Raw genomic sequence first — 108,545 nt, 5'->3', positions numbered from 1 at the left:
TTTTTTTTTTTTTTTTTTTTTTTAAAGAGACAGACTAAGGCCAGAGTATAGCTTTAGGCCAGAAGTTGGAGACCAGCCTGGGCAACACGGTGAGACTCCTTACTCAAAAAGAGACACCATCTTGCTCTGTTGCCCAGGCTGCAGTACAAAAATAGCTCACTGTAACCTCAAATTTCTGGGGTCAGCCAACTGAGTAGCTAGTACTACAGGTGAATGCCATTACACCTGGCTAATTTTTAAATTTTTTGTAGCGTTGGGGGGCTCTCACTATGTTGCCCAGGCTGGTCTTGGACTCCTGGCCTCCCAGAGTGCTGGGATTACAGGTTTGAGCCACTGTACCCAGCCATGTATGTACTCGTGTTTGGTTTCTTTAGCTCAACATACCTATAATTTGAATCATTGAATGTATCAGTATTTTCTGGCTAATGAACATTTGTTTCTAGGTTTAGGCTTTGATAAAACTGCACTAGTTTCTCTTGGATAGAGACCCAAGAATAGAACTGCTGAGTCACAGGGTTAGCAACTCAGTTTTCCAAAATAAATGGACCCATTTAAACCATAACAATGTATAAGAGTCAGTCTTTTTTGAAATACATATTTTGGCCAGAAACAGTGGCTCATGCCTGTAATCCCAGCAATTTGGAAGGCCAGGGCTGGAGGAGTTCTTGAGCTCATGAGTTCCAGACCAGCCTGGGCAACATAAGACCCAAACAACATAGCAAGACCATGCCTCTACTAAAAAATGTTGTAAAATAGCCAAACGCAATGGTGCACACTTATAGTCCCAGCTACTCGGGAGGCTTAGGTGAGGGAATTACTTGAGCCAGGGAGAATGAGGCTGCAGTGAGCTGTGATAGCTCCACTGTGTTGCTGGAGGGCTGGTTCAGTTCTTGACTTTAGTGTACTAAAGAATTTGAGAGGGCCGAGCGCGGTGGCTCAAGCCTGTAATCCCAGCACTTTGGGAGGCCGAGGCGGGTGGATCACGAGGTCAAGAGATCGAGACCATCCTGGTCAACATGGCGAAACCCCGTCTCTACTAAAAATACAAAAAATTAGCTGGGTATGGTGGCGCGTGCCTGTAATCCCAGCGACTCAGGAGGCTGAGGCAGGAGAATTGCCTGAACCCAGGAGGCGGAGGTTGCGGTGAGCCGAGATCGCGCCATTGCACTCCAGCCTGGGTAACAAGAGCGAAACTCCGTCTCAAAAAAAAAAAAAAAAAAAAGAATTTGAGAGCAAATCCAAAGTAAATGTAGGCAAAGTAGTTTATTGCAAAACAAAAGTGCACTCTGATAGCTGGGCTAGTGAGGGCTACTTGAGAATGAGACAGCTCCATCCTACACTGGGGAAATTCCCTTTTTGAGCTTATGTAATTATTCATTAAAGGGTGGGAATGTGTGTTGCTGTGAAGCATGTTGTGGGAGGTCTTCTGGATGCACACACTATCGCTGTACATGGCAGTATATACATTGTGTGTCTTATTAGCATTGTACCTCTCCAGGGGTGTGTTTTTTTCTGTTAAAATGAGCATGGGTCAGCCGGGCGCAGTGGCTCAAGCCTGTAATCCCAGCACTTTGGGAGGCCGAGGCGGGTGGATCACGAGGTCAAGAGATCGAGACCATCCTGGTCAACATGGTGAAACCCCGTCTCTACTAAAAATACAAAAAATTGGCATGGTGGCGCGTGCCTGTAATCCCAGTGACTCAGGAGGCTGAGGCAGGAGAATTGCCTGAACCCGGGAGGCGGAGGTTGCGGTGAGCCGAGATCGCGCCATTGCACTCCAGCCTGGGTAACAAGAGCGAAACTCCGTCTCAAAAAAAAAAAAAAAAAAAAAAAAATGAGCATGGGTCAACGTAAAGACACCGACCAAGGGTTTCTGTGCCTGTGCAAGCTCAGGGATTTTCCCCTTTTGCTCTTTTTCCTCCTTTCAGCAGGATGTTCTGACCACAAATTCCTGATGTGGGTTGTGCAATATTGAACTGTTCTCTCCATCTGTCTGGCCACTGTCTTGTTCCCCTCTAAGTGAGGCTGTGAGCATTCTACCTGATCTCCTCAACTGCACTCCAGCCTGGTCTACAAAGTGAGACCCCATCTCAAAAGATAATAATATATATATTTGGGAATAATTTTAGATTTATGGAAAAGTTCCAAAGATAGTCCAGAGAGTTCCCATATGCCTCTTACCCAGCTTCCCCTAATGTTAACATCTTACAGTACCATGGCACATTTGTCAAAACTAAAGCCAGCAACAGTAAGTAGATCATTATTATTATTTGAGATGGAGTTTCACTCTTGTTTCCCAGGCTGGAGTACAATAATGCGATTTTGGCTCACCACAACCTCTGCCTCCCAGGTTCAAACAATTCTCCTGCCTCAGCCTTCCGAGTAGCTGGGATTACAGGCATGCGCCACCACACCCAGCTAATTTTTTGTATTTTTAGTAGAGACAGGGTTTTTCCATGTTGGTCAGGCTGTTCTCAAACTCCCAACCTTAGGTGATCCGCCCGCCTCGGCCTCCCAAATTTCTGAGATTACAGGCGTTAGCCACCACACCCGGCCCAGTAGATCATTATTAACTAACTCGGGGCTTTATTTGGATTTCATCGGTTTGTCTACTAATGTCCTTTTCCTGTTCTAGGATCTCATCCAGAATGCCATATTGTATTTAGTCATTAGTTATTAGTCTTCCCTGGCCAATGACAGTGTCTCAGTCTTTTTCTGTTTTTCGTGACCATGACATTTCAAGGAGTAGCAGTCAGATATTTTGTAGAATATCCCTCAATTTGGATTTGTCTGATTTTTTTTTCTGGTGATTAGACCGTGGTTTTGTGTTTTAGAAAAGAATACCACATAAGTAAAGTATATGCAACACGTCATATTACAGGTATATAATATCAACTTGACTTGTTACTAGTGATGTTAAACTTGATCACTTGGTTAAGGCAATGTTAGCCAGGTTTCCCCACTATAAACATAGTGTTCTCTTTCCAGACTCTCTTAGGAAATGATCACTGATTCCAGCTCACTCTCAATGGGGGTAAGAACTATCTGCTATATTATTTGCAATTTTTCTATAAGGAGGATTTCTTTCTTTTCCCTCCCATTTATTTATAACAATATGAACTTTCTTTTTCTTTTTTTAAGACAGAGTCTCATTCTTTCGCCAGACTGGAGTGGAGTGGCGCCATCTTGGCTCACTGCAACCTCCGCCTCCCAGGTTCATGCGATTATCCCGCCTCAGCTTCCTGAGTAGCTGAGACTACAGAAACATGCCACCACACCCAGCTATTTTTTGTATTTTTATTAGAGATGGGATTTCACCATATTGGCCAGGTTGGTCTCAATCTTTTGACCTTGGGATCCGCCTGCCTCGGCCTCCCAAAGTTTTGGGATTACAGGCATAAAACACTGTGCCCAGCCTTTTTTTTTTTTTTTTTTTTTTCTTTTTTTCTTTTGAGATAGATTCTCATTCTGTGGTCCAGGCTGGAGTGCAGTGATACAATCTTGGTTCACTGCCACCTCCGCCTCCCAGGTTCAAGTGATTCTCCTGCCTCAGGCTCCTAAGTAGCTGGGACCACAGGTGCACACCACCATGCCTGGCTAATTTTTGCGTTTTTGCAGAAATGAGATCTCGTCATGTTGACCAGGCTGGTCTCAAACTCCTAACCTTAGGTGATCCGCCCACCTCGGCCTCCCAAAGTACTGAGATTATAGGTGTGAGTAATCATGTACCTCACCTGACCTATGTGAGCATGTTTTTACTTTGTTTTATTTTTTCAACTTTTATGTTCAGGGGTACATGTGCAGGTTCGTTACATGGGCAAATTGCATGTCACCCAGGTAAGGAGCATAGAACCTGATAGGTGTTTTCTGATCCTCACCCTCCACCCACCCTCCACCCTCCAGCAGGCCCCAGGGTCTGTTGTTCCTTTCTTTGTGTCCATGTGTACTCAATGTACTACTCAACTCCTACTTATAGGAGAGAATATGCAGTACTTTGCTTTTACTTTGTACTTTGTTATTCAGTTGTTACCTAATTTTGTTGCCCAAAGCTTTATTGTTTACCTTTCATATTAAGGTCTATTATCTACCTCTAATCTTTTGTATGATATGAAATATGTAACTTAAGATTCCTTTTTTCCCATACACATATCTAATTGCCTTAGGATCGTTTATTGAAAAGACCATTTTTTTCCTTACTGAATTGTAATGTAGAGTTCATTATAAATCAGCAACTCTATGTGTGGGTCTATTCCTTTTTTTTTTTTTTTTTGAGACAGAGTCTTGCTCTTGCCAGGTGCCAGGCTGGAGTGTGGTGGCACAATCTCGGCTCCCTGCAATCTCCGCCTCCTGGGTTCAAGCAATTCTCCTGCCTCAGCCTCCCGAGTAGCTGGGACCACAGGCGTGAGCCACCATGCCCAGCTAATTTTTGTATTTTTTAGTAGAGATGGGGTTTCACCATGTTGACCAGGATGCTCTTGATCTCTTGACCTCGTGATCTGCCCACCTCGGCCTCCCAAAGTGCTGGGATTACAGGCGTGAGCCACCACGCCTGGCCATGTGGGTCTATTTCTGAACTCTATTCTGTTCCATTGATTTCTATCACCAATACCATGGCATATTAATATATATACATATATTTATCCTTATAAAACATCTGTTTCTGATAGTGTTAAGTCTCCAACTTCTGAATTTTATTTGCTATTCTAGGTTTTTTGTTGTTGTTTTGTTTTATTTTATTTTTGAGATGGAGTTTTGCTCTTGTCGCCCAGGTTGGAGTGTAGTGGGGGCAATCTCGGCTCACTGCAACCTTCTCCTCCTGGGTTCAAGCGATTCTTATGCCTCAACCTCCCGGGTAGCTGGGATTGTAGGCACCCACCACCACACCTGGCAAATTTTCATATTTTTGGTAGAGATGGGTTTCACCATGTTGGCGAGGCTGGTCTCAAACTCCTGATCTCAGGTGATCCGCTGCAGCCTTCCAAAGTGCTGGGATTACAGGTGTGAGCCACTGCATCCGGCCATAGCTATTCTAGGTCTTTTGCATTTCCATATACATTTTAAAATCAGCTTTGCAGTTTCTATTTTTAAAAGTCTTGTTGGGATACTGATTAGGATTATAGTTCATCTACAGATCAACATGGGAAGTGCTGACATCTTAACAATACTGAGCCAATCTATTAACATGGTATAGCTCTTTATTTAGGTCTTTAATTTCCCTCACCAATGTTCTCATAATTTTCAGAGTAGGGATCTTGCACATGTTTCATTAGATTTATTCTCATGTGATTGAAGTTCTTACTGCTTTTGTAAATTATGTGTATATATATAATTTACAAATATATATTTAAATATATATTTTATGTATTTATATATTTTATATATTTAAATATATATTTTTTTATATATATTTAAATATGTTTATTTAAATCAGGCTGTGTCCCAAACAAGAATAGGTTCAGAGAGACTCCCAAATTATATTTTTAAAATCTTATTTTCCAAGTGTTGTTTCTAGTAATACCTATTATATAGTGTTTTTGTATCCAATTATCTTGCTAAATTCATTTATTCTAATAGCTTATAATAGATTTTATTTTTTAAAACATTTCCTACATATATGGTCATATCATTTGCAAATAATGAGTTATGCCTCGCTTCTTCCTTCCTTCACATATCTATATACTGTGCTTTTTTCTATATACTGTACATTTCTATTTTCTTTATTATCTTGCCTAATTGCACTGTCTAGAATCTCCACTACAATGAAAAGCACAGTGGTGACAGTATACATCCTTGTCTCATTCCCAACCCCCAGGGGAAAGTGATTCAACATTGTATTACCAAGTATAGTATAAGCTGTAGTTTATTTATAGATATCCTTTATTAGATTAAGGTAGTTCTATATCTTTGCTGAGAGTTTTTATAATAAAAAGATGAATTTTGTCAAAGGCTTTTTCTGCATCTATTGTGTTCATGTGGTTTTTATCACTCTGTTAATGTGTAGAATTACACTGACTGAATTTGAACCCTTCATTACATAACATTTATAGGAGTCCACTGGCTTGAACTGAACTCCTGCACTATGCGTAACAGACGAAATCATCATGGATCCACTCATGCTGAAAGTCCATCCCACAAAGCTCAAACTAAGAGTTTTTTCTCTTTTACTCTAACATAAGTCGTCATGCTAGTATATCAGACTAAGATCTTTAACTGACCTTCCAAAAAATCAGAAGATGCCTTCAAGATAGTGGTGTCAAAAATAAAAATAAAGAAATCAGTAGAAGAAATAGCCAAATCCTGAAACAGGCCAGGTTTAGAGGCATGATATGGAAATCCTCTCTGCTTTGCCCTTTACAAGAAAAGTAACTAGAATCTGAAATAAAGCCAATTAAGGTATTTAAATTTGTTGTAATTTTGGTTTTTGATACTTTCATAACCAGGATAAATGCCACTTGGTCATTAAAGAAAAAAAATTTTTTTCTTTTTTTTTTTTTGAGACGGAGTTTCGCTCTTGTTACCCAGGCTGGAGTGCAATGGTGCGATCTCGGCTCATGGCAACCTCCACCTCCTGGGTTCAGGCAAATTCTCCTGCCTCAACCTCCTGAGTAGCTGGGATTACAGGCACGCGCCACCATGCCCAGCTAATGTTTTTGTATTTTTAGTAGAGACGGGGTTTCACCATGTTGACCAGGATGGTCTCGATCTCTTGACCTCGTGATCCACCCGCCTCGGCCTCCCAAAGTGCTGGGATTACAGGCTTGAGCCACCGCGCCCGGCCTAGAAAAAAAACTTTTTAATCTCACACACTTAATACAGAATACTTCTGTGAACAGATGTGGGGAATTTTTTCCCCACACACCAAACTGTTCTCCAGCAGACACGAACTGGGTGTTCTATATTAATTTCAATTCTTGCCTGTAATCCCAGCACTTTGGGAGGACGAGGTGGGCAGATCACCTGAGGTCAGGGGTTCCAGACCAGCCTGGCCAACATGGCAAAACCCCATCTCTACTAAAAATACAAAAATTAGCCAGGCGTGGTGGTGCACACCTGTAATCCCAGCTGTTTGGGAGGCTGACGTGGGGGAATCACTTGTACCTGGGAGGCAGAGTCTACAGTAAGCCAAGATGGCGTCATTGCACTCCATCCTGGGAAACAGAGCAAAACTCCGTCTCAAAAAATATAATTTCAGTTCTTTCACTATCTACTTGTAGTTAGAGTCAGACCCTACAGGTTAGGGCTCCATCCCACAAGACTGCCCCCAACTTCAGTTGCCAATCACAAGTAGATTGTCACCTATATGTCCGATTAACAAGCCAGAAAAACAAGATTCTCACTACCCCTTCCTTGGGTTCGATTAATTTGCTAGGGTGGCTCATAGAACTTGGGGAAACACTTAAGTTTACTGGCATATTATAGAGGATATTACAAAGGATACACATGAACAGCCAGATGGAAGAAATACATAGGGCAACGTATGGGGAAAGGTGTGCAGAGCTTCGATGCCCTCTGTGTTCAACCCAGAAGCTCATGAAATCTTGTTCAAGGGTGTCTTTCTTAAAAAAATTTTTTTTGAGATGGAGTCTTGCTCTGTTGCCAGCCTGGAGTGGAGTGGCATGATCTCAGCTCACTGCAAACTTTCCCTCCCAGGTTCAAGTGATTCTCCGAGTCACTGGGACTACAGGCGTGTGTCACCACGCCCAGCAAATTTTTATATTTTTAGTACTGATGGAGTTTCACCATATTGGCCAGGATGGTCTCTATCACTTGACCTTGCGATCCGGCCTCCCAAACTGCTGGGATTACAGGCGTGAGCCACCTCACCCGGCCAGCAAATTTATTTTGTAATGTTTCTTGTAAGGTTTTTGGTATCAGAGTTATATTGGCCTCATAAAATGAGTTAAAATCATAAGTTTGGTATTTTCTTATTTTTTCTTAGGTTTATACCTATATTTATTTTTTATTTATTTATTTTGAGACAGAGTCTGACACTGTCACCCAGGCTGGAGTGCAGTGGCAAAATCTCTGCTCACGGCAACCTTGGCCTCCAGGGTTCAAGCGATTCTCCTGCCTGAGCCTCCAGAGCAGCGGGGATTACAGGCGCCTGCCACCACGCCCCGATAATTTTTTGTATTTTTAGTAGAGTCGGGGTTTCACCATATTGGCCAGGCTGGTCTTGAACTCCTGACCTCGTGATCCGCCCACCTCGGCCTCCCAAAGTGCCGGGATTACAGGTGTGAGCCACCGCACCCAACAATATTTTCAATTTATGATGGGTTTATCGAGAAGTGACCCTACTGTAAATCCAGGAGCATTTCCAACCTGGAAGGCAGCTACCCCTTAGTAACCCCTTTCTCATAAAACATGAATCAAAATCTACAAACCTTGTTATATAATAAAGCAAGTTGGACTGTTACAATCAGTGTACACATCAGAGCAAGCACTACTTTCCCATTGTTTATTCCAGAGATGCTTGACTAATTTACTAGGCACGTGGGCAGTTTTCTGATTGCTGTTTCCACACTTCGCTTTCCCACAGAGCGATTTCCGCAGTTAGGGGCTGCTATTTCAACGCAGGGAGATAAAAAGGGAAAAAAACAATTGCTCGTCTACCACCCGAAAGACCCACCCTAGGGAGCACGTCAGCATTTCCAGCGCTCCGGGCAGGCCCACTCAGCCTGCGTCTGTTGCACTGGCTGGAAGGGGGCGGGCGACCACGGCTGATTGGCTCCAGTGAGGCAGAAGCGCAGCTCCGCCTGCTGCGGGCCGCGGAAGGTGATTAGCTGCTACAGACCCACCCCCTCGCCGGTTAGCGGGGAGGCGAAGCCTGGATTGGTGGAGCTGGAAGAGCCGGCTCAGTTGTAGCTCTCGTTCCTGGTACAGGGATGAGATGGCGTCTGCGACTCGGCTGCTGCGGCGGCATGTGGCGAGATGGAGGCTGTCGCCGCCGCTTGCCGGCTTCGTTTCCCAGCGGGCCCACTCGCTTTTGCCTGTAGACGATACAATCAACGGGCTAAGCGAGGAGCAGAAGCAGGTGAGGACACTGACCCCCTTCCTGGCCCCAGGGCCTCCTTCCAGCTGTGGCCTTTTTGCCTGTGGGCGATTGGGAGCGCTAGCTCGGGGGCAGGACGCGGGGCCTCCGGAGCCTCTGTGGAGTGAAGATTTGCGACCGCAAGGCAGGACTGCTGGAAGTAGAGAGGAGTCGAGGCTGGGAGAGCTCCTGAGAGCATGATGGCGTTTTGGCGGGTGATTGGCCAGGCTACCGCTTGTGGCACAAGGGTCCTCAACCTGTATATAGTAGCACACTTACCCCTGAACACTGAGGTATGCGTCTCACACCTGGGTGATCCTCGTAATCACCAGGGAGTCTTTTTTTTTGTATAAACACCTTGAGGGTTTCATTTAAAAAGCCACACATGGTGGTGCGTGCCTGTAATCCCAGCTACTCAGGAGGCTGAGGCAGGAGAATTGCCTGAACCCAGGAGGCGGAGGTTGCCGTGAGCCGAGATTGCGCCATTGCACTCCAGCCTGGGTAACATGAGTGAAACTCCGTCTCAAAAAAAAAAAAAAAAAAGCCACAGTGAGCTCTCCTGTCGCTCTTCAAGCCATTGGGTCAAAGTTCAACAAGTACTTGAAAGAAGTAGTTAGAGGGCAGGTGCCATGGCTCACGCCTGTAAGCCTGTAATCCTAGCGCTTTGGAAGACCGAGGAGGAAGGATTGTTTGAGCTCAGGGGTTTCAGATCAGCCTGAACAACGTAGCCAGACCCCCATCTCATAAAAAGTAGAAGAGAAGTTAGAAATCTAGCGGAACCAGATTCCTTCCTGAGGCTTCACTTGGAGGCTGGATTTAGTCGGTGGAACTAAGAGTCTTTCAGCAACTTCACAGTTTATGTTTCAGAGCTTCCATGAACCACCTCAGGCAGAAAGGGTTCAATCCCTATTCTCAAACTTTCGTGCCAAGAGGAGTTTGTAATCTTGAGTATTCAGTCCCTTTTAGTCAAAGGTTCAGGGCCTTGAAAGAGCCTGACACCTGTGGATCTGGAGGCTGCCTGGAGTGCAGCTAGAGCACAGCTGGTGGGAGGTGGGAGGGTCAGCTGGGGTCAGCTCCTGCAGGGCCTTGCAGGCCTGGTTGAGGAGCTTCTGTTTCATTGGTACAGTGCAAACTAGTAAAATTATTTTTTTTTAATTGTTCTTTTTTTTTTTTTTTTTTTTTTTTTTTTTTGAGATGGAGTCTTGCTTGTTGCCCAGGCTGGAGTGCAGTGGTGCTATCTTGGCTCACTGCAACCTTCACCTCCCAGGTTCAAGCGATTCTCCTGCCTCAGCCTCCCGAGTAGCTGGGACTACAGGCATGCACCACCATGCCTGGCTAATTTTTGCATTTTTAGTAGAGATGGGATTTCACTATATTATCCACACTGGTCTTGAACTCCTGACCTTGTGATCCACCCACCTCAGCCTCCCAAAGTGCTCGGATTACAGGCGTGAGCCACCTTGCCTGGCCTGATTATTATTATTATTATTATTATTATTTCGGTGATGGAGTTTTATTCCCGTTGCCCAGGCTATAGTGCAGTGGCGCTGTCTCGGTTCACTACAACCTCCACCTCCCATGTTCAAGCAATTCTTCTGCCTCAGCCTCCCAAGTAGCTGGGATTACAGCCACCACACCTGGCTAATTTTGTATTTTTAGTAGAGAGGGGGTTTCTCTTTGTTGGTCAGGCTGTTCTCCAACTCCCGACCTCAGGTGATCCATCCACCGCGGCCTTCCAGAGTGCTGGGATTACAGGTGTGAGCCACTGTGCCCAGCCAGATTGATTTTTATGTAGGGGAGTGATGTTTTAAAAAGTACCATCAAGCTCTCTAGGCCAAAGACCTTAAGAAAGAGGGGTGAAGATGATCTCTGAGGAGGCATAAAGTACTGAGGCCTCTCAGTTTCAGTCCTATGCTGTTTGGTGAAGTTACTGTGGCCTTTTCTCCTGAATGCGCCCTTGGTAGTGGAGGTGCTGTCCACAGTGGTATCTGTTTACCTCTCTCCTGTTAGCTTCGTCAGACCATGGCTAAGTTCCTTCAGGAGCACCTGGCCCCCAAGGCCCAGGAGATTGATCGCAGCAATGAGTTCAAGAACCTGCGAGTGAGTTGGGAGGCCTGGGCAGGGGGGCAGTCTGGGAGTGGGGCTGAGTTGTTTTGTGGTAAATGAAGCCTCCCTAAGAATGCAGCCCCTCTCTCTGAAGTGTTTGGGTCCCATTGTTCCAGCCACATGTGACTGTCTGCCTTCCCCTCAACACTCATTCCACTCCACTCCATTCTGTTGGCAGGAGTTTTGGAAGCAGCTGGGGAACCTGGGCGTATTGGGCATCACAGCTCCCGGTGAGTATAGTGTCTCCCTAAAGAGAAATTTTCTTATGTGCCCTTTAAGACAGTTCCCAAAAGAAGCAGGTAGGGAAAGGAAAGATTGTGCTTAAACCCAGAACTGGGTTGGTGGCAGCTCATGCCTGTAATCCCAGCACTTTGGGAGGCCGACGTGGGTGGATCACCTGAAGTCAGAAGTTCGAGAGCAGCCTGGCCAACATGGTGAAACCCCGTCTCTACTAAATGATACAAAAATTAGCTGGGTTGTGGTTGCAGGCCCCTGTGATCCCAGCTGTTAGGGAGGCTGAGACAGGAGAGTTGCTTGAATCTCAGAGGCGGAGGTTGTGGTGAGCCAAGGTCGCACCACTGCACTCCAGCCTGGTTGACAGAGCAAGATTCCATCTCCAAAAAAAAAAAAAACCCAGAACGGCCTCCTTTGGACCTGTGAAAGCACCCATTAACTGTCAGCCCAGAGAAGAGGACACTCTTCTATTTCATTAGACAGTGATGTGGAGAAGGCAGAGAGATTAATTAGGTTAGTGTGGCTCACTTGGATCAGGATCAGTCCAACTCTTGAACTCTACATACTTAATAGGTTCCCCCAGGTGATTTGGGAAGTTTAGAAAACTCTGGATCAGGCTGGGTGTGGTGGCTCATGCCGGTAATCCCAGCACTTTGGGGAGGCTGAGGCAGGTGGATCACGAGGTCAGGAGTTCAAGACCAGCCTGGCCAACGTGGTGAACCCCGTCTCCATTAAAAATATAAAAATTAGCTGGGCGTGGTGGCAGGCCCCTGTAGTCCCAGCTACTCGGGAGGCTGAGGCAGGAGAATCGCTTGAACTCAGGAGGCGGCAGTTGCAATGAGCCAAGATCCAGCCATTCTACTCCAGCCTGGCAACAGAGCAAAACCCTGTCTCAAAAAAAAAGAAAACAGAACTCTGGATCAAGTGATTGTCTTCATAGTACCTCAGCCTCACTGCCTCCCCTAATCCCTATAAGCTCCGCCCTACCAGTGGCTTCTAGGCAGGAACACTTGGGCAGGTGTGTCCCTGTGGGGATTGCCTGTGTCCTCTTCTGCCCACAGGTTAGAGCTCATTTGGGAGCAGATGGCAGGGGGAGGGGGAGAGGGGTGGGCAGGGGAGAGAGATGTCTGTCTAGGCTTCCAGGTGAGGTGGTCAGGTGATGTGTTTAATAGGCTCTCTGGAGGGAGAAGGCAGGGAACTGGCAGCCTCTAGTTTGAATATCTAGTTTGAATCTGAAAGGGGCCCAGCCTGGCTTGAGGTACACAGTAAAGAGATGAGCCTGTGGCCTCACTAGCCAAAGCTTAGAAAGTCCACCCTGTGGGCCGAGTGTGGTGGCTCACGCCTAAAATCCCAGCACTTTGGGAGGCCGAGGTGGGTGGATCATGAGGTCATGAGATGGAGACCATCCTGGCTAACACAGTGAAACCCCGGCTCTACTAAAAATACAAAAAATTAGCCGAGCATGATGGCAAGCACCTGTAATCCCAGCTACTTGAAAGGCTGAGTCAGGAGGATTGCTTGAACCTGGGAGGCAGAGGTTGCAGTTAGCCAAGATTGCGCCACTGCACTCCAGCCTGGGCAACAGAGCAAGTCTCCATCTCAAAAAAATAAAAAGAGAGAAAGCCCACCCTGCTTGGGCCTGTATTCACCCTGGGCATGATAGTAGGAGTGGAACCCAATAAATATAATTCTCCTTAACTTCCTAGAAAGTTTCATCATAGATGATGATAAAATGAAAACACATAAAGATTGAGACCTTCTTAATGTAAAAGTGTTGGGGGAAAGGCTGCTGGGCACTCCTAAGCAAGACTCTTCTATTGTGTTTTGGGGGTTCATGCGCCCCACTCCCTGCAGACAGTATACTTCTGAATCAGACTGTATTTTATGGAAGAAAGAGGCAGTTAGAAATCAGATGAAAATGGCCGGGTATGGTAGTGGGCTCCTATAATCCCAGCAACTCCAGACGCCAAGGCAGGAGGATCACTTGAGCCCAGGAGTTCAAGGCTGCAGTGAGCCATGATTGTACCCCAGCCTGGCAAGAGAGTGACAGTCCCCCTGAAAAAAAAAAAAAAAAAAGAAAAGAAATCAGATGAAAACTCAAGGGGGAACCTGAAAAAGAAAGCCAATGTGAGTTCTGGTTTCTGCATGGTGTCCTGGTGGCTGTTTCTAATGTCACCTGCCTTCAGGCTTTCCTTCCTGCAGTTGTAGGGGCAGGTCAAGCTTTCCTTAGAGTCTAGGACCAGCCTGACTTCTTGGTCAGAGTGAACAGGTGCATAGGACCTTGCTAGGCTTGACCCAATCAGCAGGGTTGGGGGTGGTATCAGGTGACCCAGCCACTTTGAGTTTGGATGTGCTGCCAAGGAAAACCCGCATATTTTATGAGGAATTCTTAAATTCTCTGCCAGCATCTCATCTGCCGTCTGCTGCACAGTCCACCTTCGGATTTTCCCTGAGGCTGTGGCTCTCCTGTCCTGTTACCAGTCCTGCTTCTTTGGGTTCAGCCCTGTGCTATAAAATCTCACCTTCCTGGCTGGGCGTGGTGGCTCACACCTGTAATCCCAGAACTTTGGGAGTTCGAGGTGGGCGGATAACGAGGTCAGGAATTCGAGACCAGCCTGGCCAACATGGTGAAACACCATCTCTACTAAAAATACAAAAATTAGCCAGGCGTGGTAGAGGTGCCTGTAATCCCAGCTATTTGGGAGGCTGAGGCAGGAGAATCACTTAAACCCAGGAGGCAGAGGTTGCAGTGAGCCAAGACTGCCATTGCACTCCAGCCTGGGCAACAGAGCGAAATTCCATCTCAAAAAAAAAAAATCTCACCTTCCTTAGCCTTTTGCACACACATCACATCCTCTGGCTTTGTATTATCTGTTCCTGCTGCTTTGGACACCACCCCCACCCCGATGCCTTTGTTTTTCCTCTGTTAAACTCCAGGCCCTCTTTCTTCATTTATTCATCTGCCTCTGCATTTCTGTAACTTTGTGAGTAGTGGGTGCTCAAGTTGCTCATGTATCTACATCAAGAGTTCTCTCTGGGATAAAGCAAGAGTTGCAATGATTGCCTTCTGAACCACCCCTCAGCCTACCAGCAGCAGCAGGGAAAACCAGTCCAATGAGCATGTAAGCAGGTTCGTGCCATCAGCCTATTCATGTTGCTAGTGGAATTTGGAATAGATGCTACAAGGTGTTTCCCTTCTACCAACACATGTAAGATTCTTACAAATGTCCCGATTTAATCTGGGCTGCCTTTTCCACTCCTTTTTACCACACCACTCCCAGTTCATTATGGCGGCTCTGGCCTGGGCTACCTGGAGCATGTGCTGGTGATGGAGGAGATATCCCGAGCGTCTGGAGCAGTGGGGCTCAGTTACGGTGCCCACTCCAACCTTTGCATCAATCAGCTTGTGCGCAATGGGAATGAGGCCCAGAAAGAGAAGTATCTTCCCAAGGTGAGGAAATGGAAATTAAATACATGCTAATCTCACAGTATAACCGCCAGCTGGAAGACACCCTCTCCCCTTGGTGGGGGCCAGTCAGACCTGCTTTCTGTAGCATGCTGCCATGAACCAAATGTGGTTAGGAAGGAGCCATGGATTGCTTTAAAATACTTGAGCCGCCGGGCGCGGTGGCTCAAGCCTGTAATCCCAGCACTTTGGGAGGCCGAGGCGGGTGGATCACGAGGTCAAGAGATCGAGACCATCCTGGTCAACATGGTGAAACCCCATCTCTACTAAGAAAAAAAAAAAAAAAAAACATTAGCTGGGCATGGTGGCGCGTGCCTGTAATCCCAGCTACTCAGGAGGTTGAGGCAGGAGAATTGCCTAAACCCAGGAGGTGGAGGTTGCGGTGAGCCGAGATCGCGCCATTCCCCCCCAGCCTGGGAAAAAGAAGAGAACCTCCGTCTCATAAAAAAAAAAAAAAAAATACTTGAGCCAAAAATATTAAAAATAGGACCAGAACTCTTACATTGGACACAGAAATGGAAGAGTAGGACTAACTTCCTTTGCAAAGGGAATGGAAAAAGGAGAGTATTTCAGCCTTGTCATCAGGCTTCTTGGAAGAGATTCTAGGACTTTACTGATACCTTGGTCTGAGAGAGAAGTTTGAAGGGGTGTAATGTGGGCAGGAAGAAGCAGTATCAGTGAGCTGCTCTAGGGTACTCCAAGGTTGTAACAAGGTCTGTTGGGGGTTTTCCTTGTAGCTGATCAGTGGTGAGTACATTGGAGCCCTGGCCATGAGTGAGCCCAATGCAGGCTCTGACGTTGTCTCTATGAAGCTCAAAGCAGAAAAGAAAGGTAAGGTCACTCTTGACTTGGGAGCCAAAATGGGCAGAGGTACAGACATCAGGGCGTGGGAGCAACAACTGGGGTGGTCCCTGCTGGGTTTCCAGAACTTTTCAGAGCTGGACAGCTTCTTGTGCAACAGAAGGTCTATGGCCTGACTGAGACAGGCCAAGATGGCTTGAGCAAATAGCCAACTTCCTGCCCTTAGGAGATCACTACATCCTGAATGGCAACAAGTTCTGGATCACTAATGGCCCTGATGCTGACGTCCTGATTGTCTATGCCAAAACAGATCTGGCTGCTGTGCCGGCTTCTCGGGGCATCACGGCCTTCATTGTGGAGAAGGTGAGTACAGGTGGGTGCAGGGCCAGGGAGGCTTCTGCCTCTTGACAGTGGTACCAGAGATGGCCCCTTCCACTGATCTCAAATGCGATCAATGTTGTGTGTTCTGCAAGGTCCCCAGAGATGGGGTGAGGCAGAGAGCAGACTGTAAGGAGGGTGACCAAAAAGTCCAGGGAGTCCAGGGCAGATGGCTCACTTCTGAAGACAGTGGAGCCATCCTCAGCGCCAGGCCACACAGAGAGGTATAGGAAGGGGAGGACTGAAAGGAGGTCAGGATGTGACAGTCAGGGTACCACTGGTGGACCTGGTGAGCGTGGCCACGGGAGACAGGTGTGCGGGGGATGCAAGCGGAGACTGCATCTTCGGCAGCCTTGACAGCAAAAGTGGGAAGGAAGCACAGCAGGAGTTCAGAGGAGAAGTTGGGAGTTTGGGTTTGTTTTTAGGAATAAAAAACGGCAAATCTTTTGTCAGAAGGAGAAAAAAAAGGAAAGAAAAAGGAAAACGGAGGTAAGAATTGAGATGTGTGGGAAAGAGTTCACAGAACACAATGGTAAGCAGGAGCAGGAGAGATAAGGATGGGTTTACAGGTGATGGTGCGGGCACCACCTGCCTAACAATCAGGAGGAGGAAGCCGGGGCCCTGAGAAGGCTGGGGTCACGGGGGTGGGGGAGCTGGCAGAGAGTTTCTTGAGAAAATATTGTAAAGGCCTGTGGTACCCTCCATAGAGAGGGGGGGAGAGTAGCTGTCTAGGGTTGCAGCAGTAGGGACCTGGCTGAGATTGGAAATTTCTTTTTTTTTTCTTTTTTGAATCGAAGTCTCGAACTGTCACCGGGGCTGGAGTACAATGGTGAAATCTTGGCTCACTGCAACCTCTGCCTCCCAGGTTTATGCAATTCTCCTGCCTCAGCCTCCCAAGTAGCTGGGATTACAGTCACCCGCCACCATACCCAGCTAATCTTTTGTATTTTCAGTAGTGCCTCGGCCTCCCAAAGTGCCAGGATTACAGATGTGAGCCACCGTGCCCGGCCAAAGTTGGAAATCTCAAGGTTGCATAACGCTGCCTACATTACAGGGTGAAGGGTACCCTCATTACAGGTGAAGGGCAGTGTGTGCCAGTACTCTGCTGGGCGCCAACACGCTGCAACCCAGTAGTCCAGGTCAAAGCACAGACGTGATTCAGTTCAGCCCCGGTGGGATCCCTTTGGGTACAGACAGGAGAACAACAGAAGATAAGGGAATTGACTGGGCTGGTGAGAGTGTCTTGAAAATAATGTCCCCTGGGGGAGGGAAACAAGGCCCAGTGGGGTCAGGAGGGCTCAGGGAATTGAGCATATGATTGAGAAAGAACTGTCCCCGTGAGAACTGGGGAGAACGCAAGCTAGCAGCAGAGGAGGCTGGGATCAGTCTGGGGTGTTAGTAGAACCGGAAGGTCCTGGGGGGGGCGTGGGACTGGGATGCTGCCATGCCATGCAGGTACAGGGACATGATAGGAAGGTGGGTGCCTTCTCCCCAGAGGTTCTTTACTTTACCAGGCCCCCTTGGGGCTAATCTGTAACCAGGACCACTCTTTGTTTCCTGTAAAGGGTATGCCTGGCTTTAGTACCTCTAAGAAGCTGGACAAGCTGGGGATGAGGGGCTCTAACACCTGTGAGCTCATCTTTGAAGACTGCAAGGTTCCTGGTAAGTGGCACCGAGAACTGGGGAGCCCCTCTCCTGACCCCCTTCCAGGCTGATGTGGCTGTTCTCAAGCTGAGAAAGCCTCTGGGTTAGAGAGGCTCGGCACTATGGCGCTGGGCTGGGGCTGCTGGACAGCGCTCCTTCCTGGCCAGATCCCTGCAGTAGCATTCCTCACCGGCATGGCACACTCCGCGTGAGGTCTGTATACAGTAGCCGGAGGAGAGGGGTCAGACCTATCCTTTCCCACTGATGTGCTTCAGTCTTTCTCTACTTTTGCCTGTCTGCTGCATGTAACTCATCAACTCATATTTTTGTAAAAAAGCTTTTTAAATGAGTTATTCATTTTTAGTATTAATGATGCTATAAAAACACATCTGAATCCACTGGTGGAAGTCACACTTAGTGAAGAGAAGGCAGTTCTGTTTGGGTGTGAGTATTTTCTCTCCCGAGGAACTGAAGTGTGACATGGTAGAGCGCTGTGGGAGAACCAGTGCAGCCATCATGTGCTAACCAGACCAGGGACATGGATTTGTTGTTTAGGGTTTTTTTTGTTTTGAGGAGTCTCACCCTGTCACCCAGGCTAGAGTATAGTGGCGTGAGGTTGGCTCACTGCAGCCTCCACCTCCTGGATTCCAACGATTCTCCTACCTCAGCCTCCCAAGTAGCTGGGAATACAGGCACACACCACCCTGCCCAGCCAATTTTCTTTTATTGAGATGGAGTTTCACTCTTGTTGCCCAGGCTGGAGTGCAACCTCCACCTCCCGGGTTCAAATGATTCTCCTATCTCAGCCTCCCGAGTAGCTGGGATTATAGGCACATGCCACCACGCTCAGCTAATTTTGTATTTTTTGTAGAGACAGGGTTTCACCGTGTTGGCCAGGCTGCTGTTGAACTCCTGACCTCAGGTGATCCACTCGTCTTGGCCTCCCAAAGTGCCAGGATTACAGGCGTGAGACACCACGCCTGGCCAGGGGCATGGATTTGATCACGTTAGCTTTCCTCCTCAGCCATATATATACTATGCCTAACACCCATAATCCGACAGCCCAGAAAAATGTGCTTTAATTATAAGGAGCATCCAGGGAAGGGGATCTGTTCAGCTCCTTCTTTGGAGGGAAAAATCCAGCGAGCATTAAAGACAGGTCCGTGGTGTCAACTCATTTTCCTGCCCACACCTCCAAGACCATCCTGTGTCCTGGCTTACTGGGTGGAGAGGTGCTCAGCAGCTTCTGTCACTAGCTCTGAATGGCCTGTCTCCTGGAAAAAAAGCTTCATGGACTACCCTGCAGGGAGCTGACATTGGATCAGAGCTGACTCTACCTGGCGGAAAGAGTAACTCTCTGGTTTCTTTATAGGTGCCTGTGTAGAAAGAGTCAGGCAGGGGATGGGCGACTTCTAGACCAATTAGCTTTTCTTCTTTCCCATCTAAGGGAGTCCAGAGAGGGAAGGGAAAGATCTAACAACCCTGGGCTTTGTGGCTGGCCTTGTGGATGGGGTGGGGGTCCTGGCAGCTCCACTTCTGACTGGAAGGGGTATACCTGATCCTTTTCTTTCACCTGGAACCTTAGTTGAAGGTCAGTTGACATATTTGCCTTACTTGAGAGCCATGTTTCCAAATCTAGTACCTTTTATAAAAGTGAGGAGGCTGTGCACAGCTCTCTCCCTCTGACCAGCATTTATTCTGGCAGCTGCCAACATCCTCGGCCATCAGAATAAGGGTGTCTACGTGCTGATGAGTGGGCTGGACCTGGAGCGGCTGGTGCTGGCCGGGGGGCCTCTTGGGTAAGTGTGAGGCTTGGGGGAAGCTGAGCTCTGTTGTCCTTCTTTGTGGGTGACCCACCATGAGCAGCAGCAGCCTTCCCCTTGGGTGGCCAAAGGAAGCCATCTCCTGGCCCTGCACTCTCCTGGGAGACAAAAAGAACCTCCTCCTCCCGTGTTTAATTTCTTCCCACTGCAGGGAAATTTAATTAAGTGACAGACAAAAGGCCTGAGGAGCAGGGGGTGACTTACTCAGCTGTGAAACATCTGGGCTCTAACACCCCCTGTACCTGCGGTCAGTCACGGCCATAACTGTGGCAAGTTTCTGAAGCTGCTTTTCTCCTCCCTGGGACTCCGGACTTCCCACACTAGCGTTTTGCCTCTGCACCTGGTGGTGGGATGAGGAGGTGCTCATGGGGCCTTTCTCCTTTCTGGCAGGCTCATGCAAGCGGTCCTGGACCACACCATTCCCTACCTGCACGTGAGGGAAGCCTTTGGCCAGAAGATTGGCCACTTCCAGGTGAGCCGAGTGCTTTTGCTGACATGTGCTCTTCAACTGGGCTAAAGTTTTCTTTGAAGAGAGAGGAAGTGGGGCGGGCACCGTGGATGTTTACTATCTTCTCTAGCAAATTCAGCTTGACTGCTTGGAATGCAGTTTTCCTCAGTGTGCAGCTGGGCTCTGGAAGTCATCAGGAAGTTTGTCACATTGCCACCTCGATTCCTGTGTAAGATGAATGAACTAGACATTGTGAGGTTGGAGAGTGAAGCATGCAGGTTGTGGGGGCAGAAGGGAAAGAGGTTGCCATTTGCAGTTAGACCTGGTCTGAAAAAGCTGCTGGAAGGTAATAAGCATTGCAGTAGATGGTGCCTTGGGAGCCATGCCTTTCAGAAGCAGTGATGGCCACTGCAGGGTTCAGTGTGGGCCGTGGAACAGCCACTCTCTGGCCGTTCTAACTCCTACATCTGGCTATCCAACTCCGCCATCCTGGGTAAATCCCATCTACTCTCCATGCACCTGCTTCCTCATCCTTGGCTGTCTTATTGCCGTTGCTGACCTGCTTTTCGTAACTGGGAGAGTGTTCCAGCATGTTGACCTGTGACCTCCCTTTGTGCCCAGTTGATGCAGGGGAAGATGGCTGACATGTACACCCGCCTCATGGCGTGTCGGCAGTATGTCTACAATGTCGCCAAGGCCTGCGATGAGGGCCACTGCACTGCCAAGGTGAGGGCCATGCTCAGTGGGGGAGAGTGGGCCGGCTGCAGGCCTTGCTGTCTGTGTGTCTCGAAGGCCCCTGCTGACCCGACCTTCCTCCCATAGGACTGTGCAGGTGTGATTCTTTACTCAGCTGAGTGTGCCACACAGGTAGCCCTGGATGGCATTCAGTGTTTTGGTAAGTGGCCCCCACTCCTCATTCCTAGGGCTCCCTTGCTCTTGGGGCCTGTAGCTGCTTCAGAAAGTGGTTTTGGGGTGGGTGCAGTGGCTCATGCCTCTAATCCTAGCACTTTGGGAGGCCAAGGCACATGGATCACCTGAGGTCAGGAGTTTGAGACCAGCCTGGCCAACATGGAGAAACCCCATCTCTAATAAAAATACAAAAATTAGCCGGGCATGATGGCACATGCCTGTAATCCCAGCTACTTGGGAGGGTGAGGAAAATTTAAGCAGGAAAATCACTTAATTCTGGGAGGTGGAGGTTGCAGTGAGCCGAGATCACACCATTGCACTCCAGCCTGGGTGAAAGAGCGAGACTCCATATCAAAAAAAAAAAGAAAAAGCGGTTGCCTCTCCACTTCTCACTATGTGCTTATGCTAGGCCCAGCTGAGCTGGCACCTTTAGGCTCTTTCTGTCCCAGTTATAAAGGAAGAAATGGAAAGCTAATGAGAAAACTGCTAGAAACCAGGAGTTGCTATTGCCTTCGGCAACACCCCCATCTCATTCTCCCTGCCCGGTTTCATAGATACTAGGAAATGGGGAAAGGGAGATGTCTCAGGTAGACCAGCCTTGTTTCCATGCTGTGCAGTGGTTAAGAGCACAGACCTGAGCCGGGCAGCCGAGGTTTGAATTCTCGAGCTGCTACGCCAGCGTCTTCTCGTCCCTGCTTGCCGTGTCTGCCAATGGCTCTGCCATTTCTTTGTTTGGTATCCTCAACACTCTGGGTGGCCTTTCAGCCACAACCTCTTACCCACCCTACCCCCAACAAGGCACAGGAGTCCCCTCTTTTCTTCGGCTTGTCTTTCCATGGTTTCGGTTACTGTGGTCAACCAAGGTCCAAAAATACTAAATGGAGCTGGGTGAAGTGACTCACGCATGTAATCCCAGCACTTTTGGAAGCTGAGGCAGGCGGATCACCTGAGGTCAGGAGTTGGAGACCAGCCTGGACCACATGGTGAAACCCCGTCTGTACTAAAGATACAAAAATTAACTGGGCGTGATGATGCACGCCTGTAGTCCCAGCTACTTGGGAGGCTGAGGCAGGAGAATCACTGGAACCTGGGAGGCAGAGGTTGCAGTGAGCTGAGATTGCGCCATTGCACTCCAGCCTGGGTGACAGAGCGAGACTTCTTCTAAAAAAAAACAGAAAAGCCCGGGTGCGGTCGCTCACGCCTATAATCCCAGCACTTTGGTGGCTGAGACAGGTGGATCACCTGAGGTCAGCAATTGGAGACCAGCCTGGCCAATATGCTAAAACCCTGTCTCTACTAAAAATACAAAAAAAATTAGCCGCGGATAGTGGCAGGCGCCTGTAATCCCAGCTACTTGAGAAGCTGAGGCTGAAGAATCGCTTGAACCCAGGAGGTGAAAGTTGCAGTGACCGGAGATCGTGCCATTGCACTCCAGCCTGGGTGACAAGAGGGACACTCTGGCTCAAAAAAAAAAAAAAAAAAGCCGGGGGCCAGGCGCAGTGACTCTCGCCTGTAATCCCAGCACTCTGGGAGGCCGAGGTGGGCAGATCACATGAGGTCAGGAGTTCGAGACCAGCCTGACCAACATGAAGAAACCCTGTCTACCAAAATTACAAAATTAGCCAGGCATGGTGAAGCATGCCTGTAGTCCCAGCTACTCGGGAGGGTGAGACAGGAGAATCACTTGAACCCAGGAGGCAGAGGTTGCGGTAAGCCTAGATTGTGCCATTGCACTCCAGACTGGGCAACAAGAGCGAAACTCCGTCTCGAAAAAAAAAGAAAGAAAGAAAGCTAAATGGAAGTTCCTAGAAATAAACAATTCATAAGTTTAAAGTCCACACCATCCTAAAAACCGTGATAAGTGTTGTGCCATGCTCCTCTGCCATGCTGGGTAGTGAGTCATCCTTTTGTGCAGCGTATCCATGCTGTGTGGGCTGCCTGCCTGTTGGTAGTCACCTAGGGTATCCATTCAGCCGTCTCAGTAACACTGTGCCTGTGTCCAAGTAACCCTTATTTTACTAAGTGGCCCCAAACTGCAAGAGTAATGATGCTGGCATGTGGTTATAATAGTTCTATTTTAGGATTATTATTGTTAATCTCTTACTTTGCCTAACTCATAAATTAAACTTTCTCATAAGTATGTATGTATAGGGAAAATATATATATACGGGGTTTGGTACTGTCCACAGTTTCAGGCATCCATTGGGGTCTTGGAATGTATCCCCCAAAGATAAGGTGGGACTAGTGTATTCCCCAAACCCCTCCCTCTCGCTCCCTTTGCTGCTTCTCTTTAATCAGTCTCTCCTGTGGCCTGTTCTATATACTTGGCCTTCTGTTTGCTGTCTTTGTTTCACCCACTGTCAGTCACTTCCTTCCTTCTCTGCCCAAACCCTGGTTGCAGGTGGCAATGGCTACATCAATGACTTTCCCATGGGCCGCTTTCTTCGAGATGCCAAGCTGTATGAGATAGGGGCTGGAACCAGTGAGGTGAGGCGGCTGGTCATCGGCAGAGCCTTCAATGCGGACTTTGACTAGTCCCAAGACCCCCTTTCCCTGCACCTAGAGGCCTTTCTTGGGAAGTAGAGATGTGGCGGCTCTCCCACCCTGGCCACAGCAGGCCCTCCTGCCCAGCTGCTCTTCTTGCGTCAACCCTCTGGCCTCTGGATGAGGTTGCATTCTACAACATTCTACATAACGGCTGCCAAGCACATGGGCCTCACAGCCAGGCCAGTGCCAGGACTAGTGTTCTGTAATTTAAAATGGACTCAGCAGGAAGCATATTGTCGGGGGATTGTTCGGATGGGCTTTGGTGACTCTGTGCCCTTGCTCTCTAACTTCCGATCCCACCTCCCAGAGTAGGCATCTAGGGGCATGCAGGTACCCACCTCTTCCTCTTGGGTGAGGCCTCTGACAGGGAGATCTCTCTGCTCAAGCACAGCAGAATCATGGCCCCCTCCATGTTCTAGAACTGGGTACAGGTTGAATATCCCTAATCCTGAAATCGGAGACAGTTCTGGTTCCAAGCATTTTGGATAAGCCATACTTAACTTGCAGTCTGTTTTCTGGGAGAAAAAAAAATACAAAAAGCCTAGCCCAGCCAGGCACAGTGACTCATGCCTATAATCCCATCACTTGGAAGGCCAAGGTGGGTGGATCACCTGAGGTCAGGAGTTCAAGACCAGCCTGGCCAACATGGTAAAACCCTGTCTCAACTAAAAATACATCAAAATTAGCTGAGCGTGGTGGCAGACACCTGTAATCCGAGCTACTTTGGGAGGCTGAGGCAGGAGAATTGCTTGAACCCAGGAGGCAGAGGTTGCAGTGAGCCAATGTTGCACCATTGCACTCCAGCCTGGAGGATGAGAGCGAAACTCAAAACAAACAAAACCTAGCCCTTGTTTCTTCCAGTTTCTAAGGTATCAGCTCCTAGCTTGTGAACGCATGTGCTTGGCCAGGCATGGTGGCTCACACCTGTGATCCCAGCACTTTGGGAGACCGAAGCGGGAAGATCACTTGAACGTAGGAGTTCAAGGCTATAGTGAGCTATGATGGGGCCACTGTACTCCAGCCTGGGCAACAGAGTGAGACCCTGTGTCTAAAAATAAAAGTAAATGGGCTGAGCGCGGTGGCTCATGCCTGTAGTCCCAGCACTTTGGGAGGCCAAGGCAGGCGGATCACAAGGTCAGGAGTTTGAGTCCAGCCTGGCCAATATGGTGAAACCCCATTTCTACTAAAAATACAAAAAAAAAAAAAATTAGCTAGGCATGGTGACGCATACCTGTAATTGCAGTGACTCAGGAGGCTGAGGCAGGAGAATCGCTTGAGCCCGAGAGGCAGAGGTTGCAGTGTGCTGACATTGTGCCACTGCACTCCAGCCTGGGCAACAGAGTGAGACTCCATCTCAAAAAATAATAATTTAAAATTTAAAAATGATGCCTCGGTGCCATGGCACACGCCTATAATCCCAACACTTTGGGAGGCCGAGGCAGGTGGATCACTTGAGCTCAGGAGTTCGAGACCAGCCTGGCCAACGTGGTGAAATCCTGTCTTTACTAAAAATACAAAAATTTAGCCGGGGATGGTGGTACACACCTGTAATCCCAGCTACTCGGGAGGCTGAGGCAGGAGAATCGCTGGAACCCAGGAGACAGAGGTTGCAATGAGCTAAGATGGCACCACGGTACTCCAGCTTGGGCCATAGAGCAAGAATGTCTCAAAAAAGAAAGATAAATGAACACGTGCTGCTAAGAGTCTGCAGTGGGGCAGAGCAGAAGGCAGCGTGCTTTTGTGTGCTATTGGAGACTGGCTCCTCCTGAGGAGCACCTCTGAGCCCTTGTGCACTGCCCTGCCATGGACACCGTCCAGTCCTGGCCATGTGACCACCCACAGCTGACTGGGCAGCAGGCACAGGCCCTACCCGAGCATGCCTGAATGGGCTGGCCTGATTCCAGCTGAGGCTGCCTGTGTACCTTCTCCAGACACCCTATGGCTAATTTTGTTAGAACTGCAGAGTGACTGCTGCCATTTGTATTAAATACATTGTGAAGCAAACCCTCTGCTTCTAAACCAGTGTTTTTGGGGAGAAGCAATCCGTTCGCCACTGCTTCCTGTCTGGATTCAGCTTGTGTCCTTGGAGAGTGGCTGGCCCAGGCCCTATTCATGCCCTCCAGCCCGTCCTTTCATGAGAGACAGGAAGGTAAAATCAGCCCTTAGGATAAAGGTCTCAGCCTCCCTTTCCCAGATCTCCCAGTGAGTTTTCAAGGAAGCGGGGAGCCCAGAGTGTTCATACAGCAGAAGGAAGCTTACACATTTCTGAAAACCACCCCTATGTTTTTAAAAAGATCAACACAATTTGGCTTTCTTTAGGTCTAAACTGGAACTAGAATCCAGATCTGCTGGTGGCAAAAATGGGTGTTCTGAGAATTCCAGCCTGGGGCCCCACTGTACAGGAGTCTGGATAGAGGGTGGTCTGAGAAGGGAATGGGTCTGGGTTGTTAGACTCCTGAGCTCCTGTAAGAGGGAACTGGTTTTCTTGGCTCTCAGCCCAGTGGCGCCTATCCTGGCTTTTGGTCCTGGCCTGCAGCCAAGTGCTGTTCCCAGCTTCAGTCTCCACAGGTGGGGTTAGCTCCTCACCAACCCCAGTTCAGTCCCATCCTGAGGGCAAAATCCTGAGCTCATAGGCAGTCCTTTCACATCCCTGTTTTGTCCCTTGCTGTGTTGGAGATGAATGTGACTAAAAGGGCCATCTCGCTGGTTTAGTGTGTGGCTGGAGCAACCACACACTAAGATACAGTGTGGCAGAATTCATCCAGTTTGTCTAAGCCCTGCCGACTTGGGGAGATGATTGCTCTCCTGATTTTGTGTGTGAAGCAAAAGAGAAATCTTTTAAAAATAAAAGCAAAAAACCAAAATGAACCGTGTAGCCTGCGTGGTAAATGGAAGAGCAAGGGGCACGTCTGCTTTGGTTCTGGTGGGTGTGTTTGGTTGTCTACACGCGTTGGGCAAATCTGCAGCACAGCCGCCAGCACTGCTCCCTCCCCGGCGGCCTCTTATTCCACTCCAATTTTAGGCAGGTCACACTCTCAGGACAGAGTGTTGCTGTTGATGCTGCCTGCCCTGTGGAAGGGCAACAGAACCTAGGGATGTTGTTTAAGCATGGTCTGAGCACACCCCTTATCAGAATTTGGCAACCAGGAAGAAAAATGCAGGTTCCTGGATCCTGCCCCAGACCTAATCGCATCCCCACAGGTGATTCTAGACTACGGCTACAACCCTGTGGGTCCTAGAGCGGGCTTCCCCAGGAGCCTGAGTCCTATTTCTAAATCCATATAATCTAGTGATAACAACCGTGTAACCCTCTCAAGTCTGAGCTCCTTAATCTTTGCATAACCGGTGTGGGAGGCAAGGTTTCGCGCAGGGCCCCCTTCCAGAAGACCGGTAAGGTGAGTTGCCCTTGGCGGGATGGACTAGGGCTGGTGTAAACGCAGTATGTGGTCTGGGGAGGCGTGCCCAGTCCACCACCTGCTGGGTGGGAGCTGGGACTAGGACCTGGGTGGTCATCTGTCGAGACCGCCAGCCTAGGGCGGGTCCAGAGTCCTTCCTCTGACCCTCTCCCTCGGGGCAGCGCACTTCTTGGAGCGCAGCACTGGCTCGCCAGACCCAGCTCAGGTGCCGCATGGAGCTCGCCTGCCCCCTGCCGGCTGACCGCAGGATTGCAGACGCGCAGAGCCCGTCTATCTGGCCTTTGCCCGGGGTTCTGGTTCCAAGGCTCCCAGTCTGGGATTTCAGGACTCAATGACGTTTTGTTTTAGCCAATAAGTACATTAAAAGGTGGGCGGGGAGGAGAAGGCTATCCTCTGTTACCATCATTTCATACAAGGCCTTTTTTTTTTTTTTTTTAAGAGTCTCACTTTGTCACCCAGGCTGGAGTGCATGGCGCAACCCAGCTCACTGCAACCTCCGCATCTTGGGTTCAAACGATTCTCATGCCTCAGCCTCCCAAATAGCTGAGATAACAGGCATGTGCCACCATGCCCGGCTATTTTTTGTATTTTAGTAGAGACGGTTTCACCATCTTGGCCAGGTTGGTCTCTAACTCCTGGCCTCAAGTGATCCACCAGCCTCAGCTTCTCAAAGTGCTGGGATTACAGGTTTGAGCCACGGTGCCTGGACAAGAATGGTCATTTCTAACAAAAAGTATAAAGGGGTTGGGCACGTTGGTTCACACCTGTAATCCCAGCACTTCGGGAGGCCAAGGCAGGTGGATCACTTGAGTCCAGGAGTTCGAGATCAGCCTGACCAACATGGAGAAACCCCGTCTCTACTAAAAATATAAAAAATGAGCCAGGCGTGGTGGTGCATGCCTGTAATTCCAGCTACTCGGGAGGCTGAGGCTGAGGCTTAGGCTTGTTGCTCCAGCCTGGGCAAGAAGAGCAAAACTCCATCTCAAAAAAAAAAAAAAAAAGATAAAGGATACAAACTCAGACAATGGCCAGGATTTTTATTTTTTATTTATTTATTTTTTTTGAGACAGGTTCCCACTATGTCACCCAGGCTGGAGTGCAGTGGCTTGATCTCAGCTTACTGCAGCCTTGACCTCCCTGGCTCAAGCAATCCTCTGGCCTCAGCCGTCCCCCTTGCCACCCCCCCAGTATCTGGGACTAGAGGCATGCACCACCATGCCAGACTAATTTTTGTATTTTTTGTAGAGCCAGGCTTTCACCATGTTGCCCAGGCTGGGTTCAAACTCCTGGGCTCAAGAGATCCTCATGCTTCTGCCTCCCAACAGGCTCGGATTATAGGCACTGAGCCAGTGTCCCCAGTCCTTAAATTTTTGTATGTGTTTCATGTTCACAGTTTTAAAAAATACTAGTTTTCAAAAGCTCATTTAAAAAAATAAAAGTCCCCTGTCCCTCCTATCCCCATTCCCAATCCCAGGACAAAACCACTTTTGAATCTTTAAGGAGCTTCTTTTGGTAATTCACTTCATGCCTCTAAGTGACATGCTTACTTATTGATTTAATTGTATGTTTGTTTGTTTTTTTTTTGACAGAATCTCTGTCACCCAGGCTGGAGTGTAGCGGCACAATCTGGACTCACTGCAGCCTCCACCTCCCGGGTTCAAGCAATTATTCTTTCTCAGCCTACCAAGTAGCTGGGAGTATAGGCACACACGACCACGCTGGCCAATTTTTGTATTTTTAGTAGAGACGGGGGTTTCACCATATTGGCCAGGCTGGTCTTGAACCCCTGACCTCATGATCCACCCGCCTCAGTCTCCCAAAATGCTGGGATTACAGGCATGAGCTACCGCGCCCGGACCAAGGACAGTTCTTTAAAGTATATACATTTGATTTATGAAAATTTATGGCCATACTTTTTTTACTTCCTCTGGCCAGCCCTGTCCATGGGCCAGTGTTTGGGAGCCCTGGAATCAGGTGCTGCAGAGCCCCATCCACATTCCTGGCTGTCCCCAGCCCCTGCCCACACTTGGTACCCAGAGCCCACAGCTATGCTAGTGCCAAGTGGGAGCTCTCCTCTTCCTGTGTGCGCTACCTGGTTACTTTTGCAGGGACCATTGCAGAATTCAGCCTCTCCCTCACCCGCCACCCACCCACTCTCAGAGGCTAGCCTGGTATCTCTTAAATATTTCTTGGATCTTCAACATCCTGCCAACTTGCCTCCCTTCTTCCAGGCCATGCCCCTCAACCCTTCCTCTACACTGAACCAGTGAACTATCAAGCTCCCCTAAAAATTCTTCAGTGGCTGCCAGCACCTATAATATCTAAGGCTTGGCAAGGCAAATATGACTCTAATCTCCCTGGGCCTTCCCCTTCTGCTGCTTTCCTCCTTCCCTGCTGAATGTTTGTGTTCTTGTTGCAAGGATTCCTCACTGCTGTGTTTCTTTTTTTTTTTTTAATTGCATTTTAGGTTTTGGGGTACATGTGAAGAACATGCAAGATTGTTGCATAGGTACACACATGGCAGTGTGATTTGCTGCCTTCCTCCCCTTCACCTATATCTGGCATTTCTCCCCGTGCTCTCTCTCCCCAACTCCCCACCCCCCGCTGTCCCTCCCCTATTTCCCCCCGAAAGACCCTAGTGTGTGATGCTTCCCTCCCTGTGTCCATGTGTTCTCATCGTTCAACACCCACCTATGAGTGAGAACATGTGGTGTTTGATTTTCTGTCCTTGTGTCAGTTTGCTGAGAATGATGGCTTCCAGGTTCATCCATGTCTCTACAAAGGACATGAAACTCATCATTTTTTATGGCTGCATAGTATTCCATGGTGTATATGTGTCACATTTACCCTGTCCAGTCTGTCATCGATGGGCATTTGGGTTGGTTCCAGGTCTTTGCTACTGTAAACAGTGCTGCAGTGAACATTTGTGTGCATATGTCCTTATAAGTAGAACGATTTATAATCCTTTGGATGTATACCCAGTAATGTGATTGCCGGCAAATAGAATTTCTATTTCTAGGTCCTTGAGGAATCGCTATACTGTCTTCCACAATGGTTGAACTAATTTACACTCCCACCAACAGTGTAAAAAAAAATATGGAATGCTTCACGAATTTGCGTGTCATCCTTGCGCAGGGGCCATGCTAATCTCTGTGTCATTCCAATTTTAGTATATGTGCTTCTGAAGCAAGCACACTGCTGTATTTCTTACCCCTGTGCCTTTGGCCCAGCTGGTCTGGGGCAGCTTGGGAAGTCCTCCCAGCCCTTCAACTTTTCTCTTGCTTCCTCATCTCTAAAGCTTTAAGCCAGGGCCTGCCTCCTTCAGGAAGACCTCCCTTCCCCAACCATTTCTTGCTCCCCTGTCTTCATGTCACCCACCCTGGATGGGTCCCCTTCCTCCTTCTCCCTGGGCATATCTATACTGATGGGCTTGCCACACAGTTGTGTTTATTCCACAAGAGTCTGTTTCCCCGGCATTAGGCAGGCTATGAACTTGAGGGCCAGGACTGTGATTTTTTTTTTTTTTTTTTGAGACAGAGTCTCACTCCGTCTTGCCCAGGCTGGAGTGCGGTGCAATGGCGCGATCTCGGCTCACTGCTACCTCCGCTTCCCAGGTCAAGCAGTTCTCTACCTCAGCCTCCTGAGTAGCTGGGATTATAGGCACCTGCCACCACGCCCAGTTAATTAGGACCGTGATTTAACTGTCTTTACATGATGACCATCCAGCACAGTTCCTAACATGTAATAGGTGTACAACAAATGTTTACTGAAACAGTAGATGAGTAGTCACATGACACTTAGCTCACATTTTGCTGGCATACAGTTTTTTTGGGTATATGGTGCTCTCTGAGTGTATTATACTATCTTTGAGGTCAAAGACCATCTCTTACTTATCTGAACCCTCCCAATAGCACCCAGGGCTCACAGTAAGTGCTCAGTGGCTATGTTCATCCTGAATGAGTGAAATGACAGGTGGGCCAGAGCCCTGGCCTAATCCCAGCATTGGCAGAAACAGCAGGGCCAGCCGGCTTTGCCTGTCCCTGTTTTCTCCAGGCCTTCCCACCCTGGAGTGGCTGGGGCCCAGCTGCAGAAGGGAGGCCCTCACCCCCCATACTCCTCTGACCCACTCAGAGACAGAAGAAGGAAGCTGTGATAAAAGACCGTGACCCCCTCCTCTGCCAGCTGAGGATGAGAAAGGGAGCTGGATGGGGAAAGGGGCAGAGCAGAAGCACACACCATCTGTGTTCTTGTGTAAAATACATGGTATATATGGGAGAGTATGTAACATGCACATATGCAGTGTGAAAAATAATAAAATAAACTCCTGTGTATCCAACATGCAGGTCAATGAAGAGTATTCCAAGCCCATGTGCTCCTCCTTGACACATTTGCCCCAAGAGAGCCTCCACCTTGAATTTGATGATAATCCTCCCCTTACCTTTTTTTTTTTTTTTTTTTTTTTTTAATAAGATGGGGTTTCACCATGATGGCCAGGCTGGTCTTGAACTCCTGACCTCAGGTGATCCACCCACCTCAGCCTCCCAAAGTGCTAGGATTACAAGCGTGAGCCACCACGTCCGGCTCCTCCCCTTACCTTTCTTGATGGCTTCCTGCCTCTGTATAGATCCCTGAACAATATTAAGTAGCCTGATTTCCAACTTTCTATAGCTGGATTCATACCATATATATATATTCTTCCATGTCTTGCTTTTTCATTCATTATATAGGTTTTGTTTTCTTGTTTTTGTTTTGTTTTGAAACAGGGTCTCACTCTGCTCATGATCACAGCTCACTACAGCCTCAACCTCCTGGGCTCAAGCCATCCTCCCACCTGGACCTCCCAGGTAACTGGGATTACAGGGGTGTGCTATGATGCTCAGCTAATTTTTGTATTTTTTGTAGGGATTGGGTTTCACCATGTTGCCCAGGCTGGTCTCAAACTCCTGGGCTTAAGGGATCTGCCTGCCTTGGGCTCCTGAAGTGGCCTCCATGCCTAGCTCTTTTGAATTTTTTATTGTTTTTGAGACAGGGCCTCACTTTGTCACCCAGTCTGGAGTGTAGCAGCACAGTCATGACTAACTACAGCCTTGACCTCCCAGGCTCAAGTGATTCTCCCACCTCATCCTCTCCAGTAGCTGGGATTGTAGACCCAGTTCAGCTATTTCTTTATTTTCTTAAATGTTTGTAGAGACAGGGTCTCACCATGTTGCCCAGGCTGGTCTCCTAAGCTCAAGTCATCTTCCTGCTTCAGCCTCCCAAAGTGCTGGGATTACAGGTGTGAGCCACAGCACCCAGCCTCATTCATGTTAATGAGCAGGACTGTAATCCCTTCCATTTTTTTTCCCCATAATGTGGAAATATAACAATTTAATTGTCCATTCTACTGTTGATGGACATTTGGGCTGTTTCTAGTTTGGGGCTATTCTAAATATTCCTGGCCAGACGCAGTGGCTCATGCCTATAATCCCAGCACTTTGGGAGGTGAGGCAGGTGAGTCACCTGAGGTCAGGAGTTTGAAAACAGCCTGGCCAACACGGTGAAACCCCATCTCTGCTAAAAATACAAAAATTAGCCGGGCGTGGTGACAGGCGCCTGTAATCCCAGCTACTTGGGAGCCTGAGGTACAAAATAATCACTTGAACCTGGGAGGTGGAGGTTGCAGTGAGCCGAGATCACACCATTGCACTCCAGCCTGGGCAATAAAGCATGACTCCATCTCAAAAAAAAAAAAAAGAAAAAAATTCCTATGGGTATCTTCTGATACAGATGTGCAAGTGTTCCTCGAGGTATAGTCCCAGGAATAGAATTTCTCTGTTGTAGGCTGTGCACCTGATAACTTTACTAGATCATTTAAAACTGTTTCCAAAGTAGTTGTGGGTTTACTATTTTTTAGAATGATGCCACCAGAGATGACTTGGGGCAAAAGTTGAATGCCAGCCCCAGGGCCAACCTCATGAGCTTATTTTCAGCAAGGGGGAGAAGTCAGATGGCAAAAGAGTGTGCATCTGTGCATCGCTGCTTCCCCAGCCAGGCCCATAAACCACATGTTCAATAGACCTTTATAGGCAAGCTACTAAGACCCATGCGCTGGGCGAGGGGCCGGGGAGACAGTGATGATTTAGCGCAGACCAGCCTCAGAGAGCAACAATTATGTTTCCATTTACCCTGCCAGGCAGCCGGATGCTCCAGTTTTGCCCTGGAAGACATGAAAGAATAAGGCCAGATAGGTAAGTGGGAATTTTCTTGAAGTAAAAAAGGTATTTTGGGCCCTAGGATATCTCAGCACAGGCAGAACCTCCATTCCTCAAAGGTGGCCGGTGGATCAGCGGCGGAAGTACAGAGGGCTGCCCTTGCTGGTAGGAGAAGGAAGGAAGGAAGGAAGCAAGAAGAGAATACTAGAGCTATGCTCGGGCTGGCAGAGATAGACACAGCTCCAGATCCAGATCCATTCAGATGCAGCTTGTGCCTTGTGCCCGTCCAGGAGCAAACATGGGTGAGCACACATATGGACACGCATACCTCCGCATACACTTTCAGTGAGGCCGTCAGACACACTGCAGGAGCAGAGGCAAGGAGCGTGAACACGCAGCTGCTCATGGGAGATAAGCCCAGCACTGGGGGTTGCCTGCCTGGCCTGCCTTGAGAGTCCCCTTGCACATCTGCCTGGGTTCCCAAGAGGCAACCTCTACAAAGATACGTGTTCTCAGGACAACCTTCCCTCTCCCACAAATTCTTTTTCTATTTACAGGAATGGAGTAGCAAAATCTTAGTTCATATTTGAGTCCTGTCTGATGCTGCCAGGCTGGCCAGGGCTGGGCATACAGTAGGTCTCTTTACTTGTTGAAGTAAAATAGTTAAATGAAATTTACTATAAGATAAATTAAGATAATTTGACTATAGGATAAATGAAGATTTAAAATAGGGGGAAAGAGGAACCTGAAATGCAAAAAGGCTAGTGAAGGGAGACTTGATGTTCTTCATAAGTGGCCTCCATCATGCCCAGCCCCTCCTTTCTTTCTAGTGGCTCAGAGTGGAAGGGTGGGGGTCAGACCAGTGCAAGGTTGCTAATTAAGACTGACAGACAGGTTGACGCCTGAAATCCCGGCACTTTGGGAGGCTAAGGCAGGGAGATCACCTGAGGTCAGGAGTTCAAGACCAGCTGGCTAACATGGCAAAACCCCATCTTTACTAAAAATACAAAAATGGGCTGGGCATGGTGGCATGCGCCTGTAATGCCAGCTACTCGGGAGGCTGAGGCAGGAGAATCGCTTGAACCTGGGAGATGGAGGTTGCAGTGAGCCAAGATTGGGCCACTGGACTCCAGCCTGGATGACAGAGTGAGACTCCATCTCAAACAAACAAAAAAAGACGGGGCTGTTTGTGGATTTGATATGACTGCTGCTGTTTGAGAGAGCTGGGATCTGCTCTTCCTTCCTGAGACTGCTCCCAAGGCCCAAGCTGGCAGCAGTTCAGAATCACCACCTATATATTGATATCCAACCAATCCTAGCTCTTCTTGTACCTCTTCCCAGCCCCTTCCTCTCAGGTACCCCTGGGCAGAGTATACCCTCCACTCCTTTGAGGATGGAGAAGTGGGTGGTTGCGAAGCAAGCTGGCCTTTAGGACCTCCATCTGCCCTGATACCCTCCCTTCCTCGGAGGCTGCCTGGCTCCTGAGTGAAGGAACAAGTGGGGGCCCTCTGTAGCCTTCTCCTTCCATGGCCAGTCTGCCTAGCTGCTGGGAATCCAGCCACACTCACCCTGGTGCCCCATTCACTGGTGTCAGAGACCTTTGTGCTGCAATTTTTCCGTCCTCCCACCTGATCACCCACAACTCCACAGGGGCTTCAGCCTCATGTTTGGGACTCCTGAGACTGGAGAGAGGCCATGGGGGTGGGGCAAGAGCCCTGGGAGTGCCCCCAAGTGTGGAGCCTGTTGCCAATAGGGGCAACAAGACAATCTTTCTATAGGATTGACTGTGAGGCCTCTCCAAAGAAGGAGTGGGTAGAGAAATGCAGGCTCCTCAGCCCTGCCTGGGACGTCTGCAGCTGCCTCAGAGCTCTCACTGTGTGGATCCCAACAGCACTGCCCTCACTAATGAGGGCATTCTCCTCTTTCCCAAGGCTGGAAACCCCTGTGGCCATTCCTGTGGGCTCAGCCATCTTACACCACAAGCTCCTCTGATAAGCCCCATTCCTCCACCCATCTTGCCCACTTACCAGGAACAGCCATACAACTCATTTCCCTGCTGCCCCATGGAAACTTCATCTCTCTGTGTCTCAGAGAGTCTGCTGAGCCCCTGTGGTCCACCATCCCCTGACAATGAATGCCACACATGGCCAGCCTCCTCACTCAGTCACCTGTCCCCCAGCTGGCACACCCCACACTCAGCCCACTCAAGTGACCTGCCCCCACTTTCACTAATCCCCTCCTCAGTTAAGAACTGGCATTTGCTGAGGGATCATTATGCCCCAGGGTGTCAGGGGTTCAAAGACAGTATGGGGCCAAAAAAGTTTACCAGTTAGTTGGGGAGAAAAACATTAAAACTATGAGACATCTCAGTCACTCCTATCAATTTTAATGTTACCCATTCTTTAAGACCCAGCATGAGCACTACCCACCTACACACCCACCTGTCTGGTTTGCTGCTGTATCCCCAGCACTTTGCACTTGGCTCAGTGGGGACCTTCTCCCTCCAACTAAATACTTGCATACTGAATGCCTGCCCAGGGCGGACAGCGGAGGTTGGGGGCAGAGGTGGGCTGCAAGAAGGGTGACTTCTTTCCTTCACCCTCCACCAAGCTTATCTAGATGAAATCGGATTTCATCAAGGGCAGCCTTGGAGCGGGGAGGGCAGGAGTGGGCAGTGGGGAATCTCAAGGCTTTGCCTTGAACTAAATTCTCCCATCTTTTTGGTAGCAGCTAAAAGAGCAGAGTTCTGGGGCAACAGCCTCTAGCTTCTTGGGGAAGCTATCTGAACTGCTGAAGCCAGAACTGTAACTTTTATGCCTCCAGATTTCAATGAGTTGGCCTTGTCAAACCCATAACCAATTGTTATCCAGTTGTTGAATGAATCAGGTCAGGAATTTTTATATTAAAAATATGCACATATCACAAAAGTACAAATGTTGGTGATCACTCCTGAAAACAGGCAAATTGGGTCAGAATGAGTGTGTCTAAGGGCAGCGGGCAGAACCTGGCATGCAGTGTGGCAGCAGGAGGTATTTTTCTAAGCTCATATGGAAGTCTAGCACTGTGGCCACCTGGCAGAGCAGTCAGACTGCAGAGTTGCTGCGGCATAGGCAAAGGCTTGATTTCTCTGCCATTCGGTCATCACTGAGTAGCTGTTACTGATAACCTATCATGTGCAGGTACTCGGTGGGCTGTGAGGAAACAGCAGGACCAACGCAGATGCAGATGTGGTTTTCACTCTAGCCTAGTCAGGGAGGTATGTCTTAGCCAGGAATCACCAGCTTGCCAGTCTTGCTAGGAAGAGAGCATCGCAGGTTGCAGAGTGTGACTGAGCTCAAAGGATGAGATCAGAGAACTTCCTGGCTGGGACGGCAACAACAGTCAGTTCCAGATTTGGATCTTGATCCTGAGTGTAAGCAGGAGTCACGGAAGGTTTAAGCAGGAGTGTGCTATGATGCAGTCTATTTTGGAAAGATCCCTCTGACTGAGGGCCCTCTGACTGGGGCAGAGTGGATGCGGGAGGCTGGGCTGTGGTTGGTCGCAGAGGTGGGAGGAGATGTGAGGCTGGAGGCTCCAGTAAATGACAGGCTGTGGTGATGGATTAGCTAAGGGTGGTGGCTGGGAGGTGGGGAGAGGGAGGTGCCAAGGATGAGTCCAAGGTTCTTGACTTTTAAAACTGCTGGTGCCTTTACCCCACAGTGGAAACATTGGGAGAACACTGAGTTTGCCTGTAGTTGCAAGTTGGCTGAAATGTATCTGATGCTCCTGAAAGACCATATTGATATTTCAGTGTCAAAGTGAATGCAGAGGGCAGGGAAAGGTATTTTGATAGGGCTTTGTCAAAGGAATATCTTTTTATAAAGAAATATGACAATCAACTTGCAACATTTTGCCCCCAATCTAACAGCAAGATGAATGTTGCTCACAGCAACTTCATGTGAAAAATTCGAAAGGTTGCTAACAGATATTTGGAAAACATAAGAGTAGAGAATTGTTTGGGGAAACTCATTTAAGAAGTGATGGAGAAATCACTAAAAGTGACAAGGCTGGGATTTAAACCCTGGCTCCACTATTATTAATGTGACCCTGGGAAGTTACTGAACCTCTCTATTCCTCAGTTTTCTCATTAGTAAAATGAGAATAATAACAGTATCTGCTTCATAAGACTGGCTGGGAATTAAGACTGTATGTAAAGAACTTAACACAGTGCCTAACTCATGGAATCTCTCCAGGAACATTACCTATCGCTTCAGAATACACCCTGAGAGAAGAAGGCAATTGCTGCTTTCACATAATCGCTTTCAACAAAGAAAAGTTGTTGTCCATATAACCAAGTGTACCTTTTATAAATGCCCTCATAAGATTTTTAAAAATAGTATAATATTGGCCAGGCGTGGTGGCTCACACCTGTAATCCTAGCACTTTGGGAGGCCAAGGTGGGTGGATCACCTGAGGTCAGGAGTTCAAGACCAGCCTAGCCATCATGGTGAAACCCCATCTTTAAAAAAAAAAAAATAGTATAATATTCACAAATCAAGGGAAGAAATTGTCAGGCCTCTCATATCTAAGTCTTTTTCTCTCTTTCTTTTCTTTTTTTTTTTTTTTGAGACAGACTCACTCCATCACCCGGTTGGAGTGCTGTAGCTCGATCTTGGCTCACTGCAATCGCCACCCCCAACACTGTTCAAGCAATTCTCATGTCTCAGCCTCCTGAGTAGCTAGAACTACAGATGTGTGTCACCATGCCTGTATAGACAGGGTTTTGCCACACTGGCTGGACTGGTCTCGAACTCCTAGCCTCAGGTGATCCATCCACCTTGGCCTCCCAAAGTGCTAGAATAACAGGTATGAGCCATTGTGCCTGGCCTATCATATCTAAGTCTTGATGTCGCTTTTCCAGCTACTAATCATCTGGCCCAGTCTAGCTTTGGTCATATACTCTGACGCGCTCTTCAGTTTCTGAGGATCACTCCTCTACTAAGTGGAGTAGCTTTCTTTTTTAAGAAGCAATGCTATCTGCATGGCTTCCCGTCTTCTTGGTGCCTGAGCAGTGCAGAGCACAGGTGGCATCATGGTTGGTTAACACCATACTTGTGGCCCAGACTGTAGTCCCCCCAGAGGGTGTCTGCTGGAAAGGGCTGGTCCTGGCTCTTGCTGTGGGTTCACAGAGGTTAAGTGAAGATGGCAAAAGAGCCACAGGTGATTCTCTCCTCTGCTCTGGGTTTTGCAAGACTAGAGAGGTCAGTGGCTGTGGCTGGGAACCTATAGGAGATGGAACTACCTCACCTTGAGGAATGTGATTAGGGATGCCACAGAGAATCTTTCCAGAAGAGGGAAATGGCTTAGGGCCACAGAAATAGCCCTGGCTTTGGGAGGGTGGAGTGGAGAAGCCATGTGAAGAGGGGCTGGCCTCTCCCCCAAACCCAGCAAAGGGAGCCATCCTGCCTGCCTGAAGCCAGACTGGGGCCCACTGCTGGGTGGACAGAATACAGCCAGAGGCGCTACATTGTCAGGGCTCCAGATGGGAGACAGGGAGAACAAAACAGGGTTGGAAGACTGGATTCCAGTATGGAAGCAAGGCAGGTTCCAGGCATGGCCAGATTTGGGCATGATGAAGTAAATTCACAATTGCTAATGTTCTGGGGACACTTGGCTACCTCAGGTGCTATTCTAAATACTTTATATGTTTTAAGAAGCTGTAGAGCCAGGACTCTACTCAGAAAGTCTGCATTCTTAACCACTACACTATGTGAAATATAGAAAGAATAAAGGTTTTAGACCTATAAAGGGCTAGACTTCTATTTTATATGCTAAATGCCGTATGAAAAAAAGCAAAGGTTTTGGAGCCACTCCATGCCCATGTGATCTTGGGCAATTAGTCAGATTCTCCAGGTCTCAGTTTCCTCATTTGTTTGTAAATTTAAGAATACATTTACCGACCAGAGTTCTTGCGGATTAAATAAAGAAACGTATGTCGAGTGCCTGTTCATGCCTTCTGTAAGACACCTGCCCCTCGGGACCTCCTGCCAGCTTTGGAGGCTCTCAATATACTGCTCATTCCAGATCTGGATTTCCTCATCTTTCTGGGGGTCTGCAGGTCTGGAATAAAGGAACCAACCATAGTGGATGCACCCTGGACTTCCAGTCCACAGTGTCGGGAGTTCCTCAGGGGAGAAGTCATACTCCAATCTGATATCTGAGCAGACGAATGTTATATTAACAGTGAAGGAGGTGACCCTGGAAGCTGAAGTCTCAAGCAACCCAAACCTAGATCATCACAGAGATGTCATGCTTCTTGGAATGATTCTCCCCTCTCTGTGTATTTATCCATTCAGTTTCTATTTACCAATTGTTTACCATTCAGTTCACCAAACATTATTAGGCAGCTACTATTTGCCTGGTATCATGCCATGTTCTCAGGAGTCACCCAGAAGAGCCCACAAACTCTGGACCATGTTTAATTTCCCTTTTCATCTCCAGCCTGGACCCATGGATCTTGGAGTGTTCTCAGTAAACATCTCCTCCTGTGGCAATAATGAAGGTACTGTGAGAGATTGGCATGAGAATGCAACACGGCTCTCTGAGTAGGTTCAAGGGAACTAGACACTCCAAAGGCCTGCACCACAATACCCATCCATGTCTCTGTGGCCACAATGCAGGGCAAATATCACACACCTGAAAACCTTCAGGACTCAGGTACCACGAATGCCTCATGTGGGCAAGGTGGGACCATGGTAAACTGGAGCATGCCTACCCCATAAAGATGGCATTTGTTACTTAGCATCAACCGACTGTTGCAAGTGAAATTGTGACCCAAGGGTAGTAAATCTTCAGATTTTTTTTTTTCCAAGAGAAACTGTAAACCTAGGTTTTTATTTTAAATCTCCAAAAATTTCAGCACTGGCCCCTAATTTTAATCTTTTTTGAAAGCCCTATAGACAGTTACGCAGAACTTGTCTGCCTGCTTAATTCTGCTCAAAGGCTACTAGTTTAGGAGCCTAAGTGTGCCTGTGAAAGGAGAGAGGTAGAGGGCTGTGAGTCCTGGGGCCAAGTTATGAAAGACCTAGAATGCCATCCTTTCTTGGGGCCAGGACTGTGCTAGACACACAGAAAGCCATAAAGAGGATGGTAAAGCCATAGGCCTGCCCTCCAGGGGTTTATAGTCTTATAAGTAAAGACTTACAGGCAAAGCAGCGGTTGGTCAGGAATGTGTGAAGGAGACAGCTTGGACCCTGTGGAGTTCAGGGCAGCAGAGAGCAAGGTGGACTTGGGCTTCGGGAGACCTTTCCAGGAAGTCAGGCTTGAGACTCTGAGGATGAGGATTCTGGATGAGTCTGGGAGATCCATAAACAAGTATGAATGGACATAACCTATGCTGGAGACCCCAAAGAAAAGCCCCAGGGAATCTGCTTCCAGGTGTCATGGGAAAAGACTCACAGGAAAGGGCAGGGCTATAGCATGAGGCTTCAATGACACCCCCAACACTCCTTCCTATTGAATCTCGCCATCCCCGGCCTCAGAAGTCCAGTGGGTGAGCCTCTCCAAGCTTGTAGAAGTCAGTGCTGAGGGCTTGGGCGAGTGGTACAATCCCTCTGGGGTATAAGCCCCACCTGTGTGGCTCAGGCCAGGCACGAATGGCTCTAAGTCTCAATTTCCTAATATATGAAATGGCAACAGTAATTGCATATTCCTACTGGGATTGGGGTGAGAATGATAAACCAATACAGGATGTCGTTTGCCCCTGTTCCTGTGTGATTTTCATGAGAAACGTCCACTGCCAGAGGGTTGGTCTCCAGTGGGGTGGGGAAAAAGTACCCAGAGGGTGAAGCTCGTCCCCATGTTTGTCTTTCTTGTCGCTGCTCCGGAAATGGCATAGATTCTGGGAAGGCTGCCTATCTTAGCAGGTGAAGGAGGAGATGCGGCATGGGGCTCTCTCCATTTCTTCCCCGGGAACAGAGAAGGTAGAGCCCCTGGTTGGCGGCAGGCAGGAGCGGCTGGGCTTGGGGGCGGCGCTACGAGGACTTTCTTTCCCCCAGGGCAGACCTTTCCGCCCAACACCTACCTGGGAGGGAAGGCGAGACCCAAGGTCAGACGTCCCTGGGGTAGGTGAGCACTGCGAGGGAACTGAGGTGCAACATTTTCCTGCCTGAACTCACACCCCGCGTGCTGCTCCCCCAACTTGCCTCTCGGATCTGACCAGAAGCTTGCTTTCCTCAAAGTCCTCCCATGTTCTCCAACGCCTTTGGGACAGAGCTCCTTGGCACTGTTTAAAAAGCTTAGGTGGCCCTATCCACCTCTCCAGCCTCATCTCCTGCCTCACCCCCGTACCAAGGCTCTGCATCTCTGCTGAAGCTGGTACTTGCGCCTGGGGTGTCCTCATCTTTCCCCCACCTATGGCAGTCTGCCCGAAGAGTGCCTGCTCCTTCAGGCTCCGCTGTTGGCTTAGCCCCTTCCCGGAACGTCCCAGCACCTCACCCCAGCCCCTCGCCAGGGCAGACCAGACCCTGGCAGCCTTCCCTCCTCCTCAGCAGCCATTACGTGTTGCTGTCATAAAGTTATCACTCTGTCTACTTGTCTCTCTAGCCCCAACCCATTGCAGCCCCCGAGTGCAAGCTCATGGAGAGCATGAAAGCTTGGCTCCCCGTGGTAACCCTAAGGCAGGCCCTCTGGGGCGTCCTGGCATCCCACGCGGGCCAGAGAACCAGGCGCGGACGCGGCGAGGGGGCGGCCGGGCCGCGGGCTCGGAGCCGGGGCTAGTGGTGGGCGAGGGGAGTCCTTCGTCCTTGCGGCGGGCTCCTGCCCAAGCCAGCCCACCCGGCCCAGCTCCCGCTCCAGCTCCCGCTCCGGAGCCGTGCCCACCAGGCCAGGTGATCTCGAACCTTCTCCCTCTCACACCCCAACAACAAACAACCTTCCGCGCTCTCCCTCTGGAGAAAGGAGGTGGAGCCTGACCTCAGCCGGAGGCTGCCGCAGCTGCCGGAGGGAGGGCTCTGGAGCTCCAGCCCTTGGGGGAGCCTTTCCTCCAGGGAGTGGCTGGGGTGGGGGCCCTGGAGGGCTCCGGAGCGTCCGGGAAGCTCTCCCCCAGCTGCGCCAACCCTCCCTCGGCGAAGGGAGGAGGGGCGGGGGGGGGCTTCAGTGAGTGCCCGCTTCCGACTCTGTCCGTTTCTCAACCTGGAGTGCCCTCGGACACCTCCTCCCCCACTTACACCCACCCCTCCTTGAACTCTGCAGCCCCAAAGGCAGGGTGAGACTGGGGGCCGAGTGAGCCCGAGAGCGAAGATGCGACTCTGAGGGGCTCCCGGGAGCCGGGGGGGTGCCCATCCCCCACCCCTTTGACGGGAGTTGAGGGGTGGGCGGGTGAGACGGATCCCGGGGACACTGATTAGGGCTGGAGAGAGCCCGAAATAGGGTGTAGTCCGCAGTTGTTGGTGCTGCGTAGAAGGCGACTAGGGTGAGGGGCAGAGAATGCACCCCAAGAGAAAGGCCTGGGGCCCCAAAGAGGGTAGGAGACGGGGTTCAGAGGACGGGAAAGAGAATGCAGAAACAGCTTTTTCGGGGAGAGGCAGACTGCAGAGACGTCCCCTGGCCGGCAATCTGGAGGCTAGCGCGGGCAGATGGGGGTTTTGGACACAGCACCATGGACATGTGTTCCCCGAAGTCTGAGCGCATGTAGTCCCCTTGTTCCTTCTTGTGCAGGGACTGAGTCCCACACAGCCCCTTCCTCACCGGGACCTCACCCTCAAGGCCGGGGCAGTAGGTGTCTTTAGGGGAGGGAGAGGTCCTGTTCCTCGCTGGGCGCTCAACAGCTAGCTTCTTGGTGGCAGGAGGGTACCCTGCCCCTACAGCTCAAGAGTCAGGGGGACCCTTCTACCTCCCCATCCCTAGGGAAGAGGGCCCCAGCAGGTAAAGACCAGACTTCGGCACTAGGATTTGCCTGGGGGCAAATAATTTCTGGAGATCCCTTTAAGGAGGGGTGTTCCAATCCCTTTAAGAGGGAGTGGGTCACAGCAAAAGGACTATAAAAGTCCAGCTTTCTTTATTCCCCCACCCCCGGGGGCTTCCTATGATGGGGGAGGGGGCAAGTGTTGCGGCCGCATTTAATTGGTGCCTTGGCGTCCCTCCCCCAAAGAGCTTTGCCGTTCAGTTCGTCCAGTGGGACTGAGAAGCCAGGTGGCTCAGTAAGTGTTGCTGGAACCTAGACTTCAGGTGCTCTGGGGGGTGGGAGAAGAGCTGCCCCACCTCCAGAAAAGAAGGTGGGACCTGGGAACGGGCTGGAGGGAGGAGAAAGTGGTCACTGCCACCACCGCAGGGACTGCCCTGCCTTTGGGGTGCCCTGCGTGGTGCCAGGTGGTTGGATCTTAGGCCAGGCGGTCTTCTGGGACTGCGGGGGGTAGTGGCGGGGAGGTGCTGGGGCTGGACTGGAGATGGGGGAGCAGCCAGTCTGTCCCGGCTGTCAGTCTGGTTGTGTGTGGTGGGGGAGGGGTGCGCCGCGTGTTCTCTCTGGCCCTGGCCCTGGCCCTGGATGTTTTCCTCTCCGGCATCTCCCTCTGAGGCAGTTAACCCTTCCTGATGGATCTGGAGGTGTCTGGGTGAAGAGAGCCCCTGCCTAGCAGCAGCCCGGTGAAGACTCTGGAGACCTGATGGACCCATTCCTCTTTCTAGACCAAGTGCCAAAACCTTTTTTCAGTGAGGGACCTCTGGGTTGCCGAACATGCTAGAGAGAGGAAGAGTGATGGGCCCCAGGCACTGGCACTGCTGCCCAGTGAAGTGGGGTGGGGGCAGCATCCACTCAGAAAAGGTTACAGAACAGAAGGAAGAGGTGGAGCTCTTTCCAGCTGTGGAAGGACTTTGGACTGGGAAAGAGGGAGGCCCAGTCACAGAAGTCTCTGAAAGTTGGGTGAAGGAGGCTTGGAGAGGCCAAAAGGTCCCTTTGGGGGACAGGCAGGGTGTAGCCCTGCCTCTTCTTTGCTGACTTGTTTTTACAAGCAATAGGGAGGAAGGGGGGACAGAGGTGGCTCAGTGAGCTGGCACAGTAGGAACACTTAGTGCCTTTAGCCAGCCTGTGTCCTCACACCATAGGCCACTCAGTCAGAGCCTCCTGGGGCAGCAGAGACAGCCACCCACACGGCAGGTTCTGAAGGGAGAACTCCTCCAGCTGCTGGGCAGGCGCTGGTGGGGTGGGCTGTCATGACTACCCTGTCTCTTCTCCAGTCAGTATTCCTTCCTTTCCCTCCCACTGAGGCCCCAGATAAGACAACTTTCCCCTGCTCACCCCAGGACCCCCTGATGCCAATATAAGGAAAACACCCAGCCCTGCCACCTCATCCTGCCACCATTTCCTCGGCTGATTGTGAGCTTCCTGCCACTTGGGTCTTCTTCCCTGCCACCAGGTACATTTCTCTTCTGACCCTCCTGGCCTCCATCCCTGTCCATTATCAGGCCTGACGTGGCTGCCAAGGTCAGCACCGCGTGGGCTGCAGACAGGAGCCCAGCCTCTCTTCTCTGCCTTGGCCTGTAGCATCGCTCTGCTCCAGTGGCCACCACTGTTGTACCCTCCACCACCAATCTCTGATGAGGAGTGGGGGCTACCACGGAGTAATTTGCCCATGGGACAGACTGCAACAGGGATAGGGGGAATTCTGTGAGATGGCATCGAGTAGGGCTGGCCTGGTATGTGTTGGGAGGGGGGCGCACTGCTGGGAACCTCTGTTCTGTCCAAAGAGGGGAGAAATCTTTCCGTGTCCTACTTTTACAGTTTTGGAGATTTTGCCTTCCCCAAGGGTGGGAGGTGGGAGAAGTGGCAGTGGGAGAACGTGGCCCTTTGAGACGTTTCTGTGCCACAGTCTTAGCTTTCAGCTTCCATTCACACATTTTCCCTACTGAGGGGGCCCCTCCTTTAAACACGTCTCCCCAAGCAGCAAAGACAGTCTGGGCCCCCTTGACAGCTCTGGAGGCAGATGGGGAACTGCTCCTGGGGGGTTTGTTTCCCAGCCATATTGGCTAGCAGCTCTGATTGTCTTAAAAGGCTGCCTGGGTGACTGCTGGAGTCCCAAGGTCTAGGAAAGGCTGGGCGCTGTGTGTGGTGCAGGAAGAGCCCCTCCGAAGCCCCTGGGCTACACTCCAAGGCTGGGTTTTCCTTGCTTGCCTGGGCAGCCTCAGCACTCCGGGTGCCTCTCTCTGCCCAAGGCGTTCCTGGGCCCAGCCCCTCCCTGGGCTGCTCCAGCGCTCTGGTGACTTGACACTACCCTTTCTGCCGCTGCTCCTTTTACCTCCTAAAGCTCCCCTCCCCCGCCTGAATTGGGAATGAGGCTTTGTTCAGGGGTGAACTCAGCATTTCTCAAGAACCTACTGTGTGCATATCCCGGGCTTAGTGAAGTGAAGTCCTAGGCGGGCTCTGGCACCACTACGTGCCCAAGACACAGCTCCTTCCCGCACCTAACAGGGACTTCCCATCTCTCTCTGTGACCTCAGCCCGCCGTGCCACCCACCCCACTGACCCCGCGAGCGTGCTCGGGCTTGGGAAGGCACGTCTGTGCGGGGTGAGAGACCGAGCCACAGCATTCGGTGACTAGGGGGAAACCAGGTAAGTGTCTACACTTGGTTCTCCTGTAGCTTGGGGACGCGAGGGAGGGAGTCCAGCCGCGCCTGTCAAGCTGCCCGCCCCTTTCTCCCTCCCCCGGAGAGCTCTGATGTTCCCCGCGGTGGTGGAAGAGGGTGTGTGGGTGTCAAGGACTCACAGACCAGGCTCTGCTGTCAGCTGGAAATGGATGAGGGCTCCACACTCTGCTTCTGAAGAGGGTGAATGAGGAGCTGGGGTTGGGGGCGGTAGGTGAAGGGCAGAAAGAGGAAAAAGAGATGCGGGTGAGGGGTTACCGAGCCAGGACCGACCTTGCTGGAAAGGAAAGGAGACGTGGCAGGCAGGGAAGTCGGAAAGATGAGGCAAGGGCGGGAGGGGCTTCTCAGCAGTCCGGGCCCTTTCGCAGGAGTCTGGGGCCCTTTCTGCAGGAAAGGGGGGCTGTTCTCGCTTGATTTTCGGCTGGTCTTCCCGAAGCTTTGCCCTGGGGGCAGCAGCCTTCGGCGAGGGTGGGGTGTCCCTCGGCCCGCAGTTTTCTCCAGCGCATGCCGAAGAGGATATAGGGGAAAGGGGATGTGGAGGGGTGACGGCCAGGGCGGGGGGAGATAAGATTTTCCCGGGGGGGGCTAGCAGCTGGGGGATTGGGGTCGAGTCACCGTGGGATACTGGCTCAGGTTCTGAAGACGAAGAGAAAAATCCAAGAAGCCGGCAAAGAAAATCACCCCTTGCCACCACCCTTGGCACCGCACCCCTCCCCCCAGGCCCCACCACTCCCCGCACCGCCTCCCCCGGCCGCCTCGTGCTGCCCCCTGCGTTGGGACGACCGACCCACGGTTCTGATTGGTCGGAGACCGGGAGGGGGAGCCGAGGGCCGGATTGGCTGGCGGAGCCAGCGCAGGGCGGGGCGGCTGATTGGCGGAGCTGGCCGAGGGGCGCGCTGCTGATTGGCTGGAGACGAGGAAGCAGGAAGGAGGGCGGCGGAGGCTCCGCTCTCGGGGAGTTTGTGGGGGAACCGCGAGCGGCGTAGCGGATCCCGGAGCCCGGCCCCCGCCGCCCGCTCGTCCGGCTGCCTGCCCCGCCCGTCCGGCCCCCGCCGTCCGCCCGCCCGGGCCAGGCGCGCCCGCCCCCCCCGACGGCCCCGCCCGGCCGCGGTCCCCGCTCCGCCCGCCCGGCCCCGGCCCCCAGGAGGAGGCGCTGACGCAGCAGCGTGGAGCCCGGGAATTGAGCGCCCCCGGGGGGTTCCAGCCGCCGGATTCCAGCCCGGCCGGGGCCTGCGGGCGCCCAGAGCCGCGCCGTCCGCGCCGCCCGTTCTGGTGAGTCAGGGGCCAGGGTCGAAGAGGGGGAAGGGGCGAACTGGAGGGAGGGAGGGAGCGAGCGAGGTAGGCAGAGGAGCGAAGGGGGAGAGGACCGGCCGCCCGTCAGCGCGCCCCGCCGAGCGCGCCGCGCCACCGCCCCCGCCAGCTCGGGAAGGGACGGACGGACGGACGGACGACGCGAAGCAGGTGCGGCCGCCAGCCCGCTCGCGCCGCCACCCTCCCCTGGGTCCGGCACTACGGTCCCGCCATCGGGGAACGCGGCGCGCCTCGAGGTGACAGCCCCCGGGGGCCGCCCGCCTTGCAGGCCGGGGGCGGGGTGGGTGGTGGCCGCAGGGTGGCAGCTCGGCCGAGCGGCGGCGGCGCGGGCGTCCCAGGCTGCGGAGGGCGGGAGGACGCCGGTCTTTCCTCGCCACCGCGGAGCCGGCTTGCCTCCGAGTGCGCGGGCGGCAAGGCCCCCGCCGCGCCCCCTCCCCCATCGCGGTCCCCGAGGCAAGGGGCCGCGGCCGGGGGCGGCGCCGCGGGATCGCCCGCTCAGGGTGGGGGGCGCCCTCCCGCGCTAGGAGCTGACCGGTTGTTGCTGGATGGGGGCTGGGGATGAGGGCCGCGGCGGGCCGGGGGCGGCGGGGTGGGGGGGGCTAGTGTAGACCCGACTCGATCGGGCTGAGAGGAAGGGAGGCGCCGAGGACGGAAGGGGACCGGTTCGAAAAGCGAGTGTGGGCCGCGGGAGGCCCGGCGGGGACCTTGCGGGGCGGCGGCCGAGTCCGGGGCGGGGGGAATCGAAGTTGTCAGACCGCCTCCAAGTGACAGCGGGACCCCGTGCTCGCGGCCCGGCCTGGTCTTGCCCTCCTGGCTCCGCCACCTCTCCTCTGGGGCTGGGGGCCGGGTCAGGTCGGGCCCGAGGGGCTCGCTCGGCGGTGAAGCGCCGGACAAAGGCGGCGCCGGAGCGGGCGCAGGTGGTGGCGTCGGGGAGGGGAGCGGGTCCGAGGCACCCACTCAGAGGGGCGGGCGACGGGGCCGGACTCTGCCCCGGGGACTGCGGGGGCCGGGGCGCCCGCCGGGAGGAGCTGCGGCACTAGCTCGCTGCTCTAGTAGCTCGCTGCTGGCCTCGCGGCTCTGGGAAGTGGGGTCGACTCGTCCGGGGCCGAGAGGCAGGGGTGGGGGTGTGTGCTCATGGTGTGACCTGGCCGGTGGTGACTGGGTTGCTACTCACCGAGGGGACAGACCGGGTGAGCAGCTCTAGAGCCTGTCAAGAATGAGGGGTTTTCAGCAGGCAGAGTCTGCTTACAGGCAGAGGTCTAACCCCACCTGGGACATCTCTTCATTGTCCATTGTCGACAGTGTTAGAAGTGCAGAAGACTAGTTGGATTAGGAGAAGAGACATCCCCTCAGTGGGCTCCTGCCAGCCCTCCACAGCTGCCTCCAGCACTTTTCCTTAGGCACTAAGGAACCCACCTAGAGAGCTGAGTCTGTAAATCCAGGCAGGAATTTAATGATGAAATAAAAAGGTTTTAGTCCTTTTACTTTGTGCCACCGGAGACTTTTCTCCCCAGTCTCTTTACCTCGCTATCTTCCACAAAAAAGGAAAGAAAGGGCCCAGATGGACCACGTGTCTTAGAGGGTTACCACTGTCCTTAGCCAGCTTGGAGGATGCTTAGGAACCACTGGCTTAAGGTGTCAGTGCCTCCAAATCCACCAGTGACCAGCTGTGAGCTGGATATTGTTTACCCGCTTATAAAACCTCATTCAGAGTTCCCATACCCCACCCCCCGTGTGAACCCCACACCCAAAGGAAGAGTTGGGATCATAAGGACAGGGAAACTCCAGCTGTTTTAGAATGTGGATTTTCCTGAGAATCTGAGTTCGAGTCTCACCTCGGGTAGGGCTGGTTAGAAGCTGCTCTCAACTGTGGTTAGATGTAATCCTACCTGGGAAAGCTGCTTGTTTGCTTTGTCATAGGGATAGCATGGGCATGGGAATTTACTCATGATCACTCCCCATGGACCTCCTTAGAATGATCCAGACCCCAGCCTGGATGGAGCTGAGGCTTGTGGGAAAGGGAGGTATTACCTCACTTAGGAGGCTAAAGTTTGTTCTGAGATAATTTGATTGCATGTCTAAAATCCAGAGGATGATGATGAATCTCAAGGCCTTTGTAGGTTCTGTGAGCCCACACAGTATGTGATTTCTTTTGGTGGCAGTCAGAAGGGGGTGATCTGGTCTGGCCACTGGAATATGAAGGGGAGTTGCCCAAATAGCATTTCCCACTTTTGTAGGGCTCTTACCTTGCAGGAGGCTCACGCCAGTAAGATTTGGTGTGAAGGAGGGTTTGCTTTAGAGAGTTTAGCTAGTGATTAAGTTCTTTTTGATATCTCCCTCTCTTTCTTCATTTCTGTTGCCCTGCTGTCGCCTTGTCAGGCCTGTGTTGTTGTTACAGCCTCCCTGTCCCTCCTGCTTCCTTTGGCCCTTCTGATGCTGTCTGTATGCAGCTACCAGATCTTTTTTCCAAAAATACCCCTTCCCTGTGTCACTCTCCTTCCCACAAACTTGCAATGGCTCCCTTTTCCTTGTAGTCTGACCCTAGACAGTGTCCCCACTACCCCACTAGCTCTTCCCTAGCCATATGATGCACATTTTTTCCCTGGATCTTCACTCCTGCCACTCCCCTTCCTTTACTCCCACTTGAATCCCACTTGTCCTTAGTCTTGTTGCTCAGGCCACTTCAGGCCAACATAGTCATCTGCGTCTGAGCTCATGACAATGGATTTTCTAACATGGTACCTTTTGAGTGGTTTTATAGGTTGGAAATTTCTTAAGGACAGGAACAGTATGAGTGTTAAACCTGTGAGAGCGAGAGAGAGAGAGAGAGAGAGAGAGAGACAGAGTGTGTGTGTGTGTGTGTGTGTGTGTGTGTGTGTATGTGAATATTCTGGTTTTGCTTGTACAGTGCTGTGCACATCATTTTTGTTGAATGAATAAATGTGGTTGGTTGCCGAGTTAGGCAGGAACAAGGGGGAGACCTTCCTTTCAGCTTCTCCAGAAATGCTCATATTAGAGTCCTCGGAGGTTTCCAGTTCTTTCTGTCAAAGGCATATGGATAGGGCGTGTTTGAGGTGCTCTAAATGGGAAATTTAGCTGCTGTTGCTGATAGTTCTGGTGAAGATCCTGTGAATTGCTTATGTGATACCATATAGACTTTGGAAAAGAGCTGTAATCCTGTTTTCCTCCTAACTCACTGGACCATTCTTTCTGCCCGGCTTTGCTGCTCTTATGCAGTTTTCCTTGTTGTCCATGCTAAATGAATCCATATGTTTTATCTCTTCTTAAACCGGGTGCAAATGAGGGAGAAAACATGATTCTGAGCACAGAAATGAAAAATACTCCCGGGTCTGGCCCATAGATGGGACTTTTGGGGCTGGTTTGGAAGAGGTGTTTATGGGGGCATCGCCAACACAAGAGGCACAATCAGTCTCACATTGGACCTATCATAAAGGAGAGCTACAATCCCAGCTCTCTCAGGGTCCTGTTTTTGTTCACCATCAACCCTGGACCGTGGGGGAAACGGAAAAGAGAACTGATGACTGGTTAGAGGCTAAATAGTGAAAAAATATATTCTGCACCCATCTCTTTTCCCCCAAACCTCCCTTTTGTGCCCCAGTTTGATGATTAATGGACCAGCATTTCCCTTCTTCGCGGGAAGGCCACCCCTCACAGTTGCCATGGCAATGCAGACCGCTCCCCCATCAATTAAAAAAATATCCCTACTACTTCCCTCCTCCTTCTACTGTAGCAGGAGAAAAGCTACCTCAGAATGCATGTCCTGGGCTCTCTTCTCAGCTCCTCAGCTGTGTTTGCTATGTGTCCTAGAACACAGTCCTTCCTCTCTTTCTTGGGATTGCCCGAGTTTCTTTGCTCTGAGCAAATTGTGCCCCTCCTGGAGATAGCAGCCCTGGAACACTTATATCAAGAAACAGAAAATTTATGTTTATTTATTCATCTCCAGTGAAAATTAAAAAGCAGAGAGCAGTCTCCTCTATCTTTTCTTTTTGGATTAAAAAAAATCCCTTTCACGCCTTCTCTGGTTAGAGGTACAAGTTGGGGAGCATTTGACATCCAGAAAGGAAGTTTTAGTAAACCTGGAAGGAATTCAGTCTCCTAGCATACATACTTCAAATTGGAGTTCTATGGGGAATTTTCAAAATTATTTTCATTCCTCCCCACCTCTCTGTTCTAGCATCCAGGAGGACTTGTGTGTTTTCATTTTATCTGTTCTTATTCCTCTTGGCCTTGCTCCGGCAACATCTGGCCTCAGCACCCTGTCGCAAGGTGAGTCATTAAAGAGAAAAAAAAAACCTTAAGGAAAAAAGTCTCTGGAGTTGAGAAGTAGCCTGTGTTGAACTAAGGCTGCCAGGCAAAGCTGCCGAGTTTATGGAGCATTATACGAACAGACCCGACATTAAAGGGCCTCCTTTTTATGAATGGGTTGTGAAGAATGTAAATAAAGCAGCATCTCTCAATGGGGAAGCATTTTACATAAGCGGTACTACCCTGGCCCAAGTATTTATGGGAATTTGCTAGCACAGTCTGGAAAGGCTTACTTCCTTTGTGAACTTGCCATTGTGCTGGGGACTTTGGAGGGACAGGGAGAGTGTGCTTCGGTTCTGAGGGCAGCCCCAGAACTCCCACTCTGCAGGTTTCCTAGCCTTGACTTGATGGGCCAGCTCATGGCTGGAAGTGCCTGTTAACCCTGAATGATGGAAAATACCATGTGTAGTCAAGAGCTTATGATGATTAGAGGTGAGCCTCCTGATCCTGGTGTCCAGAGATTCTGTAACTGCTGACCCCTCAGGCTGCTTAGACCTCCGCAGGACAGAGGACAGGGAGGTCTTGGATGATCAGATCTTGCCCGGTTTTATGGGAGGCACCTAACTGGTGTAAAATAGGCTGGTTTGAATTTCAGCTTCTTTATGTTCTCCTGCCCACCTCCTGGTACTGCCACTAATGAGCAGTAAAATGGCTAAAAGGGAGGAGGAGGAAGAGCAGCAGCAGCAGTGAGGCTCCAGATGGTCTGCTCAAGGCCAGGCAGCCTGACAAGCACCTTCACTTCCACTGAGCACCGGCCCAGCCCTGGAGTTCCAACAGGGTGTTGGTGTCCTGCCCCAGGTGACTTGGTAAGCAGGCCCCTGGGTACAGTCACATCCAGGATTTGTGTTGTGTCCGTGTGGTTGGGAGTAGGGTCATCAGATTTCTTTTTTTCCCAGTGGGAAACACCTGCAAGGATGGTTATTTGCCTGACTCAGTGTCCCCCACATACAAAAAAATCACATTGTCTTTAAGATTCTCTGCGGGCCCAATCCACCTCAGCCTCCCTGATTTGAATTGGGAGCTTACTTCCAAGCAATAAGACCAAGTTAGCTGAATGAAAAAACCAAGTAACTTTTCTTAGTCAATATTTTCAATGTCAGACAGGAACTTGGGTCTCAATATTTTTTCTTGCATGTATTCCTTTTCCAGTGGGTTTGGGGAAGAGAGGTGCTTTGACCCCTTGTCCTTGGGTAAGGAGAATGGGACCTGTTTTTCTGCCTTTCTCTTGACCCCAGGGATCTCACCTGGAGTGGTACTGATGACGCCTACTTTTGTTCCATCTCCAATGCTTTTTGGGGACTCCTAGCCTCCATCGGTGCAGCTTTGTCAGCTTCCTGCATGCGCTGGAGAAGGGTAGCCTGCAGACCCTTCTCAACTCTAGTTAACCTGTCCACGGTGTTTGGGAATAATTGTTAATTCACGTTCTCATGTGGCCAGGTGGTTTAGAGTTGAATTATTGGTTTTTAGAGGACCTTTGTAGAAGTAGTGGGAAAGCCATTATTAGGATGCCACCTGATGCCAGGAGATCCTGACAAGCATGCCAGAAGGAGGGGTGAAGTCATATTTCCACCATAGTCAGGGCCAGCAGGGCTTTCTTCAGTAGTGAGGGGTGTCTCCTGCTTTGTGCCTGGAGAGGCTTCCACATTGGATAGAATGTAAAAAAGAATTATAAAAATGATTGAATAACTGAGAGATGATCTTCAGAGAAATTGAAAGGACTTGAATTTATTTGGCCCAGAGAGAGGTAGACAAGGGGCAGTTAATATGTCTTTGCATGTTAAGATGACAGTTTAGGCCGGGTGTGGTGGCTCATGCCTGTAATCCAAGCACTTTGGAGGCCAAGGCGGGCTGATCACCTGAGGTCGGGAGTTCAAGACCAGCCTGACCAACATGGTGAAACCCCATCTTTAAAATAAAAAAAAAGATGACAGTTTAGAACATGATGACCAGTTTTTAGTCTTCATTGCAGCCTGGGCTGGAGGAAGGGAATTTCACCTGAGACGAGATATGGATAGATGCATGGGGGAGGTTTACCTTTTTCTGGATTTACTATAAAATCAGGACAACATATTTTTGAAACTCTCCCACTCATTTATTTATTTTGCCCAGACTTCTTAGAATTTCACCTTTTTCTAGGATATAAAATACGTTTCTTTCAGCCGGGCATAGTGGCTCAAGCCTGTAATCTTAGCACTTTGGAAGGCCAAGGCGGGCGGCTTATGAGGTCAGGAGTTCGAGACCAGTATGGTGAAACCCCAACTCTATCAAAAATACAAAAATTAGCTGGGCGTGGTGGCAGGCGCCTGTAGTCTCAGCTGCTCAGGAGGCTGAGGCAGGAGAATTGAACCCAGGAGGCAGAGGTTGCAGTGAGCTGAGATCATGCCACTGCACACCAGCCTGAGTGACAGAGCGAGACTGTCTCAAAAAAAAAAGTTTGTTTCAAAAAACTTTTTAAAAATTATAATTGTGTTCTAGCCCATAGGTGCCGTTTAATTGGAGTACATCTTCAATTCCTTTGTGGTGGAAAAACTAATAATGTGTGGTAACGCCAATAATTAAAGCACAGAAAAATAAAACTGAATGTGCAAGTCCAATAATTAAAGCACAGGAAAATAAAACTGAACATGCAAGTGATCTTGCATCTTGGTCTGTGATCCAGCAGCTGTCCTGTGAGGCCCTAAGTAGAGGCAATGTGTTGCAGTGCAGGAAGTGTGGGCCTTAGTGTGGACACTGGGATGACTTGCCTCTATCCTCAGTCCCAGGAGGATTATGGCAATTTCTTTCTTTCTTTTTTTTTTTAAGGGCCAGTTCTGTCACCCAGGCTGGAGTTCAGTAACACCATCATGGTTCACTATAGGCTCCACCGACTAGGCTCCCACCTCAGCCTCCTCAGTAGCTGGGACTACCAGCACACACCACAATGCCTAACTAATTTTTTATTTTTGTGGAGACAGAGTCTCACTGTATTGCCCAGGCTGGTCTCTTAACTCCTGGCCTTCCAAAGCACTGGAATTAGAGGTTACAGGTGTGAGCCACCACTCCCAACCAACATCTCCTTTGAACTCTTAAAGTACCTGTTTTCTTCCTCATTAGGATGAAATGGTAACAACTAGCTCATAAGCCTGTTGGGAAGATAATTGAGATGGTGAATATAGTGTGCTTAGGACCTTGCCAGGGCATAGTGAGTGCTTAATAAACACTGGCCATCCTTTTACAGTAGACACTTCTGTAGTGAATCAGAGATTTCTGATCCTGCACACTTAGGGCATCTGGGGACTAATAAGGCTAACTCTAGTTCTTTGCTGCTGATTTCACCTATCTTTGACTTTATTTGTCTTGATGCAAGTGTCTGTAGTACTACATTCACTTGCTTAATGATTTAGGGCCAGCCAATGGAATGCTTTCCTGAGGGCAGGCTGGGAGAGAACAAAGGATGAGGCCAGGCATGGTGGCTCCCGTAATCTCAGCACTTCGGGAGGCTGAAATGGGAGGATCACTTGAGGCTAGGACTTTGAGACCAGCCTTAGCAATATAGTGAGACCTTGTCTCTACAAAAATAAAAATAGATTTAAAAATTAGCCAGGCATGGTGTGGGAGGCTGAGGCAGGAGGATTGTTTGAGCCCAGGAATTCGAGGCTACAGTGAGCTGTAATTGTGCCGCTGCACTACAGCCTGGGTGACAGAGCAAGACCCTGTCTCAAAAAAAAAAAAAAAAGAAAGAAAAAAAGGATGATAATGAAGGAGGGTTGTGCCATGAAAATACAAGAGATTTTCTGTTGTAACCCTGTTGCGCGGTGTATTAAATTGAAGATGCACAATGGACTCCTGGGGATGGAGGAGAATTTGGAGTTCTAAGTCTAGGGTAAAGATGTTATACAAGGTGGGGCAGGGGGACAGCGAGATCTCCATTCATTTTATTAAGCTCTTATTAAGTCATGTGGGTGGGATTTATGGGTAAGGAAGATAGAGCCTGCCTGTCTCCATAGAGCTGGCATCCTATTGGGGGTGGCACTAGCCACTTAACTAGTTAGGTGAGTGATATTTGGGTAGGGTGCCCATAACTCTGATAGAATCTGCCCTGCGATTCTGCTCCTGCTAGTGGAGTATGAGGGAGTCCTGGTCTTGGATCTTGTTCCTCACTGCTGGTTCATTCAGGAGGTTAGAGCTCTATCTTGGCCTGGCTGGCCAGTTTCTGTTCAGGACTGGAGCCTAGCATCTGTAGTCTTGGCAAGCCATTTTAGAAATCTGAGTTGTTGGTCCATGGAATGTCCTGGTGGTTGAACCAACATGTATTCTTTGCCATTCCTGGGTAGCTGCTTGGAGAAGGCTGGTGAGCTGTTCATGTTTTTTGAAGAATGGTGCATCAGGAGCACAAGGTTTCCCTCTGGTTCTGCTGAGGCCTGTTGCTGAGCTTTGGGGTGCCCTTCCCCTGTTTTATTTCTCCTACTTTGTAAGCTGCTCAGAGCAAATGGGTCCTGCTGCAGGTGTAGGTTTGCCTCTGGCTGATCCTGGGCAGTGTGGCATCTGGATGGGAGGGACTGAGGGAGCCCTAGTCCAGAGTTAAGGGGTGCCCCTCAGCTCCTGCCTGGAGTCATCCTACATGGAGCCAATAGGGGTGAGTCTGGGAAAAGTTGCATTTGTTTCCTGCGTTAAGACTTTAGCTTTTGGCCTGGGCGGAGTGGCTCACGCTTGTAATCCTAACACTTTGGCAGGCCGAGGCAGGCAGATCACTTGAGGCCAGGAGTTTGAGACAAGCCTGGCCAACATGGTGAAACCCTGTTCTACTAAAAGTACAAAAATTAGCCAGGCATGGTGGTGGACACCTGTAATTCCAGCTACTCAGGAGGCTGAGGCAGGAGAATCGCTTGACCCCAGGAAGCGGAGGTTGCAGTGAGTCAAGATTGTGCCATTGCACTCCAACCTGGACAACAAGAGCAAAAACTCCGTCAAAAAAAACAAAGAAGACTTTAGCTTTTGTTTGTCACCCCTTCCTGCATCCAAACGTTTATGAAATGAATTTCTCAGAGTGCTGCCCACTCCCTACTGGGCTTTTGTACACGTGACATAAAGTAGGCCCTCAATATGTGCCTAAATAAAGACCTGGCTCGGTGTACCCTCTGAGAAGCTGCCTTGAGGGGGGACCCCTCAGCCAAGCTCTGAGCACTCCATTAATAGCCCTTGTCACACTGTCTTGATCTAAACCCCAGCCTGTGCTCCAATTTCTTAGTCTTTTGCATTTTTTTCAGCACTTAGTCTGGTACTTGTAGGAGAAAAGGAAAATAAATGAGCTTGTATTGAGCACCTACTGTATTCCAGGAACTCGGCTAGGCACTTTAACTTAATCCTCACAACAACCTTGCTGTGTAGACAAGGAAACCAAGGCTCAGAGTTCAAGCCGTTGACTAAGCCCACGTAGGATTAACAGTGGCATGAAGTGGCTTCCAGCCCCGCGTGGGTCTCCCCTCTGCTGTGTGGGAATGTGCGGCAGGGTGGGGGGTGAGCAAATGTTAGCTGAATGGGCAAAGGTCACAAGAGGCGCTGTGTGCCTGAGAATGAGCAGCAGGCTTAGCTGGGCTAGCACCTGTGAATGCAGGTTTACCTTGTGCACACAGGAGTTGTGTACCGGGAAGAAGCTGGGGGAAGGCACGTTGCCTAAAGTAGGGACATGTGCCTTTTAAGACAGCCTCTAAAGACTAATTTTGTACTGCATGTGATTACCTTCTAATTTGTCAGGTTAAAGTTCATAAGGCAGAACACTGGTATGACTAAAATATAATGTTCTCTCCCCACTGTCCTCATTCAGGGATCTGTGTGTTGTATAGCAACTTCTAGATCTGAAGGGTATACTCTTGTTTCTCTTGACCTCAGCCCCTGCCACCAGACCCGAGGGCAGTCTAAAAGCAAGCCTGTGTCCAGGTGGATCAGGCCACTTCCTTTCAGCTGTGCTCTGTGCTTGTTGCCTAGATGTTTTTAGGCTCCCAGTCTGGTTGCAGAATGAATTGAGTTCCTGCAGTAAGTGAGGCTGAATGGGCACTGAGGAGGCAGGACTGGTGGCTGAGGGCCCTGCCCTCTCTTTGAGGACAGTGCTCCCTGCAGGAGCTTTGTGCTGTGGAGCTGAGAATTCTGCTCTGCATGGGTGCCTGCACTGAAGCCTCATTCAGGTGGCACTAAACAGGCAGGATGCACACCCTCTGACCCCACCTCGTGGGTCTAGCCGTGCCCTTAGCGTCTGAGGAACTTGCCTTTCATTGTAGAGTTGAGTGTTTCTCAGAGGCACAGAGCTGTTGTTCAGGGTGGTCTGTTGGGATAGTTTTTGCTTCTGCCCTCTTGCTGAATTGTAAACTGAGCCCCCTACAGTTCACCCCACGCTGGGGCCTGCAAGGGAAAAGGGGGAATGTCATCATTATTTTTCCTTGGGATAGGCACTTGGGTGTTTTTGGTGGAATAGTGGCAGAGCAAAGTTCAGGTGCAGGCTGGGTTTTCAGATTTCTCACTGGGATAGATGGAAGCTGCCCCAGACTCCTGCTGTGGGGAATGGCCAGCCAGGGCCAGCTGCCCTCCTGTCATGTTGGAAGGATGGGGGAGATTGGCCTGCCTGCCTGCCTCTGCTTACCACCACTCTTAAGGAAGGCTCTTTTTGGTAGATCCATCTTAGATGAGGCATCTGAAGTTTTTGGAAAAGTTAAATACATTGCTCACGAGGGGTAGACCATTTAAATCCAGGTCTGACTAACTCAATGCTTTGGTTCTTTCTGCCTTACCAGCTCTTTAAGAGATGCAGTAGATACAAGCTGTGTCTTTACCTGGCTTTACCATAAGAATTTCAGCAGCTTTATCTGTTTCACCATAAAGTAACAACTACTAAATTTAAGTGAAAAGGATCCTGGTTTTGTGCTCTTGCCACATTTCTTTGATAGAAGATTCAGGAAACTCAGTGCTCATGACAAGTGTTTTAACCTTGGAAAGCTTATTCCAAGAGAGAATGCAGAGGAGGACAATGCTTAACTCAGTTGCCATTGTGGTTTTAGCTGTAATTGGAAGAAGTTGGCTTAGGGCAGGGTCCTTCCAAGCCCTCACCCAGGTGACCTGGTCTGCCCTTAACCTAAGACCCCCCTGAATCCTTCCCTCTCATTAAAAATAAATTGAGCTGAGTATAGTGGCTCATGCCTGTAATCCCAGAACTGTGGAAGGCAGTTTGAGACCAGCCTGGACAACATAATGAGGCCCTCCGCCGCCCTGCCCCCTCCCCAAACCGGTCTTCTACAAAATTAGCTGGGCATGGTGGCGTGCACCTGAAGTCTCAGTTACACAGGGGGCTAAGGTGGAAGGATCACTTGAGTCCGGGAGTTTGAGGCTACCATGAGCCATGATTGTGCCACTGCACTCCAGCTTGAGCAAACAGAGACCCTGTCTCAAACAACAACAAAAAAGAAAGAGAGAGAGAGAGAGGAGAGAGAAAGAGAGAAAGATAGAAAGAAAGAAACAAAAGAAAAGAAAGAAAAACTAAAGAGCAAAAGTTAAAGTGTAGTTCTGAAACCCTCAGGATGGTGTGCGGGGTGCAACCCAGAGCTGGGTATGGAGAAAGCAGCAACCGCAACCGAGGGCCACTTCCTGCCCCGGATAACCTCTGCTTGTGGGAGTGATCTGGGCTGTGACCTGCCCTTCCAGGTTCCCACCCTTGTTTCCCCAAAGCAGTGCCAGGAGCCCATGCTCCTCTGGGCCTCTGACTCTCCTTTGCTTGAACCTTCAACCCAGCACGAAGCACATTGGTTGTGTTCTGCTCATGCTGGTGGGGTTGGTGCATGGTGCCGCCGCAGCTCAAGGGCCCGAGCAGGGCGTCTGTCTGTCCCTTTCTGCCTCTGTGGAGATGACTACTCCCAGACCCTACCGTGACACTTTAGCTGGGCCTGACCTCCCCCTCAGTTTTGAGATCCTGATGCCCCTGTGGTGAAGGTGGACTGTTTACTCTGAGTACACGTCTGAGGATTTGGGATTCAGCCTGTGGTTCTCTGGGTCTTTGGCCTGGATGCCTACCAGCCAGCCACTGTCCTTCATGCCAGCTATATCAGAGCTGGGAACAGTCAGACTGATTTTCTCCAGTGAGAACTTTCTTGATACCTTTTAGTGTCAGGAAAGTGCCTTGGGGAATCCTTCCTAGAGACCTTCCCAAGGGGGCATAGACCACCCATGTCTGGGAGGACAAAGCTTCCTGGAGAGGAGAGGTTAGTGCTAAGAGAACGAGGCGCACCTTGTCCCTTAGCAGTGTTGAAAGTTTCTGGGTGAGCTAGTGTATAAGTGGGAGGGGCAGCAGGAGGATTGGCAGGGTTAGGAGGTGGGAATCAAGCCTACTACTTTGCTGGGATCCTCTCTCCCCAACCAGCCCAGCAGCTGGGCCATCCTTTGTGGGTTGAAGGGGCCCTGGCAGGCTTATAGCCCCTCCACCCAGCCCCACCCCAGGGAATAAACTGCAGCTGAGCTTCTTGCTTCTTACTGTGGCTTCAAAGCATGACTCACACATGCTATCCCCAGATTGAAGTGCAGTGAGAGGCAGGCAGCAGAGACCCCAGCCTCTCCTTAGGATGCTGAGTAGCTGAATGACTTTGCACCACATGAAAGCTAGGAGTTGTTTTGCAATGTGCTTTTGATGGCCTTGGGTGTTTTTAGCAAGTGACAGGGGATTTGGCACATTTTAGGGAGGCTAGCAGGAGGCTGTTCTGCTTGATTTGGAAATGTGACTCGCACCCTGTGATTCAGAGGCTTCCCAGGATCGTCAGCACCCTACCTCCCAGGGGAGCAGTGGGTGCCCCTGAGGGACTGGAAAGCTGAATGGGAGGTTAAACAGCAAGATAGTCCACAAGGAACAGATTCTCAAATGGGCTCAGACACCTGAAAGTGGAAGCAGTGTAGTCAAGGCACTAACTCCTTTCCCTCGTCTCTCTGCTTGGGACCTGTGTGTTGAGAGGGAGATACTGAGTGGGGACAAGTATCCTGGGATCAGAGGACCATCTGCCCATGCAGCCAGTCTCCCGGCAAGCTGGAGGTCGGGGTGGCCAGTCATCCTCCTGCTGAGACCGCTTCCACTAGCCAGGCCTGACAGCACCTCCCTGTGCTATCTTTCCCAACTGCCACTTTCTTGCTCTGTACTTTGTGTCCTGTTGTCAAAGACCACAACCCCAAGTGATCTCCACCTTGGCCCCCAGCCGTTCTCAGGCCCAGCCCCTCTGGTAACTTGGGGCCTGTTGAGGGGCTTTGGCCCCTGCTCAGATGCATTGTCTATTCACTCATCCTCCATCTCCAGGCCCTTTGGGAGTGGAGGAGGGCTGGACCTGGGCTTCCTAGGAAATACTGATGTGCTTCTGCTGCTTCAGGTTGCTTGTTCCTCCACTTTTGGCACCAGGGTGCCTGTGGGTTATAAGCTTTGGGATGCTTTTGAGAGTAAAGGAAGCATTGCCAATAAGCCTGCTGAGCAGACAGGTACGGATGGTCACCCTGATTAGAAGCAGGAAAGAGACTTACCGAGCCTAGCAGATGCCTGGGATTTTTAAGGAGCCCTCCTTCTGTGCTTCAGGAATGAATGAATTTGCCTTCTGTGACTCCGTCTTGCCTGGGGCCCGGTCTCTGAGCAGTGGCAAGTCCCTGCACGTGGCCAGAGCAAAGCCTGGCACACTGCCTCTCCTTTCCAGTTTTCCATGTCCTTTCTCAGGGTTGAGGGTTGCCCACACCACCCTCAGCCTGGTTTTCTGAGCACTCTTTCCCAATTAATGCAGCATGTCTCTGGAGAGGAGGTGTCCAGTGACCCCACCCACTGGCCCACGGCCATGGGAGCTAAACAGGGAAGGGTTCAGGAATCCCTGGGAATCCTCAGGCTTGGGAACTTAGAGGGTTAAATCCTGGCCCAGCAGGGACTGCTCTCAGCTCCTCTGTAGAGTGAGTATGAACAACAATAGTAGTGGGGAAATTAAACTGAAAAGCCTGGACCTGCTGGGTGGGCAGGGGATGCAGGGGTGCCTGGTGAGGGGCAGAGCTTGTCTGGCACCTTACTTGCCAGCCCCTGTGGTTTGGGTTGAGTGGTAGGAAGTGAACAGCTCTGTAGTCTCTGACCACCACCCCTTGCAGTTCTTCATTGCCTTGGCTTTGCCAGCTTCCAGTGCATAGCCAGCGCTGGCCTCTTTCACGCAAAATGGAGGCCCAGGTTGCCACAGGTATATGTTGGAGTGTTTTGCCAAGCAAAGTTAGGGGATGATGCCTGATTGTAGACATTTTCTGTCCAGGGCTCTGGGCTTCCTGAGCCTCTTCTCCACCTCCGTGCATCCTGCCCCTGCCTACAAAGAGGGAAAACTGAGCACAGCGAACAAGGCACCCATTTGTCTCCTGTGTTAGTGCTTCTCTTTGATACTTTCTTTTCCCAACTCTCTGTGGCTGGCAGGGATTTAAGGCCATATCTCAGGTCTAGTGCACAGTCCCTGGGTTTTCCCTAGCCCCAGGAATATGTTGATCCCGGCCTTACCGTTACCCTTGGCCTAGGTACTGGCACTCTTTGGGCTGCTCTTGCCTGGAATTTCAACTGAAGTGGGTCTGGCTTCTAGGGCTGGCTGAGACCTCTCCACTATGAGCCCTTCAAAGCCAGGCCTTCATCCTTAATAGAGCTTTTCCAGCAAGACCCAGGTTGTGGCAGTCATGCTTTATGTGCCAGGTGAGAAGTCCTTGGAGACTGAACTTTGCCTTCTCAATGGCCCAGCAGGCGTGTTCCGCATCTCAACTCTTCCCTGTCTGTCTTCTTATCCTCCTATGGCCAATCTCAGGAGCCCTGTGTTTGGGGAGGGGGTTGTTAATGCCTTGGTTATACTTTTGAAAGAACAGATGGAGTCCTACCACCCAAGCCCCCGTCCTGCTGTATCTTCAGAGCCTCCCCCTATCCTGTGATGAGTATCTAGTGAGAGAAGGACAGGGGGAGAGAACAGAGAGCTTTGCCACCAGCTCCCCATATCCCCTGTCTCTGGGGTCTGCATTGCTCCCTAGGCTCTTCAGGGCCTTAGTTCAGAGATACCTTAGGCTAAAAGGAAAGAGGAGGAACGAGTCCTTGCACAGATGCTGGTGGCTTGATTACACTGCACCTTCACACTCTGGAAAGGGAGTCCCGGGAAAATCCATACTGGAGACAGGGTAGGGGTAGGCCAGAGTCATGTACCTGAGGCTGGGCAGGCTGCAATGGGAGAGAAGGCAGGCAGGGGCAGGTCAGAAACGGCTCCTCTCATTGCCCACCTTCTATCCTGCAGGTTGGAAGTACTCCATGACACACACTCGGAGAAAGTCCCTTCCCATGCTGAGTTCGGGCCCCACTGGCCGCCGAGAGCCCCTGCAGATGGAAGATAGCAACATGGAGCAGGGGGCTGAGGGTGGGGAGCCAGGCATGCCCGAGACCCCAGAGCACCTCACAGGGCGCCGCAAGAACTACCCACTTCGGAAGCGCCCACTGGTTCCTGAGAAGCCCAAGGCCTGCAAAGTGCTGCTGACTCGCCTGGAGAATGTGGCCGGTCCCCGGAGTGCAGATGAGGCTGATGAGCTGCCTCCTGACCTGCCCAAGCCCCCCAGCCCGGCCCCATCCAGTGAGGAACCTGGCCTTGCCCAGCCCCGCAAGCGGCGCCTGGCCTCCCTCAATGCTGAAGCCCTCAATAACCTGCTGCTGGAGCGAGAGGACACCAGCAGCCTGGCAGGCACCCGCCGCAGTCGAGTGGGGGATCCCCACCGCAGCCGTGACCGTGATCGTGCAACTGGGGGCTGGTCCTCCTCCAAGAAGCGGCCCCGGCTGGGGGAACTTGGAGGAGGAAGTCGGGACCTGTCCCCAGAGCCAGCACCAGATGAAGGTGCCCGCCGAGATGGAGACCCAGCTCCCAAGAGACTGGCTAGCTTGAACGCAGCTGCCTTCCTAAAGCTGAGCCAGGAGCGGGAGCTACCCCTGCGGCTGCCTCGTGCCCATGCAGAAGCAGATGGGCGCTCCACTGAGCCTCCAGCACCCAAGGCCCTGAGGGCAAAGTGGCCCAAGGTTAATGGCAAGAACTATCCCAAGGCTTGGCAGGGGGCCGGCTCTGGGGAGGTTGCAGGCCCACCCGGCTGGCAAGGCTGCCCTGATGAGCCATGGCCTTCTGCCACTCCTCTTGGGTCATCCGTCCAGCCATCTCAGCCCCTGAGCAAGGCTCTGGAGAGTCCTTTGGGGCTGCGTCCTCACCTGCCCCTGCTGATGGGTGGACAGGCGGCCCTGAAGCCGGAGCCTGGGCGCCCAGGCGAAGAGTCACCTGCCCCTAAGCAGGAACTGCATCAGCCCTCTTTTCCCACACCTCAGCTGTCCCCGCTGCCAATGCCTGGCAACCCCGCCGACTACAATGGCCTGTGTGTTGGGCCTGAGCTCACTGCGCTGGGCAGCTTCTACCTGTACTGTGGCCAAGAAGGGCTGCAATGTGGGGGCTACTCACCCTGCCCCATGCTCCCTGAGGGCAAGCTGTCCCCAGTGGCTGCATCTCATGAGGGGCTCCTCTTAGCCCCAAGCTCAGTGCCCTCAGGCACCCCTTTCCAGCACCCTTCCTGGGGCTCCTCTCGCTATTGCTCTAGCGAGGACACTGGAGTGAATGGCTACAGCATCTGCGGAGTGTTGCCCCTGTCTGTCACCCGTGCTGGCACTACCTGTGGCGGCTGCCCATACAAAATGCCTTTTGCAGCAGGTGAGCCTTCCTGGGGCTAGGATGTACTGGGGAGTCTCTAAGACATGGCATCCCAGGAGGTTGGGCTGTTGATCTGAGCAGGGGTCTCCCTTGGGGTCTGGTTGCTAACTGGAAGGTAGGGGACTTTGAGAATTGAGAACTCGTGTAGTCTGTGCCCCAGGCTGTGGAGCATTCCCAATAACGGGGCCCTACATTTAGCTCTTGACAGCCTTGCCATGCCCAGGCTGCCTATGGAGATTCTTGGCCTGGCAGTTAGGTAGCATTGCAATGGTACAGGGCACAGGAAGGGGAAGGTCTCACTTCCCTCCTCATTGGGGTACCCATTCTTAGACTGAATAGCAGGTTAGAAATTAGAATTGGGACTTTTACCAAATTGTTCTCACAGCCCTTCTGCCCTTCTTGAGGAAAGCTAGAATGCCTTACTTTCTCGAAACCAGTACCTGCTACATGCTGGCCAAGTTCAGTGTTCATGGGAAGGGTGGTAGGTACCAGGCTTAGTAAGTGGTACCTACTGCACAGGGCAGCTTTGCCTTGGTTATACAGGCCTTGAAAGAGAAGTGCCAGACTGAGCATCACTTTGCTGGGGATGGATAGAGAGTGCACACCCTGTGAACAGACAAGCATAGTTCCTGACATGGATGGAATGCGATCAGGGCCCACAGCTTTGGTGTCTGCTTGCCTGACAAGACCCAGACACCTGAGAGGCCCATGCTCTGGCTGTTGAGAGACTCCCAGAATCATTTATCTTCCCTAAACTGGCAGAGGTATCCTCACCTGCCTCTCCACAATCCCTGCCTGCCTCCTGGGTGGAAATGAGGTGACGAGAGCCATGCAGGCCAGCAGGTCTGCCCTGCTGCTGGGGAGGTGAGGGCTGTACCTTCCAGAGATCTCCCTCCCCCCACATCCTTTTTGTAGGGGTCTATAAAACAACTTTATAGACCAGTTGGCCCTGGCCAGACTAGTTATTTCAGGTTGTGGCTTGAGTTAAAGCTCTTATGATATCAGAACAGGCTGCCGCTTGGGGTTTTCCTTCTTTTTTTTTTTTTTTTTTTGTGCCATTCCCCAAGTCTAGATCCCCTTTCTCTAATAATAAGGACACCAGTAAACACCATATACCAGGCACTGTTCTGAGTGCTTTACATATGGGATGTTCCTTGGCATGTAATTGAGCACAGACCCCAGAGCAGGACTGCCTGGAGTGAAATGTTCTCCCCACTTCCCTAGCCATGTGACTATGGGACAAGTCAGTAACTGCTCTCTGTCTCAGTTTTCTTAACTATAAAATAGGGATAATGATACCTACCTCACAGGGTTTTTGTGAGGATGAAATGAATTAATGTGTTCATAAGAAAATCAGCAAGTTAACAAATAATATGTGATATTCGTAACTACTATTTATGTCACTTTGAGGGGTAAAGTGACTTGCCTGAGGTCATATGGCTAGTAAGTGGCAGGACCCAGGCTGTCTGATTCCAGAACCCCTATTCCCAAGCATTATGAAAGCCTTATAAAGTTAATATATCAGGCCAGGCACAGTGGCTCATGCCTGTAATCCTAGCACTTTGCGGGGCCGAGGTGGGCAGATTGCCTGAGCTCAGCAGGTTGAGACCAGCCTGTCTAACATGGTGAAACCCTATCTCTACTAAAAATACAAAAAAGATAGCTGGACGTGGTGGTGGTTGCCTGTAATCCCAGCTACTCGGGAGGCGGAGGCAGGAGAAACACTTGAACCCAGGAGGCAGAGGTTGCAGTGAGCCAAGATCTTACATGCCACTGCACTTCAGCCTGGGCAATAGAGCAAGAATCTGTCTCAAAACAAAAAAAGTTAACATTGGAGTTAAAAAGGATGTTCCCACCACCTCTCTTTCAGACTAAAAGAGGAGATGCCAATCTCCAAGATCAGGAAATGCCCCTGTCCCCTTAGAGAGTCACTCTTGACAATCCACCATAAAGGCTTCTGATCCCATTGGCCGTCTCGGTGGCCTTTGGTTGCACACTTAGAATTAAGACAGGACGAGGCGGGCGGATCAAGAGATCGAGACCATCCTGGTCAACATAGTGAAACCCCGTCTCTACTAAAAAATACAAAAAATTAGCTGGGCATGGTGGCTCGTGCCTGTAATCCAGGCAAAAAAAAAAAAAAAAAGAATTAAGACAGGAGCAGCCTCTGCAATTAGACAAGTGATGGGGGTCACTGCTTGTCCTGTCCTGACCCACTCTCTCCCTTTCCTAGAAGGCTGCAGATCCCTGGGCCAGCTGGAATTTCCTCTCCCGGAAGCTGGCCACCCAGCCTCACCCGCCCACCCCCTCCTGGGATGCCCCGTACCCAGTGTGCCACCTGCAGCAGAGCCCGTCCCCCATCTTCAGACACCCACCTCGGAGCCTCAGACAGTAGCCCGTGCGTGCCCTCAGAGCGCCAAACCTCCCAGCGGTTCTAAGTCAGGTCTGCGCACGGGCTCTGGCTGCAGGCACACTGCAAGGAGCAAGGCTGCCCGCAGGCCCAGCCACCCCAAGCAACCACGTGTCCAGCGCCCACGCCCTCGCCGCCGTCGTCGCCGCCGCACTAATGGCTGGGTACCTGTCGGGGCTGCCTGTGAGAAGGCTGTGTATGTCTTGGTGAGTGCCAACTTTTAGCTGATGATGGGGGGCGGAGGCAGTGGGGACACAGAACCTGCAGTGAGGTAGGTGCTAAGAGCACCTGGTTCTAGCTACTCTGAGAGGTGATAAGGGACTCCAGTTTACTTGTACTCCAGGAACCACTCATGCTGGCCTACCCTGCCTGCTTCCCCAGCCCCCTACTGATCCTGTACCAGACACCCCAGGGAGGTCAGGTGACACACAGTCATAGCTGGTAGCTGCCATCTCTGTGTCTTCCTGAGTGTCTTTCCCCTCCCTGCTCACTCTATCCCTTACACCCTGAGTTGTAAAAGGGAGGACTTTCAATGGAGAACTTTTCTGGGTAAGTCCATAAGGAGAAGTTGGAATGGGCAGAGAAAATCAGTGATACAGAGAACATCTGGGATGATGAAAAGAGGCCAAGTGCAGTGGCTCACATCTGTAATCCCAGCACTTTGGGTGGCGGAGGTAGTAAGATCACATAAGGCCAGGAGTTCAAGACCAGCCTGGGCAATATAGGCTTCATCTCTTCAAAGTAAGAACAATACCTGGGTGTGTTGTGCACTAGTAGTCTCAGCTCCTCGGGAGGCTGAGGTGGGAGGATTGCTTAGGTCCAGGAGTTTAAGGCTGCAGTGAGCTGACTGTATCACTGTACTCCAGTCTGGGTGACAGAGTGACCCTGGCTTTTAAAAGTAATTAATTAAAAAACAAAAAGAATGTCAACTAAAATTTATTGAGACTGGGCAAGGTGGCTCATGCCTATAATCCCAGAGCTTTCGGAGGCTGAGGCTGGAGGATTGTTTGAGCTCAGGATTTCAAGACCAACCTGGGCTACATAGCAAGATCCTATCTCTACAGAATATTTTTTAAAATTAGCCAGGCATGCATCTGTAGTCCCAACTACTTGAGAGGAGGCTGAGGCAGGAGAATCGCTTGAGTCTAGGAGGTTGAGGCTGCAGTGAACTATGATTGTACCACTGCATTCCAGCCTGGGTGACAGCAAGACCCTGTCTCTAAAAATAAATAAATCAGCCAACAAATAAATAAAATTTATTGAGTACTTCTTAGATGCCAGAACTGAGCTCAGCACTTTGTAAGTATTATTCCCTTTATGCTCTACCGCTGCTCTATGTGGTATATATTCCATGTTCCTGTACTTATCCCCATTTTACAGATGCGGAAGCTGAAGCTTAGCAGTAGATTAAATAATTTGTCTAAGACTGTGCCCCTTCTAACAGTGATTTAAGGGTTCAGACTGAGATCGTTCCATTAGGAAGCATGAGCACTTACCCAGCGTTGGGGGGCTTGGAGTGAGAGTTAGCTGTCAAGGGTATGGTGGTCAGAGCTCAGTCGCAGAAGCTTCAGGCCACTTAACCACCCCTGTCAACCCTGTTCCCATTTCCAGTCCTTTTTCCAACCATGAGATTTCCCCAGCGCCATCCAAACATGCTTAGTGGTGTGACTACCTTGAGGAAATCGTATAGAGAGTAGGTCATTCCCTCCCTCTGTCCTTACTCTGAGTGTGGTCCTCAAGCCTCTATGTGTCATTGGTTTGTTGCCTAGGATGAGCCGGAACCAGCCATCCGAAAGAGCTACCAGGCGGTAGAGCGGCATGGGGAGACAATCCGAGTCCGGGACACCGTCCTCCTCAAGTCAGGCCCACGGAAGACCTCCACGCCTTATGTGGCCAAGATCTCTGCCCTCTGGGAGAACCCAGAGTCAGGTACCTCTCCCTCTGGTTGGGGACCCAAGGGGCAGCTGCCTTTAGCAGGACCGTAGGCCCCAGATTGGCCCCTGCCTAGAGTTTGACCTGGCATGAGTCTCCCCGTGTTCCTGGCACAGAGTCTGCCTTCCACTCAGCTGGGGTCTGTCTGCTGTGACGGCTGTGGGTGACCTTGTGGCTTGGGTTGGATCAGCTCATTAACCTTTCCAGCCAGCAGAGCCTGGGCACCTGTCTCCCCACCTCACCTGTCAGTGCTTTCTCCCCCTTCTCCCTCCATGCCTAACAGCATTCCAGGCCTCTGAATGCTTGGCCTGGGGCAGGGTACATGGGTTGCCGGAGCCTATAGGATTGGGCCAGGCATTGAGGCTGGATGAGCCTCTAGGGCAGCCAGCCAGCCTGTCTGCCTGTCTTAAGTAACACAAATTGCCAGTTCAAGCCATAACCACTCTGTTGTCCCCCCAGGAGAGCTGATGATGAGCCTCCTGTGGTATTACAGACCTGAGCACTTACAGGGAGGCCGCAGTCCCAGCATGCACGAGGTGAGCTGCCTGGCACATGGGTCAGGGAGGGCAGGAGAGACAGAGGGAAAGGTTATGGCACTAAGACATGGTAGGGGGAGGGCAGCCATGGGCTGTAGTCAAATCCCTGCGCATGTCACCTTGGACTCCAGAGAACCTTGGAAAGGGCCCAGGGTTTATTCTCTTTTCCCAACACTGTCCCACTTCATGTTTCAAAGGGGATAATAACCTTTGTCTTAAAAAGGTGGCATAAAGGGAACCTTTAAGAGTAGCAAGTGCCAGTGGGAGCAAGTGGTTGTGTCCTCCTGGCAACAGGAAAGGCGAGGTGGAGCTGCATACCTGGTCCCTTTTGGTATTGTCTGTAGTGTGGGAGGCCGAGGGAGAAAAGACTCCTCCTAACACCCCACAGGCTCTCCACCAAGCTGTGTGCTAAAAGAGGTGACTGCCATCTGTGTGCGCCCTGGGCTCACCTTTTATTTCACTTTCCCTTGCAGGGACTTTTCATCTAACTGGGAAGATGAAGAACTTTCCCCTCTCTACTAGGCAGGGCTGGGGGTTGGGAGGTCAGTAACAGCGACGGGAGCAGGTACCTGGCTATTGTGGAGAAGGAGGGGACCTAGGAGGGACTTAGGAGGAATGCCTGGCAATAGGTGAGGCATACTTAGGCTGAATTTCCAGGGAAGCTCCCTGGCTTGCTGGAGTCATCTCAGGTCAACATGCCCCAGCAGAGGGGTTAATACCTGCCTTGCTTCCTGGAATGAGGTGCTTTCCAGCCCTGGTAACAACCTCCACCTGTCTCCCTTTGAGCCGTTGCAGAATGAAGTCTTTGCATCGAGGCATCAGGACCAGAACAGTGTGGCCTGCATTGAAGAGAAGTGTTACGTGCTGACTTTTGCTGAGTACTGCAGGTGAGTGGTTCCCTGTACCCTCTGCCTGGCCTCTTCCCTCGGGCTCCTCCCCAGGCATATTTGGGGGCTGCCTGGAATTCACCAAGAGGATCTCATTCCGCTCTCTGCCTCATTTTACTCACTGAGCCTAATCTCCCAGAACTTACATCCTTATTGCCTGCCTCTACCATCTGATTTTTTTAGAAGGAAGAAGAAAAATTTGTTGCCTCACTGAGGTAGAATGGTTGGAGCAGAGTTCATTACTGCGCTTGGAAAAAAATCTAGGAGAATTGGCAGGCAAATGGAGGGAGGCCCTGGCAGATGTGGTTCTTCAGTGACAGAGAAGATACCCTGGTGGTTGGCAGAGCAGACATCACCCCTGGGATGAGTAAAGACAGCACCACCCCTGGGGAGCTAGGATAGCCCAGCTCTCTGGGTAGGGTAGGGAAGGAATTGGTCTTCCTGCAAAGGTGGCTGGAGTAAAGACAGTGAATGGTATCTCTCTGCAGGTTCTGTGCCATGGCCAAGCGCCGAGGCGAAGGCCTCCCCAGCCGAAAGACAGCACTGGTGCCCCCCTCTGCAGACTACTCCACCCCACCCCACCGCACAGTGCCGGAGGACACGGACCCTGAGCTGGTGTTCCTTTGCCGCCATGTCTATGATTTCCGCCATGGCCGCATCCTTAAGAATCCCCAGTAGCCTCCTCATGCCCACGCTGGGGCTACCCATGGGCAAGTGGGGCTCAGGGTAGGGGGCACTGCTTGAAGCACAGCACTTGGTTAGGGGGCCATAGAGGCCTAAGTTTGCTGGCCTGTGGTTTTCTTGGGTGGGGGGAGGGCAGGGGCCCCTGTGGGTTCTGGGCCCCATGGGAGGGAACTGGGGAGGCCAGGGTATAAGAAAAGCATCAGAGCTCTCAGCTTGCCCCAAGGTACCTTCTGTGGTTCCCCTGGGTGGCGATTTCCGAAGAAGTAGTCTTCTCTGAGGCTGGGCCAAGCCTGAGGGACATGGGGCCCTAGGAGGGTGGGCATGGGAAGGAGGGGCAAGGTCCTCCAGGAACCGGATCCTACAGGTCCTTCTGTAGCTTCTCCCAGGCCCTCAAAGGGGGAGTGGGAGCCAGCTTTACCTCACCCACTGTGACCCACCGCTTCCCCTTCAGCCTGGGACCAGGTTTTTCTAGAACCCAGCACAGCTCTGAGCTTGTTCCTTTGAGGCAGAGAGAGCCAGAGTCTGGCTTCCAGAGCATTGACTTCCTCTTCCTGGACTTGAGGCCTTTCTCTGGCTTTCCTCCTTTGCCCTGCAGTAGCCACTGGTGCTGGGACAAGTTGACCCACCCCTCACAGTTATGGGTGTGGCCCACTTGTGGGAGTCTCTAGCTCCCAGAGAGGGTCACCCAGCAGGTCTGGCTTCCCAGAAAGTTAACTGATCAATGTGGGGTTTATCATGTCTGGGAGGGAAGATGGGTGCTGGGAGAGGGTTGGGGGCAGGGGGCAAGGAAAATTGCTACCTGATTTGTTGAAGATTTTTCCTCTTGCCTTACACTTGGAGGTTCCAGAAAACCTCTTGCAGAACTTCACACATGACTCTTTAAGCCACACCTACCTGAAATCAAACCAAAGGAGTGCTGTGGCTCCCCTTGCCCTGTCACCCTTACCCTAGTCTTTTGTAGATTGCACTAATTTACATCCCAGCGAGAATCAACACTGTATCAGTCCACAGACCTGCTGAGCTGCAGCCACTTGCTCTAGGAGCTAAGGACCTGCATTTTCACTCTGTTTCTGTTGCCCAGAGACCCTGTTCTCACCTGATGCTGCTCCCCAGAGTAGACTTAAGAGACTCAGTCCCCTGTTGTCCTTGCGGAGACTAGGCCTTGGCCTTGACCCTGAGACTCTGTGAGGGGGCTGGAGCAGCCTGGTTATTTCCTATTTGTACCAAAGAGGAACATGGTGGGAGAGGGAGTGGAGTGCAGTGTGGCTTGGGCCTGGCACTGGGAACCTGCTAGCTGAGCACTTCCGCAAGGGCATACTCCCAGGGGCAGGGGCCGAGAACTGCAGCCCTGGGTCTTCCCGTAGGGAGGAGGGGCACACGAACGAACCCAGCAGGCTGAGGAGGCAGCACTGGGTGAGGACAGTTGGACAGGGGCTGCAGAGGAAGATAGAAGTGAATCCCGAGGGCTCCCCCAACATACCCTGTCCTGTCCTTTTAGTAGATGAGTTGCTCCTGTTGGTCACTGGGTTTGGGTGAGGCCTGGAGGCTTCAGAGGTGAATTTATGCTTGGGAAGCCTGACCCCAAACCTGAAGGGAAGAGACTTGGGTCTCCTTGTATTGAATAAGCTGTTTGGTGGAAGGTGTCAGTCTGGAAGGATGGGGCAGTAAGAGAGGTTGGCAGAGTGGCAGTGGGGGCTGTGCAGAGCCAGCCTTGGAGCCTGCTCATTCTGGGCCCTTGCTGCCAAGGAGCCCAGACTCACCTAGCAGGAAAGGAGATCAAGGCCCTCCTCCCAGGAGGTAGGGTCTCCTGCCCAGAACCTAAATGCTTTTGAAATCTCTTAGATGTGGAAATATTTTTTCGAACCTGAAAATGCAGCTGGTAGAATTTCAATGGAAGCATAATCCATGTAAAATATATTTTAGTTGATATTTTGTAAAATGCACTTTTTGTGTGTGTCGATCCTGGTTTCCCAGATCTGTATTTCAGTGTTTACAAGGGAGAAAGGACCTTTCCTCACTTCCCTTTTGACAGAGATTAGAAGTACTTCTTTAAGAAAAAAATAAATTTGAGAAATTGTATTGATTTAGAAAAGGATCATTTCCTGTGTGTCCTGTCATCTTTTGGTATGTGGGTGTGGACTCACTATTCTTACTTCAGAGGTTCCTTTCAACCCCTGTGGCATGGATGCTCACCGAGGCCAGTGAACCAAGAGGGCAGGGAAGCAGGGGGAAAAGAGTGAGGGGAGAAGACAGAGACTGGGAGTTGACATCTTGATTTCATGGTGGCCACAGCTGCCTGCTTAGGTCTGTGTGGTTGCAATCCCCCACTCACCTGGCAAGTGACCTGGAAATTGGTCCCCAAGTAGGTACATGGTAAAAATACCTTCTCATCACTGGCCTCACACAGTGGCTGCTGCCTATAATCCCAGTGCTCTGGGAGGCAGAGGCAGGAGGGTCACTTGAGCTTAAGAGTTTGAGACCAGCCTGGGCAACACAGTGAGACCCTGTCTCCAAAAAATTTTAAAATAAGCCAGGCGTGTTGGTGCATGCCTATAGCTCCAGCTAGACGGGAGGCTAAGGTGGGGGTATTGCTTGAGCCCAGGAGTCCGAGGCTGCATTGGAGCATGATCATACCACTGCAGCCTGGATGACAGAATGAGATCCTATCTCAGAAAAGAAAAAAAAAAAAGAGATAATCTCATCACCTTGGGGAACTGGCCAGCACTCTCCTAGAGCCTCAGTGTCTTACAGCTGGTGCTTCTTGCTTGCTGAGGAAATGAAGGCCTATCATGGGATCAAGGGCTTGTGGCCAGCTGATCCCTGCTTCAGCCCAGCCCTGGTCCCAGCCTGGAAGCCTTAGTGTTAACCATGTTTCAGATGGGGCAGTTCTAAGGCCATAGAGGTTCTTGGGAGGCACAGCACGCCCCTCACCTGCATTTTGCTAAGGCATGGTTTTTGTGGCAGGAACATTTCCTTAGAAGTTATTGGTGGCACAAACACCGCCATGGACTTTTCTAGTTCTGCATTCAATGTGCAGTCCACAGACTCCCTTGAGATGAGTGGTAGCCTGTCCTCAGTTTTACAGACAAGAAATTGGTATGGAGATGAGTACCAGGCTCAAGGAGTCCCCCTGCCTCACTCTGACTGCTAACACAGAAAACTACCCTCTAACAAAGAAAGGAGCACACGTAGCCACATTATCAAAAAGTTTCAAGGTCTAAGGTCTTTTTTTCCTCTCCTAGTTTAAAAGACATACTTACTGGAAAACATGATTTTAATAGAAAACCCATCACCAGAAATGTGTACCTTTAGGGCTATTAGAAGCAAGAAGCAGTGCAGTCAAGGCTGAACCTTCATACAAACTTCTGATGCAGCAAATGAACATGTGGTGGCCTGTAGTTGCACCAGGGCAATCAGATGGATCTGGAGAACTGGAAGGCGGCAAGGCTTTGCCGTTCCTTCCCCTGGCTCATAATGTGTGCTTTCCTGTTACTGAGATTGGGGGGCCATCAGTGAGCCCTCTGGTATTATCTCATCCCTGAGTCCCCTCACCCTTCTGAATTCATCTGATCACTGGTAGCTCCATTCTCCTACTGGTATATTTTCCATCACTCCCTCTGTACAGTCTGCCCTCAAGTCAGCTGCTTCTTCCCTTCTAGCCATTCCATGATATGCTCCATTAACCGAGACCGTTATTAGGAATTTAGGTTTTAGAATCAGAACGACCCATACTGAGTCTCAGCTTCCCTCAGCCTCTTGTTACTTCCGACCTACAAACGGAATACACTTAGCGGGCGCTGCCCTCAATACACTTGGGCTCTAATCATATTGCTCCACTGCTTCCTTGCTGGCTCCCACATGCAGCAAGCACGTAGCTGGGCGAAGTCTGGCTGCTGAGCCAGGTTCCCAGTGGGAAATGATGGCTGCTGACATCCAAAGCACTTAGGGTCTGCTGTCCGCCCAAGTGGCCAGCGTGGTGCCGTGGAACACAGGTTTAGCTCCAGGCAAGGAGACTGCGTGCTGTTTCCCTGCTGTTAGGTGCCACCAGCTCCTCACCCTTCCAAATGTGTGTTGGTCACACCAGCAGCTGACAGACCAATGTGTCATTAGCCCCTCCCCAGAGTCCCCCAATTATCCCGCTGCCTCATGCCTAGTGGGGAGAAGGCAGAGGAGGGGAGATTCCTTTTCTAGACATTTTAGCATTACCTAGTGGACAAGCACTGTAGTCAGTCCCCAGGTATTGCTAAACACAGGGGTCACCATGGAGACACTGGTCAGTGTCTGACAGTCCTGCTGCTCTTTCCTGGAGCGGCCACGACCCGTGGGACGGAGGGAGGTAAGGGTGGCAAAGGGGAGCACACCAAGGACTCTGCTTCCAGCTGGAAAGACCAGCCTCCGGCAGGTCTGAACTGAGAGAGAGCGCTGCTAGCCTCCCTGCCTCCAGACCCGTTGGTGGAGGCAGGGCTACGACAGGCCTGAGTTTGTGGCAGATTCCCCCTGTCCAGCTCCCTAAGGACACACACTGCACGAGAGCGGCCTCGAGTCTTTTCCGCCTTCGAGGTCTCAGCAGCTTTTGTCCCCAAGCCCAGAGGACAGGGATGGCCCTGACTCAGGGGCCCTCTTCCGGGTTGGGGTCCGCGCGCGCCCTCCCTAGACCGCACCCCACAGGGGCTCCCGCCTGTCTCCCCGCCCCCGGCGTGGGCCCGCCCCCGCGCCTGTGTCACGGCGGGGCCGGGGGAGGAGAGCTGCCGGGCGGGACATCCGGCCCAGGTCCCTCGCCGCGCCCGCCGCCTGCAGCCCACCGCCCGCTTCGGCGCCGCAGCCTGGGAGCCAGCCACCTCTGCACACGCCGGGGCCGCCCCCTGCCCTCTCCGCCCCAACTCCCTCACGGTTCAGACCCTCCTCCCGCCCCCAGCCCGAGCCCGCCTCCCAGGCCGCCGTCAAATCGGCCGGGCCTGCGCAGGCCCCCACCCCGGGAGCACCATGTTCCCCCGCCCGCTGACCCCGCTGGCAGCCCCAAATGGCGCCGAGCCCCTGGGCCGGGCGCTGAGGCGGGCCCCTCTGGGCAGGGCCCGGGCAGGGCTTGGGGGGCCGCCCCTGCTGCTGCCGTCCATGCTGATGTTCGCGGTGATCGTGGCCTCCAGCGGGCTGCTGTTCGTGATCGAGCGGGGCATCCTGGCCGAGATGAAGCCCCTGCCCCTGCACCCCCCCGGCCGCGAGGGCGCAGCCTGGCGCGGGACAGCCCCCAAGCCTGGGGGCCTGTCCCTGAGTGCTGGGGACTCGGACCTGCAAGTGCGGCAGGACGTCCGGAACAGGACCCTGAGGACTGTTTGCAGACAGCCGGGCATGCCCCGGGACCCTTGGGACTTGCCGGTGGGGCAGCGGCGCACTCTGCTGCGCCACATCCTCGTGAGTGACCGCTACCGCTTCCTCTACTGCTACGTGCCCAAGGTGGCCTGCTCTAACTGGAAGCGGGTGCTGAAGGTGCTGGCAGGCGTCCTGGACAGCGTGGACGTCCGCCTCAAGATGGACCACCGCAGTGACCTGGTGTTCCTGGCAGACCTGAGGCCTGAGGAGATTCGCTACCGCTTGCAGCACTACTTCAAGTTCCTGTTTGTGCGGGACCCCTTGGAACGCCTCCTCTCTGCCTACCGCAACAAGTTTGGAGAGATCCGAGAGTACCAGCAGCGCTATGGGGCCGAGATCGTGAGGCGGTACAGGGCTGGAGCAGGGCCCAGCCCTGCAGGCGACGATGTTACATTCCCCGAGTTCCTGAGATACCTGGTGGATGAGGACCCTGAGCGCATGAATGAGCATTGGATGCCCGTGTACCACCTGTGCCAGCCTTGTGCTGTGCACTATGACTTTGTGGGATCCTATGAGAGGCTTGAGGCCGATGCCAACCAGGTGCTGGAGTGGGTGCGGGCACCACCCCACGTCCGATTTCCAGCTCGCCAGGCCTGGTACCGGCCAGCCAGCCCTGAAAGCCTGCATTACCACTTGTGCAGTGCCCCACGCGCCCTGCTGCAGGATGTGCTACCTAAGTATATCCTGGACTTCTCCCTTTTTGCCTACCCACTGCCTAATATCACCAAGGAGGCGTGTCAGCAGTGACCATGGATGTGGGGCCAGCAGCTGGTGGGGACTGGTTTCAACGCCAGCTTTCTGTGCTTCTGCCTGTCATTCAGAGAAACCCTGGCCCTGGGGCTTGGGGCTTCTCAGGATGCCTGGATGGCAGAGACTGCCCTCGGAAGTTCCTTATCCAGGGTGGGTGCCCACAGTGGCTCAGAGGACAGGGCTAATCAGGAGGCCTGCTGCTCCTCACTGGGAGGATCTCTTAGGGGGTAGACACCAGTTTGCCAGTGAAGCAACATATCTGATCTAAAGACTGGCTCCAGACCCCAGGCTGCCAGGATTATGCAGTCCACTCAGTCTACCTTAATTTAACCTGTGGCCAAACTCAGAGATGGTACCAGCCAGAAGCAAGCAGGACCAGAGCCAGTCACCCTGTGGCTCTGATCCCCCATTTATCCATCCCATGTGCCTCAGGACTGGAGTGAGCAATCCTACCTTATAAATGACTTTTGTGCCTTTCTGCTCCAGACTCAAAATTTCCTACACCTGCCAGCTCTTTCCATTTTTCCAAGGAAAGGAAAACGGAAGCAGGGTCCTTGCCTGGTAGCTCCAGGACCCAGCTCTGCAGGCACCCAAAGACCCCCTGTGCCTAGCCTCCTCCTTGAGTTCTAGGAACGTCCTCCCTAATCCTTCCTTCCCCACAACGCCTTTGAGGTTGTAACTGTGGCTGGTATATCTGGCTGCCATTTTACTGATGCATTTATTTAAAATTTGTATGTTTTGTTAGAACCCTTGTAAGGGCTTTGTTTTCCTAATAGCTGACTTTTTAATAAAGCAGTTTTATATATAACGTGAGCATTTCTGTGATTTCCCTCTGAGCTCCTGTGGGCCCAGCAGATCTCCTCGGTGCCTATCTCTGATGTCCGGGGCGGCAGCTTGTAGATAGAGAAAGAAAGATGTAACTTGGTTGGGTTGGTCCAGTAGGCCGCTGCCATTCCATGGAGACTTTGGGGGCTTTCTAATAGGCCACACCAGATCACAGACTCAGGTTCTGGGATGTCACCAAAGGGCAAGCCCAGTTAGGAATGGCCTCAGGTCCAGAGCATACATACATGGATTATTCCCTAAAAAAGCAGGTGGACAGAAGATACAGGATCCTCCCCCTCTTCTTACTCAGTGAGACTTGAATGAGAAGTTTCCACAGAGCATTTTCTTTTTTTTTTTTTTTTTTTTCTTGAGACAGGGTCTTGCTCTGTCGCCCAGTCTGGAGTACAGTAGCACCATTTTGGCTCACTGCAACCTTCACCTCCCGGGTTCAAGTGATTCTCATGCCTCAGTCTCCCAAGTAACTAGGATTACAGGTGGTGCCACCACACCCAGATAATTTTTATATTTTTAGTAGAGATGGGTTTTGCCCTGTTGGCCAGGCTAGTTTCAAACTTCCGACCTCAGGTAATCCCGCCAAAGTGCTAGGATTACAGCACTTTGAGCCACTGTGCCTGGCCCCAGAGCATTTTCAAATGGAGCTTCTTTTGGATGCTGGTTGAACATGTGACCCCTCAGAGGCCTATGGGGACAAGGGAGAAGCCAGGACACTGTGTCCAGCCCAGCACTGGAGGTCCCTGCTGCCTCTGGGCAGGGCCCCTTTGACCTCTGGGTTTACTTCCTCTCCCAATGAGTCAGTCCTTCTCTGAGCGTCCAACCCCACGGGATGCCCCTACTACACCCTCTTTTTTCCTCTTTGCCTGAGACCTTTAGCAGCTCCAGACCTACAGCAGCTCATCAGTCTCCCTTATGGGGCCTGCAGCACAAACCCAGAGAACGTGGAGAACACTGGGCCCCGGCTGCTGTCCTCACTCCATTTAATCCTCACCACAGCCACGTGCCAGTGGAGTCATCCTGTTTTACAGACCTGGAAACCGACACAGGGAGAATGAATAACCTGCCCAAAGTGTCCCACCCAGGTCTGTCTGCCTCCCAAACAGGAGGGAGGGAGGAAAGGAGAAAGGCTTATGAAAGGTGGGAGTAGGGAGAAGAAGGAATAGAAAAACAAAGTTAGAAGAAGGGTAGGTGGGGCCGGAGTCAGGGGCATTTGAAAACATTCTCCTTCCTTAGTTTTTTCATTCCTTCATTTGCAAAGAACCCATTTGAGCCCAGCTGACTTTCACTAGTTCCTGCCCTGGACACGTGGGAGACAGGTAGTGCTCTTGATGTGGTTAACTGATTGGCTACTCTCCTCCCAGGAAGAAAAGGGGTGCTGGGCCATAAAGAAATCTGACAGCCACAACGGGACACCTGTGGTGTGGGGAGGAGGGTGTGGGGGAGAGGATAGGGACAGGGGAGACAAATGCCACCTCCTGGTTCATTATTTTTCCTCTAGTCAGGCCCTGAGGAAAATAATTTGTCATGTAGCCTTCCTTTCAGGAAAACGGACTTCTTAAAAGAAGCTGCCAAGGAGGTGGCATAGAATTGTGGGGTCCAGCGGGCCCTGGTTAGACATGCTTTACGCTGGGTACCCAGGCCAGAGCTGGAGGCACTGCCCGCTGTGGGTCACCGGGGTGGGGGCATTCTCAGGACTGGACGCCTGGACTGTGTCTTCTGGGGATTCCTCCTTTTTACTGCGTCTGCTCTGGCTCCCTGCCCTCTGGAGCTAAGCCCTACCCTACCACCTAGCCCCTCAAAAGACAAGGGGCCCCTTTAGAACTTACTCCCTGGACAACCCAACCCAGGTCCCCTAGGCACAGGGGCTAGCAGTTAACTTCTCTCACAGCTGAGGCCCATGAGCAAAGGGAAGGGGAGGAGCCCAAAGCAGGCAGGCCTTTCTCTCTCTCGGCCCTGACTCCTCTTTCAGGCTCCAGTTCGTGTCCATTTCTCGTCCCATCTGAAGCTACTGCCCAGAAACCATCATAAATTTGGAGGCTCTTCTGCTCCTCTTCCTGCTCTCGCCTCTGCCCCCACACCCCAGGGGCAACACACCACACAGGCCCCTGCAGGACGCAATAAGGGCAGAGTGCGGCGGCTTACCCTCCCCGCGGCTCAACGCTGAACGCTTACCTTTCCTCGGGCCTACCGCCACAGCGCCAAGCTCCCAAGATCCTGCTCAGGATAGCTCTTTTCTTTTTTTTCTTTTTGAGACGGAGTTTGCTCTTTGTTGCCTAGGCTGGAATACAGTGGAGTGATCTCAGCTCACTGCAGCCTCTGCCTCCCAGGTTCAAGTGATGTTCCTGCCTCAGCCTCCAGAGTAGCTGGGACTACAGGTACCCCACAACGCCTGGCTGATTTTTTTGTATTTTTAGTAGAGATGGGGTTTTACTGTTGGTCAGGCTGGTTTCAAACTCCTGAGCTCAAGATCCACCTGCCTCAGCCTCCCAAAGTGCTCGGATTACAGGCGTGAGCCACTGTGCCTGGCCATTTTGCTTTTTTTTTTTTTTGTTGTTGTTGTTGTTTGCTTTTTTAAGCAGACTCTTGCCCTGTTGCCCAGGCTAAAGTGCAGTGACACAGTTATGACTCACTGCAGCCTCAACTTTCCAGGCTCAAGGAATCCTCCCACCTCAGCCTCCTGAGTGGCTGGGACTAGGTGTACACCACTATGCCTGGTTAATTTTTTCTATTTTTTGTAGAGACAGGGTGTCATTATATTGCCCAGGCTGGAAGGATCTTTCTTTTTGAATGAGCTCCTGCTTGGCTTTAAACAAGAGGAAGGCGTTCTTTCTCTTCCTAAACAGGAAAGCTAATAATGAACAGTAGCTACTGTGAACGGAAGTACCCATGCCGGTGCCTTCCATATGTCATCCTCTCCGTTCTTACAACAACCCGGCAAGGTAAGTAAAATTATTTTCATATTCTATATGAGGACATTGAGCCTAAGTGACTTGTCCAAAGAGATGGTGGGTTGGGATTAAAACTCAGCTCCATCTCAGGTTTTTCTTTCTCTATTTTTCTTTCCAACTTTTAGGTTCAGGGGATACATGTGCAGGTTTGTTCTGTGGGTAAACTGCGTATTGCAGGGGTTTAGCATACAAATTATTTCATCGCCCAGGTAATGAACATAGCATCCAATGGGTAGTTTTCGGATCCTCACTCTCCCACCCTCCATCCTCAAGTGGTCCCAGTATCTACTGTTGTCTTCTTTGCGGCCCTGTATACTCAATGTTTAGTTCCCACTTGTGAGTGAGAACATGGAGTATTTGGTTTTCTGTTGCTGGTGTTAACTTGCTTAGGATAATGGCCTCCAGTTCTGTCCGTGTTGCTGCACAGAACATGATTTTGTTCTTTTCTATGGATGTGTAGTATTCTGTGGTGTGTATGTGCCACATTTTCTTTACCCAATCCACTGTTGTCGATCTAAGGGTTGCTCCCCTCAAAATGAATATGCATTATACACTACCCAGCTTATTGGAGTTGCTGATGTGCCGCACGTTCCTTTTCTATGATTCATGTACCCTTCTCCAGCCCTACTTCTCAACACCACGCGAATGATTCGGTTCACAGGTCTCTCCAGCTATTATAAAATCCCCTAGATTTGCCTACCTGAAGATCAACTTTCCAGTACTGTTGGACTTAGACCATGAATGTACTAGACTATCAGTTCAGATCCTCTCAGAAGATACAAAGTCAGAATTAGATGTGCAAGAGATTGGTGAGAACAGCTGTGAAGGATAAAGGAGACGGGAAGAGCAGGAGGCAGAAAGAGCCTACACTTGTGAAAGGAGAGAAAGCAGGAAGCATTGGGTAGGAAGAGTCTCAGATGACAGAGCAGCTCTGAGAAAGTCTCTGTGAGGCCAGTAGAGAACCACAGGCAAACACTGCCTATTAGAAGGGTCCTCTGTGGGCAGAAATGGTGCAGCGTTAGCTCCTCAGGCATGTTCAGGCGTTGGGTAGAAGCAGCTAGGGGAAACATGAATACGGAGCCACACAGAAAGGTGTGGCAGCTGGGGGCTATCAGCGACAGCACTTCTCCCAGCAGGTTCTCTTGAAGAACAAGTTAAGCAGTGCGCCTCTGTGCAGAGCCGGGGTGGCTGCTGTGACTTATGGGTGTTGGCCCCCAGGGGTTTGGTTGACACAGTGACCTTTCAAACAATCAGAAAACAACTGTAGGTCTAGCAAGAGCCCTAGGTGTCCTGGGGGTGCTGAACTGAGCTATCCCCCATGGCCATCCCCTGGCTTTTTAGCTGGACCGTTGCCTCTGCCCTTCTTTTGTTGTTTGTTTTTTGAGACGGAGTCTCACTCTGTCGCCCAGGCTGCAGTGCAGTGGTGTGATCTCGGCTCACTGCAACCTCTGCCTCCCAGGTTCAAGCAATTCTCCCGCCTCAGCCTCCTGAGTAGCTGGGAATACAGGTGCCTGCCACCATGCCCGGCTAATTTTTGTATTTTTAGTAGAGGCATGCCTTCGCCATATTGGCCAGGCCAGACGTGGTTTCACCATATTGGTCTTGAACTCCTGACCTTGTGATTCTCCCTCCTCAGCCTCCCAAAGTGCTGGGATTACAGGTGTGAGCCACAGTGCCTGGCCTTTTTTTTTTTTTTTTTTTTTTTTTTTTTTTTTTTTTTTTTTTTTTTGAGACTCTCACTCTGTTGCCCTGGCTGGAGTACAGTGGCATGATTTCAGCTCACTGCAATCTCTACCTCCTGGGTTCCAGCATTTCTTGTGCCTCAGCCTCCTGAGTAGGTGGGATTACAGGCACCCGCCACTGGGCTCAGCTAATTTTTGCATTTTTAGTAGAGACATGGTTTCCTCATGTTGGCCAGGCTGGTCTCAAACTCCTAACCTCAGGTGATCCACCCACCTTGTCCTCCCAAAGTGCTGGGATTACAGGTGTGAGCCACCGCGCCCAGCCTCTGCCCTTCATTTGAACATGGAAGACATGCAGCATCACTGTGCCAAAATGCCCATGCTATGATTTTCAGGATATTTTCTCTGCAATTTACCCAACTTGCTGCAGGTTTTGATTATGTTTGGTTGGTGTCTTTGTCATTAACTGGTGGATATTGATGCTCACTTTTGTCTAGTTTCCTCTCTTATAAGCTCACATCCTTAGCTGGGGGGTAGGGAACAGACTCACCCAGAGGCCCAATCTAGATGCTAGTGTCACGGACTTCCCAGCCTTCCTCTCAGTGTGATTATCTGGCTGACTTAAACTCCAGGGGTGGCCTGAGAGGGAAGGGAAATTCCCTGAAAGAGAGTGTCCAGGGAACTGCATGCATATGAGTGTCAGATTTTCTGTAGCATCCTTCTACTGAGCTCTTCAGCTCATTACTGCCTGATCCTAGCTTCAGTGGACTCATCTACAGGGGAGACGTCATAGAGGTAAAGGGAATCACAGGATCAGCCCTGATCTGCCATTGTGACGGGAAGAGGAGGACCAAGTTTAGGCCAGGTAGTTTGCTGTCCCCTGAACCCTCCAGGAGGGAAGCTGTGTCAGCCTCAGCCTTGGCGTAGGGCACTGTAGAACAGAGAGAGATGAGGAGCTTCAAGGGTTTAGGAAGGAGGAGCCTGTGGTGCCATCACTGCCAATGGCCCAGCAGTGTCCCCAGAGTTGCTGGGCTGCTGCCTCACTGCTGGAATTGCAGATGGAGAAAAGCAGATATTCAGCCTCACAGCAGCCCGAGAAGCAGGACCCCACCAAGCATCACCTGATTATTTTTCTATTCCCAGTGCTAGAGAGATTGAGCTGCCTCTGTGACTCCCGCCAGAGCCCTCAGAATCCAAGTACCATGGCCAGAGAGGCCACCACAGCAGAGGAGTCCACAGGAGGTGGAGATCAGGCTGGGCCCTGAATGTGGTGCTTCGAAGGGCCACAGGTTGCCTGGAGGAAGGCACTGGAAGCAGGTCCAAGAATAATGGTGTTGTCTGGGTGGGGCCAGGCTTTCTGGTTGAGGAGCTAAGCAGAGTTGGGTGTCAGCTGACTCCTGGCAGCACAGGCATCCCTCTTTCCCCCATGAGAATCTATAATGAGCCTCTTCCATAGAAGCTACTGGACACAGTGGCAGGCCAGTCTACTGGAAGTTCTGCTACCTGGGTACAAGTGTCCAGTAATATAAAGAAAAGAGAGAGCTGTTCTGACAGATGAAAGAGAACGAGCTGGCCTAACTACAGCAGGAAAGCCAGGAAGGAAAACGCTAGCTCTTGTGCAACTTTTGGGGAGGGGTCTTTGATTTTTGCCCACTGAGGCTATCCTCAGCCCAGGTAGCAACAGACAAAAAAATGACAAGGTAGAGGACTGGAGAAGCGATGGCCACAGAGGAGGAAGAGAAAAGGAAGGAAGCTGATAATTGCAGCTCAGATCCCGGTCCTCCCTGAGGCCTTGTCAGCTACTGACTAGTTAGCCCTTTCTTCCTCTGAAGTCTCATGGTTCCTAGTGCGTACTTCCAGGAGAACTTTCAACACATGCTGTTACTTGTCTATCCTACAAACTGAGGACTTTCCAAAGGCAGGAGCCAGGTCTTGTTTCTCTTGTTACTTTGTACATAGTAGTAGCAGGTGCTTGATAAATGTTGAATCAGGGGAAGGCCTGATGATTGATTGGATGGATGGATAGGTATGTGTGTAACATGTGAATGGAAGGACGGATGACCAGATAGATAAATAGTTGGATGGATAAATGGATGAATGGAACAACAGATGGGAAGAGGAACTTCTGCAGGAAGAGAAATCACAAATCTCAATGGACATCTGATGGTTGGCATATTGCCTCTTAAAGTGAGGCAACTGGAAGGAAGGAGAGGTGTTCCACTAAAAAAGCGGTAGCAGGCCGGGCGCGGTGGCTCAAGCCTGTAATCCCAGCACTTTGGGAGGCCGAGGCGGGTGGATCACGAGGTCAAGAGATCGAGACCATCCTGGTCAACATGGTGAAACCCCGTCTCTACTAAAAATACAAAAATTAGCTGGGCATGGTGGTGCGTGCCTGTAATCCCAGCTACTCAGGAGGCTGAGGCAGGAGAATTGCCTGAACCCAGGAGGCGGAGGTTGCGGTGAGCCGAGATCGCGCCATTGCACTCCAGCCTGGGTAACATGAGTGAAACTCCGTCTCAAAAAAAAAAAAAAAAAAAAAAGCGGTAGCAAAGTCTTGGGATCCAGGATGGAAGGAGTGGTGAAGGCAGGACTGGGTCCTGGTCTTGGCCTCCTATGATTGTTAGAGTCCCTTGGTTATAAAGGAGACAGAGCAAGCAGATTCTAGCATTCCAATCCAGGCTCTGCCACTAACCTCTGCTGACCTTGAGCAAGTCCCTTCTCTGAGTCTTGGTCTCCTCACTCATCACCTTCACCACCTTATGGGATCTTGAGTTTTGCACAGCATAAAACTCCACACATAGAAGAATGCAGTGCAGCAGTGCCATGAGAGCTTTGGAGTCAGGAAGTCCTAGATTCAGATTCTTGTTCTGTTGCTCTGGCACTTACTGGCTGGACTGACTGAACAAGTCTCTAAACCTTTTTGAGTCTGTTTCCTCACATGTGAAATGAGCAAAATAATATCTATCTTGATGAATTGTTGTGAGGTTTCAAAATACGTCACAGAAAGTGCCTGACATTCAATAAATGGAAGCCAATATTACATACAATGGATTGATCAGGGCTGGTATCTGTGTCTGTGCAGCTGGTACCAGGACACAGGTGGGGTCTCCAGATGAAGGAATCATTCTCACAAAGGTACCATCTGCTCTCTGAATTCCATACCTAGGAGGCTGCCTCCAGCAAGCCTGGGATGAAAAGTGTCATTTTCAGTTCTAATTCCTTACGTTCCACAGAGAAGTCTGAAGGCCAGACTCTGAACTTGGCTGATGACCTAATCTGGTTGGGCCCAGACATCTTCCTCCTACATTGTGCAGATCATGATGCTGCCATCTGCGGGGGGAGCCCTCTGTGTCTGGAAGTACTGTTCACACTCCTTGAACAGCCAGGCAGTGTGGGGAGGCTCCAGCACCCAAAGTTCTGCCACCATCCCATGCCAGGAGCCTGTCATTCCACTGTTCAATGGCATTGTTCTCTTGGTTTAGAAAATTACCCCCATGTAGATGCCAACACCAGCTCATCATAGCAAGGAGCCAGCATTTGTTTATTGCCTCTTTGTGCCAGGCCCTGTTCTAAGAGGGGTCAGTACACTCACCTTTTTCTTTCTCTTTTTTTTTTTGAGATGAAGTCTCTGCCGTCCAGGCTGGGGGTGCAATGGCAGCATCTTGGCTCACCACAACCTCTACCTCCTGGATTCAAGTGATTTTCTTGCCTCAGCCTCCCGAATAGTTGGGATTATAGGCGTGCGCCACCACACCCAGCTAATTTTTGTATTTTTACTAGAGACGGGGTTTCACCATGTTGGCCAGACTGGTCTTGAACTCCTAACCTCAGGTGATCTTCCCACCTCAGCCTCCCAAAGTGCTGGGATTATAGGCGAGAGCCACTGTGCCTGGCCCCTTTTATAAATTTTGAAGATGCCCATTGAACTATTTTTATAACTATTTTATAACAGTGAACATCCATGATCTACATTCACCACTGAACATTTGCCATATTTGTTTCATCTCCCTATATATGTACGTTAGGCTAAACCATTTCAGACTCCATTACAGACATCGTGATGCTTCATCCCAAAAAACTTCCGCCTGTATCTCCTAAGGAAAAGAGCACTCTGCTAACTGAATGCTGTAATCAAAACTAAGTCATTTTACATTAATACAACAGTATTACATAAGTCTACATGCAAATTTTCCAAATTGGCTGAATAATATGTGTTATGACGTAAAAAAAAATCCAGGATTTAGGCTGGGCGTGGTGGCTCACGCCTGCAGCACTTAGGGAGGCCAAGGAGGGTGGATCACTCGAGGCCAGGAGATAGAGACCAGCCTGGGCAACTTAGCGACAACTTACCGCTTTAAAAAAAAAATCAGCTTTTGATCAAGGATCATGCACTACATTTTGTTGTCATGGCTTCATAGTCTCCTCTAATCTAAAACAAGCCTTCATGTTATTATTATTATTATTAATATTATTTGGTCTTTCATTCCATTGCCATTTTGAAGCATTCAAATCTGCTGTTTCGCAGAATATCCCTTAATTTAGATTTTCTGGTGGCTTTCTCATGTCGGATTCCAGTGTACCTGCACATTTCATCTTCATAGTAACTCTGACAGCTTTTTTACTTTATTTTATAGAAATGGGGGCTGAAGCTCAGAGAGGGTGTCCCACAGCTACTAAGTGGCTGCCCTGAGTTTGGATGCTGGTGGTTTGCTTTGTGCGCTCCTATCTCAAGCAGCTGTGAAGTCTTAGCAGTTGAGTTCTTTTTATGATGACTTTATTTATCAGCCCCCTTTAGCACCTTGGCCACAAATGAACAGCAGAGTTTGACAGGGTCTGGATTGCGAGAAACGAGGGTAACCCAGGGGAGGGGACACCTGCAACATATTCTCTGCAGTGAACCCTGGCCTCCATAGTCAGCTGTTTGGAACCCCTCCACCCCAAGTAGTCCCTTTAGGCTACCTTAGAAATATGACTTTTTCTGCCCCTTGTAAACCTCCAGGGAAAGTGATACATCACAACACACACACACACACACACACACACACACACACACACACACACACTCGACCTAGGATGTAACAATCCTCTGGTTACAGTCGTCACTGAATTCTGTCTCGTTGCCTAGCAACCCTAGGACATTTCAGCCCTTTCCAGCCAGAGAGTGGGTGGAGCGGGCAACCACATGACTGGCTGGTACCTTCTTACTCTGAGGGTCTCCTCATGACCAGTTGCATAGCAGTCATGGTGGTCCCTGCACTCTGGGAAGTTACCCTCCTCCTCCCGGGGATGAACAATCTCTTTAGGGTCTTTCTTCCTGGCCTGGGAGCCACACAAGTGTCCCATGGAATGTGGAGCTCCTTCCTGGGTGGAGTGACTGAGAGCTAAGGGGACAATGACACCTCCCCCTGCAGTGACTCTTTAAGAGAAAAGGGTAAAAGGAGAAGGTCTAGGTAAGAACGTCATCATGCCAGGAGAGTTAAGCTTCTCAAAGAATGGTTCCACAGACGTTCAGAGACCTGCTGGCCAGAAGTGCTGGGTTTGGGGCCTGGCCATGCTTCTCTGTGAAAGGAGAGAGATGGATGGTCCATATGCCTGGGCAGATCCTAATCATCCAAGACTGCAGTTACTCTTGAGTGTATGTGTATTATTTTAACCATCTCACTTGGGCAAGTTTTAGGCCAAGAGTCATTACCTGGGGTCTTCAGAACCCCTTAGGGGTATGTGGACAGAATTCATGGGGTTGGTAAAGTTGGGGGAAAAGTTACCTCTTTATTTTCACTAACCTCTTCTGAAAGGTATAAAATATTTTATGAAACAGTAAAACCTGTGACTTTATCATTTATAGAAATCATAGATATTTTTACATCACTTTACAGTGCTGAAATGTCAATTATACTCACCACCACTTGGAAATTATGGGAATTATTCAATCTGTTGATAGATCCTTAATGTGTTCATAGGTATAGTAATCCCCTTCTACCCACAATGTTTCCAAGAGTCCCAGTGGAACTGTAACTAGAGCCAAACCCTATATATACTATGTTTTTGTTTTTTTGAGATGGAGTCTTGCTCTGTCGCCCAGGCGGTAGTGCAGAGGCATGATCTCAGCTCACTGCAACCTCTGCCTCCCGGGTTCAAGCAATTGTCCTGCCTCAGCCTCCTGAGTAGATGGGATTACAGGCATGTGCCACCACACCCAGCTAATTTTTGTATTTTTAGTAGAGACGGTGTTTTGCCATGTTGGTCAGGCTGGTCTCGAACCCCCAACCTCAGGTGATCCGCTGGCCTATGCTTCCCAAAGTGCTGGGATTGCAGGCATGAGCCACAACACCCGGCCCATATACTTTGTTTTTTTCTATACATACATACACAACTATGGTAAAGTGTAATTTATATATGAGGCATAGTGAGAGACTGGCAACAATAAACAATAATAAAATAGAAAAATTATAATATTTTGTAATAAAAGCTATGTGAAATGTGATAGCTCTCTCAAAATATCTTATTGTACTGTATTCACTTTTCTTCTTGTGAAGAGAAAGGGACAGTGCAGGACGGTGCCAGGTTTCATCATGCTACTCAGATGGTGTCCAATTTTAAATTTATGAATTGTTGATTTCTGGCATTTCCCACTTAATGTTTTTGGACCATGGTTGATGGCAAGTAACTGAAATTACAGAAAGCAAAACCACAGATAAGGGGCTGGGGAATGCTCTACATGCCAATATTGTATTAAAATATTTTTAATATTCTGATAACTCAATTTCAATATAATTAGTTTCATTTGCAGTCTGATGTATTTTTCTATACAAAGCATTTTTCTGAGGCTTCACCAGACCACCAAAGGGGGCTGTGGTACAAAAGAAGGTTAAGAGCCTTGGGTTTAGGCTATGGAAGTTTTTGTCAAACGAGGAGTCAAGGAAGTATTTTTGGGAGTCTTCTAATTTTGAATTTTAAATATTGATGGTAATATAAACAAATTATTATATAATATTCCTAGTGGCTGGAATGACTGCCTTATAACAGAGCACTGCCACTCCATTGCGGCTTCTGAGTTTACATTTACAACGGAGGTAGTGCCAAGCAGCTCCACCCAAATTGTTCTATTCTGATTAGGAAAAAGCAGTCAGACCTAATAAGTAAATGGTGATGATATAAAAAAAAATTAGTGGAGAAGTTGCACCCTTGGTAAAACGAAGTTACTAAACTCAAAAAACCTGTACTCCAGCAGTTGGCACCATAGTTAAGTGGGTAGAATTCAGTTGCAAAAAACATAGTATCATTTGCCATATAATTTGAATTGTTTCTGTTGTAATTTTGTTTGAATTTGTAAGGTTTTTTTTCTTAGCACAAGTGTCTTTAGCTTCTTATTTGTGCTTGCTTGAGTACATGGCCAGAGAGCTGGGCATTTTTTCTTATTCTTTAACTCGGGGTACGTCACTCAGGCATGAGAAATGCTGTGCCCGGTTACTTACTGATAACTCTTCATGTTTCCTTCTTTAGTTCACCCGTTCCTTTTGAAATGACTGAGTTCAGGTTTCAAATATTAGAGTGACTTGATTTCCAAGTCTTCCCAGATACAGGATTAAATAGCAAATTACTTAGTAATTTCTGGAGATGTCAAGTGTGTGATTCCTGGATTTGTCCGAAGTCACTTTTCCACATAGTGAGAACAGAAGCATATTGGTAGTTTTATTACAGTAAGTCTTGTTGGATTGCTGTTTGAATTTCTCAAGGTACAGCTTCTTTGTAATATAAGCACCAAGCATGAGGTGAAGGGACCACAGTGTCCCTTCACCCAGGGGACAGGTTGGGCTGAACATGTTGTACATAAATATTCCCCTTTCCTAGTCTACTTCTGGGAAGCATTTATGTTTTCTATAGTTATATTAATATAAATATATAAAATATATGTGTGTGACTATTATTTTTTAAGTCTGTGGCCTGGCCTGTAATTGTTAAAATGAAAATTAGAAAACATGGCAGATTAGTGCCCTCAAATAGTTGAAAAAAAAAAAAAGAAAATTAGAAAACCTATAAAATGTCAGAGGATTCAACTTTAAAATGTATCTCAAAGGACTCACAAAGTAATAATTCATTTTGACCCCATCAAAGATCAAGTACCAGTTAGTGTTTTAAAATGGTGTGTAGCCCTAATTGGACTCTAGGTTCCATTCAGTATGGCATTGTCATTCCCAGAACTGCAGGCTCTTCTCTGTCCTGCTCCCTCACTAATCTTTTGAACGTCCCGGTTGCTCCCAGTTGCTCACATTGCCCCTCCACGACATGATTGCTTTTCCAGTTGTTCTGGTGACCTCACTGTATTTTTCTGTGCTACTAAACAGCCTGTGGAGTGGCGGCCAGCCTTGGACAGCCTAGTCCCATGGCTGTGCCCTTCTTTGGGGGTAGCTTCCTCCTGGCATTGCCTCCTCCCTACCCTCAGGGCACATTCTCTTCTCTGCCATCTTCCTCTGTGTTCTTATTCAAAAATACAAGTTCCCGACCCACCACACCTAACTCCTTGACATCGGGTGGTTTCTCTTCTCTCATTCCAGCTCTTGAAGTGTCTAGAAAACTAAGTTTTACATTCCTTTTTTAAAAGAAACCTGAAAAATAAGTCTTCCAGGGCCTGGCTGGAGCTTACGGCTTGAGAAACATCACCCAGAGCAGCATTAAAGGATGTTTCTAGACCACAGTTTTGTTTTTCTTTTAATTGTGATTTTAAAAAAGTAACATTAATTTTCCCTCTTAATTTTAAAATGTACAGCACAGTATTAACTACATCCACACTCTTTTTTTTTTTTTTTTTTTTTTTGAGATGGAGTTTCACTCTTGTTGCCCAGGGTGGACTGCAATGGCGCCATCTCGGCTCAGTGCAACCCTCTGCCTCCCCAGTTCAAGCGCTTCTCCTGCCTCAGCCTCCCGAACAGCTGGTAGTACAGGTGCCTGCCACCATGCTCAGCTAATTTTGTATTTTTAGTAGAGATGGGATTTCTCCATGTTGGTCAGGTTGGTCTCAAACTCCCAACCTCAGGTGATCTGTCCACTTCAGCCTCCCAAAATGGTGGGATTACAGGCGTGAGCCACTGCTCCTGGCTACATCCACACTCTTATACCATAGAGCTCCATACCTTTTTATTTTGTGTGACTGAAACTCTATGCCCACTGAACAATTCCCCATTTCCCCTCCTCCCCACCATCCCCTGGCAACCACCACTCTACTTTCTGTTTCTATGAGTGTGATTACTTAAGATACCTCATGTAAGTGGAATCATATAGTAATTTGTTCTTTTTGACTGGCTTATGTTGCTTAGCATAATGTCTTCAAGGTTCATTCATGTTGTAATATGTACTTGAATTTCCTTCTTTCTAAGGCTGAGTAATATTCCATTATTACACCAGATTTTCTTTCATCTAGCAATGGACATTAGGTTGTTTTCACATCTTGGTTATTGTGAATAATGCTATAATGAATATGGGCATGCAGATATCTCTTTGAGATATTAATTTCGAGTCTTTTGGATATATTCCCAGAAGTGGGATTACTGGATCATATGGTAGCTCTATTTTTAACTTTTTGAGGAACCTCCATAGTGTTTTCCATAGTGGCTGCATTATTTTACAACCCTAACAGTGTGCAGCATTTTAAATTTCTCTACATCCTCATCAACACGTTTGTTTGAGATGGGATTTCCCTCAGTTGCCCAGGCTTCACTCACATTCCTGGACTCAAGCAGTCCTCCTGGCTCAGCCTGCTGAGTAGCTGGGAATAGAGGTATGTGCCATTGTCCCTGGCTAACACTGTTTTCTGGTGATGGTTTGTTTTTTACAGTGACCATCCTGGGATGTGAGGGGATAATTCATTGTGGTTTACGATTTGCATTTCCCTAATTAGCCTTTTATAGGCTTGTATATCTTCTTTGGAGAAATGTCTGTTCAAGACCTTTGGCCACTTTTTAATCAGGGTTGTTTGTTTGCTATTGAATTGTAGAAGTTCTTTATATATTCTGGGTATTAACCCATTATCAGATACAGGCTTTGCAAATACTTTCTCCTCCTCCATAGGTTGTCATTTCACATTGTTGACAGTTTCTTTTGCTATGGAGAGGTTTTTAAGTTTGAAGTACTCTCATTTTTACTTTTGTTGCCTGTGCTTTTGGTGTTCCATCTGAGAAACCAGTGCCTGTTCCAATGTCATGAAGACTTCCCCCGTTTTATAGTTTAAGATCTTATGTTGGCTGGGTGCGGTGGCTCACTCCTGTAATCACAGCATTTTGGGAGGCCAAGGTAGGCAGATCACGAGGTCAAGAGATCAAGACCATCCTGGCCAATATGGTGAAACCCCGTCTCTACTAAAAATATAAAAATGAGCTGGGCATGGTGGCATGTGCCTGTAGTGTCAGCTACTTGGGATGGCTGAAGCAAGAGAATTGCTTAAACCCGGGAAGCGGAGGATGCAGTGAGCCAAGATCACGCCACTGCATCCAGCCTGGTGACAGAGCCAGACTCTGTCTCAAAAAAAAAAAGATCTTACGTTTAGGTCTTTTATCCTTTTTGAGTTAATTTTTGTATATGATATAAGAGACCATCTTCATTCTTTTACATATGAATATTGTTTCTCAGCACCATTTGTTGAAAAGACCACCCGTTCCCCATTGTGTAGTCCGGGCATCTTTGCTGAAGATTATTTAACCACATATATGTGGGCTTATTTCTGGGCTCCCTATTTTGTTCCATTGGTCCATATGACTGTCTTTATGCCAACGCCATACTATTTTGTTTACTATAACTTTGTCATGTTTTGAAATCCAGAAGTGTGAGGCCTCCAGCTTTGTTCTTCTCTCTCAGATTGTTTTGTACTATTTGAAGTCCTCTTAGATTCCATATGAATTTTAAGATGATTTTTTTCTATTTCTGCAAAACATGCCATTGGTAGGCAAGGGTTTCTTAACCTGCGGTCTCAGAATCCCTGGATGGCATTCAAGGTGCTGAGGGCCCCTAACACTGTGTGTTTCTGCTGCTGAGCATTTTTATCTGGTCTCTGCTGAGATACATAAGCATTCCCAGGAGCCTGCAGTCTAGGTTCCTAATTCCATACTTCACAAAGTCAAGAGTGATGGTCATGGGCAGTGAATTTGTCATGATGCAAGGGGAAATCACAGATAGGCATAAAATCCAAAGGAGCTCATGGAATACAAATCTGGCTGTATTTTTATTTATTTATTTTGAGACAGGGTCTCTTTGTCACCTAGGCTGGAGTACAGTGATATGATCATAGCCCACTGCAGCCTCGGACTCCTAATTGCTTGCTTAGGCTCAGTAATTCTCTTGCCTCACCCTCCTGACTAGCTAAGCCTACAGGCACATACCACCATGCTTGGCTTTTTTTTTTTTGGGACAGAGTTTCGCTCTTGTTACCCAGGCTGGAGTGCAATGGCACGATCTCGGCTCACCGCAACCTCCGCCTCCCGGGTTCAGGCAATTCTCCTGCCACAGCCTCCTGAGTCGCTGGGATTACAGGCAAGCGCCACCATGCCCAGCTAATTTTTTGTATTTTTAGTAGAGACGGGTTTCACCATGTTGACCAGGATGGTCTCGATCTCTTGACCTCATGATCCACCCGCCTCGGCCTCCCAAAGTGCTGGGATTACAGGCTTGAGCCACCGCGTCCGGCCAATTTTTTTTTTTTTTTTTTTTTTTTCTTTTTGAGATGGACTCTGGCTCTGTCACCAGGCTAGATTGCAGTGGCGCAATCTCGGCCCACTGCAATCTCTAACTCCCTGGTTGAAATGATTTTCCTGCCTCAGCCTCCCAGTTAGCTGGGATTACAGGCACACGCCACTATGCCCAGCTAATTTTTGTATTTTTAGTAGAGACAGATTTCCCCATGTTGGCCAGGATGGTCTCCATCTCCTGATCTCCTAATCCACCTGCCTCAGCCTCCCAGAGTGCTGGGATTACAGGCATGAGCCACCCTGCCTGGCCCGTGCTTCGCTAATGAAAAAAAAAAATTTGTAGAGATCGGGGGGCTCACTATGTCGCCCAGGCTGGTCTTGAACTCCTGGCCTCAAGTGGATCTGCCTGCCTTGGCCTCCTAAAGGGCTGAGATTACAGGCATAAACCACTGCACCTAGCCCTGACAGTATCATTTTTAGTTGTCCTTGCTTTCATCCTGTTAGGTATAGGTGTTTGTGATGAAAATGTTACTTGCGCCAGGCGCAGTGGCTCACACCTGTAATCCCAGCACTTTGGGAGGCCGAGGCGGGTGGATCACAAGGTTAGGAGTTAGAGACCAGCCTTACCAACGTTGTGAAACTCTGTCTCTACTAAAAATACAAAAAATTAGCCAGGCGTGGTTTTGCATGCCTATAATCCCAGCTACTCGGGAGGCTGAGGCAGGAGCATTGCTTGAACCTGGGAGGCAGAGGTTGCAGTGAGCCAAGATTGCCCCACTGCACTCCAGCCTGGGCAACAAGAGCAAAATTCCAACTCAAAAAAAAAAAAAAAAAAAAAGAAAGAAAAATATTACTTATGTATGTTCCGTGGTGGTGTCCAGAAGGTTGGGGAGCAGCATCACAATTTGTTTACATATTGTGTTCAGTAGCTTGTATTTTTTTTTCTTTTTTTTTATATACCGCCTCAAAACATGCCACATTAAGTAGCTTATATTCTTTTTTTTTTTTTTTTTTTATCATTTTGAGACGGAGTTTCGCTCTTGTTACCCAGACTGGAGTGCAATGGCGCGATCTCGGCTCACCGCAACCTCCACCTCCTGGGTTCAGGCAATTCTCCTGCCTCAGCCTCCTGAGTAGCTGGGATTACAGGCACACGCCACCATGCCCAGCTATTTTTTGTATTTTTAGTAGAGACGGGGTTTCACCATGTTGACCAGGATGGTCTCGATCTCTTGACCTCGTGATCCACCCGCCTCGGCCTCCCAAAGTGCTGGGATTACAGGCGTGAGCCACCGCGCCCGGCCAGTAGCTTATATTCTTAAGCTGCTACTGGAACAATAACATTTTAAAAATAATCATTAATTTAATCATTGTTAATGGGACTACTGCTGATTAAAACACAAGTCAAATAACAAGATCTTATGCTTTATTTTTCATAATTTAAGGCACTCCTTTCGTCCAGGAAAGCACCACCTGAAACGTTAGAATAATGCTTCCTTGCACCCACAAAGCAAATTTGCCGGTCTTGTGTTGGTTTCCTCCTCCGCACCTCTTTGCCTACAGTGGCTATGGCTTTGTCCTCATTGCCTTTCCCTCCTGAGCCACAACTTCTCTCAGGGGTCTAAGCATATTTTACCATTCAGAGTGGCATCGCTGGTCAGGAAACCATTCATGCATGCCAAGGTCATTAGTGAGTGCCTACCTTGGGGCAGGGAGGTGCTAGCATTTCCCCAGAGAAACACTGCAAGTAGCATTCTGTTGACAGGCCTAGTGAAAAGTTTTGGTGGTTACATACGTTAGGGAAATCCAGAGTTACACAACATTTAAAAGATGACTACAGACCAGGCGCGGGGCTCACTCCTGTAATCCCAGCACTTTGGGAGGCCGAGGCAGGCGGATCACGAGGTCAAGAGATCGAGACCATCTTGGCCAACATAGTGAAACCGCGTCTCTATTAAAGAATACAAAAATTAGCTGGGCATGGTGGCGTGCGCCTGTAGTCCCAGCTACTAGGGAGGCTGAGGCAGGAGAATTGTTTGAATCCAGGAGGCAGAGATTGCAGTGAGCCGAGATTGTGCCACTGTACTCCAACCCGGCGCCTGGTGACAAAGCAAGACTGTGTCTCAGAAACAACAACAACAAAAAGACTATAGAATGTTTCTTTTTCCTAATATGTTAATGTGTCTCCTATATTTGCGTAAGAGTTGTGGACAATATAACATACAATGTTCTTCCCAACTTGTTTGGCCACGTAATCCTTTTTTTTTTTTTTTTTTTTTTTACAAGCCTGAGGTTTCTCTGAATTCTCTTTGGGAAAGATAAGTTTCTAGGAGGCTCACATCGACTCCTAAACCAGCTTTGCCATTTTTACTGTTTCCTGTAGATAAATACATATACTAACTGTTTTCATCTTTTTTTTTTTCCTTATCTGGTGAGACAGGATCCCTCTCTGCTGCTCAAGCTAGAGTCCAGTGGTGCAATCGCAGCTCACTGCAGCCTCGACCTCCCTGGCTCAAGCGATACTCCCATCTCATCCTCCCGATCCCCAGTAGCTAGGATTACAGACACGCACCACCGTCTGGCTAATTGTTGTATTTTTAGTAGAGACGGGGGGGGGGGGGGGGGGGGGGTGTGTGTGTGTGTGTCACCATGTTGCCGAGGATGGACTCGAACTCCTGCCCTCTGGCAGTCCTTCGGCCTGGGCCTCCCACATTTCTGGGATTTTGGGCATGTACCGGATGGCCACCTCCATCTTCTAACTTCTGGCAGAGCCGAGGTGATTCAGCGAGAAAGGGGACATGCGGTTTTAAAATGGCGGCTTGACTTCCCCGCCCCCCAGAAAACCAAAAACAAATATGCAGCCCCAGATTTTTCCCTGTGGCAACTGGGGAGCTCAGATTTCAGGATGAGACAGATCCCGGGGGCATGAAGAAGTGAAAATATTCCAAGCAAGCGGTAGGAAAATCGGACTTCCTACAGCCGCCACGCCCCTCCCACCGCTGATCCCTACACTAGGGCAAGGAAATTCTTCCTCTGGTGCGCGCGTTCGCGGGTTCCATGGAGGGGAAAGTGAGGTCCCAGTGTCAACCACCTTTCCCACCGTGTTGGGTTTCCTGGCAGGAGACCTGTCCTTGCCTCAGCGACGGAAAACGTACCTGTTGAGGGGAGCCACGTCCCCAGAACAGGCGGAGACAGAGGGGGCAGTGGGTAGACCACCATACCCGACCCTGGAAACTGCTCTGTAGCCAGCGGAGACAAGCAGAGCGAGTACTCAGCAGCGCCTCGCTGGAGGAGGATGGTTCCCAGGTGCCTGGGCGCCAACCCTAGGCAGCATTCCTGCCCAAGTAGACAGGGGGTGGGTACCTGAGCATTTATTTTATTACTCTTCAAATTGTGCATATATTTTATGTATATTCCCTTGAATATATACATATTTTTTCCATAGTTATGTTTTCCGGCTTGGTACGGTGGCTCATGCCTGTAATCCCAGCACTTTGGGCGGCTGAGGCAGGCGGATCACCTGAGATCAGGAGTCCAAGGCTAGCCTGGCCAACATGGTACAACCCCATCTCTACTAAAAATACAAAAATTAGCTGGGCACCGTGGCTCATGCCTGCAATCCTAACACTTTGGGAGGCCAAGACCAGTAGATCACTTGAGCCCAAGACTAGAAAGACCAGCCAGGGAAACATGGCCAAACCCCGTCTCTACCAAAAAAAAAACCCACCACCCCCACCCCAACCAAAACATTAGCAAGGCATGGCTGCTGCCCACACCTGTGCTCCCAGCTACTCGGGAGGAGGGAAGATTGTATGGCCGAAACCATACCACTGCACTGCAGCCAGAGCGACAGTCTGGGTGATAATGTGAGAACTTGTCTCCAAACATTTATTCATTCATTTTTGTAGAGGTGAGGTCTCGCTGTGTTGATCAGGCTGCTCTTGAACTACCGGGCTCAAGCGATCCTCCCACCTTAGCCTCCCGAATAGCTGGGATTACAGAAGCACATCACTGTCCGGCTAATCTTTGTACTTCTTGTAGAAACGGTGGGGGGCGGGTGGGGGTTGGTGTTTCTCCATGTTGCCCAGGCTAGTCTCAAACTCTTGCCCTCAGGTGATCTTCCCGCCTGGGTCTCTCACATCTCTGGGATTCCCGACATGAGCTTCTTTGGGCCCTCTATGTTCCAACTTCTGGCAGAGCCGACATGATTCAGCGAGAAAGGGGACTTCTGGTTTTAAAATGGCGGCTTGACTTCCCCTCCCCCTAGAAAGCCAAAAACAAATATGCAGCCCCAAGATTTTCCCCAGCAACAACCTGGAGCTCAGATTTCAGGATGAGACAGATCCCCAGATCCCCGGGGGAGTGGGGGTGGGGGGGATGGAGAAGTGAAAATATTCCGAGCAAGCGGCAGGAAAACCGGGCTTCCACATCCGCCACGCCCCTCCCACCGCTGATTCCTGCACCAGGCGCAGGGAAATTCTTCTCTCAGTGCGCGGGTTCCGTGGTGTAAAAAGTGAGTCCCAAGGGTCAACTAGCTTTCCCACCATGTTGGGTTTCCTGGTCGGAGGCCTGTCCTTGCCTCAGCCATGGAAAATGTGGTGCCTGCTGAAGGGAGCCACGTTCCTAGGACAGGCAGAGACAAAGAGAGCGGGAGCTGGAAACCGCTCTGTAGACGGCAGAGACCTCAATCATAGCGGGTACTCAGCAGTGCCTCGCTGGAGGAGCATGGTCCCCAGGTCCGCCAAACCCTAGGCAGTCTTCCCGCCGAGGTAGAAGGAGGGGATGGGAACCCGAGGGTTTATTTTATTCGTCTTAGAACCGTATACTCCTTTAAATGTATTTTTTTTTCCAAAAGTTATGTTTTTCGGCCAGGCACAGTGGCTCACGCCTGTAATCCCAGCACTTTGGGAGGCTGAGGCGGGAGTATCGCCTGAAGTCAGGAGTTCGAGACCAGCCTGGCCAACACGGTGCAAACCCGTCTCTACTAAAAATACAAAACTTAGCTGGCACCGTGGCTCATGCCTGTAGTCCTAACACTTTGACAGGCCAAGGGTAGCAACTCGCTTGAATCCAGGACTATAAAGACCAGCCTGGGCAACACGGCAAAACCCCATCTCTAATAAAACCACTACCACCCCAACCCAAAACATTAGCCAGGCGTGGCTGCCCACACCTGTGGTCCCAGCTACTCGAAGGAAGATTCTTTGAGTCCGCAAGGTGGAGTTTGCAGTGAGCCGAAATCACGCCACTTTATTCCAGCCAGGGCCACAGCCTGGATGAAAGAGTGAGACCCTGTCTCCAAAATTTTATTTACTTATTTTTTTGTAGAGGTGAGGTCTGGCTATGTTGATCGGGCTGCTATGGAACTCCTGGGCTCAAGGGATCCTCCTACCTCAGGCTACCGTGTAGCTGGGATTACAGATGCACACCACCGTCCAGCTCATTTTTGTATTTTTTGTAGAGGCGGGGGTGGGGAGTGGGCGGAGTCTCTCCTTCCTCTTGGGCCTCCCACATCTCTGGGATTCCCGGCATGTGTCCCGTGGACGCCTCCATCTTCTAACTTCTGGCTGAGCTGAGATGATTCAGCTAGAAAGGAGACTTCCCGTTTTAAAATGGCGGCTTCCCCGCCCCCTAGAAAGCGGAAAAGAAATATGCAGCCCCGAGATTTTCCCCAGCAACAACCTGGAACTCAGATTTCAGGATGAGACAGATCCCCGGGAGAGTGGGGGGTGGAGGGTGGGGGCATGGAAAAGTGACAATATTCTGTAGGAAATTTTCCCGGTAGGAAAATCGGGTTTCCACGTCCACGACGCCCCTCCCACCACTGATGTCTGCACCAGGCGCAGGGAAACTCTTCCTTCAGTGGGCGGGTTCCGTGGTAGAAACAATGTGTCCCAAGCGTCAACCAGCTTTCCCACCTTGTTGGGTTTCCTGGCCGGAAGCTTGTCCTTGCCTCAGCCATGGAAAACATGGTGCCTGCTGAAGGGAGCCATGTTCCTAGGACAGGCAGAGAGAAAAGGGGCCGTGGGCGGACCACCTGGAAACTGCTCTGTAGCGGGTGGAGATGCTCAATCAGAGCGGGTACTCGGCAGTGCCTTGCTGGAGGAGGATGGTACCCAGGTGCTTGGGCACCACCCCCTAGGCAGTCTTCCCTTCCAGGTAGACAGAGGGCGTGGATACCTGAAGGTTTATTGTGTTACGCTTCAAGCTCCACATATTTTACGCATACTCCTTTGCATGCATTTTTTTCCCCCCTAAAAGTTGTGTTTTTCGGCCAAGCACAGTGGCTCTCGCCTGTAATCCCAGCACTTTGGGAGGCTAAGGTGGGTACATCACCTGAGGTCAGGAGTTCACGGCTGGCCTGGCCAATGTGGTACAATCCCGTCTCGACTAAAAATACAAAAATTAGCTGGGCACCATGGCTCACGCCTGTAATCCTAACACTTTGGGAGGCCAAGGCTAGCGGATCGCTTGAGTCCAGGACTAGAAAGACCAGCCTGGGCAACCTGGCGAAACCCCATCACTACCAAAACAACAACAACAACAACAAAAATCCAACAACACAAAACCAAAAAATGAGCCAGGCATGGCTGCCCACACCTGTGGTCACAGCTACTGGGGAGGAGAGAACATTGTTTGAATCCGATGAGGTGGAGTTTGCAGTTAGCTGAAATCACGGCACTGCACTCCAGCCAACGGTGACAGCCTGGGTGACAGAAATTTTACTCCAAACATTTATTTACTTATTTTTTTGTAGAGGTGAGGTCTCGCTGTGTTGATCGGGCTGTCAAACTCGTGGGCTCAAGCGATCCTCCCACCTGAGCCTCCCGAGTAGCTGCGATTACAGATGCGCGCCACCGTCCGGCTAATTTTTGTATTTTTTCTAGAGGCGGGGTCAGGGGGTGGGGTCTCTCCTTCCACCTGAGCCTCCCACATCTCTGGGATTCTGGGCGTGAGTTCCGTGGGTGCCTCCATCTTCTAACTTCTGGCCGAGCTGAGATGATTCAGCGATAAAGGGGACTTCTGGTTTTAAAATGGCGGCTTGACTTCCACTCCCCCTAGAAAGCCAAATACAAATATGCAACCGAGATTTTCCGCAGGAACAAACCTAGAGCTCAGATTTCAAGATGAGACAGATCTCTGGTGGAGTGGGGGAGGCATGGAGAAGTGAAAATATTCCGAGCATGCGGCAGGAAAATCGGGCTTCCACATCCGCCACGCCCCGCCCACCACTGATGCCTGCACCAGGCACGGGGAAATTCTTCACTTAGTGCGCGGGTTCCGTGGTGGAAAAAAATGTGTCCTAAGCGCCAACCAGCTTTCTCACCTTATTGGGTTGCCTAGTAGGAGGCCTGTCTTTGCTTCAACCATGGAAGACGTGGTGCCTCTTGCTGAAGTGAGCCACGTTCCCAGGACAGGCAGAGACAAAGAGGGCGGTGGGCGGACCACCATCCCCCATCCTGGAAACTGCTCGGCAGAGACGCTTATTCAGAGCATGTACTCAACAGTGCCTCGCTGGAGGAGGATGGTCCCCAGGTCCTTGCGCGCCAAGCCCTAGGCAGCCTTCCCTCCCCAGATAGACGGAGGGGATGGGTAACCGAGGGTTATTTTATTTGTCTTAGAACTGTATACTCTTGAATGTATTTTTTCCAAAAGTTATGGTTTTTTTTGGCCAGGCACAATGGCTTACACCTGTAACCGCAGCACTTTGGGAGGCTGAGGCGGGTGGATCCCCTGAGGTTAGGAGTTCAAGGCTAGCCTGGCTAACATGATGCAACCCCGTCTCTATTAAAAATACAAAAATTAGCTGGGCACCGTGGCTCACGCCTGTAATCCTAATATTTCGGGAGGCCAAGGCTAGCAGATCGCTTGAGTCTAGGACTACAAAGACCAGCCTGGGCAACAAAGCGAAACCCCATCACTACCAAAAAAAAAAAAAAAAAAAAAAAAACCAACCCAAAACCAAAAACTTAGCCAGGCATGACTGCCCACACCTGTGGACTACTCAGGAGGAGGGAAATTTGAGTCCAACGACCTGGAGTTCGCCGTGAGCCGAAATCACACCACTGCACTCCAGCCACGGCGACAGCCTAGGTGACAGAGTGAGGCCTCACCTCTACAAAAAGGAGTTTACTTATTTTTTTTGTAGAGGTGAGGTCTCGCTGTGTTGATCGGGCTGCTGTTGAACTCTTGGGCTAAAGCGATCCTCTCACTTCAGCCTCCCGAATAGCTGGGATTACAGATGCGCGCCACCGTCCGGCTAATTTTTGTATTTTTTCTAGAGACAGGAGCGGGGGGCGGGGTCTCTCCTTCCGCCTGGGCTTCCCACATCTCTGGGAAATCGGGCATGAGTCCCGTGGGGGCGCCTCCATCTTCTAACTTCTGGCCGAGCCCAGATGATTCAGCGAGAAAGGGGTCTTCCGGTTTTAAAATGGCGGCTTGACTTCCCCGCCCCCTAGAAAACCAAAAACAAATATGCAGCCCTGAGATTTTCCCCAGCGACAACCTGGAGCTCAGATTTCAGGATGAGACAGATCCGGGGGTGGGGGGGGGGAGGGGGGCTTGGAGAAATGAAAATATTCCGAGCAAGCGGCAGAAAAATCGGGCTTCCACACCCGCCACACCCCTCCCACTACTGATGCCTGCACCAGGCGCAGGGAAACTATTCTCTCAGTGCGCGGGTTCAGTGGTGGAAAAAATGAGTCCCAAGCGTCAACCAGCTTTTACACCATGTTGAGTTTCCTGGTCGAAACCTGTCCTTGCCTCATCCTTGGATGACGTGGTGCCTCCTGCTGAAGGGAGCCACGTTCCCAGGACAGGCAGAGAAAAAGAGGATGGTGGGCGGACCGCCATCCCCCGCCCTGGAAACCACTCTGTAGTTGCCAGAGAAGCTCAATTAGAGCAGGTACTCAACACTGCCTCGCTGGAGGAGGATGGTCCCCAGGTGCTTGGGCACCAACCCCTAGGCAACCTTCCTGCCCAGGTAGATGGAGGGGATGGGTAACTGAGGGTTGTTTTATTTGTCTTAGAACTGTGTACTCTTTTGAATGAGTTTTTTCCCCCCAACAGTTGTTTTTCGGCCAGGCACGGTGGCTCACGCCTGTAATCCCAACACTTTCGGAGGCTGAGGTGGGTGGATCACCTGAGGTCAGGAGTTTGAGACCAGCTGATCCAGCATGGTGCAACCCCGTCTCTACTAAAAATACAAAACTTAGAGGGCACCGTGGCTCACGCCTGTAATCCATACACTTCGGGAGGCCAGGGCTAGCGGATCGCTTGAGTCTAGGATTATAAAGAGCAGCCTGGGCAACATGGCAAAACCCTGTCTCTACCAAAACAAAACAACCACAGCAACCCAAAACCAAAAAAAATTAGCCAGGTGTGGCTACGCCTGTGGTCCCAGCTACTTGGGAGGAGGGAACATTCCTTGAGTCCGTGAGGTGGAGTTTGCAGTGAGCCGAAATCACGCCATTGCACTCCAGCCAGGGCGACAGCCTGGGTGACAGAGTGAGACCCTACCTTCAAAATTTTATTTACTTATTTTTTGGTAGAGGTGAGGTCTGGCTTTATTGATCCAGCTGCTGTCGAACTCCTGGGCTGAAGAGATCGTCCCACCTCAGCCTCCTGAGTAGCTGGGATTACAGATGTACGCCACCGTCTGGCTAATTTTTATATTTTTTCTAGGGGCGGGCGGGGGGGCCGGGGGAATGGGGGGAGCGGGGGGGCGGGGTCTCTCCTTCCGCCTGGGCCTCCCACATCTCTGGGATTCCGGGCTGGAGTTCAGTGGGTGCCACCATCTTCTAACTTCTGGCCGAGCCCAGATGACTCAGCGAGAAAGGGGACTTCTGGTTTTAAAATGGCGGCTTGACTTCCCCGCCCCCTAGAAAGCCAAAAACAAACATGCAGCCCCTAGGTTTTCCCCAGCAACAACCTGGACCTCAGATTTCAGGATGAGACAGATCCCTGGGGATATGGAGAAGTGACAATATTCTGAGAAAGCGGTAGGAAAATCGGGCTTCCACATCTGCCACACCCCTCCCACCACTGATGCCTGCACAGGCGCGTAGAAACTCTTCGCTCAGCGCTCAGCGCGCGGTTCCGTGGTGGAAAAATGACTCCTAAGCTTTAACCAGCCTTCCCGCCATCTTGGGTTTCCTGGCCGGAGGCCCGTCCTTGCCTCAGCCATGGAAAACATGGTGCCTGCTGAAGGGAGCCACGTTCCCAAGACCCGCAGACACAAAGAGAGCAGTGGGCGGACCCATCCCCCTGCCCTGGAAACTGCTCTGTAGTCATCAGAGATGCTCAATCATTGCCAGTTCTCAGTAGTGCCTCACTGGTGGATGGTCCCCAGATGCTTGGGCACCAACCCCTAGTCAGCCTTCCCGCTTAGGTAAATGGAGGAGATGGGTACCCGAGGGTTATTTTATTCGTCTTAGAACTGTATACCCCTTTGAATGTATTTTTTTTTCCCCCAAAAGTTATGTTTTTCGGCCAGGCACGGTGGCTCACGCTTGTAATCCCAGCACTTTGGGAGGCTGCGCCGGGCGGATCGCCTGAGATCAGCAGTTTGAGACCAGGCCGGCCAACGTGGTGCGACCCCGTCTCTACTAAAAATACAAAAATTAGCTGGGCACCATGGCTCACGCCTGTAATCCATACGCTTTGGGAGGCCAAGGCTAGCGGATCGCTTGAGTCTACAAAGACCAGCCTGGGGAACATCGCGAAATCCCGTTTCGACCAAAAACAACCACCACCACCACCCAAAACTAAAAAATTAGTTAGGCGTGGCTGCCCACACCTGTGGTCCCAGCTACTCCGGAGGAAAGATTCTTTGAGTCCGTGAGGTGGAGTTTGCAGAAAGCCGAAATCATGCCACTGTTCCAGCCAGGGCGACAGCCTGTGTGACAGAGTGAGACCTCACCTCTACAAAAAAATAGGAATTTACTTATTTTTTTTGTAGAGGCGAGGTCTCACTATGTTGATCGGGCTGCTGTCGAACTCCTGGGCTCAAGAGATTCTCCCACCTGAGCCTCCCGAGTAGCTGGGATTACAGATACGCGCCACCGTCCGGCTAATTTTTGTATTTTTTCTAAAGACTGGAGCGGTGAGAGGGGGGCGGGGTCTCTCCTTCCGCCTGGCCTCCCACGTCTCAGGGATTTCGGGCATAGGTTCCGTGGGCGTCTCCATCTTCTAACTTCTGGCCGAACCCAGATGATTCAGCGAGAAAGGGGACTTCCGGTTTTAAAATGGCGGCTTGACTTCCCCGCCCTCTACAAAGCCAAAAGCAAATATGCAGCCCTGAGATTTTCCCCAGCGGCAACCTAGAGCTCAGATTTCAGGATGAGATAGATCCCCGGGGGAGTTGGAAGGGCATGGAGAAGTGAAAATATTCTGAGCAAGCGCCAGGAAAATCAAGTTCCACATCCGCCACGCCCCTCCCACCACTGATGCCTGCACCAGGCACGGGGAAACTCTTCACTTAGTGTGCGGGTTCTGTGGTGGAAAAAAATGTGTCCTAAGCGCCAACCAGCTTTCCCACCTTGTTGGGTTGCCTGATAGGAGGCCTGTCCTTGCCTCAGCCATGGAAAATGTGGTGCCTGCTGAAAGGAACCACGTTTCCAGGACGGGCAGAGACAAAGGGGGCGATGGACGGACCATCATCCTCAGCCCTGGAAGCTGCTCTGTAGTGGGTGGAGATGCTCAATGAGAGCGGATACTCAACGGCGCCTCACTGGAAGAGGATAGTCCCCAGGTGCTTGGGTGCCAACCCCTAGGTAGCCTTCCCGTCCAGGTAGACAAAGGGGGTGTGTACCTGAGGGTTTATTATATTATTCTTCAAACTGCATATATTTTAGGTATGCTCTTTTTGTATGTTTTTTTTCCCCCAAAAGTTATGTTTTTCGGCCAGGCATGGTGGACGCCTGTAATCCCAGCACTTTGGGAGGCAGAGGCGGGCGGAACACCTGAGGTCAGGAGTTTGAGACCAGCCCGGCCAACAATGATGCAACCCGGTTTCTACTAAAAATACAAAAATTCGCTGGGCACAGTGGCTCACACCTCTAATCCTAACACTTTTGGGAGGCCATGACTAGCGGATCGCTTGAATCCAGGACTAACAAATCCAGCCTGGACAACATGGCCAAACCCCGTCTCTACCAAAAACACCAACGACAACCCAAAACCAATAAATTAGCCAGGTGTGGCTGCCCACACTTGTGTCCCAGATACTCGGGGGGAGGGAAGATTGTTAGAGCCCGCAAGGCAGAGTTTGCAGTGAGCCACGATCACGCCACTGTACTCCAGCCTGGGCGACATCCTGGGTGACAGAGTGAGACTTTGTCTCCAGATTTTTTTTTGTTTTTGTAGAGATAACGTCTGGCTATTTTGTTCGGGCTGTTCTCAAACTCCTGGGCTCAAGCGATCCTCCTGCCTCGCATCCTGAGTAGCTGGGATTTCAGATGTGCGCCACCGTCCGGCTAATTTTTGTATTTTTTGTAGATACGGTATGGGGAGGTGGTTGGAGGGGTTTCTCCGTGTTGCCCAGGCTGCTCTCGAATCCCTGCCCTCAGGCGATCTTTCCGCCTGGGCCTCCCACATCGCTGCGTTTCCGGGCAGGAGCCCGGTGGCTGCCTCCATCTTATAACTTCTAGTGGAGCCGAGATGATTCAGCGCGAAAGGGGAGTTCCGGTTTTAAAATGGTGGCTTCTCCAGCTCTTGGAAAGCCAAAAACAAATATGCAGCCCCGAGATTTTCCCCAGCAATAACCTGGAGCTCAGATTTGAGTATGAGACATATCCCAGGGGCACAGAAGTGAAAAGCCTCAGAGCAGGGAGTAGGTAAATCGGGCTTCCACATCCCACCGCACCACTGAGCTCCACACTAGGTGCGGAGAAACTTCCCTCAGCGCGCAGGTTCCATGGTGGGAAAAGAGAAGCCCAAATGTCAACCAGCTTTCCCACCATGTTGGGTTTCCTGGCAGGAGGCCTGTCCTTGCCTCAGCCATGGAAAACGTGCTGCCAGCTGAGGGGAGCCACATCCCCAGGATGGGCAGAGACAAAGCGGGCAGTGGGCGGACCGCCATTCCCGGTCCTGGAAACTGCTTTGTAGCCGGCGGAAATGCTCAGAGCCGGTACTCAGCAGCACCGCGCTGGAGGAAGCCGGTCCCCTAGTGCTTCGGCGCCAACCCTTAAAGCAACCTTCCTGCCCAGGTAGATGAAGGGGCTGGGTACCTGAGCATTTATTTTATTACTCTTCGAACTGTGCATATATTTTATGTGTACTCCTTTGCATGTATTTTTTTGGTTTTCTTTTCCAAAAGTTACGTTTTTCGGCTGGACGCTGGCTCACGCCTGTAATCCCAGCACTTTGGGTGAGGCGGGTGGATCACCTGAGCTCAGTAGTTCCAGACCAGCCTGACCAGAATGGTGGAAAACCCGTCTGTACTAAAAATACAAAATTTAGCCTAGCCTGGTGGTGGGCACCTGTAATCCCAGGTACTCGGGAGCCTAAGGCAGGAGAATCACTTGAACCAAGGAGGTGGAGGTCGCAGTGAGCCGAGATCACACCCCTGCACCCCAGCCTGGGCAATAAAGCAAGACATCAAATTAAAAAAAAAAAAAAAAAGGTTATGCTTTTCTCTTGCTTTAAAGATGAGCACTATAGCTTTTATAATCCCCGTGTCATTATTTGTTGTTTCCAGAAATGTAGAACCAGGCGGGCGTGGTGGCTAACACCTGTAGTTCCAGCATTTCTAGAGGCCAAGGTGGAAGGATTTCTTGGGCCCCGAGGGTCTCATTTTTTTTTTTTTTTTTTTTTTTTTGTAGAGACAGGGCAAAACCCCATCTCTGCAAAAAATACAAAAATTAGCAGGGAGTGGTGGTGGGCAACTGTAGTCCCAGCAACTCAGGAGGCTGAGGCAAGAGGATTTCTTCAGCCTGGGAGGTCAAGGCACCAGGGAGTTGTGATCTTTCCACTGCATTCCAGCATGGGTGACAGAGCATGACCCTATCTTAAATAATAAATAAATAAATAAATAGAAATGGAGAATCAACTTCCTGAAGGTTTTTGTTTTGAGACGGAGTTTCACTCTTGTTGCACAGGCTGTAGTGCAATGGCACGATCTCAGCTCACCACAACCTCCGCCTCCCAGGTTCAAGCCATTTTCCTGCCTCAGCCTCCCAAGTAGCTGGTATTACAGGCATGTGCCACCACCCCTGGCTAATTTCGTATTTTTGGTAGAGACGGAGTTTCTCCATGTTGGTCAGGCCAGTCTCGACCTCCCGACCTCCGGTGATCTGCCCTCCTGGGTTCCCCGAAGTGCTGGGATTACAGGTGTGAGCCACTGCACCTGGCCTGAAGTTTTAAAATTATTTATTTATTTATTTATTTATTTTTAATAGAGACGAGGTTTCACCATGGCCAGGATGGTCTCGATCTCTTGACTTCGTGATCCGCCTGCCTCGGCCTCCCAAAGTGCTGGGATTACAGGTGTGAGCCACCGTGCCCAGCCAAAGTTTTTAAATTATAATAAACATTGACCATTTTTGGTTTGTGCTTAAAAAAATGTAAGTCTAGCCGGGCGCGGTGGCTCAAGCCTGTAATCCCAGCACTTTGGGAGGCCGAGGCAGGCAGATCACGAGGTCAAGAGATCGAGACCATCCTGGGCAACATGGTGAAACCCCGTCTCTACTAAAAATACAAAACATTAGCTGGGCATGGTGGCGCCTGCCTGTAATCCCAGCTACTCAGGAGGTTGAGGCAGGAGAATTGCCTGAGCCCAGGAGGCGTAGGTTGCGGTGAGCCGAGATCGCACCATTGCACTCCAGCCTGGGTAACAAGAGTGAAACTCCGTATCAAAAAAAAAAAAAAAAAA

At 50.5% G+C, this 108,545-nt stretch overlaps 3 protein-coding genes and 1 non-coding gene across 14 annotated transcripts; 3 read left to right on the top strand and 1 right to left on the bottom strand.

Annotated features, from left to right (window-relative positions):
* Positions 1–8,776: 8,776 nt before the first annotated feature.
* On the top strand, positions 8,777–41,561 carry IVD (isovaleryl-CoA dehydrogenase). 5 transcript variants are annotated; one of them, XM_032261148.1, is made up of 14 exons: positions 8,777–9,034; positions 11,042–11,131; positions 11,316–11,367; positions 14,653–14,822; positions 15,575–15,668; positions 15,865–16,001; positions 17,582–17,678; positions 19,366–19,459; positions 19,874–19,955; positions 20,553–20,657; positions 20,754–20,826; positions 29,035–29,104; positions 35,463–35,480; positions 41,036–41,561. In XM_032261148.1, exons 1-14 carry the CDS (start codon positions 8,891–8,893, stop codon positions 41,142–41,144), a joined length of 1,335 nt encoding a protein of 444 aa, XP_032117039.1. In that variant the 5' UTR covers positions 8,777–8,890; the 3' UTR covers positions 41,145–41,561. The 5 variants fall into 5 exon arrangements, with proteins under 5 accessions (XP_032117039.1, XP_032117034.1, XP_032117036.1 ...); XM_032261143.1 differs by lacking the exons at positions 29,035–29,104; positions 35,463–35,480; positions 41,036–41,561 and adding an exon at positions 23,242–23,944; XM_032261145.1 differs by lacking the exons at positions 20,754–20,826; positions 29,035–29,104; positions 35,463–35,480; positions 41,036–41,561 and adding an exon at positions 23,242–23,944.
* LOC116538820 lies at positions 29,894–29,997 on the bottom strand. Its single transcript, XR_004263793.1, has one exon. It is a non-coding gene; the product is annotated as a U6 spliceosomal RNA (small nuclear RNA).
* Positions 41,562–45,306: 3,745 nt separating the features above from the next.
* Positions 45,307–72,509, top strand: BAHD1 (bromo adjacent homology domain containing 1). 7 transcript variants are annotated; one of them, XM_032261142.1, is made up of 7 exons: positions 45,307–45,577; positions 62,523–63,962; positions 66,199–66,578; positions 68,142–68,301; positions 68,764–68,840; positions 69,627–69,727; positions 70,216–72,509. In XM_032261142.1, the coding sequence occupies exons 2-7, from the start codon at positions 62,537–62,539 to the stop codon at positions 70,403–70,405; spliced, it is 2,334 nt and encodes a 777-aa protein (XP_032117033.1). In that variant the 5' UTR covers positions 45,307–45,577; positions 62,523–62,536; the 3' UTR covers positions 70,406–72,509. The 7 variants fall into 7 exon arrangements, with proteins under 7 accessions (XP_032117033.1, XP_032117031.1, XP_032117028.1 ...); XM_032261140.1 differs by having other exon boundaries at positions 45,311–45,577; positions 66,196–66,578; XM_032261137.1 differs by lacking the exon at positions 45,307–45,577 and adding an exon at positions 45,646–45,792.
* Positions 72,510–75,164: 2,655 nt separating this feature from the next.
* On the top strand, positions 75,165–77,336 carry CHST14 (carbohydrate sulfotransferase 14). Its single transcript, XM_032261135.1, has one exon. It carries the CDS (start codon positions 75,395–75,397, stop codon positions 76,523–76,525), a length of 1,131 nt encoding a protein of 376 aa, XP_032117026.1. The 5' UTR covers positions 75,165–75,394; the 3' UTR covers positions 76,526–77,336.
* Positions 77,337–108,545: the final 31,209 nt, after the last annotated feature.

This window comes from Sapajus apella, unplaced genomic scaffold (assembly GCF_009761245.1).
Source record: "Sapajus apella isolate SASKATOON/1434 unplaced genomic scaffold, GSC_monkey_1.0 scaffold122, whole genome shotgun sequence".
In the NCBI taxonomy this organism is placed as follows: Eukaryota; Metazoa; Chordata; class Mammalia; order Primates; family Cebidae; genus Sapajus; species Sapajus apella.
This window is presented reverse-complemented; position numbering and strand designations above follow the sequence as displayed.

Excerpts from the sequence above, each read along its gene's own strand:
- IVD (XM_032261148.1), top strand. The coding sequence starts at position 8,891 with ATGGCGTCTGCGACTCGGCTGCTGCGGCGGCATGTGGCGAGATGGAGG. Across the intron at positions 9,035-11,041 it reads TAAGCGAGGAGCAGAAGCAG|CTTCGTCAGACCATGGCTAA; the intron begins GTGAGGACACTG and ends CTCTCCTGTTAG. Across the intron at positions 15,669-15,864 it reads GCTCAAAGCAGAAAAGAAAG|GAGATCACTACATCCTGAAT; the intron begins GTAAGGTCACTC and ends TCCTGCCCTTAG.
- CHST14 (XM_032261135.1), top strand. The coding sequence starts at position 75,395 with ATGTTCCCCCGCCCGCTGACCCCGCTGGCAGCCCCAAATGGCGCCGAG.
- BAHD1 (XM_032261136.1), top strand. The coding sequence starts at position 45,684 with ATGTTCCCCGCGGTGGTGGAAGAGGGTGTGTGGGTGTCAAGGACTCAC. Across the intron at positions 66,579-68,141 it reads AGAAGGCTGTGTATGTCTTG|GATGAGCCGGAACCAGCCAT; the intron begins GTGAGTGCCAAC and ends TTTGTTGCCTAG. Across the intron at positions 68,302-68,763 it reads CTGGGAGAACCCAGAGTCAG|GAGAGCTGATGATGAGCCTC; the intron begins GTACCTCTCCCT and ends TTGTCCCCCCAG.